Source organism: Mya arenaria, chromosome 5, assembly GCF_026914265.1.
Source record: "Mya arenaria isolate MELC-2E11 chromosome 5, ASM2691426v1".
NCBI classification, from domain to species: domain Eukaryota; kingdom Metazoa; phylum Mollusca; class Bivalvia; order Myida; family Myidae; genus Mya; species Mya arenaria.
Window position 1 is genome coordinate 55,366,419 of NC_069126.1, and position 118,489 is coordinate 55,484,907.

The window sequence follows — 118,489 nt, forward strand, 5'->3', positions numbered from 1 at the left end:
ACACGTTATTCAAGGCTTTGGGGCTTATTTCATGTATTTGCAAAACCCTTTGCACAGAACGACAAAGATGTCAACGCAGAATTAACGCAATCAACGAACATGAAAATGATAACCTTACAAGAGAAATACGGAGATATATTGATATGTTAAATCCCAAGAAGCAAATGGAATATATCTGATACCTTCCAAAATAATAATATTTGGCTGAGATACTAAAAAAGTTCTTATCCGAAACATGGCCATTTTAATCGTAGGCCAAGGATCATTTCGAACTTGTCTTAAGCAAGCAAAAATATTCTTATCTTCAAAAGAAAGGACAACCAAAAAAACAAACTATATACCAGTTAGTATTTTACTGTCAATGTTCAAATTATATGAGCGGGGTATTAGAGGGCAACTGATAAATCATTTTCATGGCATTTTTCTTCCTTTCCTGGGAGCTTTCAAAAGAACATATGGATGTCAAACTCTCCTGTTAAAACTGGTGAAAAACCTTGATGAGAACAAATATGTAGGTGCAGTCTTACTGGATATCTCAAAAGCATTCGACTTAACCAAATTACCAGTGAAAAGGACTACTCCATCCTGAAAGACGTGACTCACGGTCCAATGTTTGGGCCTCCAGTCTTCAACATTTTTCTTAATGAAATCTTCTACTCAATCAATAATGCAGTTAATACAGTGTGAACATGACAATACCCTTTTTGTGTGTGACTAAATCCTGATTTTGTTAAGACTACTCTTGCGATAGAAAGCGACACTTTGATAAAGTGTGTTACTTCCATCCAATGCAATACTCAGTTTGCTATAAATCTGTTGAAGAACAAAGAAATTTAATATATTTTATCAAACTTTCGTTTGTTAAGAGCAAGAAAAATTTAATTTTGATGATCAGATTTCTAAAATAATGCAAACAACAGCTACAGAACTGAATATCTATCAAATACTAAGAATATTTCTGAAAATCAATACTAAGCTAACTAAGCCTCTTATTTTCAAATCGTTTATCAGATCCAATTCCAATTACTATCTTGTCTTTGACATTTTTAAGCAAGACCAACACAGAAAAATTAGAAAGATATCACCTCAGCTTATTATTTCTTTCATACAGTTCAATTGCCAACATTATATCTGAGCAGAGTTGGATGCATCGCTATTAAAATATACTAATTTATGTACGGTGTCTCACAATAATATGTTCAAAACCTTGAGGAATATAAGTCATGTAATTTTAATCTCAGATATAAAAACTGTTCCATCAGTAAAAACAACTAAACTTGGATAAACTCTTTCCGCTTTAATGCCAGTCAGGTATGGAAGAACCTCCTAAAAAGAGGTGCTCTAAAATAACCTAGAATAAAAAAAAACAATGATCCTCACCTGATCAGGTCCTTTTTGTAAATGCTCAAAGTGTAAACAATCTTTCTCCAAGGATGTTTACTAGCAAACTAAAGTAAAGAACAAAATTGTGATAAATAACATATTTTTAACTACAACACTATGCAATGCTATATTTCCAATGTGCCTAATGTCACTTACAATCTTTGATGTTTAACGTGTAAGCTATGATAACCTTAAAGAACTATCCCTTTAACCGTCGTATGTGAACTTGTAAAACAGTAGGCGTGATGACTGGCCGTGAAAACCGGGAAAACTAGTTGATGTTATCATTGTATACAGCGTTTTAATCTGTCTTACTTTTTTAAATTGTTTGCATAATAATAATGAGGAACAACCCTTGTAAATACTCTTTCGATACATTACCTATTTAAATCTTTATACTTTTTTCTTTCCAAGTCACAGTTCATTGTTAAAGTTTGTTCTGTTATGTATGTTTGTTATTCATGTCGGAAAATAGCTCATGAAGGTAATGTTTCTTGCTTTCATAAACGCGACTTTTTATAAATTACTTAGTGTATTGTATTTCGTATCCTGTAACTAAAACTGTGTAGCACAGTGAATTTGTAAGTGCAATAAAGCATCCCTGTAAGGTATGGCGGAAAGTAAATAGTAGAGCTCTGGCCATTCTGTTTTCTGCAATTAAGAGCAATGAGAGGACGCAAAGCAACCAGTGCTAGTATATATATATATAAGTATATATATAAATATATACACCATAAACACCATACCATCGCTTTTTTATTTCAGGCGAAAGGGTGCCTCTTGAGCGTTGTTGATCATTTTCAATTTGAGCAGACTACATTCCACCATGCGGGTTTTCGAAACCCATTGACATTTTATTTTCCGAAAAGGCACTGATAGACGGCTTCTATTTGTTTCCACGTGTGATTTACTTATTTGGCTATCTCCAGGGAAATCGCCAGATACTCATTGGGAATTACTCGTTATTTCTCGTTATGGCAATCAGTGTTGATGTAACGATATAGAGGTGCTCATATCCTTGTGCATGTATGTTTGTGCTTCATCTCCAATACCACTGGCTGGAATTTATTGAAACTTAAGACAAATGTTTATCGATATTCAGAGGCCATGTATGTGCAAGCCCCTGTGGTTCCGGGTGAAAGTCAAATGAAAGTCATTTGTCAGAGAGTTTGTATAGAGGGGGTGTGCAACTTCCTCAATCAACACATAAACATGTTTTATATTGTATAACTAATTGTTTAATGTATGCAAAAAAAACCAATACAATCTCAATGTAATTGCATATTTTTTTTTAAATCAGCTATAATTTTTATACGTTCGTGGTTTTGTAAACGTTTGTGTTTTCAATGAAAAACGGGTTATTAAAACGAAGTTTGTCGTAGGCGAGCGAATTGTTAGGCGGTGAGATTCCCGGATGACACCCTCAAATTTGTTGACGGAATTGTCACCATATATGGTATATTGAAAGAACATTAAAAAAACGCTAGTAATTTGTTTGTGATGTAGTCGTTAAAGCACAATGTTAGAACTACTTATAATGTATTCTCACCAATTGGCAAACCGGGTGTACAGTAAAATGTATGGTGTATTAATTTTGAACTTTGGGTTCAAAATGAGTTTGTCTTAAAAACATTCTGCTATTTCATCTTTAGGAAGCATATTGACGCCAAAATTCAAGTTTTTTTCAAATAGAAAAAATGGTTCTACTCAATACCTTCTCTACGCATAAAGTGTGCAAACTAGAATACAAATTTGTACTTTAACACCATTCCGATTTGTGTTTAATGTAATGTTGTCGATTTGTTCACCCTGAAATCAGACCTGTTGGATCGGAATATTAACTCAACTTTGCATTGTACTTGGAGCAATGCAGTTCAAATTCTAATTCATCGTTACAAATATTTAAAAAAAAAAACGTCACAGGAGTATTGTCATCAGACTTATGTTTTGGATCAATCTGTCCAGTGTCAATGCTACTTTTATAGAAAATTGGTAAACATGCATGATGGGCATATCTATAAATATGTAAACGTCAAACTGGACATTATATATTTAACAAAAAAATGCCTTGTTAACAAGTGTTGGCTACATACGGTATAAAGATACAAGAAAACGATACACTTTGAACACCATGATTAGTGGCAATGTCCTAATTTAATTTACATCTATTTTTGATGTTTCGTACAAGATATAAACCTTGCATGACCTTACTTTCTTTTTTAATGCCGTCATTTTACCTTGTCAACAATGTCTAAGAACAGAATCGAATTAAGAAATCGAAGAATCTAGTATCTATGCAAATACTTCATACCTTGTTAAATTATAACATCAAACAGATCAATGGACCTGAGCTTTGACTCGAACCAATGTATTATACTTTATGCGATATTCTTTTACCAAACCCTCAATGAGGGCATTGTCAATTTCGGTCAAAGGACAAGCATTTAGACACGTAGAGGTCCGCTAGATAAGTGTACTTGACACATGTGCTATAACAAAACAGCATCCGGTATAATTTTGCAAATCCGGTTTACTTGCAAACTTAGTTTTTTTTATTATGTTAGATATCAACTTCAAAAGCAGCACATAGAAAGTTTGCGCATTAAACAAGAAGCATTTTAAGTGAAATTCAAAAAATAGTTTAAAGAAGTATGAAAATTTTAATTCCAAAATTGATTTCTCCCGTTGACCACCAATTGGATTTTAGGTCCCCCACGGGGTTTTGGCAAACTCCAATTGGAGAATTTTCCATATGAATCGAAACGGGGGAAAATCAGCAATTGGAAAAAGAATCATATATTACAATTTGGAACAGAAAATTACATTTCTATTTATGTTTGTAGTACTAGATTAATAAACATGATTAAATCTAAAAAAATATCAAAAATTTTGATCTTGTAAAAACGGCTCTCCAATTCGGGAAAATTCTAATTGGAGAATTCCACAGTCAATTTCTATTGATAAAAGCCACCAATTGGAGATAAAAGAAGTTGGTAATCACAAAAGTTGGAGGAATCACCAGTTGGAGGTTTCCACTGTTAAACATCTGCTTGGGAGAAATAAAGTTGGGAGATATACATGTCATGATTTTATTGCTAATTAATTTAATATTGTAGATTATTCAAGAAAATAACAATGCAAGATGTTACCTGATTTTGAGTATTCCATCGGTGTTTCCACTTGTGACGTTGTGTGCAATCTAAAACATTGATATTATATACAACTGCGTCAGATTTGCCAATTATTCATCCTTTTCTGAAGTCTTATTGTCCTAGATGCACGAAAATATTAAATACTTTTAAAAAGAATAACTTACTAATTTTCATTTCCTTGTGGGCTCACTTTATGTCTTTCAGTTAATCGAATAGTTAGAGAACACCATCTTTTATTGTCAATAGGTACATAAAACTTTGTTGACTTAGTGACAAACTTCATTTGATCACTCCAATTTAAAGAAAAAAATCTTTCCATGTGTATCTTTTATCCTATGCAAAAGTGTCTTATTTTTATTATTTCATTTTCATCACTTTAATGTGTAGTAAACATCAAAAAAATAAAGATCATCATTAAAGTTATGGAAGCCAGAACTAGAAATAAATCAGATATCGTTTAAACATAATCTATTTTAAAAAATGAATTCAATTACTGACATGTTCAGATCTGTGACAAAGCAGCATGTGCCATCTTTAGTCTAAAATAATAGACGTGTAATACGGGATTGTTTCAATCCCTAACGTCTAAACGGGTTTGTGCAAAAAGACGGGGGTGTTTTGAAAAATTTTGAAATTGTATTAAGTGAAGTTATTTATAGTTCTAAGGTTTATATTCATATTTTACAATGTAAGTGAGAAGTTATTTTGCACAAAACAAGCATTTAATGCATTAAAACACATTATCTACCTTTCCAATAAAACGAAAGTTGACTGACACAGACAACAATTATGCCAAGCGGAACAACTCGACCCAATCGTAATAACTCGACCACCTCCGACAAGCTTTGAGATAGACCTCGTAAATACAAACATACGGCCATGCCCGGAATGTTCCGATTGTTTTAAAACTGTGCCCTGAAGCCTTGCAGGTGCCCTTCATGAAAATATCGATATGTTTTGACAGCAAGAAATGAAAAAAACACGTCAGACTCATAATTATTCATAGGACATGACATTTTTATGTATGGAACTGATATAAAATAACTTAATTCGGTAATATTTCTTGTTTTAATGATATTTTTAGATGTTTAATGCTTTAACCCGGAATCCCGATCGGAATAACTACCCACTTTTGATACTAAACAATTTGTACGTGAAGGATTTGCCATATCAAAAATCGTAAAAAAAAATCCGTAAACGTACAATTATTTGGACTAGTGCCAACTTCATTTTTGCTTGATTCATCGAAACTATGTACCAGTCAATTGTAACCACGGTCCCCCCTCACCCCCCCCCCCCCCCTCCCAGAGGCCCGGGGATAGCCAGGGAAATGGGCCGTGTTTGTTTTCCTTCCAGATGGCCCCGCAATGCTTTGTCCTTGCTTTGTCCCCGCAAAATTTCGCCGGGAATGGGCCTTACCTAGGTTCCATTGGAAGTGCAGATTTCATTACATTAATGATTACAAAATCTTGACAAGACTAACTATTTAACAAAATAATGTATGCATAAAAATCTTTAAAACATGTGGTATATCGGTGTCATCCGGGCTTGCTCGAATTCTGAATTGTATATAGCAGGGCTTGTTAAAAATTTTGATCCCAAGCAATAGAGTAATGATTCAGACTTGTTCATCCCGAACTCTAATTTCGATGACTGGTTTATATTATGCCATTTAAATTTAAATTAGATATTTAAGCCTGATTTTGTATTTTTCCCAATGTCAACTTTATTTCCCAATGTGCATTGCACAGGTGGTAAAAATAATTCCATAACATACACTGACTTAATATTTTCAAAACTGTACATAGCATATTAAGTAGAGTAAAGGATGATGTTTTTGTATAATATAATAAAATTACAAATACGGTATCAGGTATTGCCCCAGGGTCTGAAGTCAAAATGACTTTATAAATATTCTGCTTTGTGGCATGTTATTAAATGCTTGATCAACACATATCCACTGAATATTATATATCTTAAAATGTCTGACCTCATCAAATGCAAAAGAATGAGTTACTACAATTCAAAAAGATTTTGGTATTCATTTTCTGTCACATAGCTTAGACTAAATAATTCTAAGCTCTTAAAAAATATTTAACATAAGTTATTAATATACACTTGCTACTAAACCATTGCAAATTAAAAGGCCATAAATCACTGATGGTGCAATAAATTGGAAACAAATGGAAATATTACTAGATTTTGATTGGATGCCTCCATTCAGAGTTTATTATATTGGTCAGGATTTTGATCCAATCAGATTGTTTGTTTTACCTTATCTGATGACAAAACAATTTGTAGGGGAAGCTAAATAAGACCCACCCAATCAACAAAGGATATATGACTTTGAATTTGTTTCATTAAAAAACAAAACTATCTTCCAAATTTCTGTATACCCTTCACTAAATTTGCCCCGAAATGGACGTGGAAAATGGGTGACAAATGGTGGAGTATTGGTACGGGTGGCACTTGGTGTAAAACGATGAAAAACAAAAGAAAATGGGACTTTGAACTTATTTTTCACCATTTTCCACCAAATGCCACCCAGTTGGTGGAGTATTGGAATATTTTCCACCAAATGCCACGTGGCAATTTTTTTCACCAAATGCCACCCCAACGTGGCACTTGGTGGAGTATTGGAACGTTTCCCACCAAATGCCATGTAGCAGTTGGTGGCAAAATTTTCACCAGACGCCACCCCAACGTGACAGTTGGTGGAGTATTGGAACGTTTTCCACATATTTTCAGTCAAATGCCACGTTCAGTTTCTTTGATCTTTTTTCACCAAATGCCACGCCAACATAGCACTTGGTGGAAATAACGTGGCACTTGATGGAAATAAATTCATGGGATTATGTAGTATGCTTACAACAACCTAAGAACAAAATAAAACAATCATTCTTTGCATTCATTTAGTTTCATAATGTAAACAAAATTACAAAGTATCACAGTTGATGGTGAAGAGCTGTCTGCACTTCTACATTTGGAAAAATCCTGAAAACCGTTTTAGTATTATGTAAGTTGGAGGTTTCATTTCAGCTATCATTATTCAAAAAAAAAATGTAAAATTTTAAAGATGCATAAATATAAATTTGGGCCTACATGTAGCCAGATTAACACCAAATATTACAACAAAATGATATATGGGATAATATTAGAATCCAGCCTCATACATTGAATCATTGCAAATATGTTTTACAAGAGCACTGGTCTGTTGTATTAGCTTTGATAATGACAATACTGTTTTTTCCCCTATGTAGAAAAGGTAAAAAGTTAAGTTAACAACCGGTTTGGTATTTTGAATATTGAAAGTCAATAACCTGTTTCTTGTCTTAAGTGATGCACACCCGGTTGTTGTTTCCTGCAAGTTTGGCTATACCTCTTCATTTTAGTAAATCTGTTTGATTTACAATGTAACAGCGTTTGCCTCACAGAAGGATGTTATTTGTTCTAAAATTTGTTCTACACATGTCTTTGGAAACATGTGTACACAAAGATTCACTTGAATATCTTTATTGTTTCAAAATCATGCAACCAACAACGTCAATTATTAACCTCAACTGTTTTTCAGAATCTTAAAAACAGACACACACTAGTACTTAAGATCATATATCTTCTACATCTTTTCTTGTCTGACTATTAATATTGTTTATATCTTCCTTTTTTAAAAGCACTTTTCTCTTTTAAATAAGCTTTAGCTAATAAAATATGACAATACTCAGTGTGGACATACAACGTTGTTTGTGACGTCACATTTAGTTATGACGTGAAGTAAAATACCGCTCGACTCAAAAAGGATTATCGCTGTAAGTGTGTTATTTTTATTTTATTTTTTAAGGCTAAGCGGAAAAATGTACACTACCCTCGGTTACTAAGCGACATGTTGAGAAATTTATAGGTTTTTTTTTCAAATATCGTGGGCAAATGCTGAAAATGGACAAAATATTGTTTGTTATGACGAGAAGCAAATTACGTTTCTGGTCCAAAAAGTTGTTTATGCACAAACCTCACTCTTATCCCATCAATTCTTAATAAAGATAAAACGCAAAAGATAAATCTTATCAAAGTATGCATTAACTTGAGGAAACTTATCAATAAAACAAATAATAATAAAAAACGAAAAGGTAAACCCCAAGTACTTCAATGATTTGAGATCCCAACTCTATCTGCAGACGGAGGGAAACAATTCAGAGCACCTAATGCAAATACTTGTCAAAGATACGATGCAGTCATCGTTAGAAACCAAAAGCTTCACACACAGTCTGCCTTAAAAGGTTTAAAACTGTGTGATCATAGAGTTTCATAATAAAAAGCATCATTGTACTAAAATAATATCGATCACGCAACGCATTCATTTACACTATGTACTAGCACATCTGTCAGTGGAAAAGAACATTGATCGCAAATATTTTGCTGGAGTTTGACCCTGCGGCACCAATGTCTTGCAATAGTTTTCATTATATATGTTTGCCCTGTGAAAACACACTGTGTATATTATTGGGGTGAAGAACCCTAAACTATTGAAAACTGTCATCAAAAAGCACAGTGAGTTCCACTTGATCTATTCAAACTGGTAAACTAAGGTCTTAACGTGGCTGTTCCAATTTGATTTGGATGGAAGCTTTGATTGATTATCAATCACACCGTTAATAGATGTCGACAGTAAACCATATTTATATAGAATACAACATATATCAGGTACAAAACCATACATGTGAGTTCCAACGTGTGATAAATATAATAGATACCTTCGAATAAACAATATTATTATATACTCTAAATAGATCAGTGGGTTGATTCCATGGGGACTTACTACCTGCGCACCCATGGAATGAAATGCTTTTTCTCGCCTTCTGTAGTCTTTCTTCAATGCGTATGGTATATTTTAAATTATAGTCCTGCCTTATACCAAGATGGGTAACTTAGCATTGCTTCCACTTTCAATTTGATGGTAAATCGTCTCTTGAAGGTTAAACGAGGTAGTTATGCAACTGAGATCTTTTTGAAAACCTTGCTGCTGAGCTGATGGAAAGTTTTGACTGTGCACTTTGATTCTTGTATTTATCCTTTAAAGAAGTACATTTTCTAACAATTTACAGAAACACGGTATTAATGAAATTGACCGATAACTGCTTGGATCCGGGTTTTTTTTTTCTTTTTCATTTCCCTTTAAGAGTGGTACTAAAATGCTTGTTTCCAAGTTTCCGCTACATTTCCATAGAATAATATTGCATTAAATAGCCGAATTAGCGCTTCTTGGATGATCTGTCCTCCCTTAATTACGTGCTCGTTGTGGATATTGTCGATCCCCGGTTAATTATGTGCTTTAAGGTATTTTGTAGATTCCTAGACTTCAGTCAATGCTACTTGCTTCGTAAGTATATGATAACTAACGTGTTCGCATGCTAAATTCCCGTTACCATCGTATATTATTGATTTGTATTTTTGCAATGTCTCGTGGGGTTTGCTTAACACTATTTGAAAGTAATGCCGAAAACCGTTGGCTACTTCGTTGTCTTTATTTGAGAATTTGTCAAATATTATTTCATTGAATCTTTCCGATTGTTTTCTATCACGTTCCCTGAGTAACTTCCAAAATTGTTTGTTATTAATTTCAGCGGTTCTGTTTAATTCATCCAACGAGTTATTTTCATATTCATTTTGCTTATGTCTTAGGATGCGCCTGAAGTTTGATTTTGCCTTTTTATACAAATTATATGACGAGTGTTCATGTCCGCGTGACGCGTTCGTCATCCATTCTCAATCGCCGTAAATGTCTGGCGTGTGTATGAGCGTTCTTCACGGTTTAGCACCAGTAACTGGGAGACAATTTTCAACATGATACAACTGTTGCCTGATTATCAAATTAAGAAATCAGGGTCGCACTGCTCACTGTTTGTTTCTACAATACACTTAAGGTTTTCACACATAACAGCTTATATTGTGAAAAATATTCTGCCGTGCATTTGTTACAGGCTACTGTACGTTGGGGCGTCGCAGGGGTGAAACTGGCTTTGACGTCACAAAACATGAGAATGGGTAGATGGTCAGAGGTTAACACTCTCGTGGAGACAATAATTATTTTAAAAAGATCGTATCTGTTTAACGACTCTTTCGTCGGTTATGACATGATCCAATACTGTTCTATTTGGTATAAACGTATATGCATCCTGTTTATCAAAATGGTATTGAACGGATTGTAAATTTTTACTTTTGATTAAGCCTGTTAGCAATTTTGACTTCACATTTGTCCCCGTATGAATACCGTCCATTGAAATATCCGCCTAGTATAATGGTTCCAACCTGTCTGTAATAGGCAACTAGTGACTCTTAATCGCCCAGAGTAGATTTATAAAAATCAGTGTCATGGCATGCAGGGATATAAACACAAAATATATACAGTGGAACAGCATCAGTACATTTAATTTTTATGCCTAATATGCGGTCATTTGTTACATTACAAAGTTGACTTATATGCAGTTGAGAGATTTTGTATACATTATAGGAGTTCCTGCTCTTTTGCATCTTTACCGACCATAATTGTTGGTAATTATGTCTGCAGAAACAAATTATTGGTAATTACTGTATATAGTGTTAAAGTTTCTACAGATCTTGGTAGCAATTTATTTTCCGTTATCAATGCAATATCGCCCTTATATTTATCCAGGTAGTCTGACCAGGGATATGCGGAAAACTTTTTTCCTCGACAATTCCAGCAGAACAAGTTACAACGTACACATAATTAAAAATGTTTGTATGTTATGACAATAAAACGTGTCTTGTACAACAAAGATGAACATGTATGCTCTTTAGCCCATTGTTGGAGACCAGTCGTCGCTGTATGAGTGGTTCGATCGTCTATCACTCCAGTAGTTGTCCGGGTAACGCTGTCCTCCTTCGTACTACTCATTGTAATAGTTAAAGTGGCGGCGCTTACTTCCGGCGTTGCGCCTCTGACGACGTTCAGCGGCAAAGTTGCTGGGTTCGCGTTCGTAACGAGTGTCTCTTAATCGCCTTCCTCGGGACGCTCGACCAGTGTCTTTGGAAACCAACTCCTGGTACACGATTTCCTCAGGCCAGAGTGTTTCATCTTCGTTAATGAGTTCAAGCTCCCCTGGGACGTTCACTTTGGAGGAGGAGCCCCTCTTTCCGCGAACCACACGAAGGAAAGACCCTTTCTGTTTGAAGTGGTAGTATTTGTCACTTTCCGTAACGTCTCTGTCAATATTGCCGACGAAGTACGAATATATGTTATGTCGTTTCCGCACAGCTGTCAAATTAGGTTCGGTCGTATTTGTGGCGCTGAAAGGTAGTTTTTCGTAAGTTGCTGTACTTGTGATATCTATAGTTTGCAGATGTCAATTCGTACCCGCCGACCATCGTCTGTGTTATTATCCACTTGAACTGCTTCAGCATACGTTTAAGCTAGTGATACTGACGCAACGCTATCATTTATTTCAACTGGAGCATTGCGCGTGTCGTCTGCAGTCGAATCCAAACGTTTTTGGTTTATCGAGGCTTTAGTGGAGCTAAGTCGTTTCACTTTGGAGCCCGTTCATTTCAGTGCAGGCTATGGATTCCAGGAGAAGAGCGAGAATGTTCCTATGTGTTCCTTTAGAATTCGATAATTGCCGTTTAGCAGTGATATTTCGGTGTGGAATGACGCTAATATGTTGGAGTCTTTTGCTCGTTGCGAGGAAATGTTCTGTATTTTTAGGTTTATGTTCGAAATAAGCGCAAGAATGTCAGGTTGAGTTAAAATTTCCTTTGGTGACACCGTATCGTGCCTTAAGATAGTTATTTCGTTGGTCCCAGGGTTCGCAAAAACATCCCGGAAATCACTTTCAGAGAGCTGCCATCGCTTCTTTTACCAGGCCGTTGTTTCTTACGCCGCATGACTGATCTCACCAAGAACGTTTCCAAACCTTAACACAGGATCACCCTGTCCAGGGAAAGCCGAAAGGATCTCCATGCTTGGCAATTATTGGTTGAACATTTCAACGGCCGCAATTTGCTCCTCCAGAGACGTTGGATTGCATCCATTTCTTTTCATCTGCATACCGATGCATCTGCAACCCTCGGCTATGGGGCTATTTTGCAGTGTCAATGGATTTATGGTACTTTGTCCGCTCTTTGGAAGCCATACGACATCGAAAAACTACTCCCAATAGTTTTGTCGCTTGAAAGTTGGGGCCCGAAACTGACCAAGCAGCGTATTACACTTCATACTGATAATGCTGCTTTTGTACACATCATTAATAAGCAATCCTGCAAAACTGCTACAGAAATGACACTTGTTCGCCGTTTGGTCTTGGTCAGCATTAAAATTCAACTTTGTTTTACGATCAGAACCCATACCTGGCAAATGTAATCATTTGCCCGATCTTGTTTACAGATCGATTATTTTGAGTACTGGCACCAAAAAAAGACTGTCAACCCACCGTAGTTCCAGGGCACTTGCTCATTTGAATCAAACTGTGTATCAACTCATAGAATCCTCCACGAAACCCAGCTACCAAAACGCTCTACTCTAAATCATTATCGCATTTTCCACCAAACATATTCGTATTTACTATCGGTTTCCACAGACAGCATTGCTCAATTCATTGCTGTTTGCAACAGCAGCGGACTTCAAATCTCCACTATAACTTCTAACATTTCATCTTTTAGCTACATCCATACTACACCATATGATAATCCCTTCAGACTCATTTGTCATCAAGAATTTGCTGCGTAGTCTTCGCCACCATAAACGTTCAGACATTCGGAAACCTTTCACTCTAGCACACATCAGTGCCCTGGTAACTGCCCTTAATCATATCGTGTCGGACAATTTCACGCGTTTACTTATGCGTTCACTGTTCCTACTGGCTTTTCCGGCCTTTTTCGAATCGGAAAAATCATACTTTTCCCCTAAGGCCCACAAAAATTGTCAAACGGGAAGATGATCTTTTTAATGGCTGCCATTTTTAGATTACATCGTTTTCTATTGTTATGAATAAAACAAATATTTCCAAGGTTGACATCCGCTGTCCCCTTTTCACGTCAACCAACTCTCTCGCAATTTATGTCCCGTCCACTCTCTTTTGTGCTATTTATCTATGACCTCTGACACAACAGAACCACTTTTCGTGCACCACTCCGGTCTACCAATCACCACAACATATTTCCGATTGATACTTCGATCGTGCGTGCAAGCGTGTCATCTAAAACTCCAAACATACACTGCACATTATTTCCGCATCGGCGGAGCTACTCTTGCTTCCAATAACCGTATTCAATTTATAACATACAGAAATTAGGCCGTTACTTTTTGATCCAACAGACTCGAACTTTCGAATTAGTTCAACAGTGAGCCTACAGTTGAAGGCTGCAGATCTATACATTTCCGTTCCAATTAACTGTCCTGACAGTTTAGGGCTGCAGACCAATACATTCCGTTACATGCCGTGGTCTGATAGTTTGAGGCTGCAGATCTATATATTTCTGTTAAATTACGTATTTTGACAGTTTAATGCTGCAGATCTATCCGTATGTGTTTAGTGCCGTGATCTGACAGTTTAAGGCTGCAGATCTATACATCCTGATAAATGACGTGTTCTGATAGTTTTAGGCTGCAGATCTATCCATGCATGTTTAGTGCCGTAATCTGACAGTTAAGGGCTGCAGATCTATCCATGTAAAGTATGTTGACTTCTGTTAAGGCTGCAGATATATTCATTAATGTTACATGCCCTGATCTGACAGTTTAAGGGACAGTCACAGATATGTTAAATTAAGCTTTGTTCACGTCGTTACCACTGTTTATACTGTACGTAACTATGTATAAGAACAAAATACAGAAACAAGTACAATAGTCATAATTTAAACATAACCCCCGTTTAATGGCACAAGGTCAACGCCAAAGACATAAAACAAAAACAGAAACATTCACAAAACAGAAACATGGAACAACAGCAAAAAACTCCACAAAAAAACAAATTACATCCTTAACAATCCTTGATAAACACCCAAAATGTTATATTTATGTATAAAACTGGGGTTGTTTATCAAGGATTGCTCGGTACCGCCTTGGAACGGTCAGTAAAATGAAAATTTACCGGCGGTTGAAACTAGTTTGTGTGCACAACATCACTCTTATCCCAACTATCCCGGATAAAGTGAAAACGTAAATGGTAAATCTTATCAAAATATGCATTAACTTGAGGAAACTTAATAATAAAACAAATAATAATAAACGTATATGTAAACCACTAGTATGATAAGGTATCCCGACTCTATTATCTGCAAACGAAAGAATACATTTCAGAGTACCTTATGCAAAACCTTTTCAAAGATATGATTCATTTATTGTTTGAAACTATAGAAATCCCATACAGTCTGCCTTATAAAATAAATAGCAAATAAAAGGTTGAAAACTGTGTAAGTGAGTTTTATAATATAAGGCATCGTTGTACTAAATATTGTAATATCCATATTTATTATCAATGGCTCCTATGCTCTTCTTGAACAATTTTTATTGTACATATCTCTTCTCATTATTATCGTTACTTAAAGTAGCACACACCTAATGGGCACCATTTCAAACTATGATCAGTATTTATGCAAAAAACTTCAGAAACAAGCTCAGTAGCAAAATGTTTAAACATAAACCCGGTTTAATAGCACTGGGTAAACTTCAAAGATATATATTACATAAAATCACAAACAAGAAACATGGAAGAACAGCACAAAACTACACAAGCAGCACAGTGCATATATACTATAAATAAAAAAACTAGGTATGTTTATCAAGGATTGTTAGGTACCGCCTTGGAACGGTCAGTAAAATGTTAATTTACTGGGGGTTTAAACCAGTTTGTGTGCACAACCTCACTATTATCCCAGCCATCCCGAATAAAGTAATAACGGAAATGGTTGAAAGTCATCAAAGTTTCAGGTGTTTCGTAAAGCTGCACTCTCACAATTTTACCATTTTTACAGCTTTATATTTTTTTTCTTTGAAAGAGCAATTTTTTTGCGTAAATATCTGCAAAGCAATAATATATGATAGCCGACAAAAAATCGGATCATAGAATTTCCTATTTCTGTTCGAAAATTAATGTTTTATGGCTTAAACCGTTACTAGCGGTTTAAGAAAAATGCATAAAACATCAGTTTTTGAACTAACATATAAAAATATGTGATCTAATTTTTTGTCAGCAGTCAAATATAACTGATTTCCATTGATTTTCGCAAAAATCGGCTCGTTCGAAGACAAAAATATATATACACACCGCCTGGGAACGGTCAGTAAAATGTAAACCCACCGGGGGCCTAAACAGCCTGTGTGCACAACCCCACTCTCATCCCAACAATCCCGAATAAAACATCAACGCATGCATCAACTTGAGGAGACATTAACCCTGCCCAACGGGACAGGCAAACGCCAAAGACAAAGAACACAAAAACAATCACAAACCAGAAACATGAAACAAGAGCACAAAACCCCACAAACATTCAGCTTGATAATTACTTAATGTGTATCCTGGATTCAGAAACAAAATTTAAAAGAAATTAAGCGTCAAATTACAATTTTATTTAATTTGAATTACCCTTTCCCCAGTTCATAATTGTCGATAAAAACGATACCACCCGAGAGACAAAAACATCCTTTATTTTGTTTATTTTTTAACATTTTGGTAATAATTTGGTATCAAAGTAACAAGAAATATATTTGCTTTCAGAATTAATACATTATTGAGCAAAATCTCCCTACCAGTCATAGAGTTGATTTGAACGGAGACACTCCCCCAAATTCATTGTTTTAGTTACAATCTCTCACCAAGCTGTTTAGTTGGTTGGCAGGAGGAAAAACCCCACCCCTTCCCTCTCTATCTATATCTTAGTTACAATCTCAATCAGGTATGCCGTTGCTTGGCAAGTGTTTGCACAATCTCTTACACAGATAGAGTGCTACTTGGTAGGAGGGTGCAGCGTTGCAGCAACCTCCCCGTCCATCTTTTTATTTTCAATTTCTCAATAAGCCTTGCTGTTACCGTGACGCATTACATGTGTTGACTCACCTTCTCGTCAGCCTTTATATCTCTAACTCGGTCATAGGTTTACAAAAACAAAATGATCATTTCATCTCATTGGTTTATAACAGGAGAAGTATAAGTGAAACTAGTGTTTACCTAATTATAATACATGTTACGTGACCAGCTCTGATTTTTGAAGGCAATGTTCGAAACAGAACTCGGAAATCAAGAATGATTGCATTATTCACGAATGATATCCAATCAAAACATGTCACACATTAATACTTAAGTCCATCATAGTACCACTGAACCTAACAGCGACCTTTGTTTTGAATTGAAAACAATGGGAAACAAAATATATATTACCCAAAATATAGAAAATTATTTTTTATTTTTTATTTGTTAGTTTATAAAAAGTATTCATATTCTTTGTTATTAGTCATACTTCTAATATATATTATGAAAACTATATGGACACTTTTTCGCATCTCGTAGTTCGAATTTTCATGCAAATCAATTTTACGAAAACGGCAGATTTAAGGATGACAAAAACTAGCAAACGCAGCTTGGTCACGCTCTGGTGCAAATATGTTTTCCGGCATTCATGCGCTCACGAAAAAATGTTCGACTGGTTCCACCACATTTACTTCTTTGCACACATACATGTACGTTGAGTAGAACTGTGCCATAGTTCGCACGGTTTCTAGCCCGTATGCAGAAAAAACAACAACATTATAACTGTGTACGAACAGACGGGTATTATATGAAACCATGTATAGATTAACGAGCATCTGTTACAAGATTTGGTCCAATGCAGAGGCACTGGGAAGTGATCTATATTGGTTTTCATGAACTTTCACTTTTTCATTTTGTATATACTTAAAGTTTTTCTTTCTTCAAAAATATAACAACGATGATAACACAAAAACAAATAGACTTTCCTATGATATATATCAAATACGATACTGACGTGAGTAAGCATATTCCGATACGTAAATTGTGAGTTATCAGGGGAGAAAATTCCAAACGTTTGTTCCCACATTTAAAAACCTGTCAATATCTTCTAAAAGGCTTCGCAGCTGTAGAACAGTCAAGCAATTATTGTTATCCATAATTTAAAGTGACACTCTTATTCAAAATCAATGCATAGACATGCATAACAAACATAAATGTTGATTGATACACCTTTAACTACTTACTCAATAATGCATTTATGGAAAAAAATAATAACTGATATCAAAATTGTAACCAAGAATGTAATAGCTGGAAATGCAAAAATAATAAATAATTGGTGAGTGCTTAAAGATTAAATGGCATCTCATAAGGAAGAAAAAACATGTTTTATACACCGTTTTATTTTTAAAATTCAACTCGGTATCCTTCATAAGAACCATTTTTTACATTTGTTTTTACATTTGTTAATCCTTCTCAGTATATCCAAACAATTGTATTAATTGTGATAAATCAAGGTTATTAATTAGAATGTTCCGTTTTGACCTTTCAAAGTAATAAAATGGTAACTTACATTTAAACAAAAACATCCAAAACATGTACCATAGGATAATATTACACATCTTCGTTATGTTTATCTTCACTGACTGCAATTCTGAAAACGATATAAACCAAGTAAGGAGCATTCAACACTAGTAAGGCGACCTCGGTTTACACTCTCCTACGCTGTGGTTTCCCCTTACAAGTAAGAAAAATCATGCCGTCTCTATGACGGCTTATATTCTTATATACAACCTATCGATTTATTAAATGTTCTTTTGCATTTGTCAATTAAGTTAAACTCATATACGTATAAAGATATTTGATTATATAAATCCATTGATTCTTATACACAATGTTACTTATAGATTTAATAAACATTAATATACGATAACATTGTACTCAAATGCTTATACTGTTTCATTCATATAACAATCCCACTGTATGCGTGTGATAGCTGGAAAAGTGTTAAGAAGCTTGTTTATGAGGCATGATATATGGGTCATCATGTTTCCCCTTCGACCGAAGGGAGACATACTTTGCATTTATAATGACTTAAATAAAAATTATTAAACAACATGATAAAAAGGTATGAATTTTGTGTATTGCATAATGCGAAATCATTGTTCGTGTAATAATTATGATTATTGGATATGCAGTTGCAAACATAGCAGACATTTAAAGACTAAATACACATGATTTTCTGTTTGTACAAAAGTTTTGCAAACAAAGGGATAATATAAGAGGAGCTACCAGCTAGTTCAGGTAAAGGTGATACGAGTAACGGGCTTTTTAAAGGTTCTAAAGCAGGGATGAAATGTTTGCCCCTGTTTGCAATATTGCTAACAGCAAGTTTAGATTGACTTTTCAGACGAATCTCTGACGCAAAAATGAAAGGGCATAACTTACACAGCATTCGATGTATAGGGGCTATATCACAATAGCACTGTTCAAAATAATGTTACCGTTCAGATAAACAGGTTAAGACGGTTCTGAATACTGAAAAACAATGTATGCATTTTCGGCTAAGTCGGGGAAAGTGGTCTGAACACAAACAACAAACTTAAAATTGTCTTGTATTGTAAAATAGTGGCGTCTAAAAAGTGTAGTAAAATAGAAAATGACACTGCCGAAAAGTATCAATTACATGAATTGTGGATGCCTGCTGACCCAACAATAAGTAAGTAACGTTTGAAAGGGTTGATTGGGAGAGCAAGATGTGCCTTGAAATAATGCAAAAACTGTTATTTAACTTCCGATATCTAAGCAAAAATACAAATTGCAAAATTTTTAACTATAATGATTATTTAGTCATATGTTTGAAATAGTAGTTATCCGCACTTTTGATTTATCAGGCTTCAACATTTATTTGATTTAACCTATATCGCCAATGGCACTATGAAAGAACTAAAAAGCAGACCAGATGTTTTCAAAGGAAACAACTATCAGGATTTTTTTCAAAATTCCATGTCTGGTTTTTAGTAAATTTCTGTGAAAAATGTCTTAATATTGCCTGTTAGAATTGTATTACGAATGATATTTTGATACCATTTCATTCCGTTGTTTCTTCTTCCGTCCCGTTGTTACCTCTCTAATATCGTTGGTGAATCGCGCATGTTGCAATTGTTGTTAAATAATTCCACGGGTGCAAATCACGTGACCATTGTTTTGATATAAAAGAAAACTAACTTTTTGCAAAGTCGACCAGTCACGGTGAGTTTTCATGTTTCTAATGTTTCATCAGTTGATTGTGTCAAATTTCAACGCCCATATTCAAAGGGCCATATCCTTGGCATGTAGGTATTATTGTTATAGCCGTATCCCCCGTACTTTGCTACATTACTGTGCAGATTAAAATGCATGAGATTTATATGGTTATATTTATAATAGCAAAACTATTATATGTCAACTCTAGGAAAGTTTATACAATCGTATTCAACACAAATGTCGAAACGATAATCAAACTTGTACAGAAACGGTTTTATTTGCCTAGGATGCAAAACTAGTAGAAAAACAGGTTTTTTTTGAAGAATTGATAAAGTAGGCTAACAAAATTAAGTAGGTAAATTAAAGTTACGTTTTCATAACAATTTTTAAATAGTCATTTAATGAGACAATCTTTTGACATTTTTTCTGAATATAATAATTATTTTACGCATTTTAAAAAATCTTAGCTAGTTAACATAACAATTAGGCACTAATTTCCTATGTAATAATGCGTGCACACTTTATTTCAGGTGGGAAGCTTAACATAACATTTTACGAAGTAAAGAATATGTCTCCGAAACAGGTCTGGATTGAGGTTTTGTCTGCGGCGGTAAACGGAACGTTGCCACGAACACTTATTCATAGACTTTGAAATAAATATTCTTAATCAGCACAAATCAACCTTAATCATGGATGGAGGCAGGAAGAAGTGCTACAATGTCAATTATCGGCTTAAGTAAAGAGACATTGATACGCCTTCTTTTAGATAACAGTATAGATATACTGTTATGAAGAGCAGAACGTTTTTACAGACATATTGTAATGATTAAAAAAAATTAATGCACCAAAAAATAACAAGAGTGAGCTTGTCAAAAGAATATATATATTGGAGTACATTTCAACTTTTTTTTTTCAACAAGCTAATGCATATATTGTAGAGCAACAGTACAATTACTGCAATAATAAATGCTCAGTAGAAAATTAATATGCAATGTGAGCAATCTATGATTTAAGATATAACACATTCGCCACTCACGTTTCTCTTGTTCGCCATCGTTCTTAATCACTAGTTTAGACTATGCAAGCGCACTGTTCCTCCACTGGAAACCTGATTAGTTCAGTCAAGGCACCAATAGCACATTAATCAAGCACAGGCTCAAAAGGTGTCTATAGATTTGCCTCATTCTGAACTTTAAATGCACCTAGAGGTTTTCAACATAAAGTGTATATTTTTGGCAATTATGTCGGTAATGCCTTGAGAGTATAGAAGCAAAATATCTCAATAATTGTGCACATACATTAAACGACTGTTAAGTATTCCTGCATATCAACCATAAAATTTACTTATCGTTAGTTCGCAGAAGATCTCTTATCACATAACCAAATTTATCCGTAATATTATCCATTATATTCAGAATATTATAGTTATTAATAGTATTGATTGTAATACATTGTCTGTTCTGTTAACATAGCAGCAAGGTACAAAATGAAATACCCAGGTTTTTGCATTATGAAAGATAATTTCATCATTGTCAAAATTTATAACTATATGTATTCTAGTTTAGCAATCCGAATCAAAACAGAAATGTACAATAAACATAACTTGCAACATAATATAACATTTAAAGTTTGTGTATGCTCACAAAACAAGCTGTGTTTACGTGTTTACAATTGTATTATGTTTTGAATTTAAGATTGTTATGATAACAGTTACAGTTGAATTATGACTGATTATAAATGTGACTGGTTACCATGATTCGTTCATCTTGAGATTCCTCCAATTAGTATTTGATAACAAAAAATACATGGACACTTTTTTTATAAAAACAAACATATATTGACTATATAAGTTATAGTTGACGGAACAGGACAATGGGACAATGGGCGAGGGTACTATCAAGTTAACAGGTATCAATGTTGTGGTGCGTTCGACACTTCTGTTAAATGACGTCGTTTGAAGAAATACAAATTATCAATCATTAGTACATTTAGTACACATTTACATATCAATTTAATCCGGTTAACATTTGATCATATTAGAGGCATGTTAATGTGTCTATTCAATCAGAGACATACAAAAAGACAAAGAAGATTATAAGGAAACACTATGTTTTCAAACCATACAAAATGTAACATGCAAGTGTCAACAGCGGTTTCGTTTTGAACACGGTAATAATACAAAGCAACCGTTTCTGCAATTTTGATATGACCAATAGTGTTGAAGCTTTCAATATATCTTATTTTGACAACTTGCAGCTGTTTATCTTGTTTAAAAGGATATTGAAAAATCCTCCAAGTGAAAGTTGCTAGTTCATTAATTGATATTTTCTCGAAATATTATGATAAATAAAAACACGTGGTTCTATGAGTATGTAAAACAAATACTATCTTCCCTAAATTAACAGTATGGTTCGACTTATTCGTGATTTGTTAAGTAAGGCTCAAGTTCTTAATGTTGCAAATTAAATAAAACCAATTGTAAATTATTAATACTGGACTTGAGCCAACAATTATAGTAAAAAATAAGATTAAGTTTAACAACAAACCAGTTTAAAAACTTAACTTTAACTTTTTTGTGATTGTTTCAAGTTATTATGGGTTTATGCCATAACGTCTCAATATTTTAGTTTGCAGTATATTTGAATAGTGGCACCAGACTTATCCCCATCGCTCTTTCTTCTTTTCCGTAAGAGCCTTGCTATGTGTTGACACTTTTGTCGCTACATAAATAGCAAGTCAAACTGTTGGTCTTTGTACGAGATGGAGAGATAAGTAAAAACGCTATTAATAATGCACACTCATGTACATTCCGTTATGATAACTATATTTTTCCACGAACCACTTACTATCTCACGATGTAAGGTGAATACCGCGAAGTCGAATGTTTAAAAGTAACGAGACACTTAGTGAATAGTATATTTGTAAATAATAAGTTGTCTTCGTGGTCATGATTTCTTTTATTCTCGTATTTATTCTATCTTACAAACGTATAAGCGGATATCACTACTTTCAAACCATTAATGCGAGTATTCAATGATTTAACTACCTTCAGTAAGTGACTACGTTGTATACTCGCATTCTTTGTGTTGCGAGGTGACTTTAAACGGACATTCTTTACATTGAACAAGTTTGTGTATGACCCGCATCTATGGCTATTAATTATTAAACAGCGTCATACACTTTCGACTAAGCTGTACTGTAGATAAACGTCATGTGAAACAAATCTGGTCATATATATTTTACAATTACAAGAACCTTACATACTCATATAACAGTATTTACGTATCTAGAGAGACTGAAACATTTGGTTTAAAAGGTAAATTTCTGTGTATTGCACAATGCACATAAAGTAAGAACGTTGATAATGTACTAGGTTTAATGCTTATTGCTGGTTATAAAAACTTATGGTAACTACTAAGTGCAGAAACTGTTCAATAAATGAAATGTCATTTCATAAAGTCTATGAAATCATTTAATTGTTTTTTTTTTATATTTAAATTTATCACTTGAAATCCATTAAACAAAATGAATTTTGTAAGCATAATCATGTTCAGTCATTTAACAATGCTTTTTCAATAGCTTCAGTGCTCAGAAACATTATGAATGCCTACTTTAGCCATTTAATTTTGTTCGCAAACTTTATCAATTCAATTCTTGAATGATATTTGTTCCTAGTTTTGTTACTATCTCAGCGAGTTTATTCGTTTCTGAACATCAAATTTAAGATCTTTAAGATTTTGAGATCTTGTCGACATGAATATTGCATTACTATGGAATTTACTGCCCTACGTCAACATATGAGTTAAAAACACTTCGGTTAGCCAATTTTACCATATAAATCTTAGGCGTATGCTCTCGATTCAATTTGTTCTGCAGAGTAATGATGCAAACTATGGGGAATACGGCTTTAACAAAATACCTACATGTCGAGGAGAATGGTCACTACGATCAAGGCCTTATAACTTGAACATCAAAAACATGAACACGTACCGGCACTGGTCGACTTTGCAGAAAGTTGTATTTCTACTTTATCAAACAATGGTCACTTGGTTGACTGCAGGGAACTCGTCCTTGACTTTAAATATCATTCAGATGAGTCACGCGCTGTGACGTAATACTTTCAATTTCTTTTATTTACCACTTAATGTAACCATAGTGATGAGATTTCAATAGATGAGTTCCATCAACATTAACTTTACAAATTATTCCTTAAAAAACAAAACAAAATAAGCCTTAAAAGACGTGATAGCGAAGGAACTTATTGACGTATGCAGTGAATACAAATTACTGAGCGTCATGACGTCAGTAAACATCATTGCACGCGCTTTTTGGTGAACTGTACAAAAACGCGCTTTCTTATGTATTTTCTTCACAAAAAATGTAATTTAAGGTATGCTAGAAAAATATATATCATGTGTGTCCGTTCCGGATAGAAAAATCCGACCCTCGGGCACGCTGCGTAGCCTCGTTACCTGGCGACGCAGGTGCCCTCGGGTCGGATTTTTCGATCCGGAACGGGAACACATGACAGATATTATCAGTCTATTTAGCGTTGATCGGTCTGACACTTACCCATCGTTCTTGCATTTTTAATCAAACTGAATTTGATAATTCCAATATTGTACTGTTTAGACCAGACTTTAAATCCTTGTGCACTTATAAAGGGGTTGGAATTTAATATTGCTTTATTTTAAGTTATTGCTATATCAATTTTACAAGTCGAAAAAAGAAACAATACAATTAAATAGAAATTTAAACGGTCTCATCGGTTAATTAAGTTTCATAAAAAATGAAATCACTAAAAGCTTTTGCCAAATCTAAATAAACAATTAATAAAACATCTCGTTTGTCAAACAGTATGCCCCCCCCCCTCGAGCGCAATGTTGTGAATGATATTTTGACAGTTGAATGAAATATGCATGGACCGAAATGACAGCTGATATGTCAATGACATTGGATGCCTTTGATGCAGTTTTAAGATTAAGACCATTCAAAGTGTGAGGATAGTAAGTACATTTTTTTAATCATGTTTAAATAGTTACTGATATTTGCAGATAAACATGTATCCCCTTAGCAGTATGGAATAAGTACATATGACGTCATTATAATGACCAATATGAGTTGTGATCCTGACCTTTGACTCTATGATTTAAAATTGTTGACAATGACTTCTCTTTCAGAACCGACATATCAAGAAGTAGAGGACGGCATAATGTTATTAAATGATATGACCAATGAATCTTATTCCAGCAACACAGAATCCAACATATTTCAACCCAGACCTCTTAAAAACTCCTTAAACTGGACAAGGTCATTGAAATATTCAATTGACCGTATGTGGTGTTAAATGAAATCCCCATTGGTAGAAAAGACGGGATGTACTACATTGTCAATAATAAGGAAGACAATAAGAGACGATCACATAGCTTACCATCAGAACATTGGGACGACTGTGGAGCATGGAAGAACGCTACTTCTCCAGTCACATACTTCCTAGATAGAACTGGAAAGCGGGATCTGATAATCAAGCGGGATGGTGAGTAATGTACTGCAAATCAAATTCAAGGCAAGAGACAGTTCATACCATTGGAACCACAGCCCTCCAACAGCGATATTATATCATTGCACCGACTGTATCAAACATTAAATTCTCTCAAAGCACCAAAAATCAATTTAGGAGAAAAATAACTTGATTTGAAAAAGCGGAGCATCTGATATCAGAAATCAACAACGGCATTGCTCTGGTCGAGTACATCGGAATATTCCCAGAGAGACACGACCATGGAGGAGTAAAAAAACAATGAAAGAAATGTTAAGTACATTCGGTCAGAGCAGTTGAACTTGAAATGAACAAACACTCTTCCGATGATTTCAACAAACAACGAAACGAAAAGCAATTAAGGAACATCAAGTGCAATTTCGATAAATCGAAGAAGGGTGTATCAGAAACAGGAAACTTAGCAGACCAAATAATCAACGTCGAAGAAATGCCAAAAACTGGCGATTTCGTGCAGAGTGTAAAGCACATGAACGGACTTAAACAGCCAACAATTACCCTCTTCACTGATCAACAAATAACCGATATTAAACGTTTTAGCTGTAAAGGCGGGGCATTCCTCGGCATGGACAAGACTTACAACTTGGGACGTTTCCATGTTACACCAACTGTTTACAAAAACTTATCAGTTGTCAAGGGCACCACACAAGAACATCCGATCTGCTTCGGCCCGAAATATATCCACACCAGCTCAACGACGCATGTGTTATGCACAAGGCATCTAAAACAAAATCTGAACAAATACATGGAAGATCAGGTAGGATATCCGCTTAAATGCAGAAAGGACATTATTGAAAAAAATATTCGGAACATCAGGTCTCACCACTGAGCAGACAGACGAGGACACCCACGAGTACAGATTAGCTGAAATTAAAAAGGCAATAGCAGAACATGATGCTCAGGCTGGGAAAAGAAGATGTTGCCCTACTTTGCTGATAAAACCTGTTCCTGAAACAACATGTAATGGAACCCATACAGCTTGGGATAATCATTAGAAATTTGACAAACATCAATTCAGAAAGTGCTAATCAAGTCCTAAAGACTGCCACTTCATGGGAAATTACTGAACTAGCCGTATTTATTCGCAAGTTAAATGATATTGTTGTAAATGCACACGAAGAAAGATGTCGCGCAATACGTCACATGGGGAATTATTCGCTTTCTTCTAAATTTCGGCACCACATGACTGACATTGATATCTGGGAAACAATGTCTCAAGAACAAAAGAATAAACGATTGAAAAAAGATCCAAACGTAATTATATCACGGGATGGAAGCAGAACAGCAATCAATACACTTACAGCTGGGAAAAACCTCATCAAGTGAAAAGAAAAAGAGTTGAACGATAAAGAACACAATCGAAAACCCCGGCAAAACTTGTTCTAGAAACAACAAAGATGTGAGGCACTTAATAATATTGAAAGCAAACGAGTTTGTGACACAGAGTTAGTAGTTTTATTATGGTACTTCCATATTCGATTTCCTTATGACAGCATTTAATGTATGGTATTTGTATTGTATTTCTTTAGTTTGTAGTGTATTAATTGTTAATTATTTTGTTTGTGTTAAATGGTATTGTATTGTGGACGATGAAGAGAGCGCCTCCACGTGGTATGGCCTGGATGCACGAACATGATTATACAAATAAATTTATGTCAATCATAACATTCTTTATATTGAAACAAAAAAACATTTTCGTGTAACAAAACGCTCTCTTATTTCTTTTTTGGTTTTTGTCAGGGCAGCATTGTAAAAACTAATATATACATGAAATAAAAGTTGCGTTTCTGGCAATCAATTATAAAGTACATGTATATTATTTCATCTGGCTTTTTACGAAAGTCCCGACTCTAAGCGGCTTTTTGCGAAAAGCCCGTATTTGGCGGCTTTTCAATAAAATGCTCTCCAAAAATTTCAATATTGTCAGGTTCACCTTTGAAACAAATAATCATCAAATAAGATTGGAATAAAAGACTTGGTATCAGAACCCAAAACAGTTTTAAATAAGGGTCGAAAATGTTTTGGTTTGGTTTAAATTTTTGAGAATTTCCAAGTTCATCAAATGATTCAAACTGCAAAAAATGATCATTCATAGTTTTGAAGCGTTATATATATAATATATGTGCAAGCTTTATGCGATTAGATTTTGATAATTTGTCACATGTTTGACGTTCAAAACACATTTACAATTATTAGTTTATTACTGTGTGAAGCTACATTCACCGATTTTGAATGTTTGCGTAACAGACCATACAACGAAAAATGTGTCTCAAAAGATTCTCAAGCGTTGTAAAAAATATAAGAGTGAAAGCTAATGAATGTACATCAAAAGTAAACATAGACTCGAGAACTGACCGAATTTGAAATTGACAACATCAACAGTATAAATCTAATATAACTAAAATCAAACAAACCTTATTCAACATATGAATTAAAACAGGTAATTATGCCCGTTTGCAGAGTTGATCTTCAGATATACTGTCGATCGCCATGTTATCTGAAATAACCAAACGCGGTAGTTGATTGCATAATATAATGGCTTGCCTGTTGTCTGTTGTTTGACTTGAGTATTGCCTACATGTGTTGTGTGGCTGTAAATCGCAATGCTGAGATGGTAATTTGTTAAACGTGTCTATTCTATTACTTAGATGCCCCTTTAACATACAGGCTCGTAAGTACAACCATTGTGGAATGAACTAAGTGAGTTCTTAAAAGATAAACTTATTAATAAATGGTTAACAATATCAAATATCACCTTCGGAATATGTATAAATTTATCATTTTTGGTTTAAAGTACTGAAAAACAATATCGTATTTCATCCAATATTAGTATATGAAAATAACATATTATAGGAAAATTTCGGTCACAAATGATGAAAAAGGGTAACACGAGAATAAATGGATCTATAATTTTGTGTCTATTAACTGCGACTTTCACCCCACCTCTCCCCCGTCTAAAATTGTCTAAGCGAATATTCCTATGTCCATATAGGAGAAAGGATATTAACACAATACACCCAATATGCACAGTTTCTGATTAAAAATAGCTAAAATGTTCTTAGGGGAGAACCCACACGCCCCTTAATTATATTTAAACTCATCTAAGGATACCCAGGGCGATAACTTGATAACCATTAATGTTTTGTTTCTCGGCGACAGGTTATTGCTATGTATGTGTCTATTACAAAATATGAGTTACACAAAGATCTGAGGAAAAAGTTCGTTCCCTTCCATACACTTCACTTCAGAGTAGTCATACCCGTGAGAATACAAAGAGTTGTTTGAAGGATTATGTACCGCTTGAACCTTAATCGAATGTGCAGCCCGATCAGTTTATTCGGTAAGCTAACAATGGGTTAACTCTAGCTCGAAATCCTTCTTCAAGGAAATATGACGGATCCTGGTCGATGATCGTCTGCCTGCGTGTTCATAACATCTCTCGATTAAGCCCCCGGCCAATATCGGTCAAACGGACCAATGGACAATTCCTATATTAAGATTAACACTATAGTTATGACTTGAGCGATTATCCAACAACTACCATCAAATGAATTTGATAAAGCAATCAACATTTAATAATCTTTAACAATAGGCACAGGTTTGACTTTGAATTGACATCAAAACCGCTCATTACTGGACGCCAGTGCGCCGTATGAATATTATATACGAGTTAAAAGTGGTATTATCCGGCTCGCTACAAAAGCTATTTTGACTCGCTTTAGCTCGCCAAGATACGTTTTCTATCTCACCGAATGAACATCCCCCATCTCGACACCAACGATGTATTCTCTATACCTAATCAATTAAGAACTCCTATAAAAAGTCGACCATTAAAAGCTTATCATGTGTCAATAGAAATCGATAACAACGCATCAACGCTATATTTTTTATTCGATGTACAATAAGCTTCTCTGGACATCGAAACAACAAACATACACATGCACGTTGGATTACAAAAACAAAACAAAAGAATTTCTAATACGTGTTCAACTGCCGACGTCCAGAGGTTACTGTAATATGTACATATTAGTGCTTGTACTGAACTCTTCAAATCTAGTAGGGAAAAAGACGATAGTATTATATACCAGGTAATATACCAGTGATCTGCAAAATATGTACTAAAAGGAATTGGCAGCATGAATTACCAATGCGTGATGCGGACCAAGGTTTCCAAGATGGCGTACAAGCTTTCTGCAATAGATGGCCAATACTGTAAAAGATGCATATTCGCATTTATAGTTTTTCTCTTATAACGTGCTTTAAAATTGGCATGCACCAAAGATCATACCAAGAAAAATAACAGTGTAACTTTAAGGTCAATTTACAAACAAATCACAACAAGTAATTTTTCTTGTAATATTAATCTTTACTTCTACTTAAGTTTATTTATGATCAGTTTGTATAAAGTACTGGTGACAGTCTTACAAATTGGATGTTTCTTCCTTAAGCATTGAAAAGGCAATTTTCTCTGCCATAAAATATGTGCAATGGTGGTTTCACTGGCACACAATGTCATACGACGTTTACAGCAATACGATCTTGCGACCTCAGTTTTGTACATTGAGATGATATGCCGTAAATTGCCGAATATTTTGAAATATAGCATTGAATGTACTAATGTTGAGCTCCTTTTTGCTTATTGTCCCTTCACGGTAAATGGAAAGGACATAAAACGAAAGTGTTTACTATTTTACAGTGAACGAATAAGTTTCGTCGTACACTTATCTGATAGAACGTTTAATATTTATATGAAAAACTATAGAAACAATACCAGTAGTCGAACGTTTAAGCATAAACCCGTTCAATGGCACAGGGTCAACGCCAAAAACTCAGAACAGCAAATCAAACATCCAGGAACAGAAACACGAAATAACAACACAAAAGTCCACAAACAACACACTGCATATAAAATATATAAAACTAGGGGTGTTTGTCAACAATACATTATTAATGTTTTATAGAAAATAGATAACATCAAAGCCAATGCTATGTTAGCAAAATACTAAAGTGATTTTATTTCCTAATAGGTTTTTTTAACACCATCTTCGTCGCTATCAGAAAGAATATCAGCTTTCTTTGTCAAATCAACATACACAGTCATCTAATCACTTCCGTAAATAACCAAGCGATTTCGACCTTTCGGTGGTTTAGCAAATACGATATCTGCATACGCAAGACTGCCATGATATAGGTCTTTCTAAAATGAAATAAATTAAGGTATATTCTATTATTATTCTAATCGAACGTACCAAATCATACAATGTGTATGGTGGCATATTACTGCCGTAAGATAACCTGATAGCGTTTGCGAATCGTTTCGTGTTAACCACATAATTTTCGCGATAATTATATAGCTATCTAGTTAATATTAGCGATACTGTTTTGGTACAATATATTTCAATCCAATTTGAATATTTACATTAATGTTACAATAAAAATCATGCATTAATGACATAGATGAAGTAGAAAAGGAATCCTGGCCATTACCTAATATCCAAGCATGCTCAATATTCAAGGTAAAATGACTTAATACTAATTGATCAGTTTTCAATTGAACATGATTTTAAATTACAATTTCGTTGTAGCATTTCGGAAGCATTTCATTACTGAATTGTTTGGAACTAGAATCCGTTCATTTTTCAAGTTAAAATACTTATATTCCCTTGATTTATAAACAACAATCAAAACAGCTGCAAAACTGTTCATGTATTGCTTTACATGCGTTTTGTTGGCCACACAATGCTTAATTGGAATTTAAATAATTTCCATGTTTGTTTTTTGGGGGGGTTATGATTTTAAAGTTAGTCATTCAATTATAATTTAACAAATTATTCATGAAACGGCAGCAGAATGTTACCCAGCGGTACTGAAATATGCAGTATACTTATTTTCTTATAATATACCACCCATTAATGTTGGTGGCATGACATAGAGAGGCATTTAACATACATAAAAATAATTAAGACCACACGTATATATAAATATATCACTTTAAATTAGTATCACAGTAAGTCGAGTGTTTGTATTGTATCACAAGCATAACATGACTGAATGTCGGATGTTGAAATAACTAGACAGGTTATTAAACCTGTTAGAACCAGGTGACGATGGTATGGTCGATGAAGGTTTTACCATTAAGAAGCTACTTGCTGAAAGAGGAGTCACTCTAATCATTCCGCACTTTCTAAAGTCTAAGGGACAATTTAGTATTCAAGAATCAGAAGACAAGATTACGAATACATATTGAACGAGTGAACAGCCGGATTAAGGAGAGGCATTTATTTAATACACTAATTCCAATTTCATGGTGTGGGTGCATCAATTAGCTCTGCACTGTAGCATGCATATTGGCCCTATTCAAGGGTTCTATTGAAGATTTACGGGAGAAAGTGTAAATCAACACAAATATATAATAAGTGTTTCGTTTATTTTACCAAGTTCACAAAAAAGCATCAAAGTAGAACAATATCTATATGAAAAACTTTAAGTCTACATCGTCGTTCATAGTGTTCCATAGTTCTTGATTGAAATAAATAGTTTCTGTGTGGCTGAATGACTGGCACCACAATAAACAAATCACACCATTGTAGTCCAGTGACAGCAAGTTGAGTCAACACTTGATAATAATAAGAATGGTTGCGCTGCAACTTCAACCGTCCAGTTGCGCCTTTTTTAAGTATTTGGTCTCTATTGTCAAGAAATCTAGCATAATCAGATGCTGTAAATGGCTCCGAAGCCATTCCATGTCGCTTTTCTTTTTATTTAAATCCTATTATGGGCATTTTCTTTATTTATTCTTTTTTTAAGCCGAATCCCCCCCCCCATTTTTTAGATAGCAGAAAATTGCAAAACAAGTGGTTATTTCATATGAAAGATAATTTTGTTTGGATACATGTCAAATGTTTACTACGTATAACTGTATGAAGTGCTTGTTGTATACGTTTAAATAAAAAAAGATATATTAGGTTAACGTAGAGTCCAGGTTACACTTCCAAATATTTTTGGCCTTTGATACTTATAGAAATAAAATGGAAAGGCTTCACAAGAACAACAAGTTTATAGGTATGGAGGAAGTATAGATACATGTATTTAGTGAGAGAGAACGTGAAAAAACTGCACTCACCTGAAAAGCCATGAACATAGTTTTCACTGTAATATCTAAATCCTCTGCTTATGGATGTCTTTCCCGACGATTCCTTCTTTCCTTAAATATAATCTTCAATAACAGCGAATGTGAATTGTGGAACTAATGAAGTAGCTCTACTAATATTGGAAGCCATGACTGAGAATGAGCTTGCTAACATCGCCTCGTTCTTAGAAAAATCTATTAATAGCCGAAATAATATTAATGTGGTCTATTGTCTTGTTGGTAACATGTTCGTTAGTTTATAGTCCCTCAAACACTGTTTATTGGTATAATCGCATTTATGCGTTTCTATATCTATTTTACGTGCTTTAAATACCTTGTTAGGGGTATCTCCATGGATCATCGCCTAATCATTTGTATCTAAATAAAATATTTGCTCGTGCCACTTTCATGCCGTGTTTGAATAGTCATCAGACATTTCTAGCAAGCTTTTAAGATGTGTTGTTCTAAACAAATAATTTCCATTGTATACAATTCGACCATTTCGTTTAACCTGCGATGCAGCAATACATCCTACATCATCTGCTGATTAATTTACTTTAAAGTTTACTTGAAAGTAGCCATTCTACAAATCAAAATTTTAGCTTCAGTCATTCCAAATATAACCACTCTTTGTTTGTTTTGCTCCATCTGCTGGTTGAGTAAGTGGCGTATCTAGTTAAACTGGCAAGTACTCAAAGAATTACAATATTCAACACGTCTATGCATCATATGATAATATTGATTTTATTTTAATAATCGATTTATTCGATTACCTTGTTTGCTTTCAATGCCAGTCCAGAACCAAAAAGAAGTGAAACTATTCTTTATTTCTTGTCTGTTATAATAGGTGTGTGTAATGTTTGTTTTTTCTTAGTAAACTATTTCATTATTATATCTCCTGTTGGCTTTGCTTTCACTGCTGTTGGCTTTGCATGCTACTCGCGCGGGTTTGTGTGACGCCATTTTTAGCTCCTGTCTCTTATGTTTGTTCCACCTCCGTTTTTAATACCTAAGTTGCGTCTGCTTTAATACTACTTGATGCAATTTGGAATCCAATGCTCGCTAAAACATCAAATATTCCAGAGCCATTAAGTTAGTCCTAATACTCATTTATTCCGTTATGCATAGTAAACCTCTTTTTTCGTTATATGATTTACTTTTGTTTTGATGTAAAAGCAAAACTTGTATCTTCACCATTTACGTTTACTATTCTACCAAAGTGGTCTGTAATGTAAATTGTAATACAAATTATAATTGTTTTTTCACTTCACAAAATTTAATTATCTTGGGTCTTTTAAAAATGGGTAGTGTCTTGTTATATTTGCTGTATTTAAATAAAAAGTAAAATCACCATATGTTCCATTAACAATTAGTTGCTAACTAAATCACAGTGTATGTACAGTGTATCAATAGAATAGGTTATGTCTGGTAATAAAAATTTATACTCTGTCTGATAAATAAGCTTGTCTTCAAAACCAATTTTAAACAAAAGTTAATTTGTTACTAATAAAAACAAGACACTTTTAACTCGAGAAGTCAAATTCAATTGTCAATGGACTTGCTTCATCTGGTTCTAAGTCGTCAAAGAAATTAACGTTGCTTTTTTATAATCATTTATATTTCCGGAACTGTAATTGCCTCTGCTAGAATATATGTCATTAAATTCTTTGCCGTTGTTATATTTAATTACTGTGGTTTTGTAACCTGGACTTATATTGTACCATGAATAAGTCAGTGTTGGTTTTTACCTCTATGGATGCAAGTGTTATATTTTGTACCATTGTATATTAATAACGATAATACTTTTTGTTGTGCCAGTTATGTTAACTTTATCGTAGAGCTATTCAAGGTTCAGATGATAGTGACCAGCTTCAAGTAATCTTGAAGGAGTTTGTTTGTGCTGTAAAAGTAACCCTGTCAATTGTTCGATAACGAGTTGTTACTTGTGTTAACTGTGTTAACTGTGTCAGACGTGGTTAAAAGCGTGGTTGAAAGCTTAAATTCTAAAAACATAGTTATATCTTTTTTATGTAAATACTGTATAAAATCGTGTTTTTTTATGAAAAATAAACGGATTGTCAGCTTTTCGCAATTTCAAAAAGAAAACAAAAACATGGCATTGTAACAAGTCAATTCTGCTGGTCATTGGCTAGCTGATGTATATGTGAATGTACTATTTTCGCGGTGCTCAATTCTAATTGGTCAAAATTAAACAGCTACGCCGTGACGAACCTGCAGAAAATGCAAGTGGAAGACAACCAGCCTTATTCTTTAAATAATGATCTAGAAGATATTAAAACAGATTTATGTTTTATTATATTCTTTCTTTTTGTTCTTTTGATGCATATAGGCCATCGTGGATAAAATATAAGCATTTAAAATACCGGTTTCATGATATAGTTTAAAAGTCAACGATTATTTTGGGAAGTAGTATTTAATAATACGACATACCTTATTAGTTTAATCTTTTTTAAATCTAATCTAATATCAATGCTAACACGGAGAGCCAAATGACTAGTAGTTTTCATTAGCAACGACATAGAAGTGATTCGTTTAGATTTTTTAACAATTAGGAATCACCATGGTGTTATAATTAACAGCGTGGATAAAAATGATGTGTGTAATGTAATTAAGAAAGACAACATGTTTTCTCACTATTTATTGATACATATAATATTGGTGAGAATGGTACAGCACTGGCTGCTAAAGATAAACTGAACGCCAGTGTGTTGGCTGGCTGGCCTTATCATATATAGTGAACTAAAAATAGCGGGAGGAGTTAATTCATTGCCGTATAATATTAACAATTAGGAATCACCATGCATTTATAATTAACAGCATGGATAAACATGATGTGGAGCAACAAGAGGCCACTGCTTCCAAATGGTTCTCTAATATGTACCGTTTAAAAATCAACCTAAATATATAGTGCGCCTAAAAAGGGATTGCACGAACACGTTTTGTAAATTGCACTCTTTTTTAATTAAAATAAAGTGTGGCAAGTGTCATTAGGTGTACTTAAACTAAGACACTGACAGCTGGAGCACTTTAGAAAATGTTATTAATTGAACAAATATCGTCTTTGAAGATAACTCTTTTCAATATCGTTCAAAAACCGTCATCAATAATTCATCGCAATTGTTCATAGATTGACTAATTTTGTAATTTTATTTTGAAGAAAAAAAAAACAATATTTCTAATTTGCTATTTCTTGTATATATATAAACTGTTCCGTATGTGCTTTCAATATTTTATTGTTAATGAACCCAGTATGATGTTTCATATTGTCAATATTCAGAATAAGCTAAAGGTGATAAAAACAGATGGCTGCCATACATTTGCTAACTCAGAAAAACTGTATTGGTTTAAAAGAAGAGTAAATACTTTCATGGATATTAGTTCTGTCATACTGTTCTTTAAATTGACATATAATCTTATCTTTTCAATGTCAAGGTCAAGTTACTCTCAAGGCCAAGTTATGAAATTCATCCCATTTTTTTCTGTGATACAATTCTTTGTTCTTCATATGTTTACGTGTAGTTTGTATCAAAAAGTGGTGGCTAATTAATTGGTAATTGTATGGTCCTTTTTTTTAAAAAAACATGTAGATATACCGTTTTCTTTTAGCCTTTTTTAATGTTAACTATGATATGTTCATTTACAACATGATTACAGAACAGGTTATCATCATTATACATCTTTCAATACGAGGCCAGTTTTCAGAGAAAAGTGTCAGAGTTTCTTCAAAAGATACCAGTACATGTTGCATAATAGAAGTGCAGAAATTGGCATTTCTATGACGTTTTCCAGTTTAGTTGATGCCTTTATACTTTTGTCTTAAACACTCAGTATATCTTTCTTTATTATATACTTAAAAAATGTACTCCCAAATAAGATTTACCACAATTAATACAAATATTTTATAATATACCAAAAAGGATGAATAAATGATGAAAACAATGGTTATTATGAATGATACAGAGTTTAAATTAACATAAAGCTGCAGATAATACGGTATTTCTAATTTTAAAGATAATAGTAGATCACAATAAATATTTTAGGACTCACCAATCATTTAATATTTTTGCGAGTTCAGGTATGAAATTCACGGTTACAATCGTGTTATCAGTAGTAAATTTTGTCCATAAATAAATTATTTAGTAAGAAGTTAAAGGTGTATCACTCAAAATTTATGATTGTTAAACAAGTGTATGTATTCATTTTTAATACGAGTGTCACTTTAAATTACAAAGAAACCCACATAACATGCCATATCGATTTTAAGTTCATTATATAAAATTATACGATTTTAGAGTGGTTTCTTTGTATTTATCTACTAATTGACTCTGAAATCGATAACTAGACGGCAGACCCTGAATATACAATAAATAGAATCAAGCAAAATAAAGAAAGCATTTCACTTATACACATTAGTTTAGTCGTGTTTAAAGAAATGTTTCAAAAATACAATTATTATTCTACATTTTATTTTATTTTCTCGTGTTTTTAGATAAAGCAGTTCAATCGGAAGGTGGTTGGAATTTTGTGAGATAAAAAAATGTAGAAATTAAGGGGAACTTGGGCTCAAATAAGAAAAAAAGCTTATATAATTTACAACGAAGAGCACATTTATGTTTTTATTGGCCAAATATATGATGTCATAAATATGTATCACCCATGTTTGTCTTCTTTAAGTTTGTTTGGCTCTAATGGGATTTGTAGTCGGTCTAAACAATAATTATTTCGATATATCATTTACAATAAATTTAGTTCAACAAACTCTTTTGAGCATCATCAAAAGTATCAAAGACCGAATATGTTTATGGTTACCACGTGTGATCTACTGGAGCACAGACTTGCTTTGATATAAATGGGCTTAATTTATGCCACAAGTGATCTTATCAACACAAATTACTTAGCGCTGCATTGGTTTGCTTTTATTTAAAACAATCTTATTGTTTCCATAATGTGGTCTAGGGCACTGTAAACGCTAACTTATAACTGCACAAGGTTTATTATGATCTAAATAGGCTTTGTTGTTTCTACAATGTGGTCTAACAGCCACTCTGATTATTAACTTAGAGCTGCACGGCGGTTTGTTTTGCTCTGAATTAGCTTTGTGGTTTTTACATATGGTCCAAGGGTTACTGTGTATGCTCACTTTAAAATGCACATGGGTTTGCTTTTAATCTAAATGGGCTTTATGGTTTCCAAAATGTGGTCAATGTGTTACTAAGTATGTTTATTTAAAGCTGCATATTTTGTTTGGATCTAAATTGACTTCATAGTTTCCAAAATGTAGTTCATTAAAATTGAGTAGACTAACTTAGAATTAATATGGGTTTATGTGATCTAATTTGGCTTTATGATTTCAAGACTTTGGTCTATTTGACACTGAGTAGGCTTACTTATTGCTGCACATTGGTTTGATTGGCTCTAGAAGGCTTAAACTTTGCCAAAACTATGTCTTTTCGGCACATGGTTTTTTGTATCTAAATGGGCTATATACTTTCCCAATGTGGTCTATTTGACAGTGCGTTGGCTTCATTAGAGCTGCATATGAGTTTGTTTTGCTCTAAATGAACATTATTGTGTAGTCCGAATTGAGTTTAATATTAAACCGACTTCATTATAGCCCTTTTGAATTTTTAACTATTGATATGTTTGACTTGCATTGACACTGTTTTGTCGTGTAAAGAACCTATATCGGCAAGTTTTTATTACATAAACTGGAATATATATGGATCTCCTGGCATTCGATTTGCTTCAATTTGTTAGGGGGTGTCTGATATCTTCAGAAGTTAATTCCACTGGCGAATAGTCAGGGGCAGAAATAAAGTAGCATAGGCTTGAGTGTTACAAGGGATGACTGGAACATCTGAGCAATTACGTAGGGCATATGGCTGAGCTATCGGCTGAGGAATAAGATTTGTAAGATGCTCTTAGCCTGGAGAAAGACCACTTTTCATTTAAAGGAACAGAATGCTGCGATGTTTACGTCTCCTTTTCTGCAAGGGATTCCAAGTTAACGTCAGCCATAAGTCGTTCAATGTCACACAGTTTGGTAGCACCGCTATTCTAACCGCCTCATGTTGGACAGCTTCGATGTTATGTTTTAATTCATTACTATAATTGTCCCAGACAACATTGCCATACTCAAGTAAAGGTCTCATAAAAGTGACATACATTCTATCTAAGGTTGCATGAGAAATAACAAACTTTAATGTCCTTAGAATACCAATTCTCTGCCATGCCTTGTTGATGTTTGAAGATATGTGAGATTCTCATTTGCCGCCTGAAGAGAAGGTTACCCCCAAGATGTTTATGAGTGCTGATTTGAGATATGGGAACGTTGTCGAGACAAAATGGGGGTTGATTTTGTTTTTTGACGTTTACGAGAGAAAAGAACAGATTCTGTCTTAGATGGATTAAAAATTACTAGCCATTTCTTCGACCAAGATGATATTTGAGAAAAATCATGGTTAAGATCGGCAGCAGAAGTTACGGGATCTTCGACAATAATATAAAGACTGGTGTCAACTGCGAACAGAAGGACGTTTGCCTTAATGCTATTGACAATGCCATAAATGAGAATAAGAAATAGTAAAGGTCTAAGAATAGATCCTTGGTGAACACCAGCGTTGATAGTGAGGATTTCTGAAGTAGTGTTAGATAATACTACCTGTTGCCTGCGCTCAGAAACATAAGAGTAAAACCAATGAAGAAGTAAAACCTATACCGATGGTTGACAGCTGACGTATGTGGCCTTGATGCCAAAGTCAGTTGAACGCATTTGTTACGTCGCAAAAGCCCGTACTTCTTTCCCTTCATCTAAGGCCTTGCCGACGTCGTTGTAAAAGAAAGCTAAATCGTTGACGCTAGAATCGCCTTTGATGAAACCAAATTGGAAGGTATATTATATTTGAGATAAAGTAGTTGTAGAGGTATTTGTAGATGCAGTGCTCCTTAAGGTTGTCAAGTCAACTTAAAGAGTGATATTGGTCTATAAATGCAGGGACTGGATGGATCAGATGGTTTGAAAATGGGGCAGACATTTGCCAACTTCCAAGGTGCAGGAAAAGCAGAGTTTGCCAACAATTTGTTTAAATGCTTCGAGAGAGGTAGAGCAATTTCGTCTTTGTTCTCTTTGATAAGTTTAGGACTAATCGAGTCAGGACCACTGGCTTTATTACGATCAATACAGGAAATTGCATCTCGAACGTCCTGAGTTGTCAAAATATTTCTGAGAGAAAAGTGGAAGGAACGTTCTCAACTGTAAAAATGGGATGTTGCTGGGTTACATACACATGAATAACAAACATACGTTTTGAGTGAAACCTTTAACTACTTACTAACTAATGCATTTATTGAAAACATTTTTATTACTGATAACAAGATTGTAACCGTGTAATTACTAACTGAAAACGCAAAAATATTAAATAATTAGTGAATGCTTAAAGATTTACTCCGATGAAGTATCGGTTTATAAGGAAGATATACCGTGTTTTCTGCACCTTATTAACAAATTAACCTCGGTATCCTTCATAAGTACCATTGTGTTCGACATTTATTCATACTTTTTGGTATATTTAAACAATTAATTCTGGTAAATTTTATTTGGGAGTAAGAGTGCATCCTTGAGAATCGTATTTAAAAAAGGTCGCTGTCTTGCGTTCGCTTGAACAATAAAAGCACATTTTCGGTATTGCTTATATCGTTATAAATGTTCAATAATGATTATATCGCTATAAACAAACATGATAGCATCAAACTAGTAAGTTGTTTAATGTTCGATAAGATTATGTAAACTCCATTTTCATAATTGCTGGTATCGTAAAAAAGTGGGTAAACTATAACATCAATATAAACACAAGTTTGCTATCGGCGCTGTTGTAAATAATCTAAGCGTATTAACACTTGGGAATCGAACTGTAACAATTTTATGTAGACTGCCGAATACAAAGTTACGTCAACTAATTGAAATTTAGATAGTTCCAACTCGAATCGCACCCTGCACTTGTTTGAGTTGTCGGAACTGATCGACTGACCAGTAGAGGAATTCTTAGAGGAGTTCGGTTTGCCAAGACGGTTCATGTTGTCAATGTCGTGAAATTCAATGTCAACTTTGATCTCGTTTGATAGACGCTTGACTATTGCATCAATAGACTTGTTCCTCCTCTGATGCCGGAGACCCGTAAACAATTTCGTCTGCTGTACTGATTGTTGGTAAAGTCCTGTTTTTTTCCTAGGATGTCAACCCTGCTTTCACGTTACACGATTCTATCATTGAGTGAAGCATTCTCGTGCTGAAGCGCCGATATCTTACTGTCGACATCTTTAAGCACGTAAGACAGACAGCGGTCCCCATGTCGATTAGTTTCGACTTAAATGTGGCTTGCAAAACTTCTGCTATTTTTAGGATCTGTTCATCGTTATAAGTAATTGTAACATTTTCAGCCATAACTGAGAAGATAGAGACAGAGGACAATATTTGTGACTTTTTAATTGCTCGGGGTGTGGCTCATGATAGGAACGCTGCTTTTGTTGCGCAATATAGATACAGACACAAAACAGCGTGGCGGGTATTTAGTTCTCGTGCACTGAACTAAAAACCAAGTGCAATCAGAATGTTTACAAACCCATTTAGCGTGACACGAGGTAGATATTTAATAAACGATGTATGTAAGTCAAAGAAGGAAAAGTCACCTTTAAGCACAAATTTATCCATGATACATTCACTCACACTCGTATAAGCTTTAAGTTGTCTTGCAACCATGTTTCACTGAATAAATTGCAAAAAAATGTCCCTCGAACAAAGAAGTGACTTAGCCATTACCCGAGCTGGAGGCAATTGTTTGGCTTTAAAACTTTTTTAATACCAGTAAAATGTTAACCTAATGCTTCTACATTGTAGCAATAATGTGAAATAAGAAACCACGCCTCAGAATGCATATCGTAAAGCGCTTCGCTCAAATCTCAAATATAAATCGGATACATTTTGCAAACCGGATGTATAGTAAAAGTTATGGTGAATTTATTTGGAATTTTGGGTTCAAAATGAGTTTGTCTTAAAAACATTCTGCTATTTCATATCTTTTGGAAGCTCATTGAAACCAAAATTTAAGGTTATTAAAATAGAAAATTGGGTTCCACTCAATACCTTCACTATGCATAGACTGTGCAAGCTAGAATACAACTTTAATTTGTACTTTAATACCACATTCGGATATGTGTTCAAGTTAATGTTGTCGAACGTCTAGTTCACCTTTAAGTGAAATCAGACATGTTGTATCTGAATATTAGTGATAACTCTACTTTGGATTGTACGTAGAGTAATTCAGTTTAAATAATATTTCATCGTTACAAATATTTAAAAACTGGTTAATGTTCGATTTTTCACAGGCGTATTTTCATCAGACTGAGGTGTGGGATATCCATTATATCACACTGCTATGGGTAAACTCGTTAAAGGCTGTGACAGACGTTCAAACTTGACCATACTTACCCGCATTTTGAGACTGGACATCTTCGATTAAATTTTACATATACATTTCGTGAATTTATGTGGAGAAAACACATTTAGAGAGTAAGACTGGTCTGTTTCCGAGGATTTTTTTGTATATTTTCAAAACATAAATCAATTGTTATGCTGATATAACAAGTTAATTATTTTTTGTCTTTAATTGCACGAAGTTATTTGATATTTACAAGGCATTTATAAATTAAAAACAAAATTTCAATATCTTAATAACTTCATAGGGATTTAAAAGAAAAGGTGGTGTGTTTTTTATTATATGCATTCTTCCGACTTTATCAGTAGGACAATAGTTGGACAAATGCAAATTGGTACATCGTGTGTTAAAATTCAAAAAGGAAAGATATTTGGGTCTTTCTGTGCAAGGTTCGCAGTGACATGTTCCATCCCGAAAAAATACTCACTCATAGTAATACAAAAACATACGACAGATTTAGAAAATATATGAGAATATTGTTTGACATTAAAATATAGCTTCATTACATAAAAATTACGATCGTTTAAGTTTTACACGCACTGCCATCCGTGGTTGACTTCCATTTCCAGTATTTTTCCGGTGTCATATCAACATGACAGTTTTTTAAACACTAACGGTTGCATTTTCTGTATTTGTTGCCGTCAATTCAACAATTTAAAAAAAGATATGCCATGAGTGGTATTCAATATGCAACTTAAGTCAATCTTATGGTCATACATCATTGATTTCATTCACTGTGTTGGTGTGTTATTTATATCTCGTATCTGAAACGCTACATGAATCTTAGATCCAATTATTATCATGTTTTCCAGGTTCACGTGTAAAATAATTATCAAGTCTGCTATAATCATTACAATTCATAACTTAGCGTTTATATGTGGTATTTATCATCTTGTAAAGAAGCAGTACCAAAGATCAATATATTTCATTAAATATTTTCAAAATCATTAATTGATCTTGTGCAGTACATAACGAATTTATACGATACAACGTCATCTATCAAATAACAAGGGAAGTAATAAAAGTATCAATATTGTTTCTATTTATTTATATAATACTGACTTTCTGTCCTAAACAGTATCGATTAGTTTACATGTGATAGACTTTAAAATTCCTTTCCATTAGAGTTTTAATTCCATAATCCTCAGTTCATGTTTCCACATTGTAATGTATTTACACTGCTGTACTGCCAGACTGCAAGACTGCTAGCTTCACATCCATCTAAAAACCGTCTGGGGATTGTTTGATGATGAAAACAGACTTGTCCTGACTGTAGCAGTAATAGGAATTTTGAAGGCTCGAAAAAATGGGCTTTATTGAAATCATTTAGACGGTTGTAAGTGACCTTTTGTGGTATGTTAAATTTGCTTGACGCTTGGAAGGGCACATATTTAGCCCTAATTGGTTTTCTGGCAGGTTTATATAGAACACCTAATGGCTTGCTAAATACAGATAATACCAAAGACTAACTGATTTTGAGTTGTTTGGTACTAGAATATCAACACATTTATTTTGATTTGGTTTCACACTTGGTTGACTTGAAAAGCGATTCTTCATAGCCTACATTGCCTCATGTAGGAACATTTTGTGATAAACCTGACTTTTGATATTGGACATATTTGACCTTTTTTAAAACTTCTTGGCGATTTTGGTAATGTATTGATATTTTTTTTTTTATAAAATTCAACCAAACAATAAAATAAATGAAGTAATAACACAGGTGATATTGAACATGTTAATTATTTGCCAAACGTTAAATGATATATTTATGTATATTTTCTGATGTTTTCTTTATTCCTTGCCTCCATGTACATATAATCCATCCCAGACCTTTTCTGTTTCTTGCTATGGTCACCGCTTATAATTCGTCGTAAATGCATTTCCATAGATCATGATGGGTAATGATATAATGGCTGGCGGTGTCCATTTGGCGGTGGATTTCACTACAGAGGGCATGTTATAAAAAAGCAATTACGTAAATTTTCAACACTTCTGAGCATTATTCTAGATTTTTTCTTACGTGTTATATTTTCATTTCATGTTCTTAACGCAAGAGTATTTAAATAAAAGTATATAATCCTATGCTTTGTAATCTGGCGGGAGTTTCTGCCTTATATCAACTCATGAAGCGGTACTTTGTATGCTTACCAATTGTATACACTTTGAATTTCTACACAATTTACAATTTTCTATAATGCTACAGTAACTGATAATATGAACTAAGGCGCTGCCTCTACGGGCTTGAAATGTTATTGCCGGACACTTTAAAGTTTACTTAGTGACTAAGTGAAACATACTAGCATTAAAAGGGAAACGTTTTTCATATATGTTAAATATGTTACTGAAACTTTTTAAATAACAAGCAGTTCCGTTGCTGTTAGCAATTTATTATTATATACACAACCATCTACAATAATAGTGTATACATTATATATAATGCATTTAACATATTTTATATCGAAGTTTGGAGTTGTTTTTCTTATTAAAGTTAAATAAAGCTACTATGCATTTGAGATCAAGTACAAAAACGCATTTGAAAAATATGTTACAAACAGAAAATAAATAGAAATGATCACATACCAATAATGTTGCACTGAAGTATACTACAATCAGGGGTAATTATAGCTTTAACTAGAATTGAATGGGCAAAATTTCATTTAATAAAATATGATGGTAAAACATGGCAAAAAAGTTGCAAAATGTTAATTATGAAAAAATGTGTTGTTTAGATTTTAAGGACAAATACTACTTTCATTACAGAATTATATAAACGATGCTTTCAATTAACCTTTAAAATAATTTGTGTTTGAAATGACAAATGAATCTGACAAACATACTGTCTAATGATCAAAATTATCTAAATTTCAATTATTTAATATTTTAAACAGCTCAAATCAGGTATACACTAAAAGCGATCTGTTTAGACCCTTGATAGTTAAATATGCATGTACACATGTATTCTTTACAAATTTAGATCACCCACACTGACTTTTTTGTCTTGCTTTTGATAAAAAGGTTGTTCTTTTTACATTTGGTGGGAAAGTTGTATGAATTAATTAATGTTAAAATTTTCTAGACTTTTAAAGGCCAAATACGTTATGACCTCTCTTAACATTTTTTACATGAAGTATATCCTGAATTAAGCATTGAAATAGTCAAAACCAAATTTCCATATCATGGGACTTTCTTAAAGACCCATTATGTTAGAAAAGTTTAAACTTATCAAGGCGTAATTACAAACAAATGACTTCTAATCTTCACAGGGTGATAAAAAGAAATGATAAATTGGAATTACAATCAACATTTGACAGAGCTAAAAAATATATTCTAAATTTAGCGCCTATATAGCATATACAAACAAGAGCTGTCACAGAGACAGCGCGCTCGACTATTCCGCCGCCTTTCAGTGTAAGGATTGAAAATATTTGGCGAAACATGCATGGATCACTGTTAGATTAGATTTCAATGCGATACATGATGTGCTGAGATATTAACTTAAATGTGGTTACATGTAAAATTTTAACCAGAATTTTAAAGTCTAATAATAAAAGGCCATTATTTGCAAAATACAGTTATCTAACTTGGTTATTCAATTAGGTTGTGTTGTTGAATACAGTAACCAGAATTTCTGAATCGCATAATAAAGGGGAAAATAGTATATAATATGAAATATAGAGTTATCTTACTTGATTAAATAAGAAGGTTAAATGGTTGGGAGCCTGTGTGTAAAGTTTCAATGCAATACATGATGTACTCGCTGAGGTATTGACTTAAAGGTGGTTACATGCAAAACCTTAACCAGAATTTCTATGTTGAATAAAAAAGGGGCAATTATTTGAATTTAATACAAACTAGAGTTATCTTACTTAGTTTTTTAAGTAAATTGGATGGTTGAGTACCATTGTATAAAGTCTCAATGCAATACAAGTAGTTGCTGAGATATTATCCTATGTGTGCTTACACGAAAAACCTTAACCAGAAAGTCAAATAATAAAGGCCAGTAATTTGCATTATAGTAAAAAAGTGTTATCTTACTTCATTAATTTAGTAGGTTAGATGGTTGGGAATACATATCTAAAGTTTCCATGCAATACATGATATATTTGCTGAGATATTGACTTAAATGTGGCTACATACAAACCTTAACCAGAATTTCTAAGTCGAATAGGTAAGGGCAAATATTTTGCACTAAATGCAAACTAGAGTTATCTAATTTGGTTAATTAAGTAGGTTGGATGGTTGAATATCATTGTAGAAAGTCTCAATGCAATACCTCAAGTTGTTGCTGAGATATTAACCTATGTGTTCTTTCACGCAAAACCTTAACCAGAATTTCTAAGTCAAGTAATAAACGTCTATTATTTGCATTTAATGCAAACTCGAGTTATCTAACTTGGTTAATTAAGTAGGTTGGATGGTCGAGTATCATTGTGTAAAGTCTCAATGCAATATCTCAAGTAGTTGCTGAGGTAGTACGCAAACTTTCCCGTAAGTTCTAAGTAAAAAAGGGGCATAATATTGTAAAATTGCTTGATACAGTGACCCCCTCCTGTACACAGGTTGAGATCATGATGGTGAACAAGTGTGCAAAGTTTCAAAGCCATATGTCGATGGTCTTTGAAATTATCTGAGGTGGTACGCAAACTTTAACGTAAATTCTAAGTCGAAAAAGGGGCATAAATCTGTGAAATTCTTGATAGAGTTACCTCCTCCTGTGTACAGGTTAGGAGACATGATGGTGAACAAGCGTGCGAAGTTTCAAAGCCAGATGTCAATGGACTTTGAAAATATTTGAGGTGGTACGCAAACTTTAATTCGAAAAAAGGCATAATTCTGTCAAACTGCTCGATAGATTTACCTCCTCCTGTGTATAGGTTGGGGGCATGATGGTGAACAAATGTGCAAAGTTTCAAAGCCATATGTCAATGGACTTACAAAAATAGTTAAGGTGGTACGCAAACTTTAACATAAGTTAAAGGTGACTAGGATAGCTCTCCTTATTATTCGAATAGTCGAGCTAAAAAGTAGTCAAGTCAGTGATAGTGTTGGAACACACCCAAATAAAACCAAGTGAAGACTGTCAGCTGAGCTTACTAAGCACTAGTTCATATATATTTGTTGAGTGTAGCAGCAAAACCATTTGTATATGAAAACAATTGAAACAATTAAAATGATTATATTATATTATTTACATAGAATGCCATAATGAGGCTATTAAATTATGCACATATGTTAATATGCACAAATTAGGGTTACGGTTATCTACTATTAATTTATATATATTAATCAAAAATGTTGCTCAGCTATTACATATTTGCTGCAAATGTCACACTTTGTATTATTTACACACCAAAAAGTTGACATAGGTGACTAACATCTTCATTCTCTTGAAATATGGGTTTCTGCGCTGCATCCACTCCAAGTTATAGATTGTTTGACAGCTTCAGGCTGCTGGTACATCAGAATCTGCAAATAACATAAATGCAATGTATTTAACAGAATGAAAGTTATAACTACTACTGTGATGGTATGCCAGTTAACAATCATTTGAGGCATACACAATTCTATGTGTAGTCATAAATTTGATATAGTCACATAGTGGAATTTCATGGATTCAAAGATCAAGACAAAATAGATGAAATATAGTATGTTTGAATATTTTGCAATGAGTATTTAACTCTCCAAGGTTATTGACTATAAAGAAGCATTTTGGAGTAGTCAGAAATGCACTTGCTTAAAATCTCTTCTTACTTGAAGACATTTTCCATTCTCTGGAGGCGGTATGGAATCCCAGACAGAACTATCTTGGACAGCATTTTTTGTCCGTAAAAGTCCTCTAGAGATTCAGCAACCAGGTGGCTATAAAAAAAGAAACAATACATTTGTGTTTTTACAGAATGTTGAAATGTATAGAGGAATAAGTCAACCTTGATGTAACTGCCACACTTTTTATCCCATTTGTACAAAATAGTTTCATAAAATTGGCTAACACGCAGGGGTTGTTGTTTCATTAGAAAATGATATAATTTCATGGCCGCGACCGGAAATAATTTACAACCGGCATGAAACAAAGTCATTTAGGACTGAAACAAACAGAAAAGATAAACTTAAAAAAAATCAAATCCGCTCAAACAATGCTACTGTTTTCATAAAGTAATTGTGAAATACTATTAAATTACCGCATTTAGGTTTGGCTAGCTGGTCTGTCATCATCCCCATCTCCAACCTGTCGCAAACAATAACAAATTTATGATATTAAGTTATTAAGGAATTGGATTACTAAAAAGATGCACTATACTTGGTTGATGGTATAACTAAAAACTTATTTACATAAGGACATTCACTTCGAGGCTTCGAGTTGGGTTGGTAAAGCTGGCGTTTGCACTAGATTGTGTTGGAGGTAGGGGGGCATGGATATCAAATTTGTGTGTGGGGGGGGGATGCGCAAGAGCTATAAAAGGGTCTCAATTACTACTCGCTTAACCGGAAACACAGTCATATATATAAACATATAATTGTGTGCAAGGTGGTGGAGGGCTTTGGTTTTAACAGGCTCTATATATTTTGGAGGGGTACATCACTCTCAGGGAGTTGGACCTACTTTCCGTCCTCACCCTGACGACAGTTTTCTTGCATACCCGACATGTGTTTCCCGTCATATTTCCAGTGCTGGAAAATCTCGTCCTACACTCACCCATGATAGATGAGTCAGGTGCAACAACGTACCACTTTTTATTTCTTTTATTGTATGGTTTATAAAAAGTTTATTATGCCATTTCAATAAAGCGCGATCAAATATAGAAGTTTGCAATACTAGTACTTTAAATTTAAATTGTAAATAAATTATTGTAAAAACGCAGTTTTAGAGGAATATTTGACGTCAATATTGATTTAAAATTACTGCGATTTATGACGTCAGTAATCAATATGCACGTGTGTTTTTGGTGAAATGTACAAAAATAAATTATCTACCTTCTTTTTTTTCCATAAATTTCAATTTTAGATATGCAAGAAAAAAATTATCAATCATGTTTTTCTGGTAAGAATATATAAAAATCCAACCCTTGGACACGGTGCATGGCAAGCCTCGTTACTGGCTTATGCGCGTGCCTTCAGGTCGGAATTTTCTATCCGTACCAGACACACATGAAAGATTTATTACAGTCCGATTTAATGACTAAGCTGCATAACTCCATGTCCGAGGAGATTAGCAAGATATTATTATTTTTTGTTCAGAAGTTAATCGTTATCATCCCTAATGACTCTTTGTTCACTATAAGTCAAATACAGTTCCAACCAGGGTTTATTTGTAACTGCGATTGCTCGAAAACCCCATTGACCGAGCTAAAACCTTGAGTGATCTGTTTTGAATGATCGAAAAGTACTATTTTAGTCTGTTATGAAATGTCTTAGAATGTATTTTCAAAATTTGAAAAATTGTAAGTTTCGGCACCGATTATGTATTGCGTTGTAAAAATCTTCCCGAATACACTGATCAAGTATGAGTAAATAAAAATATACGACGAAAATCGGTTTTTCACACCTTTTCAATTTTCTACAACTTTCAAAACTTGTCAACATCTGCTGTTACTTTGTTTATTTGGGACATGCTTTCCGGAAAATGTTGAAATAATAATCTCGAGGTAATCATAAGGATACGCGCATGATTTGTGAATGTTTGGGACAGGCAATGATGCCTGGAAACTCCTCGACTTTCGATCCAGTGTCAGTATATTTAACTGAGATTCGACCTCCAATGACAGCTGGTTTTCGAACGACCAACTGTTCGAATGACCGCAGTTTTACTGTATATGTTTACTTGTTAATGCAAACATATAATCACTGATATTTATTGTATCTGTTTGTTTTTCATGTGAAACAGCTGACATTTCACACAATTGTAAACCAAGATACTTTATGTCATGTGTTTGTTCAATACAATGTAGCGTACACTTATATGATATTTATTTTCGTTGTTTTGAAATAGCTAGTTACATTTTCTGAGATTTTCCACTAAGAACTCAACCACGTGCTGTGAACTTTGAACGCATGTTCGACGCCAGTCTGACTTTTAATTGAGATTTGCAAAGTCTGAAATAGTGACATAGCCGTATTTATTAATGTTTATGTCAAAATAAAATGTCATTATTCAGTCACGATGTTATCAACATGAGCAAGTTACTTTCTGATATGCATTGGCGAATAAGACTGCATTTATTGTGGTACGCTTACTTCATGCAAGTGTAATGTTTTAAAGATAGAAAGTGGATCTAAAAACTAATAACAGCTATTAAGTGTAGCCATCAAAATCAATTCAAATTTTAAATCAAAAATTTATCAATTTAAGACAAAATATTATGTGTCTACAGAGTAAATCCCTCCAAGGAACGTGCCTTTGCCTTCCTACAGTTGACTGATTACTCTCTGAGGACCTAGAATCCAAACTCCATGAAACGAAGATACTATAAATTATATTTGTAAGATTGAAAAAATAATATTACTTATTGAATGAACTGACTATTGTGTGCGTGGGAGGTATGGGCAGGGTTCGGAGAGTGCTTTCGGTAATTCCAACAACCACCAAATACTTACTGTACCAAAAAGGTCAGTCAATTGTTACCACTGCTCCCCCAGGTCCAGGGGCTAGTCCACTTAAATGGCCATCAACGAGTCTTTTGACAATTATTTTACTACAGCAGACTTGAGACTGAGATACATAAGAATAATCAAAATAATACAAAGATATTCCTGATCTCTCATTATTGAAGCTAGTCTGGTATACCAGGGATAGCGGGGGAAATGCTGGTAGTTTAGTGTTCGTGCTGAAAAAAAGCAGGGAATCGGCCTCACCTACGATGTTCACGGGTTGCTTTGGTATTTTGGCTGGATTTTACCAGCAGTTTGTCTCAGTAGGGCAGGGATGTTACTCGGGATCCCGCTATTCTACGGACCTTGAGATGGCAGTGGTTATGCACCAGTCAGTTGTAACCACGCCCCCCACACCCAGGTCCGGGGAAAAGCGGGGACTTTGACTTTCGGTCCAGCCAACCCCGGGTAAAATCCCCGCCCTGCGGGAACGAACAGATGGTAAAATCCCCGCTAAATGCCTCCGCACCCAAGGAACCTAGGTAAGGTCGATACCCGCTTTATTTTGCGGTGCATTACAATTGACTAGGGCATAAATTGTTTATATAAGATCAAAAAGACACATGAGTATTCAATAAATACAACACACATGTTTAAAATTAGGTCTAAATGAACGCTGAATAATTTCTTTTTTCTCTTTTACATTTTGCAATGTTTACCTGTCAATCAAAACCAATACAGCAATAAATAAGACTAGCCCAATCACTGTTCATTTATTTCATTCAGTAATACATTCAATCTTAAAAAAGAACAGCATTGTGTCTCACGTATTTAGAAAGTACAGAAAGTATCGTTTCTGGTTTGTTTCTGTGTGTTATGGGTCATAATGCAGATCGTTCAGAATATTCAAAATGGCCGCAGCCATCGGCATAACATGAACAAAATGTTTCATCTAAGATAAGATCTTTTAGCAGCTTAATATTCCAAACAAACGTTGTAAAACCGACACTTAACCGTTTAATCCGATGCTAACAAACAAAAAATGAGAACACACTGTAAAATAAAAGTAGAAATGGCAATATTTACACTGTGTAAGAAGCGTACAGTATTGGAAACGAATGTCGGAGAATTCGTACCCATTCAATATCGTACCGGTATGACTAGTTAGAGGAAAGTGCACTTTCCGCGGAAAGTACGAAATCGGTGAATGCTCCTAAAACGATAGTTTAGTGGTTTCTGGTTCTCCGTAAATCCGGGAAACCCCGTACCTCGATTGAAACGCGAAGATAGATAAAACGTTTCTAGTAAACAGTTTTCAAAATATGAAATTCAATAAAAATAAAATAAAAACATGCATCTCAGATAAACTCACCTTTACAATTAAATCAGACTTATTTGCTCTGCTTCCAAACTGGGAGTAGGATTTGTTATGGCTCTATTTGTTGTTGTTGTTGGTGGTGGTGGTGGTGGTGGTGGTGTTGCTATAAACAAAATGGCTTCCAATGCTCGTTTGATATCTTCATCAAGTTCATTGTAGCGTGAAATGCGGATTAATATATTCAAGTTGGATTCCATATTGTCGGATGTAATAACTGCTTCAATGACAAAAACCATTTTGCTACATACTGTATTGCACGTAAAACACGCTTTCCTACTAATGCAGTACTATTTTTAACGCATATCCATATATGGAAGTTCCGATCTAAAAAGTGCATGTACCTCGGGTGTTTCCGTTATAAATTTTCATTGGTTTACGGAGGTCAAACCCCGCCCCAAACATGTACAATTTGCTTGCCGGCCTGCACGCGATTTATAAGAAAAGTGTATGACAAGCGTTTCTGGTTCTCATTTTCATGGTTAAGTGGTGCCCAAATTTTTGTATACCTATCACTCCGGCAAAAAGAAGTAGTCCCTTGCATACATGTACAAACCGTAAGAGGGCTTGTTCGCGTTTGTCTTCAAGCCCGTATTATTGTGTGGTGCCCAAATTTTTGTATACCTATCACTCCGGCAAAAAGAAGTAGTCCCTTGCATACATGTACAAACCGTAAGAGGGCTTGTTCGCGTTTGTCTTCAAGCCCGTATTATTGTGTGGTGATATTGAAATCAACCCGGGTCCATTTAACATTACGAACGGATGCTTCTCAATCGTGCATCAAAATGATATGAAATAAGGCACTGCCATAGACGGGCTCTAGGTATGTTATCAACTGCAGAAACTGCTAATGCAGTACATTTTTTCTTAGGTAAACAAGAGTCAAAGACAAAATTCATTTTATATGACATACTATGACTTTGACTACACCAATTAGATTATTAAGGTGCATAACATATAAGGTTGAGGCAATGCAAAGCAAATTTAATATTTTAATGTTTGAAAAAAACTCATAATAACAAACACAAGTATATTTATTCACCTAATACTAAATATCATACAAGCATTTACAGTACAAATAAATGATTCCTACTTTAAACATAACAAGGTAAACGAAACAGATTGGGTTTACTTAAAACTATTTATTACAGTTATCTGACAATTAACCTGTACTAAACTATTTTAATATGTAAAACAGCATTGTGTATATTTTAGATTTTTAAGGTTCTACAAATAACCTGGAAAAATAGTTTGACCACCTCAGCAGTTTGAAATGAATATAAATTCCCTGTAGTTAATGTTGTTTGCACCATTCCATCATTGAATATAACAATGTATGCAGAAAGTATGAACATATTTAATTTTTAAAGTATGAGTCTTTAAACTGAATAATACATCTATAACATTTAAAAAAAAACAAGAGGGCCCTGATGGCCCTGTATCGCTCATCTGATCCAATACAGATCATCAAGAATAACAATCTGATCAAGTTCCATGAACATATGGTCATAAATGTGGCCTCTAGAGTGTTAACATGCTTTTCCTATGACTTGACCTGGTGACCTAGTTTTTGACTGCACATGACCCAGATTCGACCTTGACCTAGAGGTAATCAATATAAACATTCTGACTAAGTATAATGACCATACAGTCATAAATGTGACCTTTAGAGTGCTAACAAGCGTTTCCTATTATTTGAACTAATGACCTAGTTTTTGACCGCACATGACCAAGATCGAACTTGGCCTAGAGCTAATTAATATAAACATTCTGACCAATTTGCAATAAGACACAGTTGTAAATGAGACCTCAATTTCTCGAAACTTCTTCAGTCCCTTATGACAGGATTAAGCTAAACTCACTATTTTTGGTTTTCAATAATTTGGATAATATTTACTTCTTTAAGAGCTTTTATACTTTAGATAGGAATTATCTATATGTTAGTTAAATTAAACCATTTTTCATTTATCAAAATTCCATTCAAGTATGTATTTTGAGTAATTGAAATAAGCTACATAAGCCTATTAAGCTTAAGAAGTTTCGAGAAATTGGGGCCAAGAGTATTAACAAGCTTTTCTTTCAATTTGACCTAGTTTTTGACCACACTTGACCCAGATTAAAACTTGACCTAGAGATTATCAATATTAACATTCTGACCAAGTTTCCTGAAGATACAGTCATAAATGTGACTTCTATAGTGTTAACAAGCTTTTCCTTAAATTTGACCTGGTGACCTAGTTTTTAACCCAAGCTGACCCAAAATCGAACTCGTCCAAAATTTTATTGAGGGTAACAATCTGACCAAGTTTCATTAAGATAGTGCCCGAACTGTGACCTCTAGAGTGTTAACAGTCAAATTGTTGACGACGACGGACGACTACGACGGATGACGGACACAGGGCGATCACAATAGCTCACCTTGAGCACTTTGTGCTCAGGTGAGCTAAAAACAAGCACATATAGATTATATATATTTATATGTTGTAAACTTGTAATATATGCACAATAAAGCAATTTAACAGTCCACAACATTATCAGAACAAAAATGTACTATAATTATGCTTACATTAGCCCATTCATTAGCTCATTCACTTTAAAACTACAAAATGAATATCCAATACGCTTAATTAATCAGAACGTTTAAGGCTTTGTTTTAATTTTGACAATGTCACTGTATTTTAGACATAGTAAATTCCCCCCGCCCCCCAGCAAGAGTTTAGCAGCCTACTGACAAGATGACTGTAATAAACTATGATGTATTGATCTATTGATAGGGGAATACTCTGCAAGAAAATTGACACATTTCTCTGCATTTGATACATATGCAATTTTTGTCTCTTATTTCAATTGTACATGATGATTACAGTACTGAAGTCATCGATCCAAGATACATAATGTACTCTGGTATAGGGTACTGAAGTGATCGTCCCATATGCCAACTCTGGTATCCTGGATAAAATGTTACTGGTAAATACAGTACTGAAGTGATCAAATCCTGATACCACTCTGGTATCCTGGATTAAACGTTACTGGTGAATCCAACATACTGAAGAGATCAATCCCAGATGCTACTCTGTTATCCTGGATAAAACCTTACTGGTGAATACGGTACTATAGTGATGAATTCCGATCTGAAACAGATTAACACCTAACTCAGAGTATAATAAACAAGGGTCAATTTGTTTACATTGACACAGATGAAGAGACCATCACACTAACAAATGAAGTCACCGTTATTAAAAAATATGTAAATATGGCCTAAAACCACAGTTATTCTAACTATATGTTTCATATAGACACTAACCTTGAGCTTACAATGTATCTCTTCAAAACAGTATTTTCATATAATATTTTTGCAAAAACAGACTTCAAAACTCCTATAGTTCAATTTCAGGCTGTATGCAACACATACTGAACGTTTGGCAATGCTATTTTAAACATGACGGTCTTAATATAGAGGTGCAGTTGTATACTAAAGATGTGCACCTCCATCTTAAAAATAGAGGTGCAGTTGTATTTATGTAAGAAGTGCACCTCCATTTTAAAGTTTTAAAATACATATAGAACAGAACGTATGAATAAAGAATTGCACAGCTTAATAACATACAGGTGCACCTGTAAAGTAAGTGTATTTTAGTAACATTGATGATTCTCTCACAAAGCCAGGTTGTTTCATGGAAAGGGTACGGCAACTCTCACTCAGTCATGGGGGTTGTTTGGCAGGATGGTTCCCCTTCTCTACACCCTGGACTGACTATTCAGTTACAATATTTCACACGATCTGTGGCCCACAGCAAAACCATCAACCCGCATTTGCCGATTTGTTTTTCAATCACAATCTTGCACTCTTATGGTGTCAGCCTTCCTCTCAACATATTCAGTCACAATCTCTCATCTCCCATAGTGTTGCTTGGCACGAGTAGGCACTCGGCACTATTTATTTACAATCTTTTACACAATCTGTGGATCAAAGCAAATCCATTCACCTTTACAGTCACAATAGCTCACAAAGCCATGGTGTTGGACCGCAACCGTCCATTTATCTTTTCAGTTATAATCTTGCGCTCCGCCATGGTTTTTTGGCAGGAGGAAACCCATCCCGCACCATCCCCTTCCAACTTCTTATTTTAATAACATCTGTCACAAAAAAGTGGTATTGCATTTCAGTTACCTGGCATTTGAACTGCAGTTGTGGCCAGTCGAGCTATCTGATTGGGGCGATTCGGTCCCTTGGGTGATCTCTTGGTCTGAGAATTATAAAAAAATGTTTTTGTGTACTCTATGATACATAATATTATATTAAACAAATAATCCACTTTTGGTCGTATATTTTTACATATTAAATATTTTAATATAACATACAATTTTTATCATTCAGATGGTGTCGGACCGCAACCGTCCATTGATCTTTTCAGTTATAATCTTGCGCTCCGCCATGGTTTTTTTTGGCAGGAGTGGAAACCCCTCCCGCACCCTCCCCATCCAACTTCTTAATTTAATAACATCTGTCACAAAAAAAGTGGTGTTGCATTTCAGTTACCTGGTATTTTGGACTGCAGTTGTGACCAGTCGAGCTATCTGATTGGGGCGATTCGGTTCCTTGGGTGATCTCTTGGTCTGAGAATTATAAAAAATATGTGTTTGTGTACTCTGTGATACATATAATAAACAAATAATCCACTTTTGGTCGTATATTTTTACATATTAAATAGTTTTAAATATTACATACAATCTTTATCATTCACATGCTGTCGGACCGAAATCGTCCATTGATCTTTTCAGTCATAATCTTGCGCTCCGCCATGGTTTCACTTGGCAGGAGTGGATACCCTTCCAGCACCCTCCCCGCCCAACTTCTTAATTTACACAACAGTGGTTTTGCATGGCACAAGAGTTCACCTGTCACACAATTCCTGTATATCTTTTTAGTTTCAATCTCTCAACCAGCGTGTTGGTAATTGAAAGGTGTTCCCATCCTATGATCTCAGTCAAAACATCTAACACATCAATTGTTGAGGCTCACAGACGGTACACCCCATCCATCTTTTCAGTGACAATTTCTCGCTCAGCCATAGCGATTTCTGAACTGGTCAACCGCATGTCATAAGTTTATGAAATTGATATCTTCATTAAATGATTTACTGAAAAATAATCATACTGTACCTGGCTGACGTGACAAGCTCTGCTATGTATACCGGTATAATCCATGGTCGTAATTAAATCGGTAATCCAACAGGAATTACTTCTTCGCAATTTCTATCCGATCAACAACTGTCAAACATCTAAATAGTATCGATTTTATAAAGCCTAAAATGACAACTACTAACTGTCAAGTGTGACCTTCGTATAGAATGGTAAACAATGCGTATGAATATCTTTAATAAACAAGTGAAAAAGTATATATCTCACACAATCTATAATAATATGTTTTACTTGTCTTTGTGAGTTTACCAAAAGTATTCCTAGTAATTGTTTATAAGCATATTTTGAATTATTTTAATAACTAGTGGGGCGCTATTTCACATTTCATAAAATTTCGGCGATGATGACTTGTCTATTGAAGGCTATGGAAATATATTGCGAAAAGACGATTCAGCACATTCAAGTGGTATTGTCGTATATTCAAGTGCACTGATATGTCTCTAATTAATTAGCGATTATGAAAAATTACTACCAGAGTCGCTATGCTTGACAGTTCGCGACAAATTGAAATTATTCTTTATATGCGTTGTACATAGAACTTCACACTTATCTGTATTATTTTGGGACATATTGAGTGTAGCTGTAGACCACATGAGCGATAAGTTCGATACAATTAGTCTCCTTGGTGATATAATTGAAAATCAACTTAATTCAAGGAATCACAATTTTAGCGCCCTTCTTGCAATTAGAAATATGCGAAATATAATTTCAACACCAACTAGGATGACGGCTACATCATCTACGCTCTTAGACCCAATTACCATTTCTGAAAAAAATACAACCATTAGACGTCGGTATTTTAAACAAGCCTAGCGAAATAAGTGATCATTTGCGAGCGTACCTTTTCGTACAAAGTAGTTTTATCCTGATAACACTTTCACTCGAACTGTTTGGAATTATAAAAGAGGAGACTATCAACTTTTCAATCACCTTATTTTGGCAACTGATTGGTCCCTTTTTTAAAATTCATCAGTTGATTATGCATGCGAAACTTTTATTTCTAATTTTATAGAATTGGCAAGGGTGTTTAATCCATCGAAAACTGTCATGATAAGACCTTGGTTTATAACAGATATTCGTTAAATGTTTCGTAAACGCGACAGACAGAAACGTATTGCGATATTTTCTCGCAAAGACACCGACTGGAACAAATACAAATACATACGGAATTCTGCAAATAATATAAAAACAAACGCTAAAGCAATATTATATAATAAGATTGGAGATAATTGATGTGATGCAAGTCAAACGAGCCCGCGACAGTATTGGAAAATAGTTAAAATGACGGAAAACGGAAAACATTAATTTTTATAAGCTGGTAATAAATAAAGTATCTGGACCGGATCTGATAAGTCACAAAATGTTGAAGGTTACGGTTTCACCGTGTTATATCCGTTACAATTACTGTTAAATATATCGTTTCGTGAATGCGTTTATCCTACGTTTTAGAAATCAGCCAATGTGAATCCTATTTTTAAAAAGGGTGACCAATCTCGTCCAATTATCGATCAATTTCGTTGATAAACCGTGTAGGCAAGATAATGGAACGTATTGTCTTCAAACATGTTTTCAATCATCAACATGCTAATAATCATATTTATATATATATTGGTGTCCCATTACTTCACGGGTTTTCAGTTGATTGACAAATTCAATCAAATATGAAAGGCATTTGATGTCAAACATTAACATGCATGGTTTTCTGTTACATTTCAAAAGATTTTGAGAGTGATTTTTGATCAAACGTTATCTATCTGAAGTTCGCAATGTCAATGCTGGTGTACCTCAAGGGTCTGTACTTGGTCCACTGCCTTCTCTTATTTATTTACCGACATTGCTGACTACTTTGTAAGTACAACGCGACTCTTTGCAGATGATAGCTCGCTAGCCGTTTCTTCGTCAAATACAATCCATATTGAATCTACACTAAATAGCATCTTAAAACGATTTCAAATTAGACTTAACAATGGCTTGTAAAGTTCAAATCCCTCAAGACTGAAGTAATGCTTTAAGCTATGCAATCAAATGCTACTTAATATTGTGTTCGACAGCATGAACACTAAGGGCTTTGGTTTACAACGAATAGAACAGGGCACGAGGATATAAGTCAATTATTAAATCAGTCTCTAAAGTGCTTTGGTCAATGAGGTTGTTAAAATATAAACTTGGTAGAAAAACGCTTAACAAAATATACATCTCTTTTACGCGACCTTTGCTTGAGTATTCATCTTTCAAATAATAAAGCTATACCCTAAACTATTGTGTTAAATGAGTGAATATCCAATTCATAATTCTGTCAACTCCTTTAGACTCGTACATGACGTAAATTAGATTGAAATTGATAAAATGTATAGGAAAAAAACATTTTTAGGATATTTTTCATATATTAAACTTGAAATGACCATGACCTTGATATTGCTGAAAAGAACTTGATTCTTGTGATTTTTTTGTTTTTGTGTTCTATGTATCCGGCCTTGACCCTGTGCAATTAAACGGGGTTTTTTGTTTAAACTTTCGACTACTGAACTTGTTTCTGTAGTTTTTCATATACATATCGAGGGGTGAAAGCGAAAAGGTTCTATCTGCTTCTTTATTTAATGTCACTTAGAACCTTTTCGCTTTCACCCCTCGATATGAGAAAGGAAATAGAAAAATGCCTTTCGTTTTAATTATATTTATAGTGTAACACTCGCACAGTTCGCTATAAGACTTTTTCAGCAATATAAATTTTGCAATCACCTTAATGAACATGAACAAATTATAAAAGAAGAAATGTAAAAAGGAAAAGTCAAGCTTTGGGTATTTTTTTCATATTTTGATATCAACTGACCTTCACGTTCACATTGAAGCACTTAATGTTATAAATCAATTTATACATTCATAGAGAAGTAATATCCATGGAAATATTCACTCTAAGGTATTTAATGCAAATAATCATATTCGAACAAAGTCACTTGCCATAGTCCAAAAACTTTATCCTATAGTATGATATAAAAATATTTGTTTAGCAGAGGGTGCAGAAAGTTTCCTTTTTTCACATTTTTCAGCTTTGGAACCCAGACATTCTGAGAGAAATGTAGTTTACTTTCATTTTTGTTCTATGACAATTTGTTTTTAACCTGTGTAACCATCACTTTGGAAGAGTTGCACAAGTTCAACCTTTTATTTGATAAGCATATTTTAGCCTATCAAACTGAAACCGTCCGTTAACATGCGACCAACATCTCCGCTATGTATTTACCTCCAAACATTGAACTGCTTTCGCTCGCAAATCGTTAAAGAAGTAATTAAAAATCGACAAAAAGCATTTAATGTTTGAATAACTATTAACAACAAGGGTCTGGTTTAGCTTTATTATGGTAATATAATACGTTGAAAAACACACATAATAGCAAGAAGACAGATAATCACAAAGAAGTCATGATACTTAATATCTATTTGTGTAAGTAGGAAATATCAAGAATTAGTTCTTCTAGAAATTTAGTTACACATTTACAGGATTGAGAATTAAGCATAAATGCTTTATCTAAGTCTCTCTTCAATATATCATTAGAATAGTTGACATGTGGTGTGAAATACCAGAGTTGACATGTTGTCATATTTGATTCATTATTCACAATAGTACACTAGGAAAGAATGAACAAACATTGATATTGTTACAGCGGATGGCGTAGCCGAGACGCTAAAATATTTTAATAAACATGTATTTCTGTTTGCATAAAATACAAAGTTTGACATTGTGTAGTGCGGAAGACATAACAGGAGTGAAGGACTAAAATGGAAATAGAGATTGAAGGAAAGGAGAAGTAAATAAGCCGAGTCAGAGACGGTGAGTATGTTTGATGTTGGCGATAATTGTTTGTACTTGATGGAAGAAATGCTTGATGATACTAAAGGTGTAAGATTTGACTCCAAACAATATAAGCTGTATAGGTATAGTGTTAAGCAAACTGAGATGTTCAATCAATACCATCTTTTGGTTAGTATATAATAGAAAAGCGGCAAGTGGGTTCAACACCATGTTTAGTAGTCAATGTATTATAAATAATCTCGACATCAACACATTAATAGCAAACATGTACATGTCCGTTAAAGAACAAACTTATTTGAATATTTAACAGAGGATATATATATTATGTATATACAATTGTAAATGTTCTTGTTTGTCGTTGTACAGACTTGTGTGAATAATTTCCATAAAGTACCATTAACATATGTAGTAAAACATAATCAGTAATATGCACACTTTTCAGTACGGTATTATTCAGGAGACTTGCTGGCATCAAAGTTGATTTGTCATACAAAAATGTTATACAGTCGAGACCCGTTGGCTCGACATCCCAGGGACCGGCCAAGATACTTCGAGCCTTGCAAAAAATGGGCCAAGCGAGAATAATTACATGTAGTAAATAAAATTCGGTTCTTTACATCCACTTCGAACCAACGAGTAAATCTTGCCAAACGATATAGAGCCAACAAGTTTCGACTGTATACCAAAGTGTTTGGCCAAATCTGTACCATTAGGATCTGGCACATAAATAAATGAATATTCTTATTTTGTCATTGTTGTGGCCTTTAAAAGGCTACCGCAAAGCTAATTGCCACTCCATTACTGGATAGTACACCACGAAAAGACACTATAGAGCTGTTAACAGTATATGGCATTGTTTTAGTGTCATATACGTATTTCATAACAAACATTCATGCACTCCATTGATCATATAATATACAAAAGAAAAGTAAAATATTATTATAAAGTATATCGTATATAAGCGTCGTAGTAGTACAGTGCTTTTATTTTTTATTGGGTTCTTTTTTACCACCATCTTCTTCGTTGCTATCAGGAAAAGGATCAACCTTCTTAGTCAGATCAACATCAGCATACACAGTCATGTCGTCAATTCCATGGATAACCAAGCGTTTTTGACCTTTCGGAGGATTAGCGAATACGATATCAGCATAGACAAGACCGTCATGATTGACGTTTTTCTGAAAGTAAAATAAAGGTAAAGCTTATTTTCGAATTAAAATAACCATCACCAACGTGTCTATATAGCACATGTGTTATATAACAACATCAATCGGGTACTGCAATGCATATAGCGCTGGAAATGACTGTGTATATCCTTGTTTAGTATCATAAACATTGTTGAAATAATAAGTTGCGATTGCTTTTGATATCAAATTTTAATTCAGCAGTGTTAACAGATACACATTCAAAACAATCAATACGAAGGGAAGTCGAATTACAGTAAAATACCGTCTGTGTGCGTTGTCTAGATTGGTTTATAATGCATATAAACTTTTAAAAAAAATCAATAGTTACATACATATCATAAATAATTATTCAACATAAGCAAAATAATCATATATTTTTAATATAATTCGATAAACACAGTTGCTCTTAATTCTATAAAGATTCCATATTCATTAACTTGAGGTATCTCTTTTTATATGAAACACATTTCGTCATACCGAAACACTGGAGCTTGTTGAACGAACGCGGTTTCAAATTTCAGTCAAATAACTTATCTAATAAATTACCGCGCCTTTGATTCAAATAGATGTAAATAAACGAGCATCAATATTGAAGCTAAACATTATTCTAAAATACGAATGTATGATACATTTGAACTTCTTATAGAATGCCTGCAGTGTTTAAAACTCGAATCTGCTAACTTCTCAAAAGATATGATACTTTAATTACATAGACTTTAAAAATAAAACCTAAAACAATTGCAAAACTTTGTCTTGAATTAAATAAGCTTTTCATTTTTCCCCTCCGTATTAGGAATTTAATCATTACGTTAACAATACCACCATGAAACTGCAACAATATGTGACGTAGTCAGTACACATACATGCAGTGTTGATTACATAAAAAATACATGAATTTCCGTTTATTCTTATATCGGAATAGTGTAAGGTGACCAAATGGAAAAGTTGTTTACTGAAGATCGGCGCACTGGTAAACTGTCAATTAGGCATTTTATCTCAATAATTGATTCTACTTTGTCTTCGAACTTTGTAAATGTCATACTGTTAATGATTGTTGCTATAAACACATATATTTATTTAACAGTCCAGTAAAACTGGACGCTTTTATCGGATCTCTTAAAAGAAATTTGACAAATCATATACTGCATTGGGTAACGGAAAACTTAAGTAATATTATAAAGTCCATTAATCATATATACAATGTGTTTAAACGGTTACTTATTAATATAATGTATAATGCAAAATTAATTATTTATTTTTGTACACGAACTTACTGTTAAAGCTGTAAAAAAAAATTCAATCCGAACATATTACATAGACAGAATGAACGCTTCGGGATGGAATCGTTATCGCTTAACTAGTTTGTATTTTGTTAAGTGTTGGTCAGAGTAGTAGGAGTTATTTGAATAACACTGTATTCCTTTAAAGGGAGATACGTACAGTGAATATTAAATATACCTTGGCTGGATGTTGAGGAGATTGATTATTTTCGTAAATATCGAACCCGGCATTGTCGTGTGCATCATTCTTTTGCTTCTTGGTGCCTTGGGATTTATCTGGAATAATTAAAAAACATAAAAAGACACATTTTGAATGTAAATCATAGAGTAATTAACATATTATTTGGCAGTATTCTACACTTTTCAATCATAATATGACAATTATTACGGAACCAAACTCGTGTATCTATTTCATCTTACAATGTTCATTTATTGAACCATTTTGGGGGTTTTACCAAGACTCAACTAGGGAAAACTAAAACGTTATCAGATTACTAGAGAAAGATTGAGCCTAAGGTCTAAAAACTTGACAGGAAGGTTGATCATGATGACCCCTTAAGACTTTGCCTTTGACGGCACATGTATGACCTGAAGCTATGTGGGCCGTTGACAGACTCCATCATTAATATCAAATATAAGTTGTTGTCTTTGAATATCCAAACTGATGACAAGATTTTAGCAATATCAAATATCAAATTATATCTTAACAGTCTTTGGGTAAAAAGGCTGAGAGTATGTCAAAGGTTTCGCCGCCAACGTAGATGGTTAATAATGTCATATGTTTTGTATATACTATTTGGGTACTTGGTTGAACGCCGAAACTAGGGAAACAAGTATAATTTAAAATGCTAGGGCTACATAAAAACTGGATACTTTTTTCTTCACTATTTATTTAACATTACATAGCATTACGCTATATAAGCAGTTTCACTTTTTCCTAACGTATTCTAAAACATCTTTGAAAAAAAATAACGTTGATAACAGTACTCTTAAAACGCAATACATTAGTTTAAAATTACAATTAAATAACTGATCCCTGAAAAGCATATCCCGGTTTGCAAATTTCACATCATCAAGGGAGACAAGTCTAAAATTATCTTAAAAATTTCAATCACCGTAAATATTTATATAATTCCGGACTTTACTAAAACCTGTGTGCTCCGACATGAGACTCATATCACTCTATCTGAAAAACATTTAATTTTGCCGGACCAAACCAAGAAATTTTACCTAAAATAGTGTTTGTATTGTTGAATTATATACTGTGCAATTTAAAACAATTATATCAGGATTAAATGATAATATTAGTGAATATAAGCTCAATCAAACTTTTCATAAATAATCTTTAGACCAGTATTGTTATTACTAGCTAATCATTCTTATATACCTTTCCGTTTCATGCATTCTCTATGGTATTGCTCTTTTTGAAACGCAAGTACAGTTAAGATATTTCAATAGGCTAGGAATATAACCACTAATTCAAACAATTTCAAACATTTGTCATGTATTTGACCAGATGTTCATCTTATATCCGCACCGTACTTTCAATTGTTTTATTTGCAAAAGGAATGCTTTTATTGCAATTGTTTTATTCAAATTATATCAAACTATATGTGACTTTCGGTTGTTGGAGTAATCATTTTAAAATTACCAATGGTCTTAAAAATTAAACAATGCCTATATCAAACTTCACACAGATGCATAACAAGTATAAATGGGAGAGATTTATGAATGATTATTATTATAATTAATCGCTATGAATATCTCGAAATATTGTTTAGTGTTATGGCCAAGGTAAAAGTGCTTGCACAATGATGCCTTCGATATCTCAACTTGTTTTTGAATTTCTCGAACTTTGCCTGAGCGAATAACATTCACTACACATTTTTAAGGCAGTGCTCTTTTCTTCATTTGAAATAGCATTCTAGCATTGTAGATGAAATTAAGCTTTCCGTTATAAGATCAACAAAAGCCAGAAACCGAAAGAGCGACCAGGGGACCAGGGTCAATCACCGGAACTTCTGATAAGAGGAACGCACTATTATTTCTAGACGACTACACCGAAGACGTTGTACTTACTGCTCCTCACCCAAGGTGCACATGGGCATCTTCTAGATTGTGAGTGACCATGCGTTAGGCTGTTAGTTTTTTAAGGTAAAAACTAACGCACGCGATTCAATAACCTCTTCGATGGCTACGAGGGAAAACAAATTTGTTGTATTTGAGGACTCAATAATATAGTTGTGTGCAATGTAAAAACATAAAGTTTGTTTGGTCGTAATGCCGGCTGAATTCACCCTGACTTCAATCAATAAAATTAAGATTTATTTGGTCATTATAAACTTAAACTAGAAACACCATTGATCATTGTAAAGTTAGTCAAATAGAATAAAGGAGTATCGGAAACGAGCTCTTGAGATCTCTGATTATATAAATAATAGAATTGTACTTCCCGGCTAACAATTGTTCCAGAAAAAGAAAGACATGTCATCCTTTAAAGGTAAACACAACGATTAAATTGCTTACATTAGTATACCCTTTGTTTTGGGACTTGAATGTTTATGGGGAAATATATGGTCCTGCTTTGGTTTCCTTCCTTGCATTGAGACCTACTTAACAAAAACGTCATATCGGGTCATGCTTAAGAATTAAAAAAAATATGTTAAGTTTCCTTATGTCCTTTATAAGAGAGTTTAGTTTAAAGTCACAAGCAAACTGGCTTACTTCCTTACTGGATAAGTACCTAAATAGGAACAGTACCTAAATATGGAACACCCATAATAAAAGTGTTTTCCAGATTGAGATAGTTTATTTCTGGTTTTAATCAATAAAGACGTTTGTCTTAGATACAAATTCCAAAGTACACGATTCTCCGGTAAGTGTTTCAAATACTGCTAACATTTAAAGTTTTTCATGTTCAAATGTCAGTACATGGCATTCAGGGGAAAGACTTCATGCTTGCCATAATCACAGCATACTGGTACAACCTGTATTTTACTGAAATCATCTAATTTTAATGACAAAAATGACAAAAACACTAGCTGGTAACTTACTTAAAGAAATCATGGAGCAATAATTTTAAAAGCATACATAAAAATAAATAACGAATTAAAACTGTTCCATATTTAGGTACTCCGAGGACGAAAACGGCAGTCCTTAATTGTGCGGTTAATAAAGTACTTTTCATTCAGATTGGTAGTATCTTAAAAATGCCATTTATATCAACCAATTGGTCTTGAATTCTAGTATGCTGATGGAATATTTTGTAGTTGTGGTGCAAGTCTAACTAAAAATATTTCAAAAATAGTGCCGATTTAGGTACTCACCCAGTACAGTTTAAACACTTTTAATCTCAAAATCCAGTTTATCGTAAATATATATATATATATATATAAATATTGACGCCCTACAATGAACCCATAAACACAGTACATAGCGTTTCGCTTCATCTTGTTCGATGAAAACATTTCTGTTCTGAAACTTAACACGTGTTTGTAAATCATCACAAAACTCTGTAATACTGAGAATAGTTATGGTATACCTTTCAAAAAGCTGCTTTGTCTCAGGAATTACACAAAAACAATCTCCATTACATGTCAAACTTTCAAACCATTCGGACACTAGTCATACCGCTGGATTAACACGGCCAGGTTACCATTTTTTTAATACTTCTTCTTTATAACATAAGTAAAAAGGATTTACAACGACTGTGTATTGTGATTGATCAGAAAAGCAAGCCAATTGTTTTTAATCGTTTTGTCATTTCGGAAATGACATTCTCGATATGTCCCAGGGAACTTGCGAGTGGACTATCTTAACAGTTGACTATCATTTAATTTACTGATAAATACCTTTAAACAGGCGGAAAGCAGATGAGAGTTGTTTGTTTCAGTGTATAATTCATGTAGCGAGTTCAAACAACTATTTACTTTTTATGATCAGGAGGTAAACATAATTGCGATCTAACACTGGAATAAACCATTGTTCTCTTTAATATATGGCTAAAAAGGATATAATATGTCAGCTTGTTACAGTTGATTAGAATAACGTGTCAAATTGTATGAGATCCAAAAGTCATCTCGAAAGTGTAGTCGTTGCTATTGTGTCTCAGCCGTGTGCGCCTTGGCGTTTGATTTTAAAGCGAGAACGGGCGTTACTTTTAAAAAAAGTGAACTGTTATTTCACTGATAAAACAACAGAAAGCAAATGGAAAAAAATGTATACGTAGCGTTATATGTTGATAAGTTTTAACTTTTTAATGCCTATTTCATTTTCATGTTAAGGAGTGTGATCCCTGCAGGAAGAAAATCGGTTTTAAGTTTATCATCCCGCTGTTATTGGTTATTGTACAGATGACATATTGGTTAAGTTTCATTGTCTTCCAGATTAGCACAACACTCTGTTGAATTCATCTCAAACTTTTCAATAAATATAGTCAAGGGAAATGTCATTCTGCATTGAATTGATTTTGAACTGAACTTGAGTTTCAATTAGTTTAAACAAAAATACTAGAAGTTATATGTTCATAACATAATAAAAATAAATTGGATTCATATTCCAATCGAAAGAAACGAAAACATCGGTTGATCTGGTGAAAGGTGTACTTTTAAGCGTGTATATAGCGCATAGCTGAGGTGTGTGTTGAGATCAAATTGAATGGCATAGTTAACGTCATTTATTTAGCCGTTTTAGTTCTTTATCATGACTGACGATACCATACAGATGATGTCGCAACGATAGTATGGACGAAACGAAGTACGCTACTTATTGTATGGTAGGTTTGGCAATATGATACATTACAGTTACTGCACCAGTACTTCTGTATTGAAATATCTCGGATATTGGGTGCAATAACTATTACTTATATTCCCTACGCATGTGAATTTTAACTCGTGAGTTTTTATTTTTATTTTATCTTTACCCGAACAATGTGTCTATGGTAAAATATTTATCTCTTAAAGAAGTGCTAAAGCCTCGTGTCATTATATTTCCACTTGTTTAAGTATCAACCAAGTGCCCTAGTTCCCTATCTTTGCATTGACTTACAAACATGTACATGTAGGTCAAATTTAATCAAAATGGTTGTACATCAGCGGAAACTGGACATTGTGCTTTAACAGTTTTTGTTTACAACGAGACAGTCTTTGATCCTGCTTCCAAACAGATGTATAAATATTGATGAACGTATTGATGAACATATTTAAGCCAGTAAATACGTACTTGGTCGTTTGTTTGTTTTGTCTACTACTGCGTATATATCGCCATCCTTCTTCTTGGGCAACGCGTAAAGGACATCAGGAGAGTCCTGCTTCATTGCTGCAGGTTGTGAGCTTTCATACATTGGATTTTCAACCTCATCAGGGAGATCTGAATAAACATTGAAAATAAAAATAATAATAAGAAGAAGATACAAAAATATGTTATTCATAAAAAAACAATTATATAATAAAAGGAATTATGAAATAATCAGAATGCTAAATTGAAATTGTAGTACTCATATGCATACTCCAATACCGTCATGTTCATAAGTCAAGTTAAAAAGAACCTGATAAAATAAAATTATCGTGATTTACAGAATGAATGTTCGTTTCAAATGAATACAAACCATCTGCATCTTCTTCGACAGCATTTAAAGTCCGCAGTTTTCTGAAGAATGAATTCATATGAGTATGATCGTATATATTTGTAAAATTTGCTTGTGTTTTCGCAAACTTTATATTGTTTATAAACTTAAAAAAGTCCTACGATACACATGTGAAAAGTATAAATGGGTACTACTACTTTCAAATATCAAAATGACAGACACCAACACATTTTGTTCAGTTTGTCGGAATAAGATCTGATCAGGCGCGTGCAAGTCCGAAAATTACTGGCATATTCTGAATGTGAACTACCCTATGAATGTCGATATGGAAATACTCGATAATACGACATTGTCACTTACCGAGAAAATGGTATGAACAAATTATGATAATTACACGTCCTTTAGAGGGAAAAACAGTTAATTAAACACGAACCTCTTCTGAAGTGGTTAAAGTATTAAGTAAAATGTTGATACTTAGTATAGTATAAACTATAACAAATATTCATACCCCAAATCTCAACAACATAAACATACTTTGTCGCCATTTTACAGCGTTCGAAACAAAACATATGAAAGACATGTCCAAAAAAGAGTATGTTTGTCTATTTTTTCGTCGATTTGAACAAACATTTTCGAGAATCACCATACACTACATCTGGTATTGTGTATACACTGTTATAAAAGCAAAATGAATGTGAAAAATTAGTATCATGACGACGCGGGCCCATGACGTGGTGAATGCCCAAGTATAAACCACGGTCACTGTTAAAAAAGTGTTTAACTTTTCTTTGATAAACATTAGCCTTGCACTGGTCACTGTCAAACGGATTTAGAAACGTGAATACACTGTTTGATAGAAAAAGCATATACAAATTATGCAACTATTTATTGACTTAATACAAGTATTAGGATGCCACGTTAAACTTCATCATATGACCTGTATTTAATAAATTTGCATTGCACAAGTCAGTCAGTGCATACGTGCATTTCTGATCAATTGCCCATAATGTATACTTCGAGGGGTGAATGCGAAAAGGTTCTAAGTGACATTAAATAAAGAAGCAGATAGAACCTTTTCGCTTTCACCACTCTATTTATAGTTTGTATCATATATATTTATTTTTATTTTGGTGACCACTTTACGGACAAAACCTGATATAACAAATGTGTTTGTTGAGGCCAAAGCTATATGTGTGTGTTTGCGTGTGTGTGTGTGTGTGTGTGTGTGTGTGCGTGCGTGCGTGCGTGCGTGCGTGCGTGCGTGCGTGCGTGCGTGCGTGCGTGCGTGTGTATGTGTCTGGCCCTTCTTTGTATATAAAATGTCGATCGGACCGCAAACTACTGTATTTTGATAAAAGCGGTCCATATCATATCTTGGCAGGTCCGGACCTCGCCAAAAATGTACTATGGAACGCTGACGTCATATTGTAAGGGTGGCTTGCTATTTTCACAACTGCGTAAATTTGTCGCAAGTAAACATTATTAGCTTTGTTCAATAAAATACATCTTAAGTGCTTTAAAACTATTGGATTGTAATATAAAATGTTCTGTATGATATAAAAAATATTAACACACCAATTCGTGCCATATGGCATTATAAGGACTGGCCAGTTAGTCCCCGAAGGTAAATGTACCTCCGCTAACGCCTCGGCCCATATACACTTTCGGTGGCTGCCTTGCCGGTCTTAAAAAATGCCATATAAGGTCATTTGACCCTCATTGGTTTGTAATATTTCATAATATTTCTTATGTATTTAACGCGTGCGTCTAAATATGTAGAATAAAACCTTATGACAGAAGATTACTTCAATACAATTCTCCAATGACAAAAGCTTTCTTACATTAAGCTTTATAAAATGGCAACATACCCAACCTGTTTTTAAAAAGGATGTTACCATAACAAAATCATTATTTTTTAGCCTTAGCTCATTTTCTTCTCAAAAACGCAACACGGGTTCGATTCCACGCCTAGGCACATGCGAGTATAGTTGGCTTTCACAAAGCGGGGTTTTCTCCGGATTCTTCATACAACAGAATACCACACTCTCGCCTTTGCTTCCCTTCGGTTGTGCGTAGTCTATGTTTCCCACCTGTAAGTGGTCTTTGCTTCCTTAACAATGTTACGTTAGTGGTCCCTTCTCTACTTACTGCAATACATTAGTGGCCTTTACTTTTCTATGATGTGCTATGGCTTTATATTCCTTTGAAGTGGCGTGTAAGTAGCCTTTTCCTTCCTCACACTTCCTTAAGCGTGTCTTAATGGTGACCTTCGCTTCCCTTAAAGAGGTTCGGTTAGTGGCATTTGCTTCCCTTCGATTGATACGTCATTATTCTTCGCTTTCCTTAAAGTGGCACATTAGTTGTACTTGCGTTCCTTAAAGTGGTTGTTAGTGATCTTCGTGTTCCTTATAGTGGTAGGTTGGGTGCCTTCGCTTCTCTTCGAGTGGTATGTTAGTTGTCTTTGCCTTCCCTATAGTGGTAGGTTAGTGATTTGCTTCCCTTATAGTGGCATGTTAATTCATTTGTTTTCCTTATAGTGTTAGTTAGTGGCCGTCGCTTCATTTCGAGTTGTACGTTAGTGGTATTCGCTTTTGTTATTGTTACACATTATTGGCGTTTGCTCAACCTTAAATTGGTGCTTTACAAACATTTCCTTACATTAAAATGGCACGTCCTTTCTCTCTCAGTGATAGGCAAGAAACGTTCCCTTACGGTCTAACATTAATGACAGTTACTTCTCTTACAGTACGCATTGATGGCTTTTTCTTCCACAACAGTTTGAGATTTGTTGTCATCGATTTCCCTGGGAGAAAGTACTTAGCTATTGTGTTCCATTAAATCATCAACTAGTAGCCTTCGGTTGTCTCAGATGTTTTTAAAAAGAATTTTGAAACAAACATACCAGACAGTGCATTGTTTTGAGTACGTCAATGTTTAATTATTAACGTTACTAGCTCGTGGAGGCAACGCCGTAATCCATATCAGTGATAATAAATGCAAAACAAATAGTTGGTCAAGTATAACAATAACTGATTGAAACTACCAGTGTGTCTTTTCTTTGAGGCTTAGGTAATTAAAATTCCTTTCAATCATGACAAAGATTTGTTGGTGTTTCTGACTCAAAATAAACTCCTGTTTCGCTGAGCGTTCTAAGGAGGTAATCCAAACATGTATCAATAAAGATAGTTTGACGCAAGTGCTGTCCATGATACATTGTAACTTATGTATTTGCATCGCTTTGTCTCGTAAAAGAGAATTTATCTAATTATTAGCTTGTATGTTTTTACCGAAACTTATATACTTACTGGCCCTTGGTAAGTGCCTGACGAGATTCACCTTTTTTATCTGAAATAAATATGTACTTTTAAGGAATAGCCGCATATTAATCAGTATTTCGGGACGTGTGATAAAGGATGGTGACAAAATCCAAGGTTCAGCATATCTATGTGCACTAATACGTTTTTCTTGTTATATGAAATAAAAACAACATAATTTCCAAAGCAACTCATTTATGAAAGCTGTACATTGGTTCAGTCCTTTCATATTTTGGTTAATTGTTGAAATACTGCATTTAGCAACAATTCAATACAATGAAACGTCTCATAAGGCATTTGTTTGAAGGAATAAATGGTAACGAAAAACTATGATTAGTATTGCTTTCGTGTCATTAATTCTGCTCTAATGAAACAATCAATTATTTTAAGCAATTCGTAGCTAGTGGAAGGGGATCTTAAACGTAAGAGGCAATTCAAAAAGTAAAGAAAAATGAAAATGTGAGCTGGCATTTATAAACAATATGTGTTTATACGCACAAAATTAATTATTTTAGCAAAATGACCCAACCCAAATTCTTTTTTTCAAAAGGCATTTTAGACGTGATTTTTGCTTAAAGACTGATATTAAAACAGATTTAAAGAACTGCCTGACTGTATATTTTTTCATTTCTTTCTTGAATAATACTTTTGAAGCAAGAGATAGAATTCAACTGTATTTTTTTGCTTCAAAGCGGCAGTCCATTGATTTCATTTTTTTAATTAAATAACACAGCAAACTTTAATTTCTTTAAAAAGCAATATACTGAATGTGTATTTATTCTGCTGTTTTTTATGAATTCTATTCACTCAGCTTTTGTCAGACGCATTTCAAGATGATGTCTTTTGTGATTTGCCTTTCTTTCGTTGTTTTATTCCGACTGGCAATTGACAAAACGACTTCTAGTTGTTAGAAAATGAGTAGATATTGTTAACATTTACAGGGACATCGGGTGACATATTGGTTATTATGATGGCCAAGTATCATACTCATCAAATTAGTATAGGTGAAAACAACTCTACTGTGTATCGTGGCTGGTATTTAATATAAACACATATACATAAATTCTAAACAAAGATCACATGATAAGAAAGTGAACTAGAACAAATACGATCATTTTAATTAGAAAAAAATATAATAATAATCAATGATAATTGTCGAATTTGAAAATTAAATTGGTTACCATGCATCAAAATTTATAAAAATCACCAACGGCTTGATAAAATGACAAGCTTTTTTGTACATAAATTTATCACATATATATATATATATATATATATATATATATATATATATATATATATATATATATATATATTTCATGTAATACAACCATACCATATTTACCATATTCCACTAGTGTAATTCAACTTAGCCTTAACATCATTGTATACTATCATTTTAATATCAAACTCCTTACCAAGAATGAAAAAAACATCATTTTGGGGACGAAGTGCCGTGTGAAAAAATAATCTTAGATTGTTGGGCATTAAATAAGAAAAAAAATTGTTACGAAAGGTTAATGAAGTTCACCAATGTCTCGTTTAATAATTTTTCCTAAACGCGTTTCATATTTTGTAATAAGTGGCAACTTAAGACGTATGACATATGAGATTAAGTCGTAAATAAAAAAATAAAGCAGAGTCGTAAAAGTAATTTAAGTAGTATTAAAATGATAATAACTAAATTTGTTTTTATTGTGGTAACGCTGCCTTGTTTGTGATTCTTGATTTTGTAGTTGCTTTGAATATTTTTAGATGTAAGAATGGACGTTTAACAGATTAAATTTCTTATTAAATTACCGATCCCTCCGGTATCGAGGACAAGCATATATTTGATATAGATATTTGTTGTGTGTTGTGTGGTGGTGTTTATTATCAATGTCGCTAGTTTTTGACTGTTTTGATTGTTTCTTTCTATTTTATTGCAGAATTAACGTTTGACACACGCGACTTCGTCTGTCCGAAGTAGCCGGTGCAATGGTTGAAAAGGTTGAGATAAACATTTTTGCTGTGATTTGTGACTTCAAATAATTTAAAATAATTTTAATACATGGTTGTACGTACAAGACATTCTTTTCCGTATGAAGAGAACAACAACGACGACGAAGAATGCAACGCAAACTGCAGAAATACCACCAGCCAAACCTCCGATCAATGCTGCATTTGATAGCGGCGGGTCATCTGCAAACAGATGTTTCATTTGACTAATTTGTAACTCAATCGAACCATTGACCTCATTGGTTATAACAAGTTGAGGTAAATGATAAAATATAATGTACTTAACTTCTACCTTCACCTTTGGTCGCTGCAATTTATTATTCAACATATTCATTGAGTTGATTGGTTTTGATTAGTTATATACGTACCAACAAGAAGTTCTGTGTCGAATTGGAGTGAATTATTTTGTTTACAATTTCCTTTTTCGTTTCTTGAGAACATAATGACATCATAAGTCGATCCGTCTTTTAATCCCGTTATTGTTACTTAGTAATGTGTCTTCTGTCTCTCGAGCTCATCTTCTGTAAGAACCAAGTAATCTGAACTTCCAATCGCTTTGTACAAAATAACAAATGTTTGCTGAAGTCCACCATTGAATTGACTGTTCCACTCCACAACAGCTGAAGACGAGGTCGTTGCACTAATTGTAACATCGGCTGGACACTGAGGGACATCTGTAAAATAAACTCATTATTTCTACGGGGCTGTATGACTTGAATGAGTAAATTCTAGTTCCGTCAGGTATGCAATTGTTGTTTCTCGACATATATCGAATACAGTTAGAATAAACTACATAGACTTGTGTTTTACTATTCAGACAATTATATAACTGCTCGCGGAAGCCGATTGCTTTATTCATAAAAGAGCACATTTTAAGAGGGATAAAGTTGACAGTCATATTGATTTTATCAATCCCATTTGCCTGCTAGGTGTAAAAAAACAACAAATGAAATTAACTCAAAATATGTTCATGTCTGAGTTATGCTTTATGTGCACTAAACATCTCAACAAAAGGATATGTGATCTTTGTTCTAGATTATTCAAGGTCAATGTTGCTTTATTTGAATTTCGATTAATAAATGTATGTACTTGCACACGTACCTCATTTAATATATTTTTTATCATTGTTTTCAAAATGTCATGTTCTTTATACATTTAAGGTTGTAATTGCCATGAATTACTATAATTAGGATATTTAAGATAGTAATTGTTAGATATGCAATGTAGTAGACAGTATCGACGTATGGGTATCGTGCTCATGATCCGATTTTTTTCAACAATTTCCTGAATTCAAAAAAGTGAGGAGCATTATTGCCTTCTTTGATAAAAAAGGCGCGAAATAACCGTGTTCGGTCCGTTGTGAATACCTATATTTTTTATACTGGTACTTTCCCATGAAGATGATAACCTTTTGACAAGTGTTCGAGTCAAAACTTTTTATCTAAACCGGGTGGTATTATTACAATTAGCACACCTTATGCCTTATTCTACCATGCAAATATTGTATTGATATGCTTGAGAATATATCCGGCAATCATGTTATTGTTTCAACTAGTGATGGATTGTTTCTTCACACCGTCAACTACTCGTTAACGATATAGGAAATATTATCCGTTAGCGAAAATTTCAATTCGTTAATTAATTGTACTATAGTTGCTTCCCCTTAATTTAAATCAACATTTGCTCAACCAATCAATAACAAAATGGCAGCCAGTAACTGCACGATATGGAAAATCCGAAGCAAAACGGCAAAAAAACATAAACATTTGGCGACTTCATTTTGTATATTAATGAAATTAACCGGAGATTCAAACAATATTGATCAAGAATTAGTGCATAGCAACTACCGTGATACCAAATTCCGGAGTCATCGTCAATATAAAGTACACCACCCACTTTTTAGACCTCCCAAATGATATTGTTAGACTTTATGATATTGCTTAAAATAGTGATCGTTATTCAGATATACCTTTTATTTTTATATTTTCCGCCATACGTGTATGCTAAATCACTCTTGTTGGCGCAATGCCAAGTGTGTTTCGATCCAGAGTACTGGGGAACTAAGCTCTATTGTCCGGCTTTATACCCCCATAAATAAATAAGTAACAAATTGTGGAATAAGATAATAACTTAGAATCAGATAAAATCTTCTGTTTAAGTATAGATCTTAGAAGTGGAATATGATAAATGATGTGTTATTTAGTTTTTTAGAGATGTACATTGTATACAGTTACAGTTTCCTTTCTGTGCTAATAACCTGATTATCCGTGGGATTTTTCAGTGCGAAGTTCCTCCGATTATTCGAAAAAAGATTTAAAGACTGAAGCTTACCATGCGTTTTCCAGCAAGGGGATCACACTGATACCCATGCTAGTTATTGAACGTTGTCCCTGACAACACGGTTTAAACAGTATTTTCACTCATAACGTCTGTGAATCAAATAATTAACATCGGGCTTATGTACAGTAAGCGTATTTACATGGCAGTTTTTGCCAATTTTTTAGAAAAAAAAATAAAATAATATTTGTTTTTTACACAATATATCATTAAGCTTTATAAGGCTTTCAATATTTCATAGGATATATAAAATGTTGCACGTTAAATAATGCATCTATTTCAGATATTTGTATAATAGGTTACGCCTAGTCGACGAAAAGATGTAGATAACAGGAAGGAAGTAATACGATTTTCTTTCAGCTTAAGCTTTAACTCTTTCTAAGAATGTGGTAAGAACTGGCTTGAGGATGATTTTTATTTTAAGTTATCATTCATTTAAACATAGTTGAACTACCTTGAGATCTTAAGTTGAATAATGTGTTGAAGTCTGGAAATATTCCATTCGACACCGTTAGCAGATAGGTTGAAAAATCTTCTTGCTCAATAGCATTGATGGTGAATGTTGTAGAAACACCTGCATTGTTGATTGTGTATTTGTCACTGTTGTAAAGTTGAGAATACGTTGTCCCATTCCATTTGTGCCATACATATCCGTCTTTATTTGGAACAGGATATGCCACTACATCAAAGGAAAACGTTGCATTGCCGCCAGCAGCCCCTGTAATGTTGCTTTCCCACTGACCTCCTGATGCTCTTGGTGAACCTTGGAAAACAAACATTATTGATGTGCCTTAAATAAAAAAAACCTTCGGCCATGTTCGTAGAAAAAAATCAAACTTTTTTGATAAATACTTTATAAGTTCATACATACTTAAATCCTACAAAGACATAATTTTAACGTGTGATCTATTTTATGTGTCTTATTATTGTTTCAATGATAATCATAATAGACATTCCATGTAAAGTATTGGTTTCTTACATCGAACAAACACGTCCATTTGTTTCCTTGGTGCCGTCTCAATCTCTGTGTAGTTGTTATACCCAAAACAATAGTAGCTTGCTGTATCAAGACAGTCAGCTTGTTGAACATCAAATGGCAAATGAAGAAACCCGTTGTTCTTTTTTAGAGTAGTGTTGTTCAGTAGCCTGTCCAATCTTCCAAATACAATGGTGGAGTTTGGGTTACTGTCAACTTCACAGAAGAAGTTAAGAGTTGCGTTTTCATCAACAGTAACATTATTCGCGTCGGGATGACTGGTTAAACCAAACTTGGACACAGAAGTTTTGTCTGCAGAACACAAACACATATGCATATAAACGTTTTTCAAAATGGCACAAACAATATGTCTTCGTCATTCTTGCTTGTCATTCGGTATGTAATTTAAAAGCAAGATATTACTGGTTGTATCATTCTGTTTCTCAAATTATAGTAAGGTAGACTATTTACAATAATACATGTACTATACAGAAACTTAAAAAATATGTTTGTATTCGTGACATTTGTAATTATACATTTCTTAATTTGCATTTCCAAAATGTATTATCACTTGGAGCAAGGTTGCGTGTCACAAATGCAATTAATATATTTAATATAACTTAACACTTTTAAGATAAAGATGTTTGGCTGTTTTGAGCCGTAATTTGTTTGAGGTATGTGATATCAGACGGACTACGACGGATTATACTTTGTTTCATTCCACAGCATCGTACCTCAATCACGTTCTAGTGTTAGCTCATAATATAAACACTTACACCATACGTTAACCTGAAAAATTCCTGTATCCTCTCCAACGATTTCATTCAGTTGTCCCGTTGGGTGCATGATGTTACGAACTGTGCAATTGTACATACCAGCATCGGTTCTCTTCAGCGATGGAATGAAATGTATTCCATCGGTCCAGGTAATTCGGTCGTTTAACCGAGCAATTAAGACTGTTGTTTCTGTAGGGTTACCTGGCTCGTATTCACATTTCAGAGTTATGTTTTCACCTTCCAGGGCGTTAAGCCGGGACAGTTGATGCAACCGTGGCGAATCTAGGGTATAAACATGACATTATTACTTAACGATTATATGTTTAAGGAATAAGGTTCATCGGTTTATATAAATAGTGACTGTTTGTATTCACTTAATATTTGCAAAACCTTTTTGGTAAAATGCAACTGCGAGGCTGACAAAAACATTTTAAAGTTAAAGATGCACTCTTACTCCCAAATTAGATGTACCACAATTAATACAATTGTTTAACTATATCAAAATGATAAATAAACGTCAATAACAATGGTTCTTATGAAGGATACCGCTTTTAATTTGAAAGAAAGGTGCAGAAAACACAGAATTCTAACGTATGCGACGATAGTAAATCGCTGTAAATATTTTAGCATTCACCAATCATTTATTTTTTTTTTTCATGGCTGAGTTTTCAGCCATGAAATAACATGGTTACAATCTTGTTAGCAGAAATTAATATGTTTCCATCAATGCATTATTTAGTTAGTAGTTAAAGGTTTATCACTCAAAAATTCTAGGTTTGATACATAAGTGTATGTATTGATTTAGACTAAAAGTGTCACTTTAAACTTAATATAAAAAGGCTGTTTGAACAGCAGAGATGTCAGCATCATTATCGGTACTTGTTTCATCAACGTGATATTAATTTTACCGCAATGAAAAACCATCATAAGCTCGGTTTGTGTAGCCTCAATGACAGTCCAAAGATACAGCTTAATTGGAAAATTATAGTAATTTCAATGGTAAACATTCATCGCAGGATCGCGAAAGGTGTGTTAATTTGATAGCAATGACCTGCTTTAATACAAATATCATGTGTACTGATAACCTAATGCAACATATATCACTTGTTTAGAATGGCGTTACATTTACGTCAAAGCAAACTTGTGTTAAAAACAAATGTCCTGTAGTACAAACATATAATATTCAATATGTATGTACATTCAAAGTTATTATTATTCAATGTTCAATGCTTAAATAGAATAATTTAATTCAAAGTTCAAGTTCATATTTTATGGTAGAAATCCCTCCGGCACATACAAAATTAATCAGTAAAACGAATGACTGATTGGTTCCTTAACTGATTGATTGATTGATTGATTGATTGATTGATTGATTGATTAATTGATTCCTTAATTGATTAATTAATTGATTGATTGATGATTAAATAGTTAAAATGGCTGATTTTTTTATTCATTTATTGCAATTTATTTAAAATATATAATGTTTGTTTGTTTATTTATAAATTGTTTTTTATAAGATTTTATAAAAGTGTATAAAACCAAATACTACCGTTCGTCTGCTAATACATGTACAAGTGTAGGATACTTAGGTTGACCCTGTTGTTTCTATTGTGTTATTGTAAAAAATACACCAATTTAATGACACCTTTATCATGACCCGATATTCTCCGTTTTTGTATAGATCTGTAGTTTAAAAAGAAAAGAGTTTAATCCTATCATTTACTTGAAAAAGAACAGTACATATTGTCCCAAATTTTTAATGTAGAAAACAAACATCACAAGGTGAACCTGTTGAAACAAATATTGGGTTGTTTAATATTCGTCTTCGCTTTTGTTTGGGCGAATCACGGGAGTGACGATTTACTGAAAATAACCATTTTAGATTAAAGTGGAATATCTCGGGAAATAAACACTTCACATTGGGAGTTTGGATAAAACGAGTCATCGGTATTACAACAAATTACAGTGTACCAAACATATTTATAATCTGAAAGAAAGTTTGATTCCTTTGTTTAATAATATCAAGATTATATTTCGGAATAGGTTAATTTCACTCATAAATGAAAAAGTCATCGCTTACTTTGTATGAATTATATGTTGTTCTCAATGTTTTCATTGTGTAGGAATAAAAACATAGATTTTTCTTATATTTATTAGAGCGCTCAGATGAACGATGAAAGGCAAGTAAGGTATCGTGTTCGATATTCGAAAGAATATATAACATTACATTGATCGTCATCACGTTATTGCACTGAATAATCTCATTGTGTATGATTATTTTTTGCGATTTAAAATTAATTGAAAATCAAATATACCATGCACTACTAACAAATAGATATGTTGTATACTCTGAGAACTATAAGTATTGTCGACTCACAGGGAAAACAGAAATACAGAATATACATACAGAGAATGTTGAGTGTAATATTTGCAGACGACAATCCTTCCACAGGCTGGTCAATATGCGTCATTGTATTTTTAGCCGTACACGACATATGACCCTTCTCCGATCTGCTTATATTATTGCGGAGAAGAACACTTCCAGTCTGCTGTATGTTCGATCCTGTCCAGGAAAATGCTGATGATGGGTTGCTTTGACTATCGCAAAATAACTTTAAAGTTGCTCTTTCCATGATGTTGAACTTCGATAAAACTATGTCACCATTTTCTATTGTGTGTCGTACAGTGACATACTCGGGTGGATCTGAATTTAAACAATAAATCTGACGTTATGCAATGTGACTGCATAAGCACGTATACATACTACTTGCAGAGCAGTAACTTTCTATAAAATGATTTCAGATCAATTGAACTTACAATTGATATACACAGCTATAGAAGCTGACGAGGATGGGGTCTGCTCAATTCCGACGGACGGTTTCAGCACATTATGGGCTGTACATGTCCTTGACGTGTTTGTCTTTGTTGTAATGGTATCCTGTAGAATCTGTGTGTGATATGTTCTGGAGCCGCCTGTCCAACTGTAATTTGCGGTTGGATACGCTGTCGCCTTGCACGCCAACTCAAACTGCCTGTTAATCACAACCGTGATCTGGTCCGTTATCACGTCTCCACTCAAAGTGTTCATTCGTATTTCTGGTGTGGACGGGGCGTCTACAAGGCATACAGTATACATTAAGTGAGCATGCGATAGTTTAGTATAAGTGGAGAAATGAAACATTACGGCTGCAGAGTGATGGACTCTTATAAACGTTTGATATGATATATAAATTGTTTTGCAACTGTTTGAAATGAAAGAATATCGAATATAATGCAGCATTTAAATTTCCCATAGTAACCTAGATCTTGACAAGTTCCGAACTTATAAAACATTTCATCAAGGGCAGACTGAACCAGACATATTGCAAGAATATAGCCTCTAGAGTGTTGGGTGCAACTGTTTCAAATCAAAGAATGTCATATACTGTGTAACTTTCAGATTTGAACTAGTCAACATGATTTTAAACTCACTTTTACCCAGCTTCAAACAAATAAAATATTTCATCAAGGCCAAAATGGCCCAAAAATATTGCAGAAAGATAGCCTCTAGAGTGTTTCTAGAAGGTTTATGTAAGAGTTGACCAAGTGATCTCTTTCTTGACCTCATGTGATATAGTTTCAAACTTAGCAAATATTACATCGCGGTAAATTCTGTTTAAGTTTCATAAAAATGGAGCGGATATATGGTCTTTGTTTGTTCACTAGTTTTCATTAAGAGTTCGATAATGACCCCATGTGACACACTTTTAAAATCTACCTAGATTACATAAAGGGGCACATTCTGACCCCAGTATGAATAAAGCTTGACTCAACTATTTCAATACTTGGTTTCGGACATGCCTATTGGAAGATTTGACCTAGTGACCCAGTTTCTGACCTCATGCAACCAAGTTTCAAATAGATATTGGCTTTATCGAAGAAAAAATTCTGATTAAGTTTTATTAAAATTGCCTCTAGTCTGTTTCTAACATCTTTTAAAAGATTTGACCTAGTGACCTTGTTTTTGACACCATATGACCCAGTTTCAAATTAATCCTAGAGTTGATCGAGGAACACAGTCTGATAAATTTGCATGAATATTGGACCCAATATAATGTCTTTTGTGTGTTCCAAATTATAACCCGTTGATTGGTTTTCTAAGATTTGACCTAGAGGCCTATTTTTGGACACATCGTGAAATAAGTTTCAAATTAATGCTCGAGCTAAGAAAAAAATATGTAAAGTTGGACCAAATATTATAGGCCATATACATTTTATGTCATATTTAATCATACCTTAAGTTAAGTAATTTCAAGGTTTCATCTTAAAACCTGGTAAGAAAAATCTTATTCATTACCATGTTTACATCAATAGTTGCCATTAATGCCTTAGAAATAAGCCAATTTAGTATGAACAAATAAATGAGACAAGAAATATGTGTCAACCATAATTCCCCCCTTAGCATTAGAAAGATGAATTAATGTGTTTTAAGAAAAAACGCCTCGAGTATTAATGGTTGCACAAAGCGTTGATGAAGGCGAAGAGAAATATTGCTAACTTAGAACAGCAGTTTCATAAAAATGTTGACTGTGCCCTTGACATTTGATCAACTGAAAAAAAAATAAGAATCAAACACTAGTCAAGGGAAACCTAGCACTGGTTTTCATAGTCCTTGGTCGTGCCGTTGTCAAATTAGTATATGGTCGATGTTTTCTTAGACTTTTCACCGTGACCTTAACCTTTACCCTATTGACCGCTCCCCGCAAAACAAACTTAATGTCAATCTAAAGTTAACTTTGTGTTTGATGTGTATCGTGTTTATGAATAACACCTTAATTATTCACACGTTTTTCTGGGTGATACCCTACGACATCACCCTATATAGAATTATATTTCATCATTAAACTATATCTTAAACCTTCATGTAAAGGTTTCAGATTTTTATTTTTTCCCGTCCTGCTTCTGAATTGTTCAATCTTTGACCGCACAAAGTTACGAAATCCAAAGAAGCCTGTTTTCAGAAATTGTATATTTTGTACAAATATAAAGGTAAATTACTATGTTCTTTAAATATTTGACGTTTCCGTCTTATGGTAAATTTTCAAACCGGTGACATTAAACACATTTGCACGCGCTCATTTATTTATTATAATTATTGGTTTTTAAAAGAAGTAAGAGTGAATTTCCAACATAATATTCAAGTGCTTTTGATATCTATTTAATGTGGCTACAACCTGCATAAGCAGGGCGTGTTCTGATAATATTTGAAGAAATATTTTATTTCTAGCTAAAATCCTCTAATATCTATTCAATTTCATATTAACTTCCCAATTACAATAAAGCTGTTAAAAAACTTGAATGTTCTCTGTAAAACCATTCATACAACTATAACACGAGCGCTGCGGTCGTTGTTTTTAAGAGACATTACTCGCCCTATTAAGGCCAGAGATATCAGCCTTGCTTTAAATTTGTGTATTGTATCTGACAAGCCTCATATAAATAGCTGACGTCAATGCTACCACAAAAAGTGACACCAATTACTGAAAATTCCATATATTTCTGTACAGAAACTTACATAGTACATTCATGGTGACGTCAGAAGATACCTCTGTTGTAACTGGAGTTTTGCTGGTATTCGATGGTGTCATCGTTGTTGTAACGGTACATTTGTAACTGCCTCCATCCTGAATTCTGATTCCGCCGGTCCAGCTTAAAACCGAGTTGGAACTAACAATGACACTTCCTTTTGTCCATGTGAAATCGTTTGTAGATGGATTAGGTTTTCCAAAACTGTGACACGTCACCGTCTGATCACTGTCTTTAATTATGCTAATCGCGACGCCCACTGGTGTACCGTCCACTTTGAATTCCGGTTTTGAAGGGGGATCTGTGAAGAAATATAGTTTTGACTACTTCATACTGTAACACAAATTTAAAATTAAATAGGTTGTAAATATAATGATTTTGTGGATAGGATAACTTATTATTCTCTTAGAAGGTCCAGCTGACATTGAAACCCGTTTGTTTGTTTTGGTCTGAAAGGCATTTTATTTAAGGATTTATAATCCATATTCAAATATCCATATACCGCATTGAGTACATACAACACTATTAAAATGTACTAAGATAATTTAAGCAACATTGTACAAATAATATTTGCACTTTTAAATCTTAGAGAAAGGCCAAGATATATTTATTGATAAATAATGTGTAAAGCTGTTTTCTGATTTACCACGCTCTTTTTCTGAGTAATGTTCCGATTGATAGATATTTTCAAAAACATACCTAAGCGTCATAAACAAGCCAAGGAAGCCTAATTAAATATGTGTTTGATAAACGATTGCATAGGAAGGAGAGAATAGTTTAAATATACAAATGTATAAACCAGTATAATCAGAGACAAAGCAATGCTACTATCGAGTATAGTGGACGCAAGTTGAGTTGTACCTTTATGTGCTATGCATATATATTTTCTGTTACGTCAGTAAGGATAACCATTACTAGGCTGTAAACAGTTGAAAACGTCAGGGCTTTTGACTTTGTTAGCGCCACAATAATATCATGGTATGCCATTGACGTGTTTCATTTTTGGTTAACTGACATTTTGACACGGACTAATAACTGTTCAGAAAACAACGACATTCGCATTAAGGTAGCTTGTCCAGCGCAAAAGTAAATTTAAGACATCAGTAACTCTGCAGTCACGCCATTCAGGTATACTTACACATAATATTGACGTCCATTGTAGCCTGTTGCAACGGTCCCGCCTCATGCGTGGCAGTACACGTGCACGTGTTGTCTTGGTTACGCAGCGCTGTGAACTGTACAGAACGACTGATTGAACCGCCGCTAACGTTAGGGTTTGACTCGATGCCATTGTAACAACTCCACGCAAGGCTGGCAAGAGGATTACCGCCAGTACTTCTACATGTCAGGCGTTCGGTGCTATTCTCTATCATCTGGTAATCCGTTATTGTGTTGAAGTCGTCAATCACTGGCGGATTAGGTGGAGGATCTTCAATATAATAGCAAGTTGTAAGTTATCTCATATTGAATAGAAAACTTTTGAAAATAGACTGACTTTTGCTTTGAACAATTTTCAGTCGTAGGTTATGTTCAGTGCATTTAAAAACGAAATGTTTTTCCTCATTATAGTGTTTATTTGTTTTAGAATTGTGTTAGAAAAAGAAAAAGTGTTATCAGAACCGAAACACAACATAGGTATACCTAGATTGCATGATTATACTTGAGTTTACCTGAATTTGAATAATTTATGTGAGCTACTTAGGGCGATCTAGAAATACCTCTGCAACACAGCACCCCGAGGAAAAATATTTATACCCGTTGTTTCCCTATTTAGATTACGAAAACTTAAAAAGAACTGAAATAACTTGCAAGTATCTCGTTTAGAAAAAAGTCTAATCAGACGATACATACAGTTACCTTATAAAAATGGGCGAACTATCGATAAAATGTAAATTACACTTTAATTAGATTTAAATGGGAATACAAACAAGATCTTGATGAAAGCTAAATTTTCGATTTTGGTTATCTTGTCATATATGTTGAAATTTTGAAGATATATTTTAATGCTATAAGTGCACTGCAAATGATCGAATAATTGTATAAAAATAACAAAAAAAACGACCACAGTCATTACAGATCATTTCTTTTTCATCTCTTATTCTTATATCGTTTTGTAAATAGTTGCGTTTATAAACGAAATGAGTGAACATATCAAAATAAAACAGAATGAGATTTGGCTCCCAAATGAAAGTATCTTTGAACGGAGAGAGCAATTTGAAGTTGTTTGAAAGTTAAACGTCAAGAGGGGTGACAAGGCAAATATGGCATTTTTGAATAAGATGATGCTCACATATCCCAAATAGTTTCTTTGAATTATTCTTAAATAGTTTTATATACATCTTTGTTCATGTTCCATACATTAACCGCTGAATATCAAGGGAAAACGATCATCAACGCATATGTATTATGTAATATGTGTTTAAAGTATGTTTCTGTCAGTCACTCAGACTGTGTACAACTTGTCATCGTCATCCGCTCAAAGTAAAAGCAACATCAATACGGAACTTAGATTCCGCCTTAACTAAGTTTATGAAGATGACAACATGTCAAATATCGATGTGAGGTTACCTTTGACCGGTCGGTTGTGCAAATTGGTACCATACCATAATATGCGTAATTCGTCGAAAACTAAATAACGACCAGGACATGACTTAAAAAAAATATATTCATATTTTTTCTATAGTTGATTATTCAATAAAAAGCTTACATCTTACGTCTAGAAGCTTCGTTCCTGACAGTTTCCACTGAGAGTTGATATTACTTGCCGCGCAGCAAATCCAGAGATTATTGTCCAAACTGGATGCTGTGAATAACAGTGAACTTTCCACCTGTATAAGACCATTGATTTCAGACGGTGAACTGGGTATGGAATTCATTATCTTGAAGCCATTCCTGGTGCAGCTGCTATTAGACGTCTTATACCACTCCACTATTGGTTGTGGAAGACCCCCAGATGTACGACACGTGAAATTCTTCGATGAGCCCGCGTTGACAGTGGCATTTGAATCTGTTGGTGATGTCATGACTACTGTTGATATTGGCACTAAAATTAAAGATACTAACTTTATTTATCTGTGAAGCGCGATGTTTCGTTAAACGTGAATGTGTGTACGCATAAATATATATATAGTAAATTTTCGGCAATGCCATGAATAAATTATTCTAGACGTTCTAAACGTAGGAAGCATTGGTACCAATGAATAACAAATGTTATTATCAATGGGTACAAATTTCCATTCATGCTTTGAACCAATTTCAAAAAAGAAATACACTTATAATTCAATTTATTGTTAACCTTTTAATCATGGTTGCATGTCAAGCACAGCATTTTGCTTATGTTAAAAAACGCATGGTTGTTCCGTTCATATTTCGACGTCATCCATTTCTATCACTCAAAAATTTTAACTGTTTATATAATATTTCAGGCGAATTTCAGACGAATCTTTGTGCAAGAGTACCATATCAGAAAAGCATATAATCAAAATGTTGACAGATGTCGTGAGTTGATAACAAAATTAATTTTGATTTCTTGTCTAAGGAGCTAAAGTTTCTTACTATAATAGAGATAATAGATAATAATCTAGTTCTGCGGATGAAGATTTTTTACTAGGGATACGGAATGAAACACTCATTAATACGGAAATTGTGTCCGAGCGTCCTTATGATTATGAGATTTACACAATTTTACTGTTTAGAACGTCGAGCCGGATAATGAAACGCAAATACCTTTTTTAAGCGTTATGGTACTGTAATAAAAATATGTGACATACTTTTTTTCTTCCAAAGTAGTTACGAATTCTGCAATCTAACTTCAATGATACACTAAAATAAAACTCCGACAATTTCAACAATCAAATACAAGCTCAGGTTCAACTTAATAGAATGACTTGCCTACACGACTACAATATTGCAAGGTTCATCGCGCATTGGCCAGAGTCAAAGCTATTTCGATGTGGCTAACTACTTAAACTGGCCAAAGTATAACCGGCATTGCTGTTGACATATTGAAATGGGTAAAACATTTTTTTGTTTCAAACGTTTATTAAAACTGAACCTGATCTTATATTGGCGCAACGCATTGGGCTAGAATGATAGTATGTGTCGACATGGAACTGGAAATGGTTCAAACTCAAATATATCTCAAGGTGGTGTGTTACAAGTTGTTATATATCTGAACTTTCGTCTGAACTTGATTATTCCATAAACAATTGTTCGTCATCAGGCACTTTGCGTGGTGCACTAGCTTAAAATTTGATCAGGTTGTAAAGCGATGATGTATTGTTCGAAAATCAGTTCAACTATGTATTGTCATTACTAATGTCATCATGTGGCAGAAATTAAAGCAATATCAAAATGAAGGCAATTGAAACCTGATACTATTAGTGGTTTGTTTCTAAAAGTATATGAATGAAAGGGGCAATGACAGTGTTAACCGTGAATCTATTGTACAAGAAAACCTTCACCTTACTGGCAAGAGTCGCCAAGATTTACAAAGTAATGTCATATATGTATATTTGCCAGTTATAAGTAACAGTGGTCCTCATGTATGTCTGAAACACAAACAATTGCTTCAACTGTTCCTGTTGAGACATTGCGCGACTCTTATTGCCATTTTTGCAAATGAAAAGGGATTTCGACTTTTCTGGATAAGCAAAATACATACACACACCTGCACGCACGCACGCACGCGTTAAAATTAATTGTTTTACCAATCACGGTTGCCTATCGAGATACGAAAACTGGTATTAAAGTAATGAACTGATCCAATGTGTTAAGGGTTTTAATTATTCTGAAGTTTACATGTTTCGTCTACATTGTCATTGTTTAAATGAATGTCTGAATGGTATAGCCAAATGGGTTCTTGTATACTTGTTATATTCCACATATTACCTTAAGACTGCAAACAAAAAAGTTTAATTCAAAACTGTTGATGCAAAATTTGTACCGTTGTAATTATACGGTTGATTAATTTATTGAGGAAAAAGCATAAAAATAAGCGGTATACTCTGGTATGTGTCTATAACTGCAAATGTAATGATATATATGTACACTCAGTATAAACACATAACAGCTGTTGTTCCTCATACACGAAACCAAACTTTGGTGTAAAATGTGTTCTGCATTGTGCGTTATCGAGTTGGAAATGCCTTTAAAAGTACAACAATAAAAATAAGAACATGATCACTGCCAATGATGTGAAACTGTTTTACCATATAAGGGCAAATGTAATTAACGAAAACCAAGGTTTGCTCCACAGCCATTCCCAATTGTACTTAAGTTAGATAATGGTGGCAAAGTAAAATTCATTCCAAAGCATTTGTATTATAAGGTGAGGCTGTATCGTCCACTTAAAACAAATGGCTTGTTTGACTATAACGGTGGTCAAATTAATGTTGGAAGTGTATTTTTGCTTTCATGGCAGAATTGAAAATTTGAGTAGGGATTATCATTGTTCAGTGTAAAAACAAGGTATTCAGTCATACTGGATGTATTGGCATGCCAAGATGAAGGTTAAGTCAAGCTGTAAATAGTAGATGCAAGTAAGAAATGTCTAACTCAGTCAAACATACTTGAAGAGTACTCTGCAGAATCTGATGGCATATTTTAAATTTCTGGTGAGGCTGATCTACTTATTGACCAAATTGCCGCCCTGTAGTTCTTCTTTCTAGACGCATTACTGTTAACAGCAAACATCAACAACTCACTTTGATAGATGCAGAAATGATCAAGGTCGCAACATCATGATATTGTATTCATTCAACGGTGGTCGTATACAAGCCGAATTCAGACAATGTTCGAATATTCTTAGAGCTTAGATATTTAAACAGGGTAATACTTCAACCTCATTACCCAATGAGAACACTTAATGATGGTGCCATGTAAAGTGGAGGCAACCTTTTCATGTTATTTGATACAAGCCTATTGGAATCTAAAACTGTTCAATAAATTATATGTTTAACTACTTTCAAAACCATTATTGGAAGACATAGCAATAAAAAAGTATCGCTCGGTCAGTCTTAATATGAATTTTAAAAAACAAAGTATTGACGAATGTTTAAAAAGCAAGTCATCGTTGATTATATATAGTTCTGTATGGACACATGAAACAATTGATGGTCATTATTAGGTCAAGAAACATGGAGTCAAGTAAAACCAGCATAAGGCTCATGTAGTGACGTTTCATATCATGGACATTTTGCATTAACAAGTGATGGTCTTAAAGCAGACAAATCAGATACATACGTTATAGTTGAAATGAGCCTTCCAAACAAGGCCGATTTTAAAACATGATACAGCTTTTCAAATGGTCAAGGAAATAATCACAAGATCTTCTGTACTTGACCAAGTCTGCCATTTTGCAATGTGACAGCAGCAAAGTAGTTAGGGTGCCACTTTGTTACAAAACGGAATTCCGATGGCTTATGCGTCAAAATTAAAGACAAAAAGTAGGCAAAGCGACAATCAAATTGTAAACAAATGTTTATCTCGGTTAACTGCTTTGATAAACAAAATTATTTCAGTATGCTAAACATGCATAGATGAAAACTACTCTAATAAAGACCAGTATAAGAACCACCTGAGGTCCCTGAACACCCTTGGTTCAAAGTTGGAACAGATTTGTTTTATTTCCAAAGACTATTATTCACTTTGATGTAAAACAGTTACCGAATGCAAAACGACAAAATGTTACTGACAGAATGAAAGACATATTTGGTAGATTTGGCGTACAATAGCAACATCTTCCTGACAATACCAAGGCTATGCTAGTCATGAATTCAAGTTGAACGTTAATGTCGCATCCAAAATCATTATGTGAAAAAAAAAGATATTAATAGAAATGAAAGACAAGAGGTTTAATGACAGAAATGTCAAGCATTAAAAGCCAATACAAATTGGTGTTTCGGTCCAAAAAAGGCTACTAGGCAAACTGTGGAAACCAGCATCTTGTATTGCCAAACAAAGTGAAAGGTCATGTATTGATAAAAAAAATCCTAATGGTGGCGAAAATAGGTGGTTATTTACATAATTCAATTAAATCAAATAAAACTCTACAAATTGGCGTTATTGCTTATGATATTTTGAACATTGTTCAAAATCCAATCTTCAAAGGTAATTCTAATTTAAAGATACAGTAATACTAAAACAACTACATGGATAAACCAAGAAGTCAACCATTCAAATATAAACCCTTTCAGGAGGCATACGGTAAGAGCAAAAAACACGTTTATTGCTAGCAATTACCATGAAATCAGTTAGTTCATCTCCGTGAGAATATCCTACTTGCTAAGGTCATAGCTTGTGGTGTGATCAAAATGTGTCAGGTATTTCTGCTAGGCAAATGAAAACACTTTTACTCTAGTTATCCCGGTGAACTATATTTTAATATGCCAATTCGGAATTTATAAAAAAAATGTGTAATCTCCCCTTTACCAATCTTTAGATATGTCTCTAAAATTAGTCCATCTTACAATTCCAACAACTTATACATACATATTAAAAACATTAAAATAGCATTTTATTTAACCAATTCCATTAAGAATTCCAATAAAAATAAAAAGTATTTTTCGTTTGAATGCCATTTGTAAATCGCTTGAATGCTTGTGCAGTTGGTGTTCATCGGTGCGCGTGCACTTATAATTAAACCTTTTAACGTGGCTGATATATTCAGCACTTATATTGCAAGAATGTAAGCAAGAGCGCCGCGGGCCAAATACCAACGCTCGTCTGTATATATTAGTCGAATAAGGGCATTACTCAAGCATTATATAAATAGGAGATATGTGCCTTGTTCCACATATGCACAATGGCTCTTGTAGTATGTAATCAACAGTTTATGTAATTATTTTGAACATATATTGAGAGATGGTCAATATTTATGCAAAAAGCTACAGAAACATGCTCAGTAGCAATAAGACTTGTCGCTAGACACAATATGCACACGTGAAACAAGGCCAATAACTCATGGGTTTAATAATTGTCAAGATATGCACCTTGACAGTTTGGAAACGCCACTCAAAACTTCATCTGGGGCCTTACTTAATCGTTATATAATTTTCTACACTTGTTGCTTGTGACAAAGTTCACACGTGTATTATTTCTTGGTTTTGAATGTTGAGTCACGTCCCTAAGTAAATGGTAAGAAACGAAGTGAAAAAGTCAAAGTTTTCACTTCGTTTCTTACCATTTACTTAGGGACGTGACTCAACATTCAAAACCAAAACCCATTTGAATATTATAAAGGTTAGTTATGGCATAGCTTAAGGGCGTTTGCACGCCGGCAACGACGCAGACGAAGACGCTCAGGTTATCACAAGAACTCGAATCATTTTCCTTTTTTTAAAAAACAGACGAGCTTAAATGCGCTCAAGTATATCCGATTAGCTTATGTTCTAACAGAAGTAACATTTGTACAACATTGTTGGTGTTTTTATACATTTTCGCGGCCATCGATGGTTACGTCTTCACTTAAACCTTCGCAGAATCATTTAGCGTGTACACACCTGAATAAATATATTCTGGTATAAAAATGTTACAAATAAAAACGATGAAATCGATGGATATGAAAAATAATCTTTAGCATTATTTACAACAGGAAACGAATAAAATCCTATGTGTTCATTTTAATTGAAGCCAACCTATCTACAGCAATAAATATGTGTAAGAGTTTATTTTGGCAATATACTGGAAATCAAGCGAGCGCAGTGAGGTCATAGGCCCCGATACACGGTGGTGACGAATAACGTAAACATTTTTCATTTACTGGTTCTATCCGGCACCGACCAGGATTCTATCCATACAAATCGCAATAAAGATAAGTAGATCCACTAATTTAACCATGCTAGATATTCTTATCTTGCCCACGGGCGAAGATAAAATGCCCGTATGGAACTCCTTTTACCACATTGTAATTACCACCCTTGTTGAAGACTGTCGTAAGTAGCATCAAGGAAATCTTGTCTTATGGTAATATTTAGAACGCTAATTAATTCAAATGTCACCATAAAACAGTTTTCACGCACCATTCAAGAAATAATGCTTCATTCTCCTTAGAAATATTTTAAAAGACCGATATGACTATTAACATTAACTGGATCACTGCGCGTATATCCATGACAACCACGTGCTATCGCATATACATACGCAATTATTTTCACTAAGCAAAAAAGAGTTCCAGCAAAAAATACAATTTTACTTAATTTTGTTTAACTGAGGTGGGAGAAAAAGCATCTACCATAGCCGCTCGTGTAAGATAGGTTCATCCCGACCCTCGCGCAGGGTGTTTTGCGGAAACTCGGTAAACCTCGTTTCCGCAAAACACCCTACGCTCGGGTCGGAATGAACCTATCTTACACTCTCGGCCATGGAAGATACTTATAATCCTTTTGGGTATAGGAAATATCTTTATTTTAAAGAATGACCATTTTATTAGTGATTGTAAATTTATTGGTATTTAAGGGATGGCGTTTTCCAATCGTGTCAAATAAATCAAACAAATTAAGAAACTTCACATGAAAAACGTAGGCGACGAGCAGAAACGGTGTTTTTTATTTCTTTTTCTTGAGATATCACTTTTTTACATATTAAGTAAACGCATAGCAGTTTTAACCTAAAAATCATGCTTTAAGTTGATCGAAATTCATTGTTTAATCTTGTTTTAAGAACTTACTTTCGTTTAAACACGGCAACGGAATCTAGCCATTCTACTGGTATTGACACGTAACATGCTATTGTTTTGGAGTCTATACCTCGTAAATGCTAGAGGATTTTGTGTGTATAAAGTTAGGGTATACTCTGGTATGTTCGACTAAAGAAAGGGTTGAGCCTAAAGTAGGCCAAAAAACCTGTGTTTATGGTAACGGTCTCAAAAATAAAAGAAGGGTCGTGACAAACGTTGTATTTATTTTTTTGCACAAAATTTCTCTAAAATTATTAGGTTTGCAGAACATTTATGTATCATATACTAAAAGGCACTCCTTGTTTCGGAGTGGGGATGCTAGGTATATCAGGTTGCTTTAAACACAGAAACAATTATTTGGTTAGTCTGATACTTAGAAGTGTGTTTAAGGTATTATTTTAATTCACTGCTCATTTTTGTCTCAAATATGGCATGAGTTGTATATCCATATGCATGGTAACTGTAATTATATTATATGCTTTTTCCTGATATAGGAAACAGTCATAAAAAGGGAAGATTAAAATGATGCAAAATGGAAGTAACCAGTAAAAGTGCTTTATTGTACTCAGGGGTGAAGCATTTAAGTTTACTGATTACGGCTCAGGGAGTATTGCAAAATAAAAAAAGTCCATGCCTCGTGAATTCCTTTATATCTGCCAGTGCACATGCGCATGCGCGAGCTTCTAAATAATGCACGTAATTAAACCAATTTATGACTAAACGAATTTTAATCAAAATTAATTAACAATTTGTTTATTTTCAGGACTTAAGTTATTTAGCGTCTATGCTCCAAAAATAACGGTCTGGTTGCACCAGCGCCTATCGAAACCAAACACAAAAAACATTTGTATTGGAAATGATAATAGTCGTGGCAGGCAACAGCAAGTATGAATATACAAACATTTATTATTTTGCATAAGATATGATCAAAAATGTTTGTTTTCGGTTCAGTTCAGACCTATTCTCAAAAGTTTGCACCGACCCTAAAATTGTTTCAGCATTATGCATTAGGTCAGTTTAGCAGTTAAAAGAAATTATGTGATTCATATTCAGAAATAAAGTATTCCAAAAATTGACTTAATGTTGTCAATTTTATTAGTTTTCTTTCAGTATTCAAAAAAGAACATACAGGTTATAATCATATAATATATAATATATATATCTTCACGATTTGCGTAATTAGTTCTTAATGAAAGTAAGTGTGATATGTGTTGATTTCGTCTTCTTTTCCGACTGAAAACAAACAAGCAAAAAAAAAAACAGGATATCTAATCTTGTATAGATGCTGGTGCGAGTTACAAAATATATCCGGTGCCCAAATTTCTATACAACTGCTCATTAAAGACGGCATCCGGAGCTTCGCTAAACCGACAAGTGAGTTGACTTTATTTCCCATTGTTATCCCAAAGAGTATATACAAAAGCAGGAAATTAAGTAATACCTACTTCGATACCTTCTTTGAAAAGATAAACGTAATTATGAGGATGTAAATAGATGATTTTAAGTATATATTAAGGTTTCTTTTGCATGGTATTTGCTGTCAGAATCATGATCGTTATTTTATTTTCATTCGTTTTCATTTTTGTGTGTCTTTGTCGATAGTTAATGAAATTATTCTTCACATCACAAACATAATGACGCAGTTTGTCTCTCCGATTTATACTTCGACATTCAATAATAATGTAAACACGACGGATAAAAAAGACTTCGTATCGGTGCCGGATAGAACCGTAAATAAAGAATGTGGACGGAAGGAATCAGCTTTGCATCATCACCGTGCGAAAGCTTGCACGATTTTCTGTAGCCAAATCTTATTTTCGACCTTCTTTGACCCACTAGCTCCGCCCATGTTTAGTCCTGTGGTATTTGGGCGTGAAAGTGAAACAGATCAAGCGTTAGTATCATTTAATGCGTGTCGGGCGACGTTAAAGGGACTATACACCAGATTTGCACCAAAAAAAGTTTTTTTTCTGTAACAAATCTCAGGACAATTATTTAATAAATGTTTTACTCTTTGATATCATAATTGTAAAAAAATACCAAAATGTAAAAAGAAAATCGAGTCGGAGACTGGATTCGAACCAATGTGGCCAAAATTGGAGTCCAGTGTTGTATCCAGTGGGCTACAAAAGTTTATCCTAAAGCTATGGAATATTTAAGCTATATACCTAACTTGGTATATACCTAACTTATATGACGTGATAACATCGACTAGCCAATCACGCATAAGAATGAATTCTACTAGGTATACATACCTAGTAATCTTTTTTAATGTAAAAATACGAAAAAACTGAGAAAAAAAAATAATTGTGAACTATGCCTTACTTCAGTTAGTTAGTTTTAATGCATTGCACACATCGATACCAAGTTTATGTCAGTTTTCGACGATTTTCTCTTTTTTTCGCTATTTCATCATACGGTGTATAGCCCCTTGAAATGTCGCGGCTTTGAGAATTTGTTAAAAAAGCAAATAAAATGGATAATTGTTTGCACACAAAAAAACGAAAAGGCACCGAAACATAAACGTTTATGGTTGTTTCGTTTAAAAATCGACATTTTTCTAATATTTTGATTATTATAATTAACTAAGTGTTTTTGCATAGTCCAAAACTTTACTGAGATGACCTCGTTAATTTTTTAATTCTTTTCTTTCATTTATTTCATTGATATAGGCCACCGGCCCAGAACAACATTATGTACACAATAATATACATAAACATAACACAACAAACATAGTGGTGAATGGTGAACATAGGAATTCAAATAAATTGTATAACATACAATAGAGTAAAATGGTAAACATAATGAAATTACTTTTAATATTTCTACTATGTAACAAAAATAATGTCAATATTTTTGGCCGCTAACAAAGATTATCTCTTTGTGTAGACCCCCAAACAATATTAACTAAAAAAAGAAAACAGAATAATACATGGAGAGTAATGTGCCTATGTAATATTACTGAGCATTTCATCTCTTACTTTGCTTGCATAGAAAACATACTTTGCTACATTAGTTATGGTATTCTTTGATGACCATTAAAACATAAAATTTATGAATATTTGGGTTTGTGAAAAATTTACTTGGAATATATTTGCTTCTCAAGTCATCATAAAAACTACATTTGATTATGAAATGGAACTCTGTTTCAATATCTAAATTACATACTTTACATAGTCTATTTTGATAAAGAACATTTCGATATCTTCCAGATTCAACTTCTAATTTGTGGGATGAACATCTTATTTTTGCCAATGCACTTCTAAATTTCCTTATCTTTACACAATTCAAATAGTTTGCATGGTTATAATCTGTATTCAGCTGCTTATAGAGACTTAACTTATGAGATTCAGATAAAACCCTTGACCATTCCTGTAGATATTGGTCCTTTAATCGTTGTATAATATTCTTCAAAAATAATGATTCATTTTGTACACATTGGTCTCTCCAAATATAACTATACCCTGTTGAATTCAAAAGATTTTGAACTTTAGTCACCCAATTCTCATGGCCTCTTTCATCCATATATTTCAGCATAACATAGACCAGCCGGACATATCTATCTTTTGTCATATTGAGTATTTTTAGCCAGTACTTCAGAACATATTTGGAAGTTCCAATATAAATCGGATAGCGCCCACAATCACTCAAAACTGCAATGTTTGTTGTTTTCTGTGGAACACACATGTACCTTTTACATGCATATATTTGGACGGCTTCAATAGTCTTATATTTTTCAATACCCCATAATTCCGATCCATATGATAATATTGGTGCAATTTTTGTATCAAATAATTTTAAATATGTGTTTTGGTTCAATTGACCAAACTTATATAATTTTGATAATAATGTCATTAGCACTCTTTTTGCAGTTATTGCTTGTTCACTGGCCATTTTTTGAAAAGAAAGTTGCTGGGAGAGGAATACTCCAACATATTGGAATCCTTTTAGAACATCTAGGCGTTCATTATTATAAAACCACTTTTCACCTTTAGATAATTTGCCTCCATTTTTATATACAACAACCTTTGTTTTCTTTGTATTTACAGTCAGGCTAAATTCATTTGTAAACTCATGTAATTTATTTATTAATCGCTGTAGACCCACCACTGTATCAGATGTTAAAGCCAAATCGTCGGCAAAAAACAAGCACAAAATTTCACGTAGGTTTGGAAAAAGCTGTATGCCTTTCAGCTCACTGCTTTCAACTTGTTTAATGAACTCATTGACGAAAAATACAAATAATATGGGCGAACATAAACACCCCTGTTTTAAACCAGTTGGACATTCGAATTCATTAGAGAGTGTATTTTTATTAGCTCTAACTCTAGCTCTTACTTTTGAGTACATAGCCTGTAGTGATCTATAAAGCTTCCCATTAACACCATTTGCAGCAAGAATTTCAAACAATTTTGGCCTACTAACAAGATCGAAAGCCTTCAAAAAATCTATATATGCTACGTACAGCTTACCCCCCTTTTTGCTGAGTTGTTTTTCAATCAATCCTTGTAAAATAAAGGCATTGTCAACTGTACTGTAACCCTGTCTAAAACCGGCCTGGGATTCCTTAATTTTGTCAAAAATATTAGCGAAGAATGTCAGCCTTCGATTTATTATACTTGTATAAATTTTGCCTAATACATTAAGTAATGATATCCCTCTATAATCACCAGGAGATGATGGGTCTCCTTTTTTGTATATTGGAACAATGATAGATTCACACCACTGATCTGGAAAACTTCCATTATCAAAAACCTGGTTAAACAAATTATATATAATTGGTAGAAGTATTTCAATTGAATTTATATAAAATTCAGGAGTTAATGAATCATTGCCACCACTTTTACCATGTTTAAGGTTTTTTACTGCCTTCAAGATCTCTTCCTCAGTAATTCCATCGTTAAACAATGCCTCTGTGATATCATTGCTAAATTCAAATTCATTTGCTTCAGGCAAGTTGTCAGTTGTAGTATCCGATTCAAACAGCTTTTCAAAGTGTTTCTCCCATTCTTTAATTGATATAGGGTTATCAGACGCCGATTTGGTCGTCATACGCTTAAGTTTTGCCCAAAAAAGCTTCTGATCACCACATGACGACATAAGATCATTTAATTCTCTAGAATTATGCTCCATTTTCTTTTGCTCACAACAATTTCTAAATTCATGTTTGGCTTCTATATATGTTTGTAAATTTATGTCATTATGATCTCTTCTTAAATTCCTTAATGCTCTATTTCTGTAAAATTTCAATGATATACATTCCTTAATAAACCATGAAGGCTGTGACCTATTTCGTTTAATAAATACCCTTTTACAGACGTCTCCACATTTCACAAGATCAGCATTTAGTTCATTAATTACAGTTGAAATGCTTTTAGAGCCATCTTTAATTTCCTCAATATAGTATTTTATGTATTCCTCTGTAAAATATTCCTATATATTATTCCTATATTCCGGTGTGTTGCTTTCATTAAATGCATATCTATATGTATTTACATCCTCTTCATTATTTTTCGTTATAGCTATTTTACATCTGAGAGTGAAACATAGTGGCATATGAACAGAGTTACTTTCTTCACATATTTCAAAATCAGTTATCATGTTTAATATATCGTCTGAACAAATAACATAATCGATTACACTACACCCGTTTTGACTAATATATGTGTATTCGCCTTTCAATTTATCACATCCCAGTCTGCCGTTTATTATCCTCAAACTCGACGTTTTACACAATTCAATAAGCTTGAGCCCAAAAGGGTTCGTTTTAGTGTCCATTGAAGTTCTCTCAGGAATATGAGAATCGTTCAATATGTGTTCGTAAGGTTCTAATATATTAATGTGTAAATTAAATAACAGTGTATCTGGCAATGTTGATGTTCTTGCATTAAAATCTCCAGCAAGAATTAAATTATTATTAAAGTCAATATTATAATCAAACAGGGTTTGTTCTAACATATCAATTCCCTTGCTTATTTTACCTTCATAATAAGTGGACTGCTCTGGAGGTAAATATGCATAATTCTTAATGTTCAAAAAATACATTTTGATATTGAGTTTGCTTGATTGGAAGTATATTATATTAATAAGTTTATCAAAGGAAACGTATAAGTTAAATTTGATTTTGAATATTGTCACATTAATATTTTAATTGTGTGACCTGAATTGTTGCCAATACGATTTGAAAGCTATTTACACATTTAAACTCTGCTTCTTTACGAAAGCTAAAACCGCAGTCCTTACTTTCAAGCATAGTAACTCCGCTTATGTGCAGAAGGCAGAGTGATATATCAAAAAATAGACGACTGTACTAAGATCGACAAAATATGCTATACGAAAATATATGTATGTTTTCACCGTCAAATCTGCTCTACATGATATGGAGTATCAAGAATGTGATACCCACAAATATGTAAGAACTATAAATTCATGGTTAACGTTCTTGTAACTGCCGCCCTTACTATTTGAATTACCCCATTTATCTGATTAGATAAACATGTTTTCACTTGATATTTACAAGAATATAACGTTATCGAAAAAAACTTAAAACTTACCTGCAACACTGACGACAACACTATTGCCACTGTTTATATTCCCATTTGCTTGACATGTAAAGTTGTCGTTATGATAATTCCGTGTTACATTTAAAATAGTCAGCGTGTGACAGGTGTAGGTGAAGAGAGTTTCGTTGAGACCAGTCCCAAATATTGAACATGGTTCTTGTGGTTGGATTGTTATGTCGTATTTTCGTGTCGAATTATTGCCATTGTTTATCCATCTTATTGAAACCAGCTGATTAATTCCAGTGTACGTGCATGTTAATGTCAAAGATGACCCCTCTGGAACAGTCTCTGCTGATGAATTTATGGTAACGGAACCATCAGTACCTGCATATAAACATAATATATTTTAGTCAAATGTTATTGAGCATTCGGGCCGTCCCATGAATATAACAAGCGTTGATTACCACCAAATTGTTACTGTACAATTGAATTCTTTGTTTCAACATTATATACGCAAGAAATTTATAAAAACAAGTAATCACATTTAATACAGAAATACACTGATGGCCGGGCCACATTGGTTAACATTTTGAAACTTGGTAAACTTGAAATGTGACTATATTTAACAAATATATCTCTCATAAACCAGTCTGAATTCATACAATATCGTTACTAAATTCAGGTGTGTTAACGAACACAAAAGAGCAAAAGGCAGATTTTTTTAATTCCATGTTCGATAGTGTACAACTATGGCAAAAATGCATTTTTAAATGTACTTATTATACTAGTGATTTGCGCCTCATTGAAGTGCGCGACTTTTTGGAACGATTCACTATGTAATTTCTTTTGATGGTTTGCCCTCCTGATCTTTTGTCAGCAGTTTTATATCACTGGTTTCCATACATTTACACAATACATGACTCATTCAAAGACAAAAAAATAATTTAAAAAAATGTCCAAACGATTATTCTGTGACAGTGCAGCTTTAAGTCATTAAATGTTTATGTATTATGAACAAATCATATTTCAAATAAATCAACGACGTGTTTCAGATTCCTAAACATTGAATACAAAATGCGACTGACCTCAGACTGCTGTTCAATGTCTTTTGTCGTTTAAAACATATGTACTTATGTAACCACATTTCATATTTAACAAATTGTCGAATTGTCAGTTGAATGTATTTTACTTATCGGTTCGTATTTCCAGTCCAGCTTCAAATAAGACGTTTGATGAAAAAGTGATACTGTCTATAATACTGCATCAAATCAAACATCGTTTTAACTTGCATTTAGTTGTTGTTGTTGTTGTTGTTGTTTTGAGGGGTGGGTTTATTTGTTTGAAAACTGTGCATATGTTTTATTACCATTAGTACATTTTTATGTTAGCTTAATGTTATCAGGTCATATGAAACGCGCGCTGGTAAATATGAATATAAAGCCAATTGAAAGGGATCCAACTTTTCTTTCATGCTTTTCGATAAAATATCGAGTTTTATCAGTGAAATAACAACAGTGAAAATATCAATTTGATATTTTAACTGCAAAATAAGGAGTGAAAATATCAACTTTTAGAACTACTTTTAAAATCCATTGTAGTACCTTCCCCTTGATAAAAACAGAACACTTCACTTTGAACCAGAACATTTAAAAAAAATATTCAAAATTAAAACAATGTACTATAATTTTAAATAAAGATATATTTGGAAATAAACTTACCGTTTATTAAAAAATGGTTATCCCGTTTTTCAAACGTTTGATCTAGAAGCTGAATGTTCGAACATTTGCTTTCATGCCAAACAAATTACAGACAAAAACAACTGCTCGAACATAAACAGAATGTTCAATTATCGTTCAAATGTATTTTGAACTGTTTGTCGTTGAAATACGTAATACGAACTTCCCGGAAACTTCACCCAACAATTAACAGATTAACTGATATTTCACACAACAATTTACAGATTAACTGATATTGTGTTTTTACCCAACCCACGCCTCAACAAACTAGCGTGGCAAACACTCTTTACGTGGAAAACAAACCTGTTTTCAATCGAAACAGACTGATCTCTGACAGTAGGATGACTGAATATTTATGTATCATAAAACAAAATCTAAAACTAAGAGAAATGTTAAATATCCAATGATTATCCGCAATTGTTTTGCTAACACATTCGACCTTCCAAATTTTCATTCAATAAATGGCGGCGTAGTAATTTGGTTATGTAGTCATGTAGTTTAGAATAAAAGTGTTTTTATTATGTTTAGGATCATATATGCACTTATAAAACTTCATTGATAACTGTTCATAAAAGCTTTGCACCAAAGTACGAGCGAATAATAAGCTGTAAGACTGAATATCAGAGAAATATCAGAGAACTTTTTCTCGGCAAACCGGAAATAGATAAGTTGAGTGCTATAATTTTGCGTGAGGGGCGTCCCAAGGGTAGCTGCGTAAATAACATCCTTTTCAAAAAAGGGGGTTATCAAGAAAATAAATTAAAATTCTATAAACCACGGAAAGTAAGCATAAAAGAAACAGGGTTTTTTTTATTTCAGTGTAAGATCGTATTTTATTTCACTCGTGATCATAGAAAAACTTTATTTTCTATGACACTCGTGAAATAGAATACGATCTTACACTGAAATAAATAAATATCCTCTAAATATTTACAGTATACATAAAGCTCATGTGTGTGTGCGTGTGTGCGTGCGTGCGTATGTGTGTGTGCGTGTGTGCGCGCGCGTGTGTTAGTGTGCGTGCGTTTGTGCGTGTATGTGTGTGTTGATAAGAAATTTTATTTTAGTACCTATTTCAAACATTTCTACCATGCTTATATTAACATGAATGTGAAGAAATAGTGGCAGATGTCGAGAAACACTGAGAGGGGCATCTATATGTACACTGCATGAATTCTTGTGATGCAACAAACTTGCGTCTAGAAACACTTGGTCGATCTGTGATGGCCGTCCACCCGGATTATGGATGGAAGATAAAATGTGCACCGGAACAGATAGCAGTTTCTGTTACCGGTACGAGGTTAAACACACGGGTTATGTTGATCACGTAGGCGTCTCTTGGGCGTATGTCTGAGTTGGCGTCACATTTGGGGAACCTAGCATTAAAATATCCTAGCACTTGAATGTGTTTACTGCCACATGTTGAGCAGAGGCTTGATAGGGCGCCAACTTCCGTTTTAAACTATTCAAGAGGGTGGTCCGCTGATGGTCAGTATACTTGTATTATTACAATTGAACTATTATAGAGGCAGAACTTCCGGTCTAAATTGTCTCTCATTTGTCATCAAGATCACCATGACATAGAATGGACTAGCCGCTTTTCCCTATGTAACGGCCATTGAAATAACCAGAAGTTTAACATGGTACTATGTAAGCACAATCATGAATGTTGATGTATTGTAAAGCGTCTGAATTGTGGTCAAGTAACAAAGACTTTTATGTTCATTTCACGGAGTTCGGAAACGATGTAAGATATTGCCGTTGTTACACCCGTTGCATTTTGTACAGATAAAATAGAACGGTTGTAACTAGTCAACAATGTTGTCGTCGTCGTGACGCTCGTATCGCTGTAAATAGTTCCTCCTTTACAGCCATGGGCGGCACGAGATACCGGGCGGCCATATAGCCTCGTTGTCGATGTTCTCGGCCTGCGCGTCGTAAACCACGAGCTGTGCAACTTTAGAGTCACTACGAGATGTTGCCTGAAATAAAGCGTGTTTGCATTGTGTTCCATGTCATATTCCATCACGCACGCCCTTCTTTATTACCGTCGTTACTAATACCTACAAGCATGCATGATTTAAACTCTTTAAGCGTGGGGTGATGAACCGTCCTTTGCGCCAACGTTGCTGCTGGAAACAATATGCCGGCTCCGTGATGTTGAGTGACTGTGTTGGTGCGCGACGGGCTTGGCGTCTTCAATTACCTCCGTTGTGATGTCTATGGTTATCGTTACGGCTTCCTTTCCCGCCCCCGCCGAGAGGATGTCCCCCGTTTTGGGGACGCGATGAAGGTTGTTGGCGATTTTGGTTTATTTGCTTTCGTTGGATACTTTTCGTTAGCAGTTTGGGAATATGGGTTTGCTACTAAGGATCTGACCATTCCCGATGTGGAGTGAAAAGCTTCCAGTTGCTTGTTCTTGGTTCAAGTTGCGTGCCTCCTGTACAAAGACGGTGACATGATGTCATTTAAGCGCCTTTTTACGTTAGAACTCAAAGTGCCAAGTTGCCTGCTAAGACAGTTCAAGAGCTTTTTGAAATGCACAAGCTAGTAGTTTGGTGTTATCAGAATTGGTTGGGACACTTTATTCACAGTTTATTTTTATTTTTGTACAAATAGATTTTACGGAGGTGTCATGATCTTTCTTGTTTACAAAGTCACCTTCAGAACGAGAAATTTCAAGAACACTTTGTTCTTCAACTACCTTTAGTTTCAATGCTGTTTTTAAAGGAGGTTTCTGTATCGTTCAATTGCCGAAGCATCCCATGTTGAGGTGCGCAAAGAAAATAATTCAGCTGTTTGGCCGTTTCGCGAATTTTCTTAATTTGAAATAAGTTTAGTCAGCGCAATTACATATTTAGATACATAGTGTAAGTCCATAACTGATTCTCTTCCGAACGTATTAGACAAACTGTTGGAGCATATTAACAGTTCGGTTTTAACAGGCACGGTATCCGACTTTATAGAATCTACTTGTGAAACTGTGATATTGACTGATTAAGAGACTGTTTCTTTAGGCGATTCTTTACGTCAGATAGTTCAGGTACGATACGATACCATGTATGTATTCTTGAAGAATAAAATAGTCGGCCGTGATGCAGTTCGGGGCATTACGTCTATCGTTAAGGATACCAAGCGGCAGGGATTCCTGATCATTGACTGTACGTAGGAGATGATGCATGTAGTTGGCTAGTGACTCTTCCGAGCATGACGTGTGGTCAAAGACGTTTTCAGTGTACAGGTCGATTAAACGGCCACGTAAATTATCGTCAAGGTGTGTCATAACGATCTCATTGAGGCAAAATGACGCTAGTTCGTTTGCAATGGGTGTTGCTGTGTAATATGTTTGTGCTCTACGAATATTTCAATCTCTGTTGATTGAATTATCATCATCGGTCGACGAAACACAACTACTTATGAAGTCAACATTCGAGAAGGTTGTCTTCCTTTATTTTGCCGTTTATATGATTTGACACAGGTTTGTTCATAATCGACTATATCCATTGTTAATTATGTCACGCATTCATGCAATAATATAGCATGAAATATAAATAATAACCCCTCTCGCTGTCGGTGCTGGGATGTCGATGGTGGGGGTCACAAACACTGTAGTTATACCCGTTATCCGCCGTACCAAATGGTTGGTAAAAAATGTTCACGCAAACCTTTGTCACATATTCAGGTAAATAGTAAGGTTAAAGTCCAGATTTTAAGGCACTCTTTTTTGTATTCAATTGTTTTCATAAATGTCTTGAATAACTCACTACTCTTTAGTGAAAAACAAAAATGCATTTGTTATCAATGTTCTTGCGCCAGATATCTTCGAATTGGTATAAAATATTCCAAACAATTGACGTCAACCCTTGTCATTTTTCTAAGTCAAGATGTTTATATGAAGTGATGTTGTAATGCGGATAAACTGGCACTCAGTCAAAGGTAATGCAAGTAATTGTGATTTGAAAATGTATTATGCATTTGTAAGGCACTTTCAAGTCAGTGGGAGCACTTTGCTTTTACTTTTCGTTGAACGAATAAACACAATAACACATTCAGTACAGTCTTAATTGTGTGTGAATGTTTTAAATCAAACTTCATTTATTCATGTAACAACATTTAAATCATATTCATATCTCTGTGTGTACACTGTGTGTGTTTAGGCAATGGCCTTTCACAGGTGTGGTTGATTTTTGGAATGGAGTATGGATCGAGCAAATCGCTGCACAACTGTTGACCACATTGTCTTTACAAACCACAGACGAACAACTAATTATGCATATCATGCATTTAGTAGTTTGTTTTAAGCATGTTATTCTCCATGTAAGATATATATTTAGTTTAAACCATATATATAACAATGATTGTGAAGAAAGCTATGCTAACTTATACTTAGTCACTCTTGTTGGCACGATGTTACGCGATAGTGTTGGTATTGTGTTGTGGGGGAAACCGGAGTACCCGGAGAAAACCCACTTGTTCGGCTTGGTGACCACTTACCAAATTTACATGCACGCAGGCCGGAAATCGAACCGGGGTCGCCTTGGTGAGAAGCGAGTGCGCTAACCACTGCGCTAACCGGACAACCGGTTATATATTATAACAACATGTATATTTATAAATATCAATACGTTTTTTAATAGCAAAACAATCTTTAACAATCTTTAACGAATTTGACACCTCTTGATCCTTTTCCTCTGAATTCCATTTTATATGTCGGATAACTCTAAATACATAATATTCCATCATTTGTATTTTGTATACTTGACTTGTAGTTATTCAATTACTAAATTAATGCAGTAAAAATGAAATAATAATTACACACTCCCTCTTCGTAAACAAAACAATGATATACAAATGTTGGTACTCTGTGCATGTATAGGCAGTGACATTGCACTGTTGTGGTTGCCTGTTGACACGGAATTACCAAAGCGCTGCATTGTAGACGAACATAAACTATTCATGAAATAGTTTTATGTCATAAACATTGTATTTTGTTTACATTTGTATCTGTGTTATTTATTCCTTCTCGTTACATTTCATTTGTTCCAATGATTGCCAGTTCAGTCACCAGCTACCAATCATTCGATTGTTCGAAGAAGGAACTTTATGTAAATGTTTTATGTAAATGCTCTTTTACGAAATGACGGATTTGGCGATGACGAAAATTGCCGAAAGCAATTTGGTTACGCTATAGTGAAATATTGGTGTCCGGAAAATTTCTGGTTCCGTCGCATTGACGTCTTTTATTTAGGCTTATTGAAGAAACACGTTTTAAAGAAACTAGACCTATTTTATACACACATGCATTTAGCCTGAATAGAGGTCGGCCAAGATTTGCTCGGTTATAAGCCCTATCAAGAAAAAACATCGCAAATGTGTACGGACATTATTTGAAACCCATATATAGTTTTACTAGCTGTAACAATAGTTGATCATATGACGAGACACTGGAAAGTGAGTTATAATTATTTTCGTGGAAATATTCATATACAAGCAGATGTTTTGAAGGTATCTAGAATAATATGACATTTTCATTATAATGTTATTAATTAGGTGATTTCATATTGGCCTAGTTATTTGTCCGAGGTTAGCTGTATTTGCCTGAGCCCAAAAGGGCGACGGCAAATACAGCTGACCGAGGACAAATAACTGGGCAAATATGAAATTACCTAATTAATAAGTATTTTATTAATTAACTATTACCGTTTTGGTTACAAACATTCTTATAACTTACCTTTAGTTCACATTGAAGCCGTATATTACTATTTATCCCTTATTCATTCATGGTATCTGCTTTTCTAGACTTGACTTTGCTGATTTTGACATGCATCCTTATAGCAACATTGCACATACTTATGAATAAAGCACTGTACATTGTAAGGAAGCATGTCTTTTCGTCTTAATTTTGTAAATCGTTTGCCAAAACGTCAAATGTTTCACCTTCGTCGTCCATTTTGTCGGCGTACAAAATGATAATAGTCGTAAAATCCACCAACGGGTTAAATACAACTGTTATATCGAACCGTACAAAGTGGTGCAATCATTCAAGTAATCCAAATAAATTATACGAAGCCCAAAAACTTCAAAAACAGTCGGAAAACGGAAAACAAAATGATAACCTTTAAAAATAATCCCGAGCATATTTTTTCATATTAGGCGAGTTTCGACAGCCAATGAAAATGGCCCATTTCTCAATAGCCAATCAAAACGGAGGAAACTCATATTAGGCGAGTTTTGTTGATATTGGCCGAGTTTGGTAGATATTGAGCGAATTCTGGCATATTTTGTCTTCAATTGTCTGGTATTGATACCGCAATTGTCTCTGTATCTCGTCAAATACGTAATAGTTAATTAATAAAAATTGATATATACTTAGAGTTTCTGAGGCAGTGTAATCAGTGGAGACAAGTCTGTCAGATCCAAACGTATGTTCCAACGTTGAAAAGACCGTCAATATCCAAAATCGGGCATTGCAACTGATATGAAACATTTTACATGACTAAATTATCAAACATAGCGCAGTACAAAAAAAAAATCCGAAAAAAAATAGTTTTGACAGCATTTTCCGTTTACAGTTGAACACAATTTGACAGTAAAATAAAATTACATTACATTCGAGGGCTCACATTTCAATCATGATTTATATGTAAAGGTATATTTACAATGAAACTTGTGCTTCATATTTATAAATGCTATAAGAAAAACGGATCTTCCACTGTTTTGTGTGTTTAAAAAATACTAAGAATTAACCTAACCACTGCTTTATAATTCCTCCAAATCTTATATTTATACTGTTTTCATGAATATCGAAAAGTTTTAACAACTAGTCTTTAACAAAATTACTTTGGTTGGAATAACCTGAAGTATTTATTGGATGCGTATATCTACGCTATGTCAGTTGCTATTATATATAATTTGAAACATTGGCACAATTAAGCATTTGATGGATATCCGTTCCAATAATAAAATGGTAACTTACACGTAAATAAAAACATCCAGAATATGAACCATGATATAACATTACACATTTTTGTTATGTTTATCTTCAACTGCAATTCTGAAAACGATATACACAAGTGGACAGCAGTCAACACTTTAAGAGAGCTCAATAACAATTCCCTACGCTGTGATCTCCCCTAACAAGTATCGAGTCTTGTATGTCAATATGGCATAAATATAATTTCATTTATTATCATCAATATTATGTGTTTCTTAACTTTTCTAAATTAAGTTAAACACAAATACGCATTAGATGTTAAATTATAAAAAAGAGTAAAAATAAAAAATAAAATAGTAATATGCATTTTCATATTGAATGTAATTTGTAAATATAATAAACATGTTTTTTCGATTACACTCTACTATAATCATCATACTGTTGCATTCATAGTATAACACTTAATGCTTATTTTCACCTTGGTATGGGAATTAAAGGAGTGGCGATTTATTATATATTATATTCCGATAGCGTCCAACACATCTTGAAAACAGAAAAGAAGCTTGTGTATGGGTCATCATGACTTCGACTGAATGGAGGCATCTTGCATTGGCATGGTTCTCATGGTATCCTGATTAAATTCTGATTCATATGCCTGCTCTGACCTGCCCTGCCCTGCCCTGTTCTGCCCTGCCCTGCCCTGCCCTGCCCTGCTCCACCCTACCATCCGTTCGTATTGTTTCACCCAGTAAATGCAGAGAAATGGGCCATGAATAAGTTAAAAACAGCCTATAGAGCATACAATCATATGCCGCACGAATCTGCAAAAAAATAATGAAACAATTTGTAAACAGCATGTGAAGATGTGAACCTTGGGTTTGATTTGTAGCTTCGATCGATAAGTACCAAACAAACTGCAGAGTTATGACCCTTGCCTTAGCTAAACCACGAGGGCCTCTGCTTTACTGGCACGGCGTGTTTTGTACAGCCCAGAGCTGCAGATAAGGGTCGTAATGGGCGTAATTACACTTTACAAATCGCACATTACAACATGAAATCAAAAAACTGCTCGTACCGGTACGATTAAAAATAATAAATAGGGCGTAACGTTTTTCCCGAGTATTTTTACCGTTCTAGCTAGCCGTTTTGACTAAAGGTTAATCCTGTTTGCTAAAATCGAATTAATATCCTATGAGGCTAACAGAAGGCTATAAGCCAAGAAAGTAGTCAAGATGTTTAAATTATTCAGGACTTGTAATTTGCTGAGCAACATTACAATTTTGTTTCAGTTCTTATGTAATTATGTACTATAGAAGTTAATTAAATAAAATAAGTCATTCAATTTTGTAATTTATTGTACCAGTAAATCGCCATTACACTTTAATGAATAGCCCAAGGGAGTACTATACACTTTTCTTGATTGCATAAGGGTGTAAAGTACACTTAAGTTGTAAAAAAGTAAATAAAGTTATCTGTAGCTCTGTACAGCTCAGTTTTAGCAATAATGACATTGACAAATTCAAGGGGTCGGGTGGGTCTGGCTAGTTTTCAAAAGGAAACACGATAAGGTCAATATCTAACTACTGTGTAAGTTAAAGATCGGATAATAAATAGAGACTTTATTGTATTTACAGCCTTAATTATAAGCTGTATTATACAAAGTTTTACAATTTCAATGGCTAAACTGAATTGCATGTGCGCAACTGGCTTGTTACCGAAAGGAACCGAGCTCTCATGGATATCTTACTACTGTATAGTGTAAATTGTGACTCTTGACATGGTTACAAAATCTTGAGTGAGAACACAGACGATTGTGTTAAGCAGAATGTCATATGGTCACATTAGGCTCAGTTTGTGGGAAAGTCCTGTAACAGCAGAGTATTATGGGTTTTGACACAGTTTTAAATTATAATAAAAGGTGTGAAAGTTGTGTCTTGCATTTATTGATGAAATCATTTATTCAGATGAAATCACTATAATTATTCATGCATATGGGATATGCAGTTGTATTAAGAGCAGGAATATGTAGACTAAATCCACAGAGCATTCGGTTTATACACTAGTTCTTCAAACAAAGTGATAATAGAAGAGGAGACATGTTTCGTGTCGAAAACATAAATCTAGTTCAGAAAAAGGTGACATGAAAAACAGGCAATTAAGTGGTTGGACTGTCAGATTATTAAATTATTTGACCCTGTCACCCATAACACATTGAATTTTCGAAACAATTCCTCTCGCAGAAATTAAAGGGCATACACAACATTCGTTGTAAAAATGATATTTTCTTCAGAAATTGAGCACTGTACAAAAATATAAAATCATGTTACCGTTTATATATACAGATGTTTATATATGTATTCTGGTAAAGACATATTTTCACTTAAATTAGACTTAATGGCAGCACGTTGATTAGATGAACAATGAACAATAACGATGATGTCATATTGATACTGTGTAGTGTCATTAGATTCAACGAAATGTCGCCATGACCTTTGTAAATGAAATTATCTGTGGATTAAATATTTTTTTAGTTCGGAAATGCGTCTTTATCAAAGCAAAGCAAGCAATACTAGACACTATCTACCGGTTGTGCAACCCGTGGTGAGTCCTTATGAATACAGACCAAACAAAATGTATGAACTTTCGTCGAGGTCGTGAAAAGCCGCTCGGATATAAATTACAAAAATGAAATTGATTCGTTTTACAAAATGAATTATACTGGTATCTATAAAGTGTAATGTTATTGAAAACAGCATTGCTTCAAAATATCAAATACATTGTACATGAATAAACGATGCCTGGTGACCCCAAATCATGTTGGTATCATTTGAAAAGGTTGATGTGTAGAAGTGAAGGTTTGAGCGCCATGAAAAATTGAAAGATTGCAAATAGTTAGATCATGTCCAGTATCAGAAAAATACAAACTGCAATAACTTAAACTATAATAATTATTTGGTCATCAGTTCGACATAGAAATAATCAGCAAGCAACAGCCTTCAATGTATACCAATGTCATGTTAATCACGTAGGCGTCTCTTGGTCGTATGTCTGACTGGCATCACATTTGGAGAACCTAGTATTAAAGTATCCTAATAGTACAATTTGGTTGCTGCCACAAAAAGTTGTGCAAATGTCTGATATACATGTAGCTTCAGTGCCCATTTTAAACGTTTCTAGAGGGTAGTTCGCTTACACTAAGTACACTTGTATTTTTATTGAACTACCATAAAGGCAGAGCCTGATAGTGGCGAATCTATCACTTCCGGTCGAAATTATCTCTACTTTGTCATCTGCATCATCGTGCCATAGAAAGGCCACGCCGCATTTCTCGATGCAATGGCCATTGAAATAACCTGGAGTTGGACATAATACAATCACGACTGTAAATGTAATTTAAAGTGTCTTAATTAAGGTCAAGTGACCAATGTTTTGATACATCAAAGACTGGAATGTTCTTTTCACGGAGTTAGGATACTATGTAAGTTATTGCCGTTGTAACACCGTTGCATTGTAGGACAACCGTTCTCAGTTCAATGTGTACAGATAAAAAGAGAATGGTTGTAACTAGTCTACAATGTTTTCGTCGTCGTGACGCTCGTATCGCTGTAAGTAGTTTCGGCTTTACAGCGAAGTGCGGCACGTAATGCCGGGCGGCCATACAGCCTCGGTTTACTCCTCGGCCTGCTCGTCGTCAACCACAAGCTGTGCAACTTAAGAGTCACCATGATATGTTGCCAGAAATTTAGCGTGTTTACTCTGTATTTCATGTCATATTCAAGAAAGTCCTCAAGCCCTTCTTGATCACTGTGGTTACTAATACCGATAAGCACGTATGATTTAAATCGTTTACGCGTTGTGGTGCTAAACTGGTGGTGCTAAACAGTCTTCCGTGATGTTGAGTGACTTTGTTTGGTGCGCGACGGGCTTGCCGTCCCCATTTACCTCCGTTGGGATGTCGATGGTTATTGTTACGTAAATTGTCGTCAATGTGTATCATAACGGTCGAGGAGACACAACTACTTACAAAGTTACTATTCGAGGACATTTGGTTGTCTTCCCCTGGATCACCGTTAAAATGATTTGACATAGGATTGATCATAATCTTCTACATCCATTGTTAATCATGTCACGCGTTCATGCTATCATAGAGTATTATATATGAATTATAACCCCTTCCGCTGTCGGCGCTTGGATATCGATGGTGGGGGTCACAAACACTGATCCTTTGACAACCATCCAGTAAATAGTAAGGTTATAGTCCAGATTTTAAGGAACTGTTAAATCCTTTTGTATTCAATTGTTTTCACGAATGTCTTGAATAACTCCTTACTCTTAAGTATAAATCAAAAATGCAATTGTTATCAATGTTCCAGTGCCAAATGTCTACGCATTGGTATAAAATATTCTACCAATTTCCAGGAATAACACATAGTGCAAACTAAGTGCCAAACAAATGCAAAATACATTTTCAAGTCATTATTATTTGCATTGCCTTTGACTGAGTCCCAGTTTATGCTCATTTCAACATCACTTCATTAAAACAACTTAACTTGCACAGGCGTGGTTGATCGTTGGAATGGATTATGGATCGACCTAACCGCTGCACAACTGTTGAACACATTGTCTTTACAAACCACAGACGAACAACTAATTATGCATATCATGCATTTAGTGGTTTGTTTTAAGTGCATGCTATTCTCCATGTTACATATAAGTAAGTCAATTGTTTATGATAGTGACATGTGTACATATCATAATAGCAATTCATAATGAATAGTTTTACATTTTCATCCGGCCCATCGGTCCTATACGTCATCTTTATATCGGCGGTATATGGAGCATAGTTTCATATAAAACATAAATTGTATGTGACCGTGCAGATATACAAACAATGAAGCACTTTTGATATTAATGACTGGATTTAAGACAAAAAAAATAATCAAGTTAAGTGCAATTATTGCAGAATTATACATTAAAGTGATACATAAATTGTACACAATGATTGTGTTAGAAAGATTATAAATAAATAAAGATGTTTATGTTTACATGGTACATGTGATATCAACAGTGATAATAGAGCGAATCGCATTTATCAACGCAATATCAGAAGTTAAGAGAATAGGACAATTCGTCTAAGCGTGTATGCTTTTACAGTATATTTCGCTAATTGTCTGACATAGTTTTGCATTAAATGTTGTTTTTTCCTAAATCAGACAGATTTAAAAAGTCATCATTGGACAAAAGGTTGTTCAAAACAGATGGTACTAATAACATCGTACACTTGATATTTGAGAACAAAATGACATTCTAGCTCAACAGCCTGGGAGTCGCACAGCCTACATATTCTAGAGTCGAGAACTGGTTCCCCTAAATAACGCCCATTTTCAATTCGCAATGAAAGTATTCATGTTCTGAATTGAGTGACTAAGAGCGTTCGTTTTTCTTCAGTCCAAAGTTCACAATTAAGTTCTTGTTTAAACTGACAATTAATTCTTAGTTTTGGCATCTGTCATCTGCTGACTAAGTAATGTAGTGGTTTCGCACAAGGGTTTGTACATTAGATAGATCAACAGGAAACTTTTTGTTGAAAGTGTCAATTAATCAAATTTTTGTCATAATAATCTTCATTTCGCTTGATCAATTATTAGTGCACCGGTTATAGTCCATTTCAAACACATGGTCGGTTACGGTTCATGATCATAAGTCTATTCCAGAGGCGTAACATGCTGGTCCATCGGCGATAGCGGGCAGGAATCCATCCAAAGCCTCCTATTACAGCAGGTATCGATGAACCCTAAGAGCGTACCTTACGGCGCGATTTTGAACGTTATTTGAATATTGATATTGCTTGTATCCCCACACAGAACTAAAAGTTCATTACTGGCAGGACGCAGGTATTCAACAATCAAAGGGTTTTAATCCTAGGTTCTTTAATGTATGCACTTTATTAATGACACTCGCAAGTGATCTGCCGCCCCCTTAGAAAGACATTCGCATGTAGACGAGAAATCACATTTGTCGTGAAAAATAATACCGAGGTATTTGCATTTATCTACCTTCTATCAATCAAATTTTCAAGAATGCGGAAATTAAATTGTGTTGTTTGTGTACGTCCTTTCCGGTAGTGCATACATTTTGACTTTTAGGAATTGACCATCACACGCCAACGTCTTCACCAACTATTGAGAACATCAAGCATTGATTGTTACTTTTCTTCGCTCTCGGCCATAAAAACAATGTCATTAGCGTACATAAGAATTGCCACCTGATTGTTTCCAATAGCTATGTCACTGCCCAAATCATTAATTTCATTGACGAGATCGCTTGCAAAGATGGCAAAAAGTGTCGAAGACAGTGTAAAGGGTCACTTACATTATTTTCAAGTAAAATTTGTGGATTTTGTCACGATTGTAGTGTTCGCTGTCAAAGTTTTCGAACTCCTAGCAGTTGTACAATGTCTTAAAGTCTTCTTTCCACCGGTCAAACACTCGGTTTTCGTCATTCTTAACGGAGCCGTCTGGCTCGTACACTTTCGTGGGGATACGTGAGTCTTTCCGTGGCCCAAGCGCTTTGATTTTCTCACTGAACTCCTTCGGATTATGAGCTTCAAATGTCTCAATTTCTATGGCCATGTCCCTTCTATAACCTGTTTCTGTTCTCCTGAGAGTCTTGTCAAAAATTATTTCTTGCTCTTACATATTCGGAGTACAAGCGTACTTTTAATTCCCCATTCACGGTCCCTGCACTTAGAAACTTGTTTTCACTTGCCCTTAACTGATTCCGAATGCCTTGCAATTCCTCATTCCAGAAGGGTTTGGTGTGGTTGAACCTTTTTGATGTTCGTTTTGAGCTGGAAAACGTAGGGATGTTGGCATGCACTTCAACAATAATAACACCACACAAGTTATATAAATATTCAACAATTTCTTGTTTCTCTCTGGAGTTTTCTATCTGCATGATAAGTGAGAGTAAAGCAGTTTTAACATTCTCATTGTCCACAAAGTCCAAGGAAAATAGCCCAAAATTTAACCGTAACGGTACTTGTTAGATATATATATATATATATATATATATATATATATATATATATATATATATATATATATATATATATATCTACTTAGGGCATTAAGGTGACCGTATATTTTTTACGGCATTAAGGAGACAATTTGTATATTTTTTGTTTTATACTTAATTTTGCTTTTTTGTTGATAATTTAGTATTGAAATGATCATTTATTATGAGTACAAAATTTAGGCTTCTTAAATTAATTAACAAAAAATAAACGTAATTTGCGGTCTCCTTAATAATTTGTAAGTATGTTGCAGGTTTTAAGGGGACAGGTATATATGTAGAAGGGTTTATGGAAACCAGTGTACATATAATCTTATTTTTGAGGCATTAAGGGGACCATCCATATTTTATGGCATTAGGGGGACAAATTATATATATTTAACTTTTGACAGTATAGGCTCCCGTAACCTTAAGAGACAACTTGGTAATGGTATTTTTTATAATTGTGTATAATAAATCCACAAACAATGACCAGTCGAAACGGGAGGACTGCAAATTTCATAGGATATTCATCGGAAATCTTTTACAGACCATCTCATTCATTAAATGCAAGTCAGATTCAGTCACTTGGTCTCTGTACCGTTTGATAAACAAAATATATAATGACCAGGGGCGGATCCAGGAATTCTCGTTAGAAGGGGGCGTTACTTAGGGGCGTTTGCAGGAGGATTGAGGGTTACTCAATCAAGTATTTTTTAACAATTTGTAGTCGGAAATGATGCATTATGTGTATATTTTATTATTATCTTCTCATATATTGACACAAAAAGTAAACTTGGACGATTTTAGAGGGAGCGCACGCCAACTGCACCCCTTCTCAATCCGCTAGTGAATGGTGACTTAATATTTGATATATTATGGTTAAATAGAACTTTCAGTTGAATTATATAGAAACTGTTAATGCTAAATACAAGTTCTGTGCTTGTAAAAACAATAAAAGTTTCGTCTGCACACGAATGTGTCTGTTAACGCTTGAACAGTTATATAGCTCATGATTAAAGAACATTGTTCATTGGGTTCATTGTGACCCATGGAAGTTTTTTTTATTAAATTCCAACTTCCCCTTAAATTTTACTTGCCTAAAACTTTAACCTAAGTCAATCAGGGGCCATAACTTGTATTAAGGATATGGAGTTATGTAACCTCATTGGCTTATGGTCCTGAACAATTGTGTGAAGTATTAAGTCAATTTAATGAAGGGTATAGAACGCCTTAACCAATAGGCTACGGAGACGGTTTTAACGCATGTACTCAATTGCAGATTCAGGGGGCGGGTTGGGGTGGGGGGAATCCGTCCCAGCGCGCGCGCCGTCCCCCACCCCTTTGAATCGTCCGTTTATAATATGTTCTCAGTCAATATCGGGAAAAATACAATATTAAGATAAAAATGCACTATTTCGGACTATAAATTGGGGGAGTCTAACCCCCACCCCGGTCCAACATTTTAAGCCATTCAATTTCTGTTCTGAGGGAGGGACGGATGTGGAAAGATTAAGCCCATGAGTTTCACGTACCCCTTCTTAAGTCAATTCCAGGATCTGCCACTGATATCTATAATCAGAATTGTTGTTTCATAATGTTATTGTTCCTTTAAACAGTTTAAACCTTTTATGTCATCAACATAAACAGACGCATGTTCAGTAAAAAAAATACTCTGTATACAACGTTTTCGTACTCCAGAGCGATGATGCTATGCATTATATTTATCACCATCTGACTGACTGAGTAACTGCCAAAACTTTTCCGTTAAAGAGACTCTCTCATGTTTTGGCACCAAACATATTTTTTCTCGTTATGCATCTGAAAACACTTACATGTATATTTATTTTACTCCTTGGTACTGAAATTGCAGAAATAATAGTAGCCAGGTTGATTTTCTTACTTCAATTGCATTTTTAAAAAACGATTGAAGTATTAAAAATTAATCTTGTTCAAGTTGGGAGCAAGCACATAGGGGTGCAGATAACACATAGAATAAAAAACGGATCTCTTATCCACTCGCCCACAGGGACTCATACTGAGGTGTTGAATATTTTAACCTTAATGGAAGTTATTGGTTTATCACGTGATTATGTCAATCAACTGATTGTGCAACAGCCTTTTGTTGAATCGGGTTAGTAACGCATTTCCAAATATTGGACTTCAAAGACTATATGTTAGCACATCAACATTTATTGAAGGGTTTCAGCCATCAATAGCTTAGCTTTAACACTTCGTTTGATACGCCATACTTTATTTCGTAATAACAATCTATAAAATCCAAGTAAAAAATGCATTTTTAAAACCCTTAACGCTTCGCTTATATTCACTCAAAAACTCATGTTCGAAAGATTAAAAAAGTATGTCATAATCATATCCTCTTTAGCGGCTGAGGAAGCCGGTCCAAACCATTCACATACTTTCCGAGTTTCTTAATACGAGGGTATAGCCAGAAGTTCGTGGAATTCCTTAATACAATCAACACATTTTAATATTTTTCAACGAACGTCAGTTCGCTATAAAATCTATTTCGGCTGTAAATGACATAGAAAACTTCAAACTGATACATAAAATATAAAGGAAACTACAGCTTTTTCATTAAGATGAGATCAGTATAGCCCGCGCAGTTCAAACGTCAGAATCTG

The 118,489-nt window shown here is 34.2% G+C and overlaps 2 protein-coding genes and 1 long non-coding RNA gene across 6 annotated transcripts; all 3 read right to left on the bottom strand.

Annotated features, from left to right (window-relative positions):
* Nucleotides 1–54,595: 54,595 nt before the first annotated feature.
* On the bottom strand, nt 54,596–57,197 carry LOC128235134 (uncharacterized). Of its 2 annotated transcripts, none has more exons than XR_008261141.1 (4): nt 57,076–57,197; nt 56,453–56,529; nt 56,084–56,159; nt 54,596–55,043 (listed from the first exon to the last, which is right to left on the bottom strand). It is a non-coding gene; the product is annotated as an uncharacterized LOC128235134 (long non-coding RNA). The 2 variants fall into 2 exon arrangements; XR_008261140.1 differs by lacking the exon at nt 57,076–57,197 and adding an exon at nt 56,812–57,020.
* A 3,263-nt stretch (nt 57,198–60,460) lies between these two features.
* Nucleotides 60,461–81,075, bottom strand: LOC128235122 (uncharacterized). Of its 3 annotated transcripts, XR_008261129.1 has the most exons (8): nt 80,785–81,075; nt 78,378–78,659; nt 77,605–77,913; nt 77,080–77,388; nt 74,657–74,962; nt 74,355–74,471; nt 68,998–72,321; nt 68,665–68,759 (listed from the first exon to the last, which is right to left on the bottom strand). XR_008261129.1 is itself a non-coding variant. In XM_052949867.1 (7 exons), exons 1-7 carry the CDS (start codon nt 74,727–74,729, stop codon nt 61,909–61,911), a joined length of 711 nt encoding a protein of 236 aa, XP_052805827.1. In that variant the 5' UTR covers nt 74,730–74,867; the 3' UTR covers nt 60,461–61,908. The 3 variants fall into 3 exon arrangements, 1 of the variants encoding a protein (XP_052805827.1); XM_052949867.1 differs by lacking the exons at nt 77,080–77,388; nt 77,605–77,913; nt 78,378–78,659; nt 80,785–81,075 and adding exons at nt 60,461–62,103; nt 63,571–63,668 and having other exon boundaries at nt 68,613–68,759; nt 68,998–69,038; nt 72,282–72,321; nt 74,657–74,867; XR_008261130.1 differs by lacking the exons at nt 68,665–68,759; nt 68,998–72,321 and having other exon boundaries at nt 74,352–74,471.
* A 105-nt stretch (nt 81,076–81,180) lies between these two features.
* On the bottom strand, nt 81,181–108,952 carry LOC128235801 (hemicentin-1-like). The gene is made up of 6 exons (XM_052950596.1): nt 108,834–108,952; nt 100,173–100,505; nt 86,650–86,985; nt 85,081–85,371; nt 83,932–84,243; nt 81,181–81,491 (listed from the first exon to the last, which is right to left on the bottom strand). Exons 1-6 carry the CDS (start codon nt 108,880–108,882, stop codon nt 81,181–81,183), a joined length of 1,632 nt encoding a protein of 543 aa, XP_052806556.1. The 5' UTR covers nt 108,883–108,952.
* Nucleotides 108,953–118,489: the final 9,537 nt, after the last annotated feature.

Bases quoted from the DNA above. Each gene is read 5' to 3' on its own strand.
- LOC128235122 (XM_052949867.1), bottom strand. From the start codon at position 74,729: ATGTTCTCAAGAAACGAAAAAGGAAATTGTAAACAAAATAATTCACTC. The intron at 69,039-72,281 runs GTAAGTATATAA...TTCATTCTTCAG, and splicing joins CAGGCACTTACCAAGGGCCA to AAAACTGCGGACTTTAAATG. The intron at 68,760-68,997 runs GTTTGTATTCAT...ATGTTTATTCAG, and splicing joins TGTCGAAGAAGATGCAGATG to ATCTCCCTGATGAGGTTGAA.
- LOC128235801 (XM_052950596.1), bottom strand. From the start codon at position 108,882: ATGTGTAATGTTATATCATGGTTCATATTCTGGATGTTTTTATTTACG. The intron at 86,986-100,172 runs GTAAGTTTTAAG...CTTTAATTTTAG, and splicing joins TGTTGTCGTCAGTGTTGCAG to TGCCAATATCAACAGTAGTC. The intron at 84,244-85,080 runs GTAAGTATACCT...ATTTCTTCACAG, and splicing joins AATGGACGTCAATATTATGT to ATCCCCCTTCAAAACCGGAA.